This window comes from the organism of the source record quoted next, unplaced genomic scaffold (genome assembly GCF_019419815.1).
Source record: "Pyrus x bretschneideri cultivar Hongxiangsu unplaced genomic scaffold, Pyrus_bretschneideri_v1 Contig9, whole genome shotgun sequence".
Taxonomy (NCBI): domain Eukaryota; kingdom Viridiplantae; phylum Streptophyta; class Magnoliopsida; order Rosales; family Rosaceae; genus Pyrus; species Pyrus x bretschneideri.
The window spans coordinates 4,506,331-4,650,509 of record NW_025999831.1 but is presented as its reverse complement, the minus strand read 5'-3'; the positions used below and the strand labels follow the sequence as shown (position 1 = coordinate 4,650,509).

The following is a 144,179-nucleotide window of genomic DNA, read 5'->3' as shown; positions in this document are numbered from 1 at the left end:
ATATCGGACTTCAACAAGAGAAACTCCATTCTCATTTGCCTTTGGTACAGAGGATGTTGTCCCAGTTGAGCTTGAGCAAGCAACGTTCGAGTCTAGAACTACATGCAAAGTGAAAATGACAAACAACTCACCCTCAACTTGGATCTAGTCGAGGAACATAGAAACCAGGCTCACTTGAGGAATGTCTCCTACAAGCAGCGCATCTCCAACTACTATGACTCAAGAGTCAAACCTCGCTATTTCAAAGTAGGGAACTGGGTATTGAAGAAAAGATTACTCTGCGACAGAGTCCCGAGTGAAGGCATGCTTAGCCCAAATTGGATGGACCGTTTAAAGTTATTGGCATCAGTCGCCCTGGTTCTTACAAGCTTAGGAGCTCCGATGGCAAGACCCTTGGCCATCCCTGGAACGCTGATCACTTGAAGTACTATTACAAGTAGACTCACACTGTACAAGTGTTGAGCTACGACCATTTGGCATCAATTCAATAAAGAGGTAATTTAGACAACTTGGTCCTAACTCCCTTACATCCCTATCACTGAAACGCTCAGGTTCAAAGCTTCAACACAAATGCTTACAACATGAAATAACGTCTAAGTATATGTCAACTTGACTTATATCCAAACAAAAGATCCCTTCATGCATAGCAAAACATTCATAAGCATCACTCATGTCAATCAACATAAACATCATACATTCCAACACATTTATACATAAACATCATACATTCCAACACATCCATACATAAGCCAACTGTGCTTCGAAAGGGTTCAACACACTTTGTGTCATTCGACACTTGCTACAATGTGCCTCGACACCTTGCCCTTATTCTCACCAACCAAGTGATGAAATATGAAGAAAGAACTCATCTTCATGCCACCAACGAGGTGATGAAATGTACAACCTATACTTTCCTTCATGCCACCAACCAGGTGATAAAATGTACAACCTGTACTCTAATATCATTTGGCAACTTGCCACTCATGCCACCAACCAAGTGAAGAAGGAACTCATCTTCGTGCCACCAACCAGGTGATGAAATGTGATGAAAGATGATAAAGGAACTCACATTCGTACCATTAACCAAGTGATGAAAACAACTCACCATTCATTACACCAACCAGAAGACGAGTGGTACAACTTGTACATGTGAACTCCTAGTATTCACAAATAATCAAAAACCCTCAAGCTTTACACTCAACTAGGGGAGCACTTATGCCTAACAAGAGTTATAGTCACCAACAAAGTCTTATTGCAAGCCAATAACGGCTTCAATGCATGGTATACGAAGATCAAGCTCTTCAGCCCTCTTACATCTGCTTCAGACATTTCTCCTCTTTAACAATGCAAACACTACAACTCGTAGAAAGCTTCACACACTCTTGATCAAGACTGTTCAAAGCAAATTCAATTTATATGGTTCATCCAAACCTTCGACTACTACAAGGTGTGGCTTACATCACAATCTCTTGCTCAACAGTGTGGAAGCAAAATTGGTATATGTTGTCTCTCCCACATTTTTAAATTTCTAATTTTCCCAAAAAAAAAAAAAAGGGAAATTCAACAACTTCAACAAATGTCTAAAGCCTCACACACTCTTGATCAAAATAGTATGAAGCAAAATCAATTTATGGTCCCAACAAAAGCTTCAACAAGTGAAGGGCAACAACAATTCTCAAAAAACTTCACACTCTTGATCAAGATAGTGTGAAGCAAAATCAATTTATGGTGCCAACAAAAGCTTCAACAAGTGAAGGGCAACAACAATTCTGAAAAAGCTTCACACACTCTTGATCAAGATAGTGTGAAGCAAAATCAATTTATGGTGCCCAACAAAGCTTCAATACAAAAGCTTCACCTACAAAGTTTCAACATCAAACAAAGCTTCATCAATGGAGAGCAACTACAATTCTCAAAAACTTCACACACTCTTAATCAAGATAGTGTGAAGCAAAATCAATTTATGGTGCCCAACAAAGCTTCAACACAAAAGCTTCACCTACAAAGTTTCAACATTAAACAAAGCTTCAACAACAAAGCTTCAACATCAAACAAAGTTTCATCAATGGAGAGCAACTATAATTCAGCTTCACACACTCTTGATCAAGATAGTGTGAAGCAAAATCAATTTATGGTGCCCAACAAAGCTTCACCTACAAAGCTTCAACACAAAGACTTCACCTACAAAGCTTCAAGACAAGAGCTTCACCTACAAAGCTTCAAGACAAAAGCTTCACCTACAAAGCTTCAAAACAAAAGCTTTATTTACAAAGTTTCAACACAAGAGCTTCACCTACAAAGCTTCAACACAAAAGCTTCACCTACAAAGCTTCAACACAAAAGCTTCAACACCAAAGCTTCAACACCAAAACTTCACCTACAAAACTTCAACATCAAAGCTTCACCCATTAAAAAATAAATAAATAAATTTCAAAAATTCAAAAAATTAAAAATAAAAAATAAAAAATTTCGAAAATTAAAAAAATCAAAAAAAAAAAAAAAAAAAAAAAAAAAGGAGCCTAGGCCTCCCTTTCTTTGGACCTAACAACTTTCATACCAAATATATATGAAGGAGGAGTTTTAGGCAACCACTTAGAAAGGAAAATGGTGAAGTTTTGTTTGGAAAATTGCCTACTAGCAAGACACCTCCCTCATCAACTCCCTCGACCGGAGACTTGGGGGACTCCTACCATATACCACTACTTCTTGGTACTCAGAAATTTCACGACTACTCAGTGCCTTGGATTTTTCAAGTCCCCAACCGAGAAGTTTTCCTCACTCAAGAAATTAAGGGAGCACTACTTCAACCTACATGATCCACCCACGAAGTTTTAACACGTAAACTTCAACAAAATAAAAAATTCAAAGAACTTAGTGAAGGATACCTTAGTGTATTTAACACAACACGTTGAATGAAGTAAAGCTTATTTATTGATATCTTCGATAAATTACAAATACGTGCATACACATAAATCAAAACAAACAAACAAGAAGGTGCCTTCACAAAGGCTGCTCAAGAGAAGTCTCAACACTCGGCAAAGTCCCAGAAATAGGAGGCACCGAAGGGTGATTATTTGGAGCCTCAGTACTGGGCAGAACCCCAGAAAGAGGAGGCACCAGAGGTTGATCATTTGGAGCTTCAGTATGTGGTACAGCCCCAGAGGACGAAGGCAACAAATGTCTTTCGAACAAACTCACAAACCTCTGATGATCATTTAAAATCTGACCCTCGGATTCCTGTAAATGGTCAAACTTTCTCTTCATAGTTGTAGCATAGTTATGTGCAAAGCATGTGCAACTGTCTATTCTCGTGCTTAAGCCCTCTGATCTCCTGTTTGAGACTTATCACTTCAGCCGCAATGATCAACTTGGCGAGTTCGAGCAAATAGGTGTTGGGCCATATTAGACACAGAACCTGCACACTGAACACTGAAAGCCAGAAAATCCTTAACAGCCAACTCATTGGATCGTTTGGAAAGTAGTCTGTTATCTTTGGGAGTGAGAAGATTCTTGGCCATCCACTGCAGCGGTCATATCATTCTTCATCACAGAGTCCCCAATAGTAAGGGGACCAGTAGGAGATAAGAAGGATGGGCGCCATATGTTATCTTGAAGAGACATGGCTACCTCTTCTACAGCATTCAAGTCCAAACGACGGTCGGACGGGCCAAACATTCTCAGAAAAGATGAAGAAAAAAATGAAGTACTGTAAGTCTCAGAAGTACGAAAATAAGAAAAAATTCCTACAAGCAATAACTTTCAGAATGGACTCCTTGAAGTTAATTGGTGCTCCTATAAAAGAAAGAGCCAGATCTTCAATAGGGCTGCTTGTTCAAAAATCGAAGAGGCACCACTCTCCAAGTTTCGAGAAGCGAATTTCCTGGGTTAAAATTTATTAGCAATCTTCACACGCGACATCAGTTCCTCGAATACCAAGGACAACTTTGCCAAAGAACTCTGACAAATTTAAGACAGGTAAATGTTGAAGGCCTAATTACCCTACTATTACCCATAAGGATAAAGGAACAGCACCACTGCTTGATTATTGGAAAATCCTTATGTGTGTCAACCTCTATGCTCCGTGGCAAAGCAGACCTGCAAAAATGCCCAACCTTTCTTCATATCTGAGAAAACACTCCCAACAAGATTGCTTGCCCAGAAATCGAAGAGGCATCGCTCTCCAAATCTCGAGAACCATAACCCCAACAAGATTGCCTGCTCAAAAATCGAAGAGGCACCGCTCCCCGAACTTCGAGAAGTTGGATTTCATTGGATAAAATTTGTCCACAATCCTCACACGCAACATCAGCTTCCTGGATACCATAGACCACTTTTTCAAAGTGCTCTGACAAAGTTAAAACACGTGAACCTTGCAACGACCACTACATTACTTTGACCGAGAAGGGTAAAGGAACAGCATTGCCACTCGCTGTTGGGATAATTTCTATATATGTCAACCTCCATCCTTCACAGCCAGGCAGACCTACCAAATGAAAAAAAAAAATATGCTCAACCTTCATCACATCCGAAATGGCACTCCCAATCTAGCCTATCAAAATACTTCATTTTCTTCTCCTTTGATAATACCCATGCCAACCAGCCACATCAAAGCAAGAATATCTCATATCATCAGGGTTGAAAGCAAGAGTATGCCATATCATGCTTTTTCCCTGTCTTTTCCTTTGCCCTTGCTCTTACCTGCAAGACAAGGAGAAAGAATGCAATCAGTCGGAACTTGAAATCAAACTTCCAATCTAGAACTGATTGCCCGAAACCTTTGCCTGGCCACTTACCTATCATTGCTCTCGAGTACTCATCGTCAAATGTTGTCAAGGTCATGAATTCCTTCGGCAAATACCTCAGAACAATTGGTACGATATTGGCTCTTTACACTGAAGTTGCCAAGCATTAATGAGTCACTGAGAAGTAGTGCTCTGAAGGACCATTTAAATGCAAAGGTTGCGCACCATTTCTGCTATACAAAAGATTGAAGCAGAAGGTTCAACGGCGAGCTAGAACAGATCACTACAGCACGACGCCCTTTCTTGTGGAACCGCACAATCCAGACAGAAGAGTATAAGTCAAATCCAAGCTCGGCATCATTGCTCTAATTGAAGAGATCGAGAAGCCTCAACAGCCTTTTGCTAGCACCGTTGTTGAAGAACAAAGCTTCGCCATACCATATCTACTACTTTGTCAAACAACAAAAGTATCACATATCATCAGGATCGAACATACTCCAGGTCTGACGGACTTGTTTTGTCCGTCTTCTCTAAAAACAAGAGTACCTCATATCATCTTTTCTCCATGTTTCTTTTCTTTATCCTTATTGCTGAATGAGAGACAAGGAGAATGAGTACAATCAGCCGGAACCCAAGACCAACCTACCGATCTGAGACTGATTGCTTGGAACTTTGATTGCTTACCTTGTCTGTCACCTTCTTCGACATATCTCCTCACTTAGAGACTTAGGGGACTACTACTATATGGTTTGTATCGCACTTGACCAAACCCGAAACTACAAGTAAGCGTCAAATGAAAATGATACATTACCTTGTGCGTTAATGCCAACCAAAGATACCATTCCTGGATGAAGGAAAAGTACTTCCAAGAGAAGATGCCACATCTACTTACAAGACAGAGAAGGCAAGTGAAGGCGACACCACACTTTAGTACTTGGAAGTTTCGTGATTACTCAATGGCTTGGATCTTACAAGTCCCTAATAGAGGAGCTACCCTCACTCGGGAACTTAAGGGAGCACTGTTTGTACCATAGTTGACTAATCCCGAAACTACTAAGCACCGGTCAACAGCATACCGTCAAGGATCCACAAGACTTTTCCTCCAAGAGGCCAATCACAACACGACACATGTCGATATCAGAGGCCAATCATAGCGCGACACGTGTCAATATCAGAGGCCAATCACAACATGACACGTGTCAATGTCAAAACAAAGCTAGAAACTCTCTTCTATAAAAGGGGATCATTCTCCCACAATAATCCCTAATGTCATTTGTACTAAACTATTCACTAGAACTCACTAAAAGAAAGCTTGAACCTATGTATTTGTGTAAACCCTTCACAACTAATGAGAACTCTTCTACTCCGTGGACGTAGCCAATCTAGGTGAACCACGTACATCTTGTGTTATTTGCTTCCCTGTCTTTATTCATTTACATACTTATCCACCCTAATGACCAGAGCAACCTAGCGAAGGTCACAAACTTGACACTTTCTATGTACCAAAGTCCTCGCCGATTTTGTGCATCAACAGACTACTTTTCAACCACCCCTGGCCTTTGGATCATCAAGGTAGAATAGTCGTTTCACCGTACTTGTGAGAATGTAGAGATCATTCTTAAATTAACCATCAGGTGTTTGTGTTGACGGATAAAAAAAAAATTATCTTGAATGACACCGCATAGGTTGTCTGGGTTTGTATAATACCAATGAAACTTGAACAACATGACCTCCTTGTTTATGTATAACAATTGAACCACTTACAAGTTTCTTGAAGAAAAAACTATTTGCATTTTCCCTCGAACAAAATGCACATGGTTGCTTGCACATCTAATATATGTGTCAATCCCATTCAAATATTCATCACAACTTCTATTCTACAACTTTATCCACCCTTTGAAATTGCACTTTTTGTGTTGCGCTTTGCAGTTCACGCTACTATTGTCAATTATAAAATATTCGACAACATCTCCCTACAGTTCCCCAAGTGCATGACGTAGCACTTGAAGAATATTAGGGGGGATACAACATATTTTCCATGACCAAAACTTAGCCACGGTTCACCGCAAACCTTAAGCACATGCTAGTTCCAAACTGTCTAACCTGGAAAATTCATGAATCAGTTAGACCACAAAAACGCATACTTGCTCAAACAGTTATGAAATTTCAACAAATATCACACCGTCATTTCCTAATCTAATCCTGGAAAAATTAAATTCACCTAAGCTACATATGTTTCAATAATTCACAAACTCAAAAATGTCACATAGCCCACAATTTCAACATACATGTTACCAAAATTAAATAAATTAAATTTTTTTCCAAATGTTAAATTGAGAGACGAATACATACGTTTGTTCTAATTTTCTTCCAATTCAATTACAAACCTACAACAAACAAAATTACTTAATTACACAATTAAATTAAAAAAAAAAACCTTAAATTAATTAGACAATCTCCAATGGTTGGGCTAAAAGCCAAATTTTGTAGCCCGGAAAATTTAGCTTTTAGCCCAGAAACAGCTTTTCTGCTCTAACCATTCTGGCCTAAAATTTTAACCCGGAATTATTAAAGAATGAACTTAGGCTAATTTTTTTTTCTTAAATTAAATTTAAAAAAAATATATATGTTGACTATCGTAAATTAATTTTATGAACATTTTAATCTAAAAAAATTTAAATTCCGATAAATATTGAAAAATCATAAGCTTAATACAACTGATAATTCATAAACCACATAATTAATAAATTACATAAACTCAATACAAACGACAATTAATAAAGCACATAATTCATACACTACATAAACTTGATAATCATATCCACCATCTTCACTTGGTGATGGACTTCGTGATTGAATTGGGATATAGGGTTCAAAGGATTTATCATCTTGAAACATACTCCTTGAGGTAGACTTTCGCAAAATTTCCTTTTGCTTACCACATAAGAACTTCTTCCTCTCTGGAGTGTATTTGCTAAGGTCATTCATCATCAAATTAATTTCAAACCTATCTTGCTCCCTATCTGAGATATCCTCCATTTGCAAACACATTCAGGCCGTTTCTTCTTGGCAAGCGCTATGGGTTTCTTTCAATTTTGCAATTCTTGTAGCAAAGTGTCCACTCGTCGGATCCTGGGACTTCCCTTTTCTCTTTGCTTCCTTTTTCTTATCTCTTCCCAGGGGCCTTGCAAAAGAAGGAGATGGGGTCATTTCATCAACACGTTCATCTCCGACATTTGTCTGTGCAGCTTCACGTTGAAATAATCTTCCCATTGTTGGTCTGCATCGGTTCCCCACCTCGGACAATCCTTGAGGACGTCCCAAGCATGTTGCAACTTAAAAACTTGATTTTTTGGTGTTACTCTTGTCTTGCAAATTTCCATTGCTTTGTCACCCTATGCAAAATACATAAAAATAATTAGTTGCAAACTAATATTATGTACATGACAAATAAAATATCAAGAACAAAACTCACAATTTCTATGGCGCTCCTTCCACTAGCCATGCCAACCACGGCTCTCTCCAAGCTTCCCATCCATAAAGTGTGTGCTTTGTTGAAAGTCTTCCATTGATCATAAACACCATCACCATCTCGCCCGACGCTGTTGTAGTTTTCTTGAAACTTTGCAAATATTTTATCCCACAAAACTTTTTTATTTTGATTTGTGCCAACTGCACTATCTTCGCTAACAGAAACCCATGCCAAGCATAAAGCAACATCTTCCTCACACGTCCAATTACGACCTCTAATATGCTCTCTTGCCATGTTGAACAATTTGGAAATGGAAAGAAATGGTAGAAAGATAAATTGGAAGAATTGTAGGAGAAAATTGAGTTTTGTGTGGGTGTTTGAACAAATACATAGGTATTTATAGAGTTTTTGGGTGAATTTTGAGTTAAATAATTTTTTTTAATTATTTTAGCCGTTGGATTTAAATTTGGGCCGTTAGATCTTTTTTTTTCACCGTTGGATTTGATTATATTCGATCTCAGCCGTTGGATTCAATGTATTTTAAAATAACTTTTTTTTTAAATGAAATTTGAATCTGGACCGTTGGATCAACCAACAGTCCTTAAATGATGGTCGTCGGATGGGGAAAAGAGTCGTTAGGCTCGGGGGAAGTGGCTGACAAAGCCCTGACAGTGGGCCCCCACTCTGTCAAGAGCAGATTTGAAGCAAGTTCGTGGGGTGCGTCCGTGAGTGGGTGGGCTGAGAGTGGCCCAATTTCAAGCGAGTCCACTTGGATGGTGGGGGAATTTGGCCCAACTTTAGCATTTGGCTTTTAACCCAATGTTTTAGCTTGGGTTGGGTGGTGTTTGGGGGGGAAATTTTGGGGGGGAATTTGGCAAATAGCCCATGGTTGGAGTAGGTCTTAGGAGAAGGAGTGGGAGAGGTGGGTGATGAGGTGTGTTGGAACCAAATTAGCACATATACGCGGACGGAGGCAAAATCCAGTTAGAATTGCCCATGATCTCATGCGAGAAAAGAATGACTACAAAAAAATAGCTCATTAACCATAAACATTATGTGCCCGTTATAAAAAGTGACCATTTACCACGGACTTAGTCAACATGTTGTGGATAACAATGCTTTACAACAGGCAAGTAATGGCTCGTTATAATAAAACAATTTACTACCATGATCTTAATCAGCATGTCAAAATATTAAACCACTACAGGTATTAACCGTGGTCAATATTGTTAGTAATCACACCGCAATTTTTTATTTAGCACGGATATTAAATGTGGTGCAATTACGCACACTGTTTAAATAAATAAATAAAAATTAGAAGGCGGGACTAGAAAATTTTCGAAAATTTCCCAAAATTTGAAATCTTTCAAATTTCACACTGCAAAAAAAACAGGCGCGAGGAGTTACTCTCCCTTGCTGCAAATAGACAGACCGACAGCCTCTTTCTGGTGGAAATCGAAACCGTCGTCAAAATCAAAGCCCACAAAAAGGTTTTTTTTTTTTTTTTTTTCTTTCCACCCTTTTTATTTGTCATCTTTAATTCATGTTTCTGATGCATAAATCCATCAGTTTTCCCTATAATTCTCTTTCGGAACCCCCAGCCGAGGAAACGCTCTTACTTTCATCTCTCTCACCGATCTTTAGGTATTAGCTCAATTCCTCTCTCAATTGGTGCTATAGTATTTCTTAAAATTATTAGATTTAGGGTTGGTAAGCTGATTTTAAGGATTTTGATTGTACTTTGCGTTCTGATTTTGTTTGAGATAGTCCCGTGTTTAGTTTAGATGTAAGGCCTAAAGCTTCTAGAGATGAATCTTGACCAAGGAGGACTTGAAAAGCATTTTGAGGTAAGATTGTTTGATTATTGTACTTGACCAAGGAGGTCGAGAATAAAAGTAGGGGTAGTAAGCCATTCACATTGACTACTAACAGTCAAACTAAACTTGGCTAAGTGGTGAGCAACAGCATTGGCTTGACGTCGGACGTGGGTGCACCGGACTTCAGTGATTGCAGCAAGAGCACATTTTGTATTCACTACAAGTTGTCCAACTGATGACAGGTTGATGAAAGGGTCAGACAAGGCTTCTGCAATCTAAAGTGAATCTCCCTGAATTTTAGATTTTTTTATTGGTACCTTTTGAGGGTTTTGTGAGGGTGGAGGCAAAAATTCGATGTTACAGTTGGAATTTCTAAAGTTGGGATAATGGGTTTGGTTGATGTGTTTCTTTGGTGTGATAAGTCTCGGTCTTGGTATTGAATTTTGTTATATTTATGTGTTTACTGTTGTCGGAGAATTAAAGATTATCACTTTACTGGATGTTGAACAAGAGTTGGTATATAGTGTATCTGATGCTAAATGAAGTTTCAATGGTTACATTCCTTGACCTATTGGTCCTTATAATTCAGGTGCTGCTAGTGATTGGTTAGCATTTACAACTATGCTAAATCAGTTGAAGAGTGGGGTTCGCTCTGCAATACACATTGAAGGTTCACGGTTATTTTTCATGTTACAAAACTCTTCTACATTTTCACTGCTATTTTTCATGTCACAAAATTCTTTTAGTGAGAAAGTCAATCTATGGCGGGTGGCTTGAAATAAAAAAGGAACAGTGAATTCTAGCGATCAATTATTTTCGACAGGCACCATGTACTCATTTGGATCATTATTGCTTGCCTTTTGTGTAAATGACTTTGTGGATTTGAATTTTTCTGTATATGATGTTCTAGAGACATGAGTTTTTGATTTCTAAGCTTTATATTTTTCCTTGTTTATCTCATAGGTGGTTGGTGGTTCAAATTCATGATGGTTTACAATTCAAACTATCAACTATTACATTTATGAAATGTGCATTGGCTTGCTGGAGATGTCTATCCTCTTGAAGAAACGAATGCAGAGGAGACGAATATCATTGGAGGACCAAGTTTGGAACTAGGATTTAAGTTTTGTGAGTGTGGGACAAGGTCTATACATGTTTTGGTACATTCTAGCATAACTTAGTGGTTTGGTCTTTCTTACCATAACTACTCATATTGTCGTTAACTTTAGTGTAATACTTGAATATGTGAATTTTTATGAAGTAAATGTGCAATTTTCTATATAAACATCTTTATATATATGTACTTGTTTATTTATTGACTAATTTATAATTATTAATTTTTTTTTTTTTTTTGAGAAAATTTTTATAACGGGCATTGGCTGTAACCAATTTGTAATCCACAATGGTCATAGCATGTGGTGTTAGATCCTGATCTAATACAAGCACAATCCATGGTTATATTGCATTTGACAACGGACAAGACCCGTAGTAGAAAATGAGACTCTTTATCACATCTAGATTACTAACGGCACAATGTTTGCGATAGATTGCAATCTATCACGGGCATTGATTGTGGTAGATAAGTTTTTTTCTTGGTTGATGAGGGGTGTGGTTGTATCTAGAATGGACTGCTTACATATCTGCCAGAAGGAGAATCAAACCACAGATGTAGTTCTAAGAAAGAATAGAGTGATATACTTGGATATGAGAGATGGCGATGTGTATATATATGCCATTTTTAATTTAATTTTTAAGTTTTAAATAAGCATGTTAGTATTACATAGTTGAGAGGTTCATGTAAAAAACAGTAAATTTCGTATTCATGTAATTACTATATTGCCCCTAATTTTTATTTATGTTATATGTTTTGGTTAGAGGGTTAGAATGCTGATTTTATAGAATTTTAGTTGACAATCAGAATTCTATTGATATGTAGTTTAGATAACAACCAAATCAATTATGACCATGCAAATTCTAACAATGAAATATGGCATTCCAAGAAGAGGGCTTGATTCTCATGGAACTGAGCAAACGCTTGAAGTATCGATCCACTTTCGATTTGGCCATAAAAACTTTACCCAAAAAAAAGTTTATGTATCAAACTAAGTAAAACAAAAATCAAATATATGTGCTTGAAAACAAAAAAAAAAAAAAAAAAAAAAAAAACACTGAAAGAGACAATTGTGATAGGGAAAATGTAGGAACAATTTCAACTGGTAGTCTAGTGGTGAGGGTGAGAGGGGTGATGTGCAGAAATAGGCTAAAAATTCAAAGTTCGAACTCCTTTGTACCCTGAAAAAGCAATATTTTCATTTGAGAAGACATAGAGCCACTATCTCTCCTCAAATGTAGGATGCCAAAAAATGATGAGCTAAAATAGGGTTTTGTTCTTGCCTCTTGGAGCTGAAATTTTTTTTGGCCTCTCTATTTTTACCGTAGAACGCCCTTTACGGAAATACACTTAAATTTTTTCCTACAAACTCTATATAAAGATCTTCAAAGTTAATTCTTTAAATCAACAGCTCTCTCTTTATCGTACTTATTTCACACGCGTGCAAAGATCATTCACGCACCCCCAAAAATCAAGATGGAGTGTTCCGGGCGTTTGTTTTCAACTGTCTTCATCCTCCTCCTCCTTCTGGTGGCTATTGGTATCTGTCTCTTTCCTCATCTTAACTTCATCTTTATGCCTAACAATGAAATAAAATTTATATATATTGAAAGAAGTTTTGAGTTCGAATACTCATTCTCCCGGTGATGAAAACGAAAACCAGGATTTTATGGGTTGACATATCGATGCATGTTTGGCAGGAACGGGTCCAATGGTTGCTGAGGGGAAGACAAAAGAGAAGTCATCGAAGATTGAGAAGTCGTCGAAGACATGTGAGTCTCCAAGCCATAAATACCGCGGCATTTGCTTCAGGTCAAGCAATTGTGCAACTACATGCAAAAAAGAGGGATTTATGGGAGGCAAATGTACTGGCTTCCGGATGAGATGTGTATGCACTAAAAAATGTTAAGTCATACAAAAACTAACATGCGTGCATGGGAACAAATGACCTTTTGTTTTGTTTTGTTTGTTTGAAAGTGAATAAATGACTGAACCCTAATCCACAACGGGGGTTTTTGTCCTTGTTTTGTTTTTGCGTGTTAACCACACAATAAAATAAGAGGTGTGATATCCACATATCTCATTTTACTTCTCACACACCTTTTCAATTTTTGGCCGTCGGATCAGATGAATTGAAGAAAATTAACAGACATAAATTATCAAAGGACGTGTGAGAAGTAAAATAGAGTGTGTGGATAGTACACCCCTTAAATAAAATCTTCGTAATAAAAACATCGTTGCATTAGTGAATGCATTGCACTGATACTTTTTTTTTTTTTAAAATAAAAAAAATTGTCTTTTATTTTTATTTTTAGAACAAATATAGTTAAATCATAATTCTATTGATCACATTATCAATGGGACGGATGATACCGCTCATCCTATGCGTGGATATGCGTTGTAATATTAGTTGTTTTCACTTTGGAAAAAAAATGTAGTGTGATCTACACATTCATTTTTACCTTTTATACACTTTTTGTGAATTTTTGTCTTTTGATCATTTTCAACTAATTTAATCCGACGATCATAAATTAAGAGGAGCGTATAAAAAGTAAAAAATGGTGTGTGAATAACAAAACACTCCCAAAGCCACGAGAGCACATCAATATTTAAATATTTCCGAGGTAACATTTTGAATAGGTAACAAGATTTCTAGTCGGATATATGGTAAGAGCAATATCTTCTTCGTAATATTATTCATCTGGAAAAAAAAAAAAAAAAAAAAAAAAAAACCAATACTGTCAAATTTTTGGTGGAAGTGAATATACAAAGATCTTCTTTTATAATAAGTTATCTAGTGATATATGACATCCTTGTTTTTCTTATTGTTATTTTAAAAAGACTCAATAACTTATCTCAAACTAAGGTGCCAAAACCTTAAGGGTTTCCAAACCGGATAATGCAAAGGAAATTAAATTTTGTAAACTAAACTATGTGGATGTTGATGATTGAATTATACTTAAATATTGATTAACGTGCTTATTTTTTATTAATGACGTATCATTTAGTTTACAAATTTAATTTTCTTAACATTATTAAAACCTTAATATTCAGGGCCACAACCTTTATGTGCTCATATACTTTACCTACTTACATGCGCAAATAGTTAACCACCTACCCACCTCAAGTACCTAACTAACTAACTACCTAACTCAAATGTCTCCCACTAGAAAAAAGAATAAGTGTTTTTTTAGGGTAAGAATGAATGTGTTTGGTGTTGTACATGAGTGCATACGCAATGTAGAGTGTCCAAGAAGGAAATTAAAGAGAGAACTGAGAAAGAGGTCACTAATTTGAACATAGCGACATTAACTAGAGCATATATGTTTTTTTTTCATGCATCCAAATTTGAATTTTTCTCCAGCAATTGATATTAGGTTAGATTAAAGTACCGCTTTTTTATCAAAGAAAAAGAATGTCACTAATGATAGGGTCTAATATTAGATTTGAGTCATTGAGTCCTGTAAATAATGAATTTGATATCACATTATTGTGTTAAGTCCACTATGTAATTTGCGCCAAATACCCTCACATCGTAATGTAAAATATTGTTATGTAAAAATTATTTCGGAAGTCCAATCGAAGTTGATCATTAGTTTAGTCTACAGCTGGGGAGAAATTAGCACTATTCATAGCTACAGTGAAATTGTCTTGATTTTGATTTATTTACCATTTTGCCATTCTTTAAAAAAAATGTGTTGATTTGGATTTATTTACCTTTTGCCATTCTTGTTTGGGTTGCTGCTTTTGGGTCCAATGTGGCCTCCGGCTTGGATCAGGCCTACACTCAAACGGCCCATACAGACGCCCAAATGACTTTTTTGCCTGTTACAGGGATAAAAAGTGTGGGGGTACTTTTGTCATTGAAGATCTGGGAGGGGTGTCTGCTTCGTCTCATCGATGAGCGGGTGACATCTATTCCTTGATAAGAAAACTAATAAGATCGACCAAAAAAAATGATAAGAAACTAAATTAGGTTCTAAGTTGGAAAATGATTAACACATACTCACGTTTAACCCTCGCCACATATCGTTTTTCATTTAATCTAATAGCTAAAAATAAAAAATAATGTATAATATGCTAAAATAATTGAAAATCATTGTCCTTTAGGTTTTATTATAAAACAAATAAAACAAGACTTAGAAAAGTTGTAAGAATTAAAAAAAAATTAATTAATTAAAAAATTAAAAAAATAAAATAAATAAGACAGGTACGCCAACGGCCAACCTACCTAGAACTCAGAAGCAAACAGCCATAGAGTTCCAAGAATCAATGCCCATTCATTTTAAGGTAACTATTACTCTACAATTACTCAACTTTAAACCCTCCATAATTTTATGCTCGCACGGGGGAGTGAAAGTGCATGCTGGATTTCATGATCATTGCAGAATTTAATTCAGTCTTTGTTCTTTTATGCCCTATATTACGAAGCACTCTAATTTACGAGAAGAGGAACTCATAATCGAAAGCATGTTAACAACTCAAGTAGAATGAATTCATCGTCACCAATACGTTTTCATCTAGTAATGCATTATCATGTATGTATTATTTGATCGAGACGGCATATAACGGTGAATTTGTTCATTTGTAAAAGTAGAAAACTGACACACCACCCAACCAACCGACATGATTCTTGAAACAAGTATTAAGGAGACGAAGAATAAGATTAAACCGCATGAGCAATCTTTGTCTGTCCCCAGAACTTGAATTTTCTACCCAACTAAAATAGACTAACTCGAATTAAATAGGTCATATATCAAGTGTCCCTGTTTTTGCTTAATCATTTGAGTCGCTATCCAAACGCATCATCGTCACATGCATTTAATAAATTGGTTATGCTATATAACATACACATAACATACACATGCATTATACATAATATTATATCGCTGTCAAACAGATACAAAATTCTAAAATTCTAATGGATAATGTGTTAAAATTCCCTTTTATTAAATAATTATAATAATTTCAAACCCTTTTCCTTTAATACTAATAAATTCAAGGGGTAGGTAGCGAATCACATTTCGTCTAAAAATAATAGAAAATAATAGAAAATATTCGACTCATTTACTCCCGGTCATTCCTCTTACTAACAAATCACATTTCGACACGTGCAATTGCATAAACGTTTCTTTTTGCGCTTTGAATCGAATAATTTCGTTCCTGATAAGGAGCCAATCAATGTTCTTTCATAACCTACTCTTAAACATTACGCATCAAATCTCAACACTATTATTCTTAGGTCATGTGTACGAAAAAGACAACCAAATCGCCACACCAAAACCCCGAAAAGACACCGAAACAGATGTTCAACCTGATGGGCTTAACAAAACGTGAGTTCAAAAATACTGAAGTAATTAAGCATTAAATGGTTCAACATTCCAATCACAGCCTACAAAATTACAAATGGACATAAACTAGTCACCTTAGATAGAAGTTTTTAGCGGAAAACTAGTCACCTTCAAGACGAGGTCTAAATACATCATACCAGAAGCGTCGCGCTCTCGATGCTCCTCGTTGCAGCTAAGCATTCAACACGAAACAGCTCAATGAGAGGTACTGCATCTTCTTCAGTAACTAAACACAATATAGCGCAAAGTAGAATGCCCTGCCACTCAAAGGCAACTCAAAATAAATAAAACGGTCTTCCTCACGGCTCACAGCATGCAGTCAGTTCTAGCCGGCAACCTCCTGAAGAAATTCAGTGGCACTGAGGGAAGCTTGTGACGGAATCTGGGGTGTCTCAGCACATAAAATCCAGTAAGAAGAGCCACAACCTGGAACGGTGTAACATACAAGATAATCGCTGCAATCAGACAGAAAAGCACGAACAAAGCGGTGGCTCTTGGATCTCTCCAGCTCAGTAAAGATTGCAGCCTCTCCCCTTGAGTAGCCAAGTCACCAACCACTGTCTGAATTCTCCCTGCAATACTCCTCAACCTATCATATCGCATCCTCACTATGTCGGAAGGCCGTGAAGTAGGGAATGTATCAAACTCTTCATCAAGTTCATCAGGATGTGCAGAATCTGCATGAGACAGACGAGTGTCCATGTGAGGAGGGTGCCTAGGCCTCCATCTGTAATACCAAACTCCAATCAAGAAGAGGTAGAGGAAAATTGTAGGCAATATCAGCTCCGGGTACATGACCAGTATAATAAACAAGATGTGAATGAGCACGGTAGTAATGGGGTTTTTCCAATTGCAGATTTGGTCAAACCATTTTCCAACAGCAATTATCCCACCCAAAACATTCATAATCCTGAAGAAGTTAGCTTTGCTTCTTCTCATACTCCACATGTGGGAGCCCACATCCAGCATGTACTCAACCACTTCATTCCTCAACGGAGGTTCAGCACGACTCAGCCTCATTGATACAATCTGAGTAGCCTGGTGCCTCAAGCTATCGAGCTGACTTACAGTTAATGGATGAATATAGTGCATTTTTGGCAGCAGTGGTTGTGAGTACATGTGCATCATGTTAAGCAGAGAAGAGCAAGTGAACCTCACGGCCATATGAATTTCACCCATCTTCTTTACACCATTTGGGTGCAGAACCAAAAGAGGGTACGAGTGTGTATAAACCCGATCAGTCTCAAGGGTGGAGAGACGAATCCTCACCTTCCCAATTCTTGCATCCCTGGCCTTTTCTCCCCCATGCAGATGACAGTTATCAAATACCCCAATTGTTATGACAGTACAAGGATCATAGACTTCCCATGTGTACTGCTCATTCCACTTGGGCGTAAAGCTATCAATAATGGTTCTTGTTCGAACCCATTTCTGCCCGTATTTCGCCACACAATAAGCATCTGTTGTACCTCTCCCGTCCTTGGTCTTCATTGGCATCAACCCCTGAGCATTCAGAATCCCCACTTCAAGGACCCCAATGCTGGACTTCCACAACGGTTTTGCTGTCGGTCGAAGATCGCTACTATAGTGTGTTGATTCATCGAGGACATGGTAACCACCTTCCAGACAAATCCTCATATGAATCCTGCTTGCAAACTTGATTTCCTTCTTCTTTTCCCCTTCTACAGTAACATGTTTCTCAAGATTGTGCCAGCTAGTGTTTACAGGTTTATGATCATACCGTCGGTGCACATACTGCAGAGAAATAGCACATCTCCCCAGAACTTCATCCTTGTTAGGTGCAATTCTGTCCTCCACACTCAAAATCAAGGGCTCCTCAAAAGGCTCTGATGCTACAAACATTAGATCTTCGTTCCACATGGGATTTATGCTTCTGCTTGGAGAAACCCTAGTCCTCAAAGCTTGATTTCCCAGGATGGCCTTCACATAAACTTCAGGATACCTACCCTTATCACTTGGTATCAAATCCTGAGCTTCAATCACATTAACCCTCAAATACCAAAGCTTAGGAGAGAGATACACCTTTGATCGGATATTTGAAAGACTGTCAGCTCCGCTAATTGTGGCAGCATCGGAATGCCATGCTTCGGGAAAAGCTTCATCGGCTTGGGTGCCCATCCATACAGCCAACATCAGCTCTCCCCTAGCCTTGTTCGCCCTATGATCTTCCAATCTATACCACTGTGGTGCCAGAGGACTGTCAGGAGGAACGCGTTTTGGAACCTCATTCAGGTCAAAAGAAACTCGGCCTATCAAATCGTCCTTCACAACATCCTTGTCCTTCACAATGACCTCAAGAACCGTAGCCTGAATACGATCTTTCGAAAATGCAAAAACCTGGTTCCACTCCGGATTTGTCTTCTTCTCAAAATGTCGAGTAGCGCCTTTGTAATTCCCAAGCCTAACTTCCACATAAGGGTCACAGCTACCAGTAACATCTTTCGCGGGCAAGTCCTTCGCCTTAACAACCCGGACATATAGGTACTGCATCTGCTCAACGAGGTCATAAGTGCTCGTAAGCTTGTCACCGGAGATCCTCCCCCCACCAAGGTGGGGTTTGGTCTCCTTCAAAGCAAAGTCTTCCGATGGAGGTCTCTGCATCTTTCTGGTTGAAAACCAGAGATGCCCAGATGGTAAAAATGAAGAAGTTGAAGTTGAACGGTTGGATTAAATAAGGTTAAGGAACTAGCTTTGAATTAATTCAAATGTTCCCAGAAACCTAAAACATCGGAAAAACAAAATTAAGTAGTCATTAGGTACAAGGAAAACCAAAAGCCTAGTCAAGCAAAAGCGACCTAAATTCTAGGAATATCCAAAGCAGCAACCACATTATCTAAACCAAACAAATAAAATACTACAAATTACCATGTTAAGATCTCAGAACCAAAAACCTAGGCAAACAAAACGCATACACATCTGAAATCATTGATTAATTATTTATTTAATTAACTAACACTAGATTAGAGAATCTTAGATCTTTAAATTGGGATTTAAACAGTAACCTTTCGCAGCAGCGGAGAAAAATCCAGGCTTCAGATCTGAAACCACAACAACCCAAAGTCATAAAACACAAACAGAACAGTGAGAGAATCGAAGGTGCTTTTCATATAATGTGTTTGGCTGCCGAGAAAATGTGGAAAAGTGAAAAACAAAACATGGTGTGATACCAAAATGATTTTGCTTTTCTGTGAACCCAGAAAAGCAAAAATATTTGTGACTAAATCCAGAACATTTTTTCCTATCAGGAACTTAAGAAACTTAAATTTTGCAGTTTCCAATTTTTTTTTCTCTTTTATTTTCATCAGATTTCCCATAAAATAAAACAGAGCAAAAAGATGGAGAAACCAGTAAAATATACAGAAGTGAGAGTACAAACAAAAAGCATCAGAAAACCCTTAACAATGTCGGCGGAGGTGGGATGGTAAGAGGGTGAGAGAGAAAGTTTACCTCTTGAGAAGGAAGAAGATGACTCACAACCCCAATAATGCTCATATTTTGTAAGAAAAAAAAACAAATAAATTGGAAAATAAATATAAAATGCCTCTCAGATGGAAGCAGTGGACGAGGGATTCATTGGGTTTGGTGCGAAGGAGAGATCAAAGTGATAAGGATGAAGAAGAAGCGGTCTCGTCCATTCTAGAGAGAGAAACTGCTGAAGGGGTAGTGAGAGAAGCAGAGAGAGCGCTCTTTTGCTTTTTGGGTGGGATCTATTGAATATGTGAGAAAGATACAGAGACAGAGACTAGTCATTCTCCATTTTTTTTTCTTTCTTTTTGCTTTTTACGCTCTCTCTATTCTTTCTCTCTCCTCTTTCTCTCTCTATTCTTTTTCTCTCCTCTTTCTCTCTCTATTCTTTCTCTCTCCTCTTTCTCTCTCTGTTGGCGTTTCAGAGTGGTGGGGTGAGGTTGGAAAATGGACGGGTCAAGCATGTGGAGGACTGTAGTCGGACCTCGCACGTGTGTCCCCATTTGGGTTTGTGAGAGGATTATTAGGAATAACAAGGGACAAGCTCCACACATATTACGGGATTACAACGTATTACTGTCTTTTCAATTTTTGAATAATATAAAAAAATATAAATTTTTGTAATTCATTTGGTTCTTTTTTTTTTTAAATTAGATCCGCATGAGTTGTCGGGTTCTATTTTTATTAGAAAGAATGTGAGCATGATGCACTTGCATAATAAATGAGGCTATTTAATTCTAACACGTAATTAACGATATATTAAACGTTACTGCCTAGTAATTCACATCACGACAAGATATATATGATAATATACATAGTGTGAGTAGCACGCCAACGATTTTGTGACCGCGGCTTATGACCTTGTTAGTTTGACCGCCCGTACGCTAGAATCTCTCATTTATTGGGCTTATGACCTTGGTAGCATTGTTCTCATACTATATAATATAATGTTAGCAAAGAAAGGAATGAGCCGAAATATTATTTAAATTACTAAGGCAAGACCTTCTTTTGTTAGCTTAAGATAACCCTGAACCACTCAAACGAGTACTTACGCACAGGAATGAAAACACTGATTTTATCAATTGACCTAACTGATGTTTGTAATTATTATTTTTAATCCGCATGTTAATATCTTTGCATAATATTCTTTTCAACATAGTAAAATACAACAACTAAGACAAAATCCAAAATTTCAAATCTTGATTTGTGTGGCCGTGTTTTATTTGTTCACAATCTTAGATCTAACTTGAATTTCACGTATTTATAATAATTAAAGATGCCACTTTAGAAATCATTAACATTATATAATATATATTATTGTATCAAAAGAGTGCAAAGAGTTGGATGGGATGTCTTATCAGAATGTGCCCTGTTGGACTACCTAAGCAAGTGGTGGTGATGGTTCTGACTTCTGATTAGTTGGCAATTGGTGGGTTAAGTTCAGGTGGCGTTTGTTTGGGCCCGATGACAGGACCTAGTTTGGAACTTTCTTTGGGCTTTTACCGTTTAAACTGGAACATAAAATAATGTTGTTGTTTGCATGGATCAAAAAGTTTGATGATTGTAACTTGTAAGTTATGAGAAAATCTTCACACTTCGATATTTAATGATATTCTTCCTCTTCTTCATTTATATGTTTATGGTTTAGCTCAAATTGTTGTCTTCTAATATAAATATATCACTGTGAATAGTGAAAGTTGCCTTTATTAAACAAGTTGCCTTTTGGGCATGTAATGGCATCTTTAATGGAGACACTAAATGAAGTTCATACAACTATGTAGTCCTTAAGTATAGATACAAAAGTTTTTCGATGGGTAGGAATACAAGTCTTCGAAGTATTTCAACATAAAGGAACTCACTGGATACCTAAAGAAATCCTCAAATATGAGGATTGTATATAGGGACTCGAAGAGTGGTCCCCGAGTGGAAAATAAACCCACTCACGTGGGAATACTGCAAACCTTTTATTTTTTTTTTCTTGCTTTTTGAAAACTCCTCTTTTCAATGCTCAATCAGTTCTTACATTTATAAACAACTTTAACATGTATTTTAACTTAAATTTACACTTTTAAAATGTTTTATATCACTAAATCACTGAAAAATGAAATCATTCAAGATAAAATCCTGATGAACTTCATATGAAAACTCATTATTTATGACATACCTCGACCTAAATAACTAGGTAGACTATGAATCAGACTATCTTGGCCGACACCATGTGGTGAGAAAGCCACAAGTAAGGTAATTACTATGTTACTATTAATTATTTTCAAGTTCAATAAAAATCCTACAGAATCTCCCAATATGCACAATAATACCAAAAGCAATCCTGCATGAAAACTTAGTTAAAACACAACTTCGCTAAAATAGCTTACCCACATTCCCAATCCCCCTCCCTCTCAAAGAAATTCAAAATAAAAAACTTTCGTGAAATGCGAGAGCTAGGGTTAGGGTTCTTGAGTCTGGCCCTTTTGGTGGGCGGCGACGGCATTGCTTACGAGGGTAAAGTTACGTTTAGATTATTCGGTTTTTGAATGATTATTAGGTTAGCTAATTGGTGGTGGCTAGTGTGTAACAGTTTAGCTAATTTGCTTGAAACTAAGGGTTGGTCCACTAGATTAAGGTTTTCTTAAAGTTTTTTAGATTCATGATTTCAGTCTCGGAGTCCTTGTGCGGGGTTTGTTCATAGGAATTGAAGGGTTGTTAAGGATTGGATTTGCTTGGGCAAGAAGGTGTTTCGTTGGGTTAAATCATTAAGGCTCGCTAAGTCTAGTCCTAGTTTTGGTTTTGCTGTGAGAAGTCGCTTGATATTCCAAGTTACTTTGATTGGTTTTAAGTTTGTCAGATTTTATTTGCATTCATACTTGTTAGATCCTTTTACTAATAATTATTTGCTTCATAGTTGTTATGGTTCTCATTGGTTAACCTCTTTTGGTTGCGCTTTTAATTATTTTTTATTAGGATTGCTTGATTACATATGGCTCATCTCTCAAATTTTCAAGGTGTATGTGTTAATTGCTTGGCCTAGATTCACTAAGTTTGTGTTACTTAGATGGTTGCCTTGTCTTGATTACTTAAAACACATCATTATCTTTTTTGAGATTTTTTTCGATGACCAATTACTGCCTCACTAGCTTCATTATGACCACTGATGGGGAAGCCAACTGGTGTAAGGAAAACCTTATGTGGGAGTTTTCTCCTTGTTTTGACGGTTATGTTCCTTTCATCTTCTGCTATTTATATTGGGACTATCTTCTCTGGTACCTCACACTTAAGCTTTTTTTTTTTTTTTTTTTTTTTTTTTTAACTTAAACCCTCCTTGGATAGTTTCTGTTACCATGGCCAACTCTCAATTTGCCGCTTTTAACTCCAACCTCACTAGGATACCTCGAATTTGCACTAACCAACACATTCCTAGTTGGGTTAATCCATTCCCCATCCCTCAACCTAGTGAAGATCATTTTGTAGTGGAAAAAGCTTTTAGCACCTTCACTATAGAGCATGGTGTCACTAAGGTCGTCACCACCCTTTGTTATGATCTGAATGTGGAGCATATGAAGGCTAGAGTTTTTAATGGAAAGATGTTTGGGTAGCCTTTAGAGGCCTGTTTGATCAAGTGGAAACTCTGGAGGAATGAATTGAAAAGCAATTTCTTTCTCGATCACTACGGAAGGAAATGATTTGTTGTTGAGTTTTCGAATGATGCTGACCTCGAATATGTGCTGAACCATCGACCCTGCTACATTAGGGGGCAAATATTCCAGTTAGAGAATTAGACTCCTGAATTTAGCGATTTGGATTCGATTAATAAGCTGGTGGTATGGGCTAGACTTCCCAGATTGCTTATCAAGTACAAGGAGGAACATATTATCAAAATTATTGCTCAGCCACTAGGAGATGTTGTTAAGGTTGATGAAATCACTCTTGGGCTTAATGGTGTGTTTGTTAAGGTTCTAGTAGAGGTGAATCTCATATTCCCTCTGAAGCAAGCCCTGATTGTCAATGACGATGATGATCATCATATGCTGGTTAGCTATAAGAAGTTATTTGAAGTGTGTAATCACTGTGGCAAGAGAAGGCTAGATGGGCACAGTTGTATAGAGAATGATGTGGAAGACAGATGTTTCCTTATTGAGCGTGTTTTTATGATGAATCGCTTATTTTCCCTGAGGATAAAAAAGTTAATAAAGATGTGAAAGATGGTCTGCATAATGATGTGATGATATGCTTTCTTATGGTAGTTAATCATGAAGATGAAGCAGGAGAAAGTGAGGAACAATGTGTGAGAGTGTCTGGTGATCTTCAAAATGAGGAGGGTTGGACCACAGTGGTTCCTAAATGGAAGAAGAAATTGGAGAAGAAGAATGCTATTGAGGATGGTAGTGAAGTGAAAACGCCAAGGGGTTTGGGAAAAGAGGTTAGCAACGTAGCCAAATACAAATGGGTGCCTAGAGCAGATTTAGTCCAAGACTGGAGGAGAACTCCAAGAGGTGGAGATGACATGATTAAGGTAGGGTGTGTTTGGAATCGATTAGCGAGTTTAGTTACTATGATTTTATTCTAAACTTAGGGATAGACAGGAGGAACCCTGAACTTCATAACTCTACAGGTCATTATTCTAACTCTATTATGGATTATGATGTGTTTTATATGTATTTAGTGATGTATGACCATGTGTGTTTCTCTTGTGAATGCTTGATGTGTGTTACTGTGATTACTTAAATTATGGATCTGTGATGGGAACTCAGGGGGTTATGGATAGGGGACAATCTTCTAGGGATACTATGGCGGCTACTGTTGGAAATGTGCCCTAAAACCAATCATATGATGATACTTTACGGACATTTCAAACTAATGTAGTTCATTTCAAACTAATGTAGTTTAAATGTAAAGGGCAAAGATTATTGTTTGAGCCGTCTAATATAAATGTTATATGCTTAAACGATAAGTCCAAGGAATATGTGATTGGAAGAATGCGATCTAAAGAAGTTAGATTCATGAGACCATTCTTTCGTTGACACATCCTAAACGTTCCTGATCATAGGATTGTCAATTGGGCATTGACAGTCCGTTAAGATCAGTACGTGCTATGTCTTCTCTCAGGGAGAGTGACTAGTCTCGAGTCATTGGTGTGTGTGACATCAAGACAAGTACGTAGGTGCTCAATAGAGAATGAGTTCACTGAACACGATCAACGAAGAGTTCTCATATTCATGTCACATGAGAACTCATGGTTGGGATAATGCAAATTAGTCTTTTGACCTGAGGCATCACAGTTGTCTTGTGGTTAGGTCCTTAATCTTTGATTATGTCAACGTCACTCTATCAGGGTGTCCACGGCATCGTTGGGGTTAAGCCACTTAGCCATGGAGGCAAGTGAATGCGCAACAAGGGATCTCTAACCTTCAAACTGTTTGAGGGAGAATACTCTATGATATGATTTAGAATCTCTGGCCAGAGTATGAATGAGATGTTGGAATGCGTTCCAGATCACATTCAAGGTAATCATATAAGTACAAGATTCACATTGGATAGTAGACATGAATAAACTATCAAACCAAACAATGTGGTCAAGAGTATTGTATTAGAGAAAGACCGTATTGCATTTGTAATCCTAAACTGAATAGGTTCTCCACCTCTTCTGATTAGCTTGGGTAACCATGATATGCTGCTAGGTGTCACTCATGGTTTGTGGAAGCCCTAAAAGTGTATTATCACTAACGGGAGAATTGAAAGTAAGTTTCAATTCACAATCGATTTGAAAGAGTTTGAATCGCCCACTGCCTCGCTAAAAGGAACCTAATGGATCGTACACCGTGTAAGGTAGAGTTTGAAGAAACAACGGAGATGAGTAAGAATAATTAAATGGTTTAATTATTTATCTAAGGCTAGGATTAATTAATATGTTAATTAATCAAACGAATAAGTTCGTTAGAGACCTCGGGTTAGTTTTGGGCCGCAAGGCCCAATGGGATTTGAATGTCAAGCCCATTAACTCAAGTTGTATGACAACTTGAATAAAACAAAGGGCTTGAAAGCCCAATAAACCTATAGGCTAGCCATGTGTAAAAGAATAGGGCTTTTGGTCCATTAGGTCACTTATTTGAAGGGACTATATAAAGGACTTTATAGCCTAAAATTTACTAAGGGTTATTTTTGGGGAAAGGATGAGAACACAAGCTCTCTTTTCTCTCAAAAATTTTGGCCAATCTAGAGGGGAATAGCTAGCAATCTTACTTCCTCTAGGTCACTCATTTCTTCTACAATATACCTTGGTGTGGAGACTTAGAGGTTCTCAATTTTGGGAACTTGGAGAAACCTTTTCATCCATCCAAATCCATGGATCCAAGATGCAAGGAATGAAGGCCCTCTCTTTGGGTGATTAGCCTTTGCTTATGCAAAGAGGAATCTACAAAGGTATTGATTTCTCAACTCACTTTGTTTTGAGTTGAGTCTTGGTTCACCTATCTACTAGGCTTTGAATTTCATGGGTAAATGTTTTGTTTTAAGTGCATACAAGCATGATTCCGCCTTTAATTGTTAATTGCATGCTATTGATGTTGCTTAAATGAACATGTTTTTCACAAATTTTCCTTCAAGTGGTATCAAGAGCCTAAGTCTAGTAGTTGGTGAATCCTTTTGGGTTTTGTAGTTCATAGTTTATGATTTGAATGTTGTAATTGTTACAAGCTTTATTCTTGCTTCTTTGAATGTAAATTTTGTTAGAAAATTTGCCATCTCAAATGTTGTAGATGTAGTTCATATGAGCATGAATTTTGGAGCTAAAATTTGGTGCCATGTTTTTTGGGAAATTCGGCCAAATCCAAAGGGTGGAATTTTGGGTTCTTGTTTGACTTGTTAAAATTGTTTTAAAGTGACTTTTGGAACCCCTATGTACCCTAGTATGGTTGTATGTTATTTCCCTTAAGTTTGAGTGGTTTTGGTATGTTTTTGGGTGAAGAATGTTCATGGAGCTCTTATGGGTTTTCATGAATGTTCTTCATTGTTCTTGATATGTTCTTGCCAAGAACAAAAGGTTTGGTGTTTTGATTCAAAGTTTTGATTTATTTCATAAAGTTTTTGTTTTGAAATATTTCTTATGTTTAAATATATTAGATATTTATTTTGAAAAATTAAAGAAATTTTAGTGGGTTGGTGTGTAATGATTTATTCCATTACACACACTCCACTTACAAAAACTTTGAAATTTTTTTTTATTACTTTGCTTCAAAATCAGCCACCCTAATCAATTAGGGTCCTTGTGGGGCTTTTGTGCAATTATATAAAGTTTTGATACTTTTGTGTATTTGCATTTTGACCCAAAAGTTTACGTTTTTACGTAAAGGTCCAAAATCACTAAAAGGACAAATTGTTTTGCTCCTTTAATGAAGTTTTATTTTTTGTGGAAAATTTTGGGTTCTAGTTGTAATTACATGAAGTAGTGGACTTTTGTGTTTTTACAAAGTGACCCCAAAAGTTTAAGTTTTTGCAAAATAGCCCAAAAGTTGAGGTTAATTGCACTATGGCCCAAACAAGTTGAGGTCATAGCATTTTGGCCCAAATTAGGTAGAGAACAAAATTGTTTTGTTTCTTTAAATGAGAATTGGATTTTCATTTCATTTAGCTCCATTTAAATCAATTCTATGGATACAAAAACCAAATGAAAATGTTGCATTCAAGTTTAATTAGTTAAAGCGTTAATTAATTAAAGAAAGGGTGATTATGAACCTTAGCCTACGATAATTGAGCTATGTGAAAGGCCGTTTCAAATTTGTTTGAACCATGGGAATGTGTAGATTAAATTTTGGTTGTAATTTGATATGATCAATTGTTGTAAAAGAGCATAAGCTCTTCTTTACTTTAAAGTAATTTGATTTGATCAATTGTTGTAAAAGAGCATAAGCTCTTATTTACTTTGAAGTACTCCTTTCTTGTTTTATTCGATATGCATGAAATTGGAGTAGTTGGGTCCAACGCCCAATAAGACAACACGCCTTAATGTGATTAAACGCGTAACTAAAATCAATCACCATCCCTAGACCGAGATTCAACACTAGGCTCGTGTTGAATCGAATCAAAGGTTCATAGTCATCCTAAGGCCCTAAGGCAACTATATAGTCCATCAATGAATGCAAACCTTATGTTAGTAGTATCATATACTCTTGCTTTAAAAACCGTTTTAAAAGCTTAGTGGGAGTATTATATACAACTAAATCAATCAAATGGACCAATAGTTGTAATAGGACCAAAATGTTTTAATTAGATTAAAATGTATGTTTATATGTGATGAGACCTAAAACCCTCAACAAATCAATATTAAGTTGATAAGCGAGAGATGCTTTGAATATCTCTTCGTGGCCTTCCACCGTGGTAGGCTCCAATCGTTTGTGACTTGTACACCGGCTTCACCCTATCATGGGGGAGTACAAAGTGCATGCTTACACTCAGGAGGAGTCTATACGCATATGATGAGGTGAGTGTAGGCAACGAGGATGGCCAATATCATATCATTGTGAGGCTATTCTTGAACCCCTTCATGAACTAAGCATGGTGGGAATAACTTAACTAAGTGCAATGACGCCGATATCATATCATTGTGAGGCAACATTCTCTAGAGGCCAAATAAGATGGGTACTTGCATGAGATGCAAATGAGTAAGCGTACTCTCTCATTATTATTAATGCTAGCCAATATCGTATCATCGTGAGGTGGGCTTGGTAATAGTGAGCCTCCCATACCCTACTAAGAGTTTCCTCCAAAACTCTCGAATTCCGATGAGGGATATGGAATTTGCCAAAAATAGTGGGTGGTGCTAATTGATTTAAAGACCCGGATCAAATAGCTTAAAATCAATCAATTTATATTCGTTATGTATTTGTTTACCAATATATTTGCAAACGCTATCCAAAACTTGACAAAGAAAAACCAAACGCTTTAATTTCCGGACTTAGTTCTACAATCCTATAGATTGTCTTTAATGGCTTGTAGATGTAATTAAGTAGTCTCATCCTCACAATCTTCCTATTGATAATGTATCATTGGAAGAATATGTTAGATAAGTCTAACATGAGAAGGACAACACTTTTAATGTCATAATTCTTCAAATACAAATTGTTGTATGAAGAAATAAGAGTTGCTTTGAACAACCCTTAATCAACACAAACTTTAGTGCTTGTCTCTTTGTTACACGAATAAGGAACTTGAGAAGTAAGCACAAGGGCATGGACACTTTATGTGCCATGATTCTTCACTTACAAATTGTTGTATGAAGAAATGAGAGTTGCCTTGAACAACTCTTGAGAGTTTGTTGTTATGTTTAGAACATAATGGTTGGTTGACAAAAATAGTCCATTTATATGGACTTATGATGATTTTGAATCATTGAGTGTTGAAGTGTTAAACCACTTAACGAGACGGAAACTAGGCAAGGACTTTACCTTTGTGTCTCTATCCTAATGGTTCACTAAGTTTATTGTAAACTATATAGTGAACAATAACCGCACGCTCTCCAAATCGTTTGATGTGTATAACACATTTGAAATAAGTTTCAAGAGAGATAGTGGGAGTTTAGGGACCATGACTATTGTAGTCAAAAGGGAAGTCAAATGAAGAAGGCAAAATAACTCCAAGGGAACAAACTTTCTTTATGAAATGATGGACATTGGAAGGGGTATTTGCAAGAAATGTCTTGCAAGTGTCAAGAACACACCTTTCGAAGGTGTTGTAAAATGTTCTTGAAAAGTTCACAACAGTTGGTTCTTCTACTTGAATACATGATTCTATATTAGTAACTATGTTTTACAATGATGTAAAAGTGTGCTAATAAGAAGTAGAAGATTAATGAGAGAAGAGAAAGTACTTCACATTCCAAACGTGAATCGAATATAGATCTCTGCGAAAGCGGATTGTACTTACTTCCTCATATGAACTACCAAAGAAATTGGAAAATACTAAAGATTGTCTTTACATTCCAATTTTAAGGAACTTAAATCCGTCACTATAGTAGAGATGGATAAATGTTTTGTTTGACAAAAACATTGTTCTTTATTAATCAATAAATTAGATTATTGTAATTTAATTGGTTGTCTCTATAGTAGAGATGATGTGGTAGTTTAACTGTTTAGAATACGATGATGCTTAAAACCCAAAAGGTTGCAAGGTAGTAACTAATCCCAACTGAGTTGTGATACCTCTAAAACATAAGTTACGAGTTGGTCATAGATGGATGCTTTGGATCGTTAGATCCGGATCCAATACCTTCTTGTTAAAATTGTATAGAGGCGAAATGTTCGAATCTTTATTCTTTTGGAAAGAAGAAAGAATCACAAAGTTGTTGAGGTTAATTCACTTAGATGTTAGTGGCACTTGTCCACAACATAATACTATTCATGTTGTATGACATTCACCGAAGATCACTCTCGGTTGGACTATAGTTTATTTTGAATAAACACAAGTCCGAATACTTTGCAAAAGGTTTCAAAGAATTCAAGAAATGTAAGTAGATGAGTAAGACGTCTAAAATATTTACCTCCTTAGATTTGATCCAAGGAAAAAGTAACACTTTAGATTAATTTCCTTGAAAAACATCAAGGAAAGTAGCATCATAAGATAATGAATTTCTCCATTAGGAGAAGAATGAACATAAATAAGATTTAGTTCGTTGGACATTATCAATTACCCATATATATATGATATATACTTCTAAGACATGTTAGTTGTAGAGATCCATCCATCATGGATCTTAGCAAGCTAGTGGGAGCCATAAGCGTCTTATGAGAAAAGATCAATTGTTTGATTTCTCATAAAGATGTAAATGAATCTTTTGTTTACTAGGTTTACAAAAGATTAGTGGGAGTTGATCATATTCCTAAATTTGAATATATATATATGATATATATTAATTTTGAAAATGAAAGGAATTCTTCATCGTTAAAGTTATGACTTTAAACATTCTATAATAGAATGTATATGGGAGACATAGTCTATATACATGGGATGGAAATCTATAATGATAGATTTCAAGATATAATTGGATTATATCAATCCCTAAAATAGACAATGAGATGCTAGGAAGTTTCTCATATGATGATAAACTTCAATTAGAATGACAATTCTAGTGAGACTAGGAAGTTGTTCTTATCAAAGGGAATGTACCCTTTGACTCCCAAAGAAATAATGCGTAAATAGAATCCTTTATGCATACGCAGAAAGGTGATTTATGTATTTCATATTGTATGAAAACATTGATATAAGTCGTACCTAGAACGGTACAAGATGATATCAGTGCAAGCCCAGGATCAGAACCATGGCAACTGTCAAGTGAATCCTTAGGTATTTAAGAAATACTAAGGATGGATTCCTCAAGAATGAGGAAGAATTAAAGTAACGTAATGGAAGCGTAAATGTATTAGATTATGAATCTAATCCATCATAGAATATCTCTTCATTATGAATGAAGTGATAAAGAGATATCTCTTTATTATGACTAAAGAGATATTTGGGTGGAAACGTTAAAAGTAAATGAATTTAATGTGTTCCATCATGTATGCAAAATATATTGCCATATAGAAGCTTACAACATTGTTGTTTGGATGGGAAAGTTCATTCATGAACTCTTCATTCGGTTCCAACCAGAAAGTGTATGACACTAATGGGGCGATAGCTCAAGCCAGGGAATCAAGGTCTCATCAAAGTCCGAACTCAAATGAGAGACTGAACCACATGATTGAGAATCATGTATAATGGTAACGTCGTTATTCTCAAGGTTGCTTCTATGGATAACATATAGATATCCATTGTCTAGGCCTACTACTCAGCCATTTATGAAATGAATTACAGAAGAGGTATCATCAATGATGACTAAGTTGATTGGCTCTAGTGCAAGTGGGAGATTGTTGGAAATGTGCCCTAAAACCAATCATATGATGATACTTTACGGACATTTCAAACTAATGTAGTTCATTTCAAACTAATGTAGTTTAAATGTAAAGGGCAAAGATTATTGTTTGAGCCGTCTAATATAAATGTTATATGCTTAAACGATAAGTCCAAGGAATATGTGATTGGAAGAATGCGATCTAAAGAAGTTAGATTCATGAGACCATTCTTTCGTTGACACATCCTAAACGTTCCTGATCATAGGATTGTCAATTGGGCATTGACAGTCCGTTAAGATCAGTACGTGCTATGTCTTCTCTCAGGGAGAGTGACTAGTCTCGAGTCATTGGTGTGTGTGACATCAAGACAAGTACGTAGGTGCTCAATAGAGAATGAGTTCACTAAACACGATCAACGAAGAGTTCTCATATTCATGTCACATGAGAACTCATGGTTGGGATAATGCAAATTAGTCTTTTGACCTGAGGCATCACAGTTGTCTTGTGGTTAGGTCCTTAATCTTTGATTATGTCAACGTCACTCTATCAGGGTGTCCACGGCATCGTTGGGGTTAAGCCACTTAGCCATGGAGGCAAGTGAATGCGCAACAAGGGATCTCTAACCTTCAAACTGTTTGAGGGAGAATACTCTATGATATGATTTAGAATCTCTGGCCAGAGTATGAATGAGATGTTGGAATGCGTTCCAGATCACATTCAAGGTAATCATATAAGTACAAGATTCACATTGGATAGTAGACATGAATAAACTATCAAACCAAACAATGTGGTCAAGAGTATTGTATTAGAGAAAGACCGTATTGCATTTGTAATCCTAAACTGAATAGGTTCTCCACCTCTTCTGATTAGCTTGGGTAACCATGATATGCTGCTAGGTGTCACTCATGGTTTGTGGAAGCCCTAAAAGTGTATTATCACTAACGGGAGAATTGAAAGTAAGTTTCAATTCACAATCGATTTGAAAGAGTTTGAATCGCCCACTGCCTCGCTAAAAGGAACCTAATGGATCGTACACCGTGTAAGGTAGAGTTTGAAGAAACAACGGAGATGAGTAAGAATAATTAAATGGTTTAATTATTTATCTAAGGCTAGGATTAATTAATATGTTAATTAATCAAACGAATAAGTTCGTTAGAGACCTCGGGTTAGTTTTGGGCCGCAAGGCCCAATAGGATTTGAATGTCAAGCCCATTAACTCAAGTTGTATGACAACTTGAATAAAACAAAGGGCTTGAAAGCCCAATAAACCTATAGGCTAGCCATGTGTAAAAGAATAGGGCTTTTGGTCCATTAGGTCACTTATTTGAAGGGACTATATAAAGGACTTTATAGCCTAAAATTTACTAAGGGTTATTTTTGGGGAAAGGATGAGAACACAAGCTCTCTTTTCTCTCAAAAATTTTGGCCAATCTAGAGGGGAATAGCTAGCAATCTTACTTCCTCTAGGTCACTCATTTCTTCTACAATATACCTTGGTGTGGAGACTTAGAGGTTCTCAATTTTGGGAACTTGGAGAAACCTTTTCATCCATCCAAATCCATGGATCCAAGATGCAAGGAATGAAGGCCCTCTCTTTGGGTGATTAGCCTTTGCTTATGCAAAGAGGAATCTACAAAGGTATTGATTTCTCAACTCACTTTGTTTTGAGTTGAGTCTTGGTTCACCTATCTACTAGGCTTTGAATTTCATGGGTAAATGTTTTGTTTTAAGTGCATACAAGCATGATTCCGCCTTTAATTGTTAATTGCATGCTATTGATGTTGCTTAAATGAACATGTTTTTCACAAATTTTCCTTCAGCTACCATGGCTGCAAAGGGGAATATGCCACCACCTACTATGCCTAGAATTAGAGGGTGAAGTCCAAGGAAGCGTGTCCACGAGGAGATAATAATTCAAGAAGGAACTAGCTACCTACATGAGATAGACTGATAAAGTGCTTAGAGTGGAATTGCAAAGGGTGGGGTCATCAAGATTTTAGTAGTAATTTTAATTTCCTTTGTAATCTAGTTATGCTGGACATTTTCTGTTTAATGGAACCAAAAGTGAAGATGGATAAGGCCCCATTTAATTTCTATTCTAGATATTTTGATAAGGTTTTTTGTTGTTATCGAGTTGGAAGATCTGGGGGCCTTTGTTTATGTTGGAATTCCTCTACAATTTTGATTAATGTTATTAGTTCTTATTCTTGGTTGATTCATTGTGAGGTCAAAGAAACTAGCAATGACTTAGTCCACTTTATAAGTTTTGTTTATGGCTACCCTAAAAAACATTTACAAAATATTCTTTGGGAGGAAATTCTGAGTTTCAATCCAGGGTTAAACCCTTAGTGCTTGATGGGAGACTTTAATAACATTATTTCTTTTGATGAAAAACTATGAGGTAATAAAGTAACCACCACTAATTTGAATGCTTTCATCAACTTTTTAAATAAGAGGAACATTCTTTCTTTACCTGTAACAACCCGTCCCGGAAATTACGAAACAAAAAGGGTATTTTTGTATTTTCACTAAGTTTGGGGATATTTTCCTTTTAAAAATGGTTTTTGGGTCTTAAATGGTGTGTCCAAGGGGGGCCCACCTCATCTTTCTCTCCCTCTTCTTCTTCTTTCTTCTTTCTCTTGTGTGACTCCTAGACCCCTCTCTCCCTTTGTGATCTTTCCCTCTTTCTCAAGTTTGTCACTCACATAAGCAACAACTCTACACCAACACCACTGGACGTAGGAACCTCGAGAAAACTCAAGCAAACCTTCATGGAGGTGTCACTATTCATCATTTTCTCACACGTGTTTCGTGTTTTTTCGACGTTGAAAATAGCTTGGAGTAGCTTTTCCAAATTTTCCGGCGAGCACCACCCTTTTCGAGGTAATTTTCGGCCAAACCACGGCAAGTTGGCCGGCGTGCAAGGGGCAATTGATTATGGCGTTTTCATCTTCGCTAGTTGCATGGCTCTTCGGCAGCTAAGTACTGACTTAGAATCGAGGCATACAATCCCGGTGTCAAGGCACTTCCGCATCGGCATTTTCAAGTCTTCTCGGTGTATGACCTATTCTTTTATTCATTCAATTTTATTTTATTTCTTTTAGTGTTCTAGTTAGTTGTATGCTCTGAACACGTTCCTTAATTGCATATTCATTATTCTTTTATATTTATAAGTCTTATATATCCCTTGTTTTCAGCATTTGCACTTAATAAATGGCTTTCGTCACCCTTGGGTGTTGGCCAGCACGTGTCTATTCTATTCGGGGAATATCAGGATTGGGGTGTGTCAGATTGGTATCAGAGCGTGGTTTATTCAGAGCATACTTATGATCTTCTGTTATTGTAGTAGTGCGTCTGTCATGACGTCATTTGGATGTCACGACTTCCGGATTTGGTGCCATTCGGCGTAGTTCTGTTTGAATTGTCACCTTCTTGTTGAAATACAAGAATTCATGTCGGGATTGTGCTTCAGTAGTAATGAAGTGGATTGTTAGATGACTTTCAACATCGGATCGATACTCTGCAACATGCATTCCTTGGGAATTTCGAACATAATTGGATCTACCTAGGAGCGTTGGGAAACGTAAAAAACCTAAGTGAGTTAAAATTACAAAATCTGAAGCAGTGTTGTACTCTAAGACGTGCGTTCCCTAAGAATTGTGGGCAGAGTCAGCTTTACATTAAAATCTTGGGATACGGAAAAATCTTAACGGTACAAGTTGGTTAAGATCAACTAGAAATCTAAAATGGTGATATCACTCTGTGACATTCGTTTCCTAGGAATGGCGGGCAGAGTCATCTCTTGGAAATTGCTCCAAACATTCGAAGTGCGTGTTGAAGAAAGCTAGTAAGCACTAGTTGTTACGAAGCTTAGTAAGTGATGATTTGGTGGGATCGAACCAGTGTTTTCGGACTCATTCCCACTGAGGATACTCGTGTGAATCTATAGAACGAATTCTCGGCGATTATTCTATTGATAACCTTCTTACTTACTCCAACCCTGAAGTCAAGTTCCGTAACCTTTGACCGTCAGCTTTACACCAAATTCTTTACACGTTGACTTCGTTTAAATTAGATAATTTCTTAAGTGACTCTTCAGTAGCAGATGTTATTCTCACCAATTTCCCAAAAGGAGTTGCGATTCTTTTTGTTATTGTAGTTGGACTCGGATGATGAAGATTCAGACTTGTTTGGATAAACAGATTCCTTCAACTTCACCTAGGTCTAGTACTAGGCGATAAACCCTAGCTTAGTGTCCACATACCTTTCGGTAAAGGTGAACTTAAGCTTCTTGCTTATAGCCCAATGAACCAGTGCTCTTGTCCACTAACTGTTCAGACTTGTAATTTTTCAATGTAATGGCTTGAGATTCCACATATGCACCATTGTATGAAGATCGAGCTTTACTCTGAACTTTTTTGGACTTATCAAGCGTTGGTTTGCTCAAGAGCATCACTCTAAGGTAGCCAATCGTGTCACTGCATGCATATGCAGACTGCTTTGTATCTTTCTCCTTTGTCATTATATTGGTTTAGGTTCTATGTTTAATTTTTGAACTTTGATTCAGCTATCACAAAGTATTGTGAATTTCGAAATGTCTTTAGCCTCGTCAAAGCTTGTTAACAGTTTTTAACTATTCTTGAGCTTAGACTTATTTCCTTTTTGGCTAAGAAACTAGTCAACCTTACTATGATGATTGACCAAATAATCATAAACCGTGACTATTATTTCTGCATATTCACCTTCCTTCGTTGGTTGTTTCTTAATGTGAACTGGATCATGCCGGAACATTTTACTGAGGGTAAACAAAAAAAAAAAAAAAAAAAACGTTTGTTCTTCACATGATTTCTCACTCATCCAAATATTTTGTACTCTAGATTTAATGGACTGTTTTGATCCTTAAATTCTTGAGTGTTCTTTTAGCCATCTCGACATGGGTTCTTGCTCAATCGGTGAGGAATTCGGGATCAATCGATTCAGCGGAAATGTGCGCCCAATTCTTATCAATTTGGACAAGAATGTTAGGAGCATAACCTTTTCACAAGCTCACCAAACTTACCAGAAATAGTTCCACGTGGGTATGAGGTTTAAGTTGTATTTTGGTAAGAAACTGGTGAAGATTATAGTGCACGTGAACAACATATTGCATCATTATCTTCACGCTGAATTGAATAGTCACCACTCATTATCTTGCTACAATTCATAACTATCATATCATACTCTGGTAGACCTTTTAGATGATGCGAAGTGTTCGCCTCAACCCAGCTTTCCACTACCTCGCACCAGGATCCTTCGGCTTGCGAGCATGTGAGCGTGAGGTTTGTGTAGTCTTTTAGTAAGAGTTGGATGAAGGTTTTAGTACAGAAAGTCAGCGGATTGTATCACTATCTTACTATAATTCATAAGCATCATATCGGTTCTTTTCCAACGTTATGTGTTCGTCTCAATGCATCTTTGCACTGCTTCACTTCTAAACCTTATTGTTGTGAGTATGTGGATGTCGAAACGCTTTTAGCAGATCTATTTGGTGCACTCTGGGATGGCACCATAGCACGATTGAGGCAAAAATTGGATAATCTTTACACTTTTCTCGAAAGGTATGTACTCTTTTTTGTTTTTAGGTTGATCACTTGAGAGTCCTTCTTCTTTCCACCAACCTTGATCTTGTTTGACTAGAAATCTGCAACTAAGCAAAAATGGAGGGGTGGTTTGACTAGAAATATCTCCCAAAAGATACTGCTGGTTGAGGAAAGTGACTTCTCGTTTTCTGTTTACTTAGTTCAAGCTTTTGGTTCTACTATTAACATGGTAGCCACTTCTCTTGAATCACAAGGTACATTTTTCAAATGGGTTCTTTGTTGGCAAAACACTGGAGTAATTGGTCACATTTGGAAGAACTGAGGAGGATAGGATACTTGGTGCTGGATAGAGTTTTACGATGACAGTTTCTGTTTTTTTCGGTTTGAGTATGGCACTTTTTGTGACATGGTACGAGAGTTTCTACAGGCAACACTGGTTGACAGATGAGTTGTGTAAGCTTGTATTCGAAGGATCGAATTTACGACGTCTGAAATTGTGCACCCTTAGGAAATTACTGCTTGCTTATTGAGACAACAAATGTGTGATCGATATTGCGAGCAACCGACTGTGGTATCGATAACTTATTCATTAGGTTCGTTAAGCAAGTAGGCAAGAAGACCCGTCTACGGCAGTTATCGATTCGCTATTGTTTGGACTTGACCTAAAAACACATGTTCTTGGAGTACGTGACGTTCGTATGCTTGAGCGATACCCACTTTCATTTTTCAATTTTGGTTTTCAGTATAAGTATTTTAACTTCCTTCATTGTAGTTATTTGTTTTTGTCGTTACAAATGTTTTGGGGGAAGTATTTCCATTTTCAGTTTTAAGTTCAGCACGAGTTTTCGACCTATATGTTATTACTTATCTATTATTGCCCAAGAAATGTTTGTAGGTTTTAAAAGGAAAAAGGGTAGGATTAGGGTTAGGGCTAGTTTGGTATGGGATACCAAACCAAAAATGGCATATCAAATCCTGAATCGAAAACTTTTGGGACGAAAATCTCATAACCAATCCCGAACCAAAATTTCGGAATTTCCCTAAACCAAACCTACATCAGAATCCAAATCATTTAGATTGAAATTGAAATCATCTGAACCTGCATTAAAAATCCAAATTGAAATCAGTGACATAGTGACAATGAATCAGTGAAGATTTATGGTAGAGAGAGATAGTGAAAAGAGAGACTCGCGTCCTTCTCCTAACCCGATCCCCTAATTTGAAACCCTAAGCCCCAATTCAAAATCCCACACACACAGAGAATCATTGGAGATAACCGGAGGTAAGGAAGAAGCTATGAGGTGTGGTGGCCGGAGTGGAGATAGTTTATCGGAGTGAGATTGTTAGATGATGGGTGGCTGTTAAGCTTTGAATCTAAGAAAGATAGAGAGACTCTGAGACTAAGTGAAGGCAGATAAGAAAGGGAAAATGAAATGAAAGAGAGTGAGTAGGGATGTGTTGGCTCGGTTTTGGATTGATGAGACAGAAAATAAGAGAAAGAAAGAGAGACATAGTTCTATCTTTAGAAAACAAGCACCCATGACCCATTCCATGTGCTTGATACAACTTTTGTCAGCACCACACCAAACTTTAGTTATTTTAATAATATAATAATAGTCATTACATTATTTTGGGCTAAGGATGGATAGCCTATGCTTGGAGCCAAAGTGTTGGACGAAATTGAAGACCTAATTGAAGACCAAAGTGTTGGAACCTTGTTCCCTTTAGTTTTAGGACATTTAAACCTCTCCTATATCCTTAGCCGTGCATAACATTCCAACATTCCACTCCTTCATTTCAGCCACACTCCCACATATCATTACTTATCATCACCACTTATCACTTATCATAATCACATATCATTACTTATCATCACCACTTATCACTTATCATAATCACATATCATACACTTATCATCACCACTTATCACTTATCATAATCACCCATAATCATTCACTTAAATCAGCCACATGCATTCACCCTTTAATCCATGGCAGCCACCAACCAACCTAGCTGTCATGTTTCCCCTTTCATCATTCCCTCACATTCTTTAAATCAGCCAACATATGCTTACACATGCATTTTCAGCACCAAAGAATCATTACACATGCATTTCCAACCCACATGCATCATTTAATCATTCAAACATGCAGCCACATTCACTTTACCTAGCTGTCATGTTCCCTCTTCCATCCATTCTCTCCCTATAAAAACCATACACACTTCACACAACATTCATTCATTCTCCCATACACATTTCAGTCACAAACACCAACCATTCCCTTGTGCCGTGGCCTCCTCCTTCCATTTTCACCACTCCCCCAAACCATTCACACCATCAAACTATCCTTAGACCTTGTGCTACAACGAAGAGGAAGATAAGAGGGCCTAAACGTTCATACAATTCAAGTTTGAGTTGTTGGAATGTTTAGGTGTTTCTTCCTAAACGTTCATACAATTCAAGTTTGAGTTGTTGGAATGTTTAGGTGTTTCTTTGATTCTCTTTGTTTTGTATCATGAGGAACTAAACCCCCTCTTGGCTAGGGGGGGATTTGAAATATATGTTTATGCTTGCATTTTGATTTGATTACTTCTAATTGCGTTTCATAAGTTGTGAATTCAATTTGTTTAACTATTTGATTGATAACCTATTTATGTATGTTTATTGAGAATGCACACTTAATTTTCATGCATGAATATGACGCTAGAATATAAGGGAGTTTCACGTAATAGTTATGAACTTATATTCACAAGTAGTGGAGGTTGCTTATAAACAATCGCGTTAAACGAATTCTTGGCATAAGTTTCATGCAATCATAATAACGAATGCCTCGTTAACACTTATAATTTTCATAGAGCGTAATGATTCTTGCTTGTATCTCTATTATGCAATCATGTAGGGGACTTGTGGGGAATGTTTTGGGTTGTCGTATGCAATCATCCAATTCAATAACGTTAGGAAGATTTGAAGGTTAATTTAAGCGGACCTAATTAACTTGGGGTGTTGAGAATTCATGGTTTATTGAAATGCAATTGGAAATCTTTTATTTATGCAAGTGTAACATGTGTGGAGATGAACCCCTTGGCTAGCATCCATTCATTCCATTTCATCAATTTCATATTTACATTCTGTTTTAATTGCAATTTGTTCATTTAGTTTTATTTCGTCAAATCAAAACCCCCCCCTTTACTTTCTTGTTCTATAGTGTTTAGAATCTGTTTAATTTGTATTTTAAAGTGTTTTGAATCAACCTATAATCTTAAATTCGTCCAAATTTGTGTTTAAGGTCAGAAACTGCCCAGTTAGTGTTTTTAGGCAGTTTTGAGTCTTTTGAACTTGTTTTGAGTCCTTTGAGTCTTTGTATTGTCTTAGATTAGTTAGAAAGTGTTTTGATTTGTGTTTCTAAGTATTTTGATTCAAGTTTTCATCCAATTTCGTCCAAATTAGTGTAGGTGCTCAAAACTGTCCAGAAAGTGGTTTTTAGGCAGTTTTGAGTCTTCTAGTTGCTGTTTTGGGTTTTAGGTTTTTTTAAGTGTTTTAACTTTTAGTTTTGCATTCTTTGATTCGAGTTTAGTGTTTTAAACTTTGTTTTTGAGTTTTTAAGTCCGTTTCCAAGTGTTTAGCAATCCCTCCTAATCCCCGGTCTAGAACGATCCCTACTTACATCTTTACTACAATTTGACAAAAAGAGGGTTTAATTTGTGTGCGTATAATTCTCGCATCAAATTTTGGCGCCGTTGCCGGGGATTAGCAACTTTGCTAATCTCTTGGATTGTTTTATTTTCGTTTGTGTGTATATATTTTTAGTTTTATTTTGTTGATTTTAGAAGCAAGACATGGCACTTGATAGTGCTTCTCTTTTGTCACAGCTTATGGAAGAGTACCAAACACAAAGAGTTGGTACATTTGATCATAATCAATCAAGGAACGACGTGTTTTCCAATACTTACAATTCGGATTGGAGTGATCATTCAAACTCTATGTGGTAGGAACCTCAACACATTCAACAAGAAGGATATTGGCAACCATATGAGTTCTATACAACACCTATGCAGCCACCACAACCTGCCTAAACAAATTCAAGTAAGTCTTTGTATAATGATACGGTTTGTAAGTTACTCACCAATTTGTCTCAGGGGCAAGAAGATCTAAACAAAGCAAGGCAAAATCAAGACAAAAGGTTGGACTACTTGGAAAAGCAAATTGGGCAGATCGCGGAGTTCGTAGGACAATTTCAAGACCAAGGGAAACTCCTTATTTCAACCATTGCAAATCCGAAGGAAAGATCTGAAACTGCCTTGAGAAGTAGCAAGGAGGTTGGAACGGACCCTCAACCATCAAAATCAAATCACAAGGAAGAGGAATACACCCAACCCACGGCAAGAGTGGAAACACCTTTACCGGAGGCACCTATTGCTCCCACGCCATCTAATTCAAGTAAGGTTGTTCCAAATTTAATTAGTTCTAACCCCATTCCACCTAATATCCCTATTCCTTGCAGGTTCATGAATTCCAAGGAAGAAGAAAGTGAAAAAGACACCTTGGAAGCCCTTCCAAAGGTGAAAAGTAGGGAATATCATGAATTCATCAAAGAGGACGTTCTTGAGATAAACAACCCCAAAGAAGTTGAATTTTATGACACAAGACAAGGACCAATCCTCACATCAAATCTAACCAAGTGCAAAGTCCCTGAAACGTTCAAAGAAGGGGTGTTTATTCTTGAGTTCTTATTGGATCACATAAGTAAGCCACCTCCTCCAATTTCAATTTTCTTTTATACTAACATGTTGTTAATGATTCAGGCATCCAATCTTGAATTTAAACCATTACCGGATCATTTCAAGTATCACCTTCCATTCAAAGATCAATTCCATGCCGTTTGATTCAAATAGAAAAAAATAAAAAATAAAATAAAATAAAAAATAAAAAAATAAAAGATACTAAACATGGAGAAAGATGGAGCCTTCACAAAGGATGTTTACGTGAAGTCCCACTACGAGGCGTCGGAGCAAAAGGCATCGGAGCGGAAAGCATCGGAGCGGAAGGCATCGGAGCGGGAGGCATCGGAGCTAGAGCATTCCAGGCCTCAATACTGGGTGGAACGCTAAATGACCCAGGAAAAAGGTGCCTCTGGAAGAAAGACGCAAGCCTTTGACGGTCACTTTGAATGCGACCTTGAGATTCTTGCAGCTCATCAAGCTTCCTCTTTATGCCCGACGAATAGTTATTTGCAAGCACATACAAACTTCTATTCTCGTACTTAAGCTGTTTGATCTCCTGCTTAAGATTTTCCACCTCTGCCATCAATGATTCCACTTGACGGGACCGAGCAAGCAGGCGTTGGCCCATGTTGGACACAGAGCTCGCACACTGAACACTAAGTGCGAGGGATTCTTGAACGGCCAACTCATCGGACCGTCTTGAAAGCAGCTGACTATCTTTGGGAGTGAGGAGGTTCCTAGCTACTATTGTAGCTGTTGTGGCATCCTGCATCACGGAGTCTTCACCTGTAAGAGGACCGTTAGAAGATAAGAAAGAAGGGTGTCATACGTTACCTTGACGCGGCGCGCCCGTATCACTGCTGAGACTCAATTCTAAGCTAAGGTTCGATGGGTTTGCCATTTTTCAAAGGTGTTCAAGAGAAGGGGTGGATGGAGTTAAATTTCAAAGGGCCGGAGACAATTTTCAAAAATGGGTAGTCTTCAGAGTGTGTATGTTTGAGGTGATCGGTAGCTCTATAAAAAGCCAAGGCGACGCGTCCACCAATTCAAAAAGCCGGAATTTCCTGCGCAAAGTTCGGCGACGATCTCTCGGCTTTTCAGAAAACGCGTTCACTTTGTCAAAAGATCTCTGACAAAGTGAAAACACGTGGAGGCCATCATCGTAACTACACATCTTTAGCCGATAAACGCAAAGTTCGACGACGCTTTCTCTACTTTTCAGAAAACGCATGCAGCTTTGTCAAAAGAGCTGCATCCGCACTACTACGTGTCGTTCAGAAAGCGAAGGGGCGTCGCTCAGAAATCGAAGGGGCGCCTGCTCAGAAATCGAAGAGGCGTCGTTCAGAAATCGAAGAGGCGTCACTATTTCAAAAAGCCAGATTTGCGGGATCAAAACGTTGTCGACAAGGGTAAAAGAACAATACCACCACTTGCTATTGGGAAATCCCTATATATGTCGACCTTCATCTTTTATGGCAAGGCAAACCTGAAGAAAATGCCCAACTCTTCCTCACTTTTGAGGGCGCACTCCCAGCAAAGCCTTTCGAAATACTCAATTCTTTCTTCTTCCCCAAAGATGATACCAGATGCTTGGAGTACAGATGACCAAGGAGGAAACAGCACAACAAATACATGTGCTGATTCATTCACTACTTCTTCAAAAGCAAAGGTATCTCATATCATCAAGGTCAAAAGCAAAAGTATCTCATATCATGCTCTTTCCCTGTCTTTTCCTTTGTCTTTGTTATTACTCACATAGTAAAGTAAAAGAAGCAATCAGTCGGCACTTGGAGTCAGTCTTCCGACGGCCGGGAATCCCTTTCCTGATTGCTTACCTAGCGTTGCTCTCGAGTAGTCATCTTCAACGGTTGATACACTTCCAGAGAAGGGACCACTTCTGCAAAGGGGAGCAAGTAAGGCAAGTGAAAATGACACATTGAAGCATGTGGAGACAAGCAACAACTGCATATGCTGAGCTATCCTCTAACCCTCTTCAATACGAATTGGAGAGATTGAACAAAGAAACAGATAAAAGGAGGAAGCTCAGACCTTCGGGGGAGACCAAAGGAAGCCTGCTGCCCAGTTCAAGAGTAGCACAAAGGAAAATCAACGATGGGAGCAGCGCAGTTCAAGAGTAAGCCTGTGGAATCACAAAGATCCAAGCCTCAATGCAATTACCAAGGAGAAGATGGAATTTACACTCTATAACCAGATTTGCGTCTCTAAACTCTTCTCTTTGTTAACTACATTCTGCCATGTTTAGTATGTTTAGTTGCTGTTTTATGTAAATCTATGCTTAAAACATTGAGGACAATGTGTGATTTAAGTGTGGGGGGGGTAACTAAGTATATTTGATGCAAATTCGTGGGATTTTATCACCCATAACTTCAAATGTTGTTCCTTGCTGTTTTAAGGTGTTTTTAAGATGTTTTAGAGTGTTTTAGTATGTTTTGTTTTATAACTCCGAAAATCACATAAAAATTTGAAAAACATGTTTTGAAAAGCCTAAAAAGAGTGTTTTGAGTCGTTTTTGTGTGTTTGTGTCTTAGGATACCTTCCAACACAATGATAAGGATTTGGTTTGTAATTGCATGACTGTTAAAAAGAGTTATAAACATAGAGAAAAGTTTGATTTACTCATGGTATATGCTTGGTTATGGTTATAATGTATGACTTCACATGCAATCATAAAAGAAAAATTCATTTTTGTAACATGCTTGAAGGAAGGAACTCAAACAAACGCTACAACCCTGTGAGACTCGAGCCATTACCTTCTTTGGAGAGTTATAATCTGTGATTCTTTGTTTTCTAAAGTTGTTGCATGATCTCATTATTCCTTGCTTGGTTGCTACTTAGAATGCAATTATATCATGATAGAACTAAATGCTAGAACTTATATCCGTTTCATTCAAAGCATGACATTGAATTGCATAACATATATCAAGATGAAGTTGTGTAACCACCACCATAGCCAAATAGCCTTACTTCCCATATTTCGTATATGTTGTAAGTTTTAACCCCGTTGAGCCTTGTTTAGCCTTTATTCTTTGTTTACCCATATTTTCCTCACCTAGCCTAGAGTAGGACTTTCCTATACCCTTGTTCTTAAAGTATAGTGAGCATGACTTAAATGAATTCCTTTTGAGTTACATTATGCAAGAAAATGAGTGTGGGGGAGTAAAAGTTTGTTCTTATGTTTATATGTATGTTTTGAGATTCAAAAAAAAAAAGAAAAGAAGAAGAAAAAAAAAAAAGAGTGAAAATAAGTAAGAATGAACTCACGAGCGTTGATGGTTGAAGAAAGGGTCCAAAAAGTTGAATATGGCCCTAAGTTTTGTGTGACTTTCCCTTGGGTGTTCAAAGTTGACTTCTGCGTTCTTAAGGGAATTCTAAGTGCCTAATTCAATACTTTGCTCACTATTGCTTTAAGAATGTTTGTTTATCCTTCACCTTTCACTGTTAGCCAATACCCTAGCCCCGTTACAACCCTTTGACTTCTATCTTGAGTGTTATGTGTTTCAAAATGTGGAGTTTGGAATTGATATGAGCTTATGGAATCACTGGTTCTCATTCTAAGTAGTAGCATTCCATTCATGAGATCATATTCATGTCATTATCGTAAATCCAGAAAATGCTTTCTTTGTTATAACATATGTGAGGTACTAGTCTTTCATGTTTACATCAATCTCTCACATATAACTAGTGTAGGGTGTGTAGTCAGAAAATCTGTGTGAAAATAGAGTGCATTCTAGTAAGGAATTGAGGAAATTCTCTAAGGCATGTTACTACATTCAAATCATGGTTTTAAATGCTTAATTGTGAACTAGTATGTGGTGACTATGATTAAAAATGTACTTAAGTGTAAAGATGGCTAAAATCTGTGGGAATAAAGATTTTTAACTTGTCATGTACATTGGAAATCCCTGAGACGATTTTTGGAAGGTTTAGGTTGTGTTTTTCTTGTTCAGTGTCGTTTTGTTTTTGGTTTCTTTTGTTTTGTTTTGCTCGAGGACTAGCAAAAGCTAAGTGTGGGGGTATTTGATAGGAGCATATTCATGCGACTTAAATGGCTTGTTCTCGTGCATTTACGTTATGTTTCTTTAGTTATTTTAGTACTTTAAGCTATTTTCGTGGGTTTGTAGGTCCAAAGGGCTAAAGGAGCAAAAAGATGCATTTTGGAGACTTTTGGAGCACTTTTGGGCTAAGGATGGATAGCCTATGCTTGGAGCCAAAGTGTTGGACGAAATTGAAGACCTAATTGAAGACCAAAGTGTTGGAACCTTGTTCCCTTTAGTTTTAGGACATTTAAACCTCTCCTATATCCTTAGCCGTGCATAACATTCCAACATTCCACTCCTTCATTTCAGCCACACTCCTACATATCATTACTTATCATCACCACTTATCACTTATCATAATCACATATCATTACTTATCATCACCACTTATCACTTATCATAATCACATATCATACACTTATCATCACCACTTATCACTTATCATAATCACCCATAATCATTCACTTAAATCAGCCACATGCATTCACCCTTTAATCCATGGCAGCCACCAACCAACCTAGCTGTCATGTTTCCCCTTTCATCATTCCCTCACATTCTTTAAATCAGCCAACACATGCTTACACATGCATTTTCAGCACCAAAGAATCATTGCACATGCATTTCCAACCCACATGCATCATTTAATCATTCAAACATGCAGCCACATTCACTTTACCTAGCTGTCATGTTCCCTCTTCCATCCATTCTCTCCCTATAAAAACCATACACACTTCACACAACATTCATTCATTCTCCCATACACATTTCAGTCACAAACACCAACCATTCCCTTGTGCCGTGGCCTCCTCCTTCCATTTTCACCACTCCCCCAAACCATTCACACCATCAAACTATCCTTAGACCTTGTGCTACAACAAAGAGGAAGATAAGAGGGCCTAAACGTTCATACAATTCAAGTTTGAGTTGTTGGAATGCTTAGGTGTTTCTTTGATTTCAATATTTAAGTTCAATACTCTTTGTTTTGTACGAATGAGGAATGGAAGAGAAGAGGGCCTAAACGTTCATACAATTCAAGTTTGAGTTGTTGGAATGTTTAGGTGTTTCTTTGATTCTCTTTGTTTTGTATCATGAGGAACTAAACCCCCCCTTGGCTAGGGGGGATTTGAAATATATGTTTATGCTTGCATTTTGATTTAATTACTTCTAATTGCGTTTCATAAGTTGTGAATTCAATTTGTTTAACTATTTGATTGATAACCTATTTATGTATGTTTATTGAGAATGCACACTTAATTTTCATGCATGAATATGACGCTAGAATATAAGGGAGTTTCACGTAATAGTTATGAACTTATATTCACAAGTAGTGGAGGTTGCTTATAAACAATCGCGTTAAACGAATTCTTGGCATAAGTTTCATGCAATCATAATAACGAATGCCTCGTTAACACTTATAATTTTCATAGAGCGTAATGATTCTTGCTTGTATCTCTATTATGTAATCATGTAGGGGACTTGTGGGGAATGTTTTGGGTTGTCGTATGCAATCATCCAATTCAATAACGTTAGGAAGATTTGAAGGTTAATTTAAGCGGACCTAATTAACTTGGGGTGTTGAGAATTCATGGTTTATTGAAATGCAATTGGAAATCTTTTATTTATGCAAGTGTAACATGTGTGGAGATAAACCCCTTGGCTAGCATCCATTCATTCCATTTCATCAATTTCATATTTACATTCTGTTTTAATTGCAATTTGTTCATTTAGTTTTATTTCGTCAAATCAAAACCCCCCCTTTACTTTCTTGTTCTATAGTGTTTAGAATCTGTTTAATTTGTATTTTAAAGTGTTTTGAATCAACCTATAATCTTAAATTCGTCCAAATTTGTGTTTAAGGTCAGAAACTGCCCAGTTAGTGTTTTTAGGCAGTTTTGAGTCTTTTGAACTTGTTTTGAGTCCTTTGAGTCTTTGTATTGTCTTAGATTAGTTAGAAAGTGTTTTGATTTGTGTTTCTAAGTATTTTGATTCAAGTTTTCATCCAATTTCGTCCAAATTAGTGTAGGTGCTCAAAACTGCCCAGAAAGTGGTTTTTAGGCAGTTTTGAGTCTTCTAGTTGCTGTTTTGGGTTTTAGGTTTTTTTAAGTGTTTTAACTTTTAGTTTTGCATTCTTTGATTCGAGTTTAGTGTTTTAAACTTTGTTTTTGAGTTTTTAAGTCTGTTTCCAAGTGTTTAGCAATCCCTCCTAATCCCCGGTCTAGAACGATCCCTACTTACATCTTTACTACAATTTGACAAAAAGAGGGTTTAATTTGTGTGCGTATAATTCTCGCATCACAACACACACACTAACACTATTTTTTCGGTTCAATTTCGAAATGGTTTCGGTATGGTTTGGGATTTTTGGTATCTTTTTCCAGCCTTGATTGGGGTGATGGGAATCAAGCTTGATTTGGAAAAAGCTTATGACTTCCTCAATTGGGACTATATTAGGAATGTGCTACAAATATTTGGTTTAAATGACAAATGGGTTACTCTAATTATGAAATGTATTACCTCAACATCTTTTTCGATCCTTATCAATGGTGTTCCACATAGACACTTTTATCCTAAAACGGGTGTTAGGCAAGGTGACCCTCTATCTCCTTACATTTTTATATTATGCATAGAGCCCCTAATTAGGCATCTAAGTTTAATTGTGTCCAACCCAAAATCTCATGTGGGTATCCTTTCTTCACCAAGGGGTTTTAAAATTTCTAAACTAGTCTTTTCTGACGACTGCTTATTGTTTGCCAAAGCCACTGTCAAAGGTGCCAAAACCATTCTTAGTATCCTTAATATGTTTACTAGGGTTGCATGACAATTGGTAAACTTTTATAAATCTTCTTTATATTTCTCCCATAATACGTCGTCCCAACTCCGAAATGATATGGTTCAAGTTCTCCATATACAACATACAACAACTATTGGAAAATATCTTGGAATTCATAATATTGTTTTTTGGAATGACCCTTTAAATGAAAATGTACTTATAAAAATGGTTAAACAAAAGCTTTTTGGATGGAAAGCTAATACTTTATCAAAAATGGGGAGAGTAACTCTTATTAAATCTAACCTTTGTGGAATGTCTAATCATGTTATGTCTTATTTCAAATGCCTGTCAAGAGTAATACATAAATTAAATAACAAATGCAGGGATTTCCTTTGGGGTAGAGGAAGACAAATCTTTCATTTCTTTTGGGATAGGGTTCGTATGAGTAAACGGGATGGTGGTCTAGGCATTAGAAAGCTTGATCATTTTATATGTGTGCCTTGCAAAGTTAGGCTGGAAAGTTCTAATGTAAGAAGACAACTTGTGGATGCAGCTAGTTAAAAGGAAATACCTAACTCAAGAAGAATTAATGAATAATAAGATAAGACAATACTACTATCTAGCTTGGAAAGGCATTCTCAATTGTCGTGATATTCTGGCCAAGGGTTCTAGATGGATAGTGGGTAATGGTCAAGACATCTTGTTTTGGTCCCACAATTAGGTTTTTCCTTACCCTTTATTCCATCTCATCCGTGAAAGATCAACAAGCTAATATGAATTGGAATCTTCCAGTTAGTGATTGCATTATAAACAAGTGTTGGGATATAAATAAGATTGAACATCTTTTTAGCCCAGAGATTGGTAAGATAATTTATAATATTGTTATTCCTCAAGATGATAGCATGGATAAGCTTATTTGGGGAAGCTCTAAAAATGGGTTGTTTTCAGTTAAGTCAGCTATGTGGAATCAAAACAATTGTTGGAATCCTGATGTTAAGGGTGAGTTGATTTTATGAATGTGGAAGTTAAAACCTCCCCCTAAAGTTAAAATGTTTGTGTGGATGTTCCTACATAATCGACTTCAAACTAAAGGAAGGCTCAGTAAGTTTATCTAAAACATTGATCTTAAATGCTCTTTATGCAACAAGGAAGATGAAACTCAGACACATCTTTTCTTTAATTGTGATTTTGCAAAGTTAGTTTGGCATACTTGTAATTTTATTGTGCCAAGTGATTTAAATGCTGATTTCAATAGGGTTATTGATTGGCTTTGTAATCTTGGTTATGTTGTTACTGACGGACTTTGCAAGTTGAGTTAGATTTTGATTCTTTGTTGGCAAATATGGAATGACAAAAACAATAAACATTTCATAGGTACTATTCTTTACCATGTGAGAACCAGGGCTCTTGCTTTCTCTCTAGGAACTCCTTCTTTCAAGCAAATAAAAAAAAACCCTTAGATTAGAAGTCTAGAGGGTAACTTATAAACATTAAATGGCACCCTCCTAACCCTACTTTTATAAAGCTTAATTTTGATGGGTCAGTCAGTCTTCATAATGCAACTGCAGGGTTCATGTTAAGAAATGATCAAGAGAATATTTTGGGTGGTGGTTCCTTCAATATTGATGGAGCCACGATATATGAGGTAGAAGCTATGGCGCTGAATGAGGGACTCTCATTTGCCCTAAAAAAAAAGGTGTTTTTAAGATCCAAGTGGAAGGCCACTCAAGATTAGTAATCCACTATGTGCTTGGTAGTTGGTCTGTCCCCTGGAACTTAATGGTTGCGATAGTAGAAATTCGAAGGCTGGCGACAAAATTCCAATCCATCTCTTGGAAGCGTATTTTTAGGGAAGCTAACTTTGTTGTGGATGCTTTTGCTAAACATGGGCTCAATCTTCATTCCAATCATATATGGGATGGTGTTGTACCAAACTTTGTTGGCCCAGTCATAAATTTCAATTTGGTTGGTGACAGTTGTTCCTGTGGTTTCTCGCTTTAATATAAGTCTTTTTTCATAAAAAAAATAAAAAAATAAAATAAAATTCCCCCCCTCTCCCACCCTCCCTCACCCGAGTTCCCTCTCTCTCTTCACTCATCACCATTATCTCTCTCCCCTTTCACCCATCACTATCGTCTCTCTTTTCTTTCTCATGTCACTCCTTCCTCTCTCCTTTTTATTTTATTTTTTATTATCAACAAATTTTTATTAAAATACTTAATAAAATTTTATTAATATGAAATATTGTTTCTTAAAAACAATAATTTCTAAACAAACTAATGAAAACTCAAGCCCTTTTCTTATTATATTAGTAGCTTCTTTTTATTTTGTTTTTTTAGAGACGGTGACACTTTTCCTAGAAATAGTGATGCTATTTCTAGAAACAGTGCCAGTACTTCTGGAAATGTTCACACTATTTCTAAAATCAATGATACAATTTTCTAGAAACGGTGATGCTATTTCTAGAAATAATGCCTCCGAATTAGTGAAAACGGAGTGCACGATGTGATTTAGGATGTCGAAAAACCTTAGGTTAAGTCTTAGGTCTTTACGCACCACCACACGAGTTGTCATGCTCCACCGTATAAACGGTCACGAGCCACCACATGCCATCTAATCGCTGGTGCCACTGTCATTGTAGCTGTTGTTGGTGAGTACGCCATCGTAGACAATGCCACATGTCACCTAGTGCACGCTCACTCACGAGTGAGGTGAGTAAACGGGCCGTGCATGCAAACATGAGAAGTTGACAGGATTTATCTTTGTTATCAATGATTTCATTAGAACTAATAGATTCTACCGTTGTTGATGTTAATGTCTTTAAGTCCACCGCCATGCTCCGCCATAGGAATCTTCAAGCGAATTATGTAGAATTTCCAAAAATTATTTTAGAAGTCCAAATTAGCTCATTTTGACGGATTTTCTACCCAAAACTTCATAAAATGTCTGAAATACTTAGTGGAACCTATATATAATCATTTGACTTCAAGATCTTCAACAAACTTGTTGAATTTTGATCGTTTTCTCTTGTCAAAAACTAGGGAAATGAACACATAGGTACGCATAAGTTAAAACTGTCGATTTCAATTCATAAACAACATGCAACCCATGCTTTTAACACTTGGAAGTAGTTAGCCGTTTCATCGTGTTTCAACCAAAATTCGTCAGAAAGATTGGTGAACTCAAGTTCTTAAGTCTATCACCTTTCTGACATCCAAACCCACATGCAAGACAACAATTACACTCCACAAGTCTCACTGGTTCTATTGGCGGTGGTGTGAGGTTGTGGTTTGGTTGAAATCGACTATGTGTAACCATGAATTTGCACCTCTAACACTTAGCACCCGAGTGGCGAGAATGACCATAATGCCTATAGCCCATGGAGCTCAAACGATCAAACTAGTCAAGTTTCCTAGTCAAATTGGAGTAAGATATTCCAACGAGTTAACTAGTTGAAACATGTAGTTAAACAACCTCAGTTTGATAGGCTAGGCTTAAGCTCATTATAAGTATTAGTTGTCTCCCAAGTAAGAAAATCCAAATTCATGTCGAATTTAAATACATTGGGGATTAGGCAACATAATCATAATTCTAGAATGATTAGACATTGTTGATGCACAAAATCGGGTTGAACTTGGACCAACATAAATCCGATTGTGAATCACACAAACGCACAAAAACACAAAGATATAACGTGGTTCACCCCAAGTTGGGGCTACATCCACACTGGTGTCAATATGGTTTCACTATATCAATGAAGGCTACAATATGGTTTCACTAGGGTTTGCTCTCTTTGCTCTTCTTTTTGCCCTCATTTGCTCTCTTTGCTTCTCCTCCAAGTGAAAGTGAAGGATCCCTTTTATAGAATAAATATCCTGTTGCTCTCTTTGCTTATCCTAAATTTCATCATAAATAGTTTTCTGAGTGAAAGTGAAGGATCCCTTTTCGTATGAATTATTCTCTCAAGACCTTTATAAATGTCCAGGCTAGGTATTTATCTAGGGGAATCTCTTTACACTCTATTTGGATGAAGAAATTTAAGATCCCTAAGGAATTTTAAAATGACAGAAATTGAAATGACGGGATTTATTTTCTAGAATTTGTGAATTTTCTTATTTGGTTAACCTAAAGGAATAATGGAATTGAATACGGAATTTGTTATTTTTAAACTCTTAATCATAGAAATTGGGAAATGACACCTATTTACATGGAATTTAAAATTGGGAATTAGAGGTCCCAAATTTCAAGTTTTTTTTTTCCACGTGGAAATTCTAAATTTCTATGTTTATGAAGCCAAACAAAGGAATTGGTGCATGTTAATTTATAAAATTCTAACTTTTATCCAAATTCCAAGTTTATTTCCCTCATCCAAATATAGTATTAATTTCTAGACTTCTCTCTGATCATCTAATAGTCACAACACACATTCTCTCTATGAGTAACATAGGCTAACTTATTCTCTACACTCCATTCATCTACGTGTAGACGGTAGACATGAAGAAACATCTCCAACACACCTAAGTCAGGGATCTTCGTCAAGGATGGTTCATGATGTAGCACACATCACACCACTTCTTTCTTAGAACTACACTCATGATTTGATTCCGAACCAGATTCAATAACACCTCTTAATGAACCCCATTCACCCCTTGGTGGAGTTAATGAGTGATTTCGATTCCGCCAAAGAAGAATCATATTCCTTTGGCCAACGACATCTGCCATAAGCAACACTATTGCCATAAGATCCCACACATGGAGCTCTACTTTGCGACACAATCTTGGACTAAAATGCTTAGTTTGGAAAGACTAGCTAGTACACAAGACATAGAGTAACAAAACTGGACTTGGCTTATTCCAAAAGAAGCTTGCACGAACGATCATGTTAAAATAAGCTTACAAGTATGAACTCTAAGATGGAGTGACAACCATACTTCCAAGTTAGGACAAAAATGCAGGTTCGGCTCTGTGCGGACAAACACCACATCACAAATTCAACTCGTAAACCTATTGTCTAAAGTTTACAATTAGTTATTTATGCAACTCGATCCAAGTTGATCAACACTCTGATTGGGGCAAGTTCTCACAAAGCTATGGGAGCAAGGTGGTCATGCCTTAAAACCCATTTTGTGCACTTAAATGATTTCTATCATAAAGTTGACTTTCCGAATGAATATTAATGCACGACTAGTTGGGAAAGAATCATAAGGCATTAAAGATCGTTGTGTCAAGTTTTTAGACTTTTCGTCATGGTTATCATTCAATTTTTTCGAATGAAGATAGTAAAAAATGCGTTCCCTTTAAAAATGCACATATATGGGAAAACGAAGATTTTGAAGCCTCCTCGACTTTTCCAAATGGCGTTCCGTATACTCCTGGCAAGCTAAGAAGTACATTTACAATGATGTTATTATTTTTCCATAATTTTCCACAACATATTAGTCTCAAATCTAGCATGCAAAAAAGCTAAACAACAAACCAGCTTAACCAGCATGTCACAACAGCACTACCAAATTGACAGATTAAACTGTACCTTCTCATAATGAATTGAGCTTTATGCCATATGCTATCACGAATATACAAATGTTAGATTTCTATAGAATTTTGCGGAACATGATTCAGAGCTGCGTGGAAAACTTTATCGAAATTTTACAACTCGTTGCGCATGCTGAAATTCTCTGCGGAATTCTTCAATTTCTTTCTCCAAACTGACATAAAACGGTGCACAACATGCTACAACAACATATTATTTTAGGATACACACAATAATGGCTTCATTAATTGCTATCCTAAGGTTTCCAGCCAACACCAAGATCACTCTAACAAGCTAAAAACAAAGTCACTACCAAAACTTTGGCAGCCCACACTTGTCATCCTCCACTATTAGCTCGTAACATGACATAGGGCATGCTGTATAAAGTAAGTAAATTTTAGAGAATACGTTGGGACGACTCCTAACATTCCACACATGAATTAGAACAACTCCGACGCCATATGACGGTTATGGAGCCAAATTCTCCCACATAAAAAAATTCAAGCAGCATACTACTTCGTCTTATCCCAAGAAACATGATCTTTGAATAACTATCCACCCTCAATGAGATTGTCATATGAATTCTTCTATATTTCTCTCTCGCAAAACTACTTCCTCCATGTTCGAGTCCACATTTATTTTCCTCTATGTGTAATTGCAAACCTTGTGTTGTGAATGTTGAAAACATAGAGGGCATTATAACGTTGTTTTTACTTTTTGCTCTTATTTCTGTAACAATTGTAATTTGGGTGAACTGCCAATTTAATCTATGAATTATTACCTTAGTGCTATTTTTTTTTCCAGAAAAATCAATTATCTGCCAATTACATCCCTAATATTAGATTCGAAGCTACCATATTCAATTTTCCATCAATTTAAGTCATGTTACTTGCAAGTGATATACATTGGAGGGTAGATTGGTAATTTTTCATAAAGAAATAGTGTATCGAGTTAACTTTGGAGGGTAAATTAGACGTTAGATTCACAACTTATATGTAATGTTAAGGGCTTATATGAGAGAAAACAACGGTATTACACTCTAAAGTGTGTTAAATGACTTAAGTTGAAGAAAAACTAGATAAGATAACTTTGAATATATTAGTAGGGATGAAATTAGTAATTTTTAATGAATTTAAGGACTTATTTTACCGAGAAAATAATTCAGGAACTTAATTTTTATTGAGATGATAATTCAAAGACTAAATCAGCACTTCACCCTTGTAATTTTAATGTTTTTTCTGGTTTCATTGAGATGGCAATTTTAGATTTAATGAAATTAGAGAGGGACATTTTTAATACATTATGACGTTTGAAATCCTTGCAACTTTATGGTCAAAAGATTAAAGCAAATCATAGCAGTTGATAATTTAATTGATATCATTTAAAATGGTCATACACATGTCCGATGCATATTCACGGGCCATGGCCCGCTCTTTAATCCACTTCTTCTCCACTAACCTCTTGGAATTAGCCACAATTCAACATGATGATGACAGTTATGGCCCTTATGGGTGTCTCAGTAGTTGAGTATGAATTTCATGATGTATTTACATGATATATTTTGAGTTTGGTTTTTAGTACTGATAAATTATACAATAGTAATTAGAAGAAGGCTAAAATAACTATATGAGTTTTCTCAATCCCAATACAATGAACTGCTAGCAGCTGATTTTCTTTGTTTTTCAAAAATACGTACTGACGATTGCAACCCAACACCCAATTAACACGTCCACGCAGTTCACCTTCCGTGCACCGAACCGCACCGGATCATTCCCTCACTCTCTCCTCAACCTCTCTCTCATTATTCATTTCTGGAAGATCTGCAACTCACAAATCTCCGTCTACGCAAAAACTCTGCGTTTTGCTGCCTCCTGAGAAAAGAAGCCATGAGCGACCCAATTGAGCCCGCAACGACGTCGTCTTCGGCGAAGGACCCGGCCCTCCTGATTCACCCGCGCCGCGAGCCGTTCGAGCACGGGCTGCTGCCCATCCCCAAGCTAATCTTCACCGACCCGACCCAAACCCTGATTCCGCTGAAGCAGAAGCTGATCGAGAAGTCGCCCAGTCACCGGGTCGACTCGGCCGCGATCTCCGAGGCTCTCCAGATCTCCATTGATCAGGCGAAACTCGTCCTCGATACCCTAGCGTCGGTTCTGCACTCGGAGTCCGACCCGCTCGTGAAAGCCAAGCCGGATGGGATTGACGAGGCCGGAGCGGATGTGAATGATCTGGTTCTGTTCCTCTACATTCAGTCGTACAAGAAGTTGCTGCCGCGGACGCACAAGGACTCGGCTGCCGTCGCCGATGTCTGGCCTTCGACGTCGGCTTTCGATGGGTATCTGTCCGCCTTGTCGCCATTGCAGGTGAGGAGCTGTCCCTTAATTGATCTTTGTTTTCTTTCTTTGGTTAATTGGTGGTGCATTGTGCAATGCGTGGGGATTAGAAATGGAGTTTGCCGCGATTAATTACTTCCGTTGTCGGTTGGTTTTGGTTAGATTTCGGTTAATTAAGTTGAAAATGTTGGCATTTTTATTCAAGAAGCTGGTTTTCTTGACATGAGATTGCTGCCATGTAGAAAATGGGATTATTCAGGTAAATTGTGACTTTGTGTGTGTTTGTTCATTGGTACGAAAAAAATTGTTGGTATTGGAATACAATGTGGATTGAAATGGAATATATTTCCATTTGATCTATCCATTATTGAACTTATTGTGGTTAGTATTTGACTAATCCTACTTTTCATTGTGTTCTGGTTGGAGTTTTGATCAATTGTGTGCTTGGGGTGGGGGTTGTAACTATTCGTGGCATTGTCTACTACATTGTTGGGATGAATTGCACTGAACGTAAAATGCTCAAGTACCTAATCTTGGCTTGTAGTGAGTGGACCACCTAGTTTTATCTTCCAGGATGTGTATGGTTAGATTCATTTGGCATGGCAATCTACCCTGGTTTAATTAGCTTTATGTACTCATTGTGTTGCGAAATGGTAATCATGAGGTCGATTATAAACTTTTAGAGCAAGGGTTTTGTTTGGTTGGTTATACTTGGATGAATTTTTAAGTACATAGTACAACATTTTCAGTATCAGAATTTGGGCAATACTATTTAACTTGCAATATTTGTGTCCAGAAACTTTTCTTATTTTTTATTTAATTGCTCTGAACTTTGATTTGAGACATTTATTTTGTTGGATTAAACTTATATCAACCTTGGAATTCCAACACATGACAGCTTGTGCGTAGCAATAGCCGTCGGTTTATGCCATCACAGGCTGATGAAGAGGCACATCAGTTATCATATTTGAAAAAGCATTTGGCCAACCTTGTCTCTTTATTAGCAGAATCTGTGGAGGGGGAAGGAGAAGAATCTCTGGTATGTGAAATTACTACTTAATCTTCTTTGGTTGAGTCAATTAGTCACCTTTTTGGTTACCAAAAAAGTAAATTGTATTAAAGATAATGGTTGCTGGTACTTTTCTCCAATTCAATGCAAAAACACTATTCGTACTGTGAGCACCACCCAAATCCTTAATTCATGCTTTATTTGGGTCATAAGTGCAACACCAATTATCATCACTTATGAACATTTGTATTTGTGGGAACTGATTTCTTCATGGGATGTTTGAAGTTTGAACCATGAGCCATACATTCTACATTCCATTTGCATGAAATGTACTGAAGTTTGATTATTATTAATCTAAAAAATACGTAAAGTGGGACAGATTTAATGGAATGGAAATGCAGTTCAATAAATCCAACACATGGTTAGCATGTTGCTGCTTCTTAAATTGCAAAAGGAAGGATATACATTCCTCTTCTTTTCTTCTTTTGGTGGCCATTGCAGTTGATAAAGTAGGTACTGGTGGAACAGTTAATATGGATGACAATAAGTTGGGCCACGATAACTAATGCCTCCTTGTATTTTTTTCATGGACAACCGGTGCTGATTTCTTATTTTTATTTTATGTTATGGAATTTATAGTTGTATCTTTTTTGTTGGTATCTCCCAAGCCCACTTAATGATCTGAATTAACCCTTAATAGGTTTTGACCATGGAGAAATTTGAGCACCTTGGGTTTCTGCTTCACTTTGGTGACAAAGGATCTGAAGGAAATCAATTCAGCCAACACGCTCCTTTTTTTGCAAATTCAGATCCTGATATGCCTGCTGTTCCTGTTCCTGCAGCACAAGTTCATGATTGGGTTCTAGAGAATATGGTCTCATCTTTGGAACATATTTCGGAAAGGATTTCTCCAAAAGAAAACGGGCCACCCAGTTCCTCAGACCAAGATGTTCCCATGGCTGATGCCTGCACAAGTTCAAACAAGGGCTCATCATGTGTCAGAGGCCCAAGTTTTATTGAGGGGATCTCTAAGTCTTCACTTGTAAAGCGAACATCTGATCTTAAGGGTTCTTCTGTAAAGGTTGGTTCATGAATCATAAGCCATATTTTTATTTTTTCTTGTAACTAGTTTATAAAAATGTAAAATCCATTCTCTTTTCCTCTGATGTCTGTCCTACATTTACGGGATGTTTCATATTTTAACGCTTCTAGAAGTTCAGGAGCTGGAACCAGAAAGAATGAAATGAAGAGAACTCAATTCATAATAAGACACAACAATCAAGTCATTATTTCTATTGAGCTTCTAATAACTTATTAGGTACATGTTATAGACATGACGTGATTATCAAGATGTGAGTTGTTTAGTGATTGCATGCCACATTGGGGATTCGCTCTTGGGGCTGTGAGCGTGCACCTGTTGTGTTATGTGAGTGATGGGTTGAAGGTTTTGCTATGCTATATTTTGGTTTCCAAATTGGCTAACTGTTCCATAGATGCATTTTTTCACTTTTATTTATTTATGTATTTATTTTAAGTTTGGAGTCTGCTGAGTCCTGCTATTATGCATTTAAGGAAGGGAGGTAGCTGCTTATTCAGTTTGATCCTAATCTTATTTATAAAGATCATTGAACTTAATAATGCACTTGGTTAACAAAATTTGTCAAGAATGTCAGCTTTATTGTCATCTTTTCTCAACATGTTCCTTTACATGCTTTGTGCGTAAAAGCGGTGAACTAAAATTGCAGTGTTCCTTCTAAGATGTATATTGGCTTGGTGGTTACTTGTTTGCAATTTCAGGTTTTAAATTGCCACGATTCAGTTATCTACATATTAGCACCTCTGAGATATGCCACAGTTTATGGATGCTCAGATGCTACAATTGTTCTTGGAGCTGTTGGAAAGGTAATAGGAAAGGCATTTGTATTTATGCTTTGGATGTTGACCGTTGCAGTGATATCTGTACTTATTCCCTTATATATTGTTGGATACTGAAAAGGTTACACCTGTGGTGCTGATGTTGATAGTAGAATTGGAAATAGTTTTCTATCTCTAGTAAATTTAAACATATCCGAATGATTGACTTGTGGTCTGTAAAGGTCTGTGGATTTGTTTATCCTTCATCTCTGAAAATTTGGTATCAGATAAAATGGTAGAGTTTGGTTACTTGATGTTTCGCGGTAATGCTAATAACTGATATCTTCAGTTCGACTTTGCAAGTATTCATATTGCATTTCATTCCCACTAAGCTTATGCATGCCTAGCCACTTTCTGTTGGCACTCTTTTTTACCCTTTCCTATCATGAGTACAAAGTTTGCAGTTGACTTCTGAAAGTCAATGAAATGATTATGCAAGTTTATAACACAATGAAAAAGAAGGCTTTTGAATTTTGTTTGTCTGGTAGCTTGTATAATGGGTTGAATACTCTCGAACAACTACAGATAATTACTCTTGATCTCTGTTTGTGAAATCATAAGTTGACTGGTGTTCCTGTGAATTACCTAGTATGCTTCTTAAGCGGTGGTTATGCAAAGTTTTATCTTGTAGTAAGTTTATTCAATTTTGGTTGAAAGCTTTTGCACAACTTGTTTTTTAGGTTACAGATCTTGCATAATGGTTTAGTTAATCAAATGTTATAACTTTTGTTATGTCTAATTGTTAGGCCTGATGTTTTTCCCTTTAGTGAACATTGGAATTAGTCCAATGTCTGTATGTTACACTAAACCTGTCTTTAGAAAATTCAGGGGCATTCTCTATTTCAATGTATGATTAATTGCTTTAGACTGGACAGCCTTATTCTAAATGCTAAATATCCCTATTTGCTTGGACAGTCTGGTGATTATAATATTATCTGAAAACCAAAGACTCCTTGCAAATACATCTGGCCAACAACTATGCACTTCTATTTAAATGGCCAGTCTTAATTTTAGCATTTCTTGAGCTTTTATGAAGCAGGAAAATCATGTTTTGACCCCATACCTATCTGTCTATTGACTTATTACTGTCATGTGAAGTGGCCAACTAATTACTGTTTTGCATGCAATGAACGGGTACTTATGTCACCTGGTTAACTTGAATCTTATAGCTTAGATGTCTAATGTCTCTTACAGGCTGTTAGAATCGAACACTGTGAGCGAGTTCATGTGATTACAGCAGCAAATCGAATCTGCATTGCTAACTGCCGCGAATGCATGTTTTTCCTTGGAGTCAACCAGCGACCACTTATTGTTGGTGATAACCATAAGCTGCAGGTGAATCTTGCCCTTAATAGTTGATTGCGCAATTGTGTTTCTAGCCAGTTCTCATGCAGTTTAATTTTCACACTTTAATCTACATTTGATTGAGTTCCCCCAATTACTGCTACGCTTTATCTTCAGCGACTTATATTAAGGTGGATTCGTTTTGTTACAACCAATCTTAATGTGGGTTTGCTAGTATATTGGTTAAACCTGTTTGTTTTTTTAGTGAATCTCCATGACTTTTTTCGGTAATTCGTATATGCATCCAGCTTAAACAATATGTTTCATTGACATGTTATTGGCCACTCTCTAGTTCTATTGTGATTCGTATCAAGAGAAGGGAACTTTCTTTCCGTTCTACATTTGATAGCATGCCCCCAGATATCATAGCTCTTGATCTATCTAACATTCGAGCATCTAGGGTTTCCTTTACTCTTTAATTTGTTGAGTTAAAAAAAAAAAAAAAGAAACAAATGTCATGTGAAACTTACCAAGTTATAGTCAAGATGCCCTTGCTACACAGGCGCACATACTTTTAAATTGATCTTTGCTAACAGCCTTGACGCATATGGTTGCTATTTTTTTTATTTTTGAATAGTGGTTTGCATGCATGGTTTTGTTATGTTAAACCTTTGGTGTCAAATCGAATACAATACGTCTTGAAGAGTAAACAAAATTGAAATTTTTTACTGAAATGTAGCATTAATTTCTTCGATCCTAATAAGTATTATATATTGTTGTGATCATAGTTTTGTGTTTTATTTTTCAAGTTCTAATGAAGATTTAACAAGCTCTGATCTTTGTTTTCACCTTTCGACTTTTATCAGGTGGCACCATACAATACATTTTACAGTCAGTTGGAGGAACACATGAAGGAAGTTGGGGTTGATGCTACCATCAACAGATGGGATGAGCCCCTGCCACTTGGAGTGGTTGATCCACATGATTCATTATCTCACCCAGCAGGTGTCTCTGAGGCTCAGGCCGAGTCCGCTGCACACTTAGACGCTGACCAGTTCACAAATTTCTTGGTATTATAATTTTTACAAGCTTTTAATTTAAATTTGGATAGTGTATTAAAGGGTTTTCTGAAATAATAGTTTTTCATTGGAAATTAAATAGAGAAAAGCCTCTGAAAAGCTCTACCAACAAAGTATTTGGACAAAGTCACGCACATTAGGGGCATTACAATTGTATTTATGAGTATGTTTCTTCATTTGGTTGGCTTAGGGTGGTTGAGATGGCAATGGTTGTACAATTACTCATTTTCTTTCTGAATTATCTAGTTACATCCTATATTTCTCTTTTATATTCAGATTCCAAACTGGTATGGAGGTGAATCGCAGGGCTCCACAAAAGACAACCCATTTCCATTACCAGATGCTTACATGGTTTCCCAGCATAGAAACGTATGTTTACTCCGGCTTAACACTAGTGTAGATTTTTATTTTTATATTTGGGTTTAGTCATTAGATATTTTCTTACTGTTTTACTAAGAATTCCTTGATGTTTGATTGAGGTGGTCAATGTTATTTATGTTTTAATTATGTTAACTGTTTCTCCTGCAGAACAATCTTGGGGAGGTAAAGCAATTATTGAAGGAAGCACCTCTTGAAGAAAATAGAAAGCGGGAATTATCGACTGCTCTCCACGTATATTTTAAAGACTGGTTATATGGTAATGTTCATTATTACAAAAGTTTCCTCACGTTGACACACGCATGCTAGAACATAGTATTTCATTGGAACATCATCATCAGCACTTTGCACAACAAAGTTAGTTGGCATATCCTATATTTTGAAACTGCATTTTCAAGCGACATGTACTGCTGTTTAACGTTCTGAATAGTATATTATTTTTTAATACCCTCTTTTATGTGGCCTTATTTGAATCATCACTGCATATTATTGAGTTGAGATTGTGCCAAATACATACCATTATATGTAATTTCATGAGCTTTTATTTGACAGCTTCTGGAAACATCCGTCAGCTCTATTGCCTACAAGGAGAATGATTTTATGCATCATAATGCCATAGAACAAGAGCGGTGCAGAAAGAAGCTTGCTGTTTTATCCTTCAATCCTATCATGCTCATCGTGCCGTTGGCAGCTGCGGATCAACCCTAAGTACTCTGGAATGGTACCCTGCATAATTTATGCATTGACACGGTGCACAGGATGGGATCAGAATACATTTGCTAATCTCATTGTAATATTTTTTGGGTAAAGAAAATAAAATCTTACTGTAATATTTTGTTAACCTAGGTTCACACCCTTGTGAATTTTCCTTTTTCCTCTTTCGTGGGTCTAGAATATTGGATCTCGACTCTAACCTTCGAGTTTCTCTCCTTTTCGCGAGGTTTTGGTTGTTAGCTTTATAATTCTACATCATATGAATTTTATTTTGTAGTTGGAACGTCATCGTGTGTTGGTGTAGATTATCGTCATGTTCTTACTGGTTTGGAACCTGAATAGGTAGCAAAAACCAGTTGAATGATGAATATGTATGACATTTTATCATGATCTGAACTTATACAGCTTGTTGCAGAGCAGCAGATGCCTCAAAAATCTCTCCCTACTCAAATCTCTTGATGGGGTTGGAGAGATCTGCAAAACTTTCTCATAAATGTATGCACCGCATTCGGGTTAGCTGGCTGCGAAAATTGCGAGTATCTTCTCTGCTTGATCGGGAAAGAAGGTGATGAACAAATATGCACCTGCCATTTGATCAGAACAGAGAAAAATATCACCTCATGGACCAACAGAACAGAAGTGCTTTTAAGGTTGTTCAAAGGGACTTACAGATCAGTACTGTTCCAAGTACAGCTGAGATCTTTCCCTGAACAGTGACTAATCCGGCTTTGCCGGCATCTTGCAACTCCGTCGAACCAACAGAATCGAATTCTCCTGGTGTAGCAAACGGTCGCATTAGATCCAAATAATCTTTTTAACAGATCATAATCCAGAGAACGAAAAGACATTGGAGCTAGCTCGAATCCTAACCGGGTTTTACGCTTTGAAGACCTGATGTTATACACGCTATGTTCTCAAAACCTACTTGCTCCAACTTATTGGCAGCAGCAGCAGACCTTCAAATTAAAAGGAAACAAAAGGATCTTGTCAAATGGTTTATTCAACGCTACTTGCAACGCTTTTGGTTATCTGAAAGCGCGTTGCTAGGTGAAAAACATAGCAGCTAACATATGAAAAAACTTACCTCAGTCCTTCCTGACACACCAGTAACAATTTACTTTCGGGTGAGAATTTGGTTTTTACTGACTCTACAAATTCAGGGTTAGGTTTCGTAAAAGGCAACCCATAGAAGAGACCAGAAAAATTGTTGTGGAGAGTCCTCTTTATGATTGTTCCTGCCCATAATTCATCATTAACAAAATCAAATTCCATTTCGATTCCGAAAATCATAAAATGCTCAAATTTAATACAAAAGATAAAAAATTTAAAGATCTTCAGATGATGACGAAAAGAATGAACGGTTCTAGTTATTATTATATAAAAATGATGCCACGTTAGTGAGAAATGAGTTGTCCAAGAAAGAAATGCTTACCAAAATCATTGTCTTGGTTTTCAATGAAGAGGGGCACATGATGGCAAGATTTGATATGAGCTCGTTCATACTGAGATTTGTCCCGGACATCAATGACTGTATATCCCTCAACTGCAACAAGTTCTTTTGCTTCTTCTGCACTTACAAAATCCACTTCTGCTCTGATTGAGAATTTTCGTCGATGGCGGGTTGGTTGCCCTAAGATGGTTCCTCCACCATGAGTACGAGTGTCAAGTTTCAACCAAGATGTGCAGAAATTGCTGTCAAAAAAAATTTCTTACCCCTTACTTTCATTTTCCTTTGTGTGCGTAACAATTTCACTAGATTCACTAACATATATTACCATGATACCAATTGAGTTCAAAGTGATCCAAAAGAAACAAAATGTAATAAAATAAGGAGTAAATTTTGTAATGCATATGCGATTTGAACCTAAACAAGTGCTAGGTTTCTGGTACAATTTCAAAGTGCTGCTCAAAAAGCATTTGGAAACAGGTGTTGTCAAGATTTCGGAGTTGAGCCAGCGGCCCACTACTAAATTACTAATCACCTCGCGATAGTGTTCCAACTGAACCACTACACGGTTGGGCAGCTGTTGGCCTCTGTGCAACTAGCTAGAAATGGAACCATACAATGTAAGTTGTAATTTTCCTATGTGAAGTTTCCGATGTGAGATTCTATTCTCCAACATGCGCTTTTCTGAAAAGCACTTGGAACTAGGTGATTCTCCAGAATTCATAATTACTTTTAGCTTTTCCTACTAAGCGCCATCGTAAACGTTTTTGGTAATCTGAAAACGTTTTGACACCTCGCTCTTAAACAAGCTAAAAACACATCTGGCTAGATGAGTAGTTGAATGTGTTTCTGTATCTCATAATGCTTCAAAAGAGCAAAACGTTCTGTTGAAGTTGTTCAATAATCTTAGTTTTCTACATTTTCTCAGCAACCAAACAAGAAACCCACCATCGAGAATCCAAGAGAGTATTCAGAGTAGGAACTTTTCCTAGTAAAAATGCAGTCTTTCCAACACGAAAACAAAGAAAGACAGGGAATAAGTTACCTTGTGGAGGAGAGAGTTGTGGAGCAAGAGCCAATCCCTGCCATCGAAGGAGTTTCTGGAATCCTCAATCTTTTGAGTTTCTTCTCCCCCGTTACTTGTGCACTCAATCAACAGCCAATAATGGCCTGAGAAATTTATGTGCGGCAATGGGTTTCTGCCACGTGGCAACTGGTATTGGATATTAGATATATATCCAACCTTTTGCTCTTCGTCTTTTCTCGCTTTCTTGGATAAATTTTATACAACCTGTTCTTTGAGTTAAACACCAGATTTAAAACCAAAAAAAAAAAAAAAAAAAGTAATATTAGGAAGATCAAATTTTAAATAGAATTTTGTAAATCAAATGACGTGTTTATTGATAATTAAATTATCACTTAAGTGTTAATTAATGTAATTATTTTTTATTGGTGAAACATTATTTGTTTTGCAAATTTGATTTAAAATTTTAGTCTTCTTAACATTACCCAACAAAAATTTTCTTAACCCCACAAAATTGTTACGTAATTCCCAAAATATCTTGTAGCCGTTTCATGTAACTGTGTTTATGACGGAATTCCTCCTTAAGATCATTTCGAACGGGAGCTGCATATTTTAAATGTAAAAATCTACGTAAATATGATTGTACTTAACAAAAAATTACAGTTAATTGCATTATTTTTTAACGTGAATGTCACTTCATACTGTTTCTGAACGTGATGTCACTGTTTTTTTCTTTTTCCTCCGCTGGCTACTGTCTCTTTTTCCTCCTCGTGCTGTTGACTCTTTTGCTTAGACTTCGAACTCCATTACTTTTTGAAGGAAAAAAACGCTTTTACCACTTGCTTTAGCGTAGGAAAGAAATTTGAACTTTATGCTCAAGGAAGAATTCGGCATAAAAATTTTTGTTGTCATTAATATTGAGATGGCCTGCTTTCGGTGTTTTCATTAGCTTTTCATTGACTCAGTCAAGCATTTGATTAGTGAAAATGGAAAAGATCAACAAGACAAAAGTTGCCTTGTTATTTATTTTTATTTTTTTTAAATTAGTTGATGATTTTGTTATGACGGTCTACTTTTTCGGTAGCATAAAAAACTCAGATACATTTCAACCTCTTTCTAACCACCATCGTACGATTCATCAATACCAATAATCAATTTCATACCGTGTCGTGTAAAATACGAGTCTGAAATTTATTCTAGCCATCGGTGCACCATGTGGTAATTCAAAAAAGTTAGCTTCTTATTAACGCAACATATTATCTATATATTACGTAAAATGAGGATCCTATGGCTATTTGCAAGATTGCATGTATAAAATTTCTACAGAGAGAGAGAGTCAAGAGAGATCAGGTCCATCAGGGGGATATGATGGGGTTTTTGTCATTCATCTGTTGCTGCCTTCATCATCGTCCTCGTGTCTGCGGCGAAGGACCAGCAGGAGCTGCAGGAGGAGGAGATGGTGGCACAGTGGGCAGCCCGAGGCAGCCTCTGAACACTGAATCTCCGGTAGTGCCAACTGTGGTTCCCCACTTCCCCGTCAACCCTAATTTCTCTCGTTTGTAAATTATTTTATTCAATAGGTCAACTTTCTGTTTTTCCCGCATGCTTTTTGGATCCTGTGTGTAAGGTGGTGGCTGAGTTTCTGATGCTATATATGTACACCGTGAGATGGGTGAGGATCAGAAGATGAATGGAAGATTCTTTCTTTCTCATTAAATATTTGGTTTATATGTTTAATTTCGCTCTAATTCCCAGGAAGAAGGCAAAAATGAGAAACGAAAACTGGTTCATGACAGTTAGGATCTTCATTTCAACTCACAGTGTTCTAGATTCAAACCTTTCCCCTTCTTTTATTGTAGATTACTGTAAAATACCATTTCTACTATAAAAAAAAAAGCCAAAATTCATTTGGTTCATAGATTAGAAGTTTAAGAATGGAAATGAAACGACTAATGTTGTTTAGCCTGTGTTAGAATGTCATATCAATGTCGTCAATTTTGCATGTCTAAATAGCATTCGAGAATATAAACGATGTTGCATTCGCGCATTTTTTCTATAGACAAGGGATACGATTCCATATCTCACATTCTATAATCTGTTTATTTTGCACATACAAATAGACACACCTTCTTAGCAAATTAAAAGGGATTTAATAAAAATCATGAGTTTATTTCCTTGACAAATATAAGAGAATCAACCCAAGGAATTGCGTCGAGATATTTGCCAAATGCTTCGAATCAGAAAGAGAACATGTTTTATTCTTGTTGCGATTTTTACTAACTCACAAGAACCGGAATCAAAACGTGTCTAAATTTTGAAAAACTATCGTATAAAACAATATATTTTTGCAACTTACTAACACCAATCCAACAGCACGAAATAGAAAATTTATTCAAGACGTCCATCCAAAGGTCCAAAAACATAAATCTGGACATCAGCGAAAGAGAACTAAGAGTAAGATTACATCTCCAGAAATACAGCCAAAGTTGTGGAGGATAGAGTTGTACAGCAAGAGCCAATCCCTGCCATCGTCGGAGTTTCTGGAATCCTCAAACCCCTTGAGTTTCTTTTATCCTCCATCACTTGTCTACCCAATCAACAGCCAATAATGGCCCAAGATATTTGGGTGTGGCAATGGGTTTCTGCCACGTGGTAATTGTTTTTGTTTTTGTTTTTGATAACAACTGCTTGTTTGTGATGTTATGCTTTGGTTTATATTTAAAGTTAATTTATCGGAGCTAAATACAGAATTATATTTTTAAAGAAAAAACTTGCTACCGAATTACAAAACATTGCAACTAGATATATTCCCAATCTTTTCCTCCTCTACTTTTGCACTTTTTGGGATAAATTTTATACCTGTTCTTTGAGTTTAACACTAGATAAAAAGATGACATTTGTCACTGTTTTTTTTTTTTGTTGTGGAATGCTGCTGTTTCCTTTTCCTCCTTGTGCTGATATCTCTTTTGCTTCGTCATCAAAGCATCTCCACCAGTTTTAAGCAAGAGCAAGGCAAAATTATAATTGTTTTTATGCAAGTCTACTCGTTTGAGAAAATGAAGGATAACCTCAAGGGCAAAGGCTATTAACAAATATATTTTTTTATGTTTTATGCCTTGTAATCGTGTAATTAGTAAGTTTGTTTTTTAAAAGTAAAACTCCGTATTCAATTCCAATAATCTAACTTTAAATACAAATCAAAGCACAGCATCACGTACACACATAATTAATTAAAAATAAAAGACGAACAAAGAAGATAATTAAACTTTGTAAGTTTATTAAGCGTGTGATAAAAAAAATTTGTATTTTAAAAAAAAAAAATTCCTTCAAATTAATCCAGGCCGCCGATTGACTAAATTGTGGTCCATAATATTAAGATGGCCCAATTTTGGGTGTTTTCATTTTCTAAGGATATGATCAAAGTGGTGAATTTGTAAATGGAAACAGAAAGGGAGGGTAATATGTACTTGTGACTCACCGTCCAGCATTGACGAGTGAAAATGGAAAAGGCCAACAAAGTCAAGAGTTCACCTTGTTAAAATGATGATCCTATTGCTATTTGCAACACTCAAATTGAATGTAAAAAATTTGTAGAGAGAGAGAGAGAGAGAGAGAGGTCAGGTCCATCAGGAGGATTTAATGGGGCTTTTGTCTTTCATCTGTTGCTGCCTTCATCATCGTTCTCGTGTCTGCGTCGAAGGATCAGCAGCAGCAGCAGGAGGTGACACGGCGAGCAGCCTGAGGCAGCCACTGAATTCTGAATCTCCGGCGGTGCCAATTCTGGTTCCACACTTCCCCGTCAATCCTAATCTGTGTCGTCTGTAAATTATTTTATTTAATCGCTCAACTTTTTGTATTTCCTGCATGCTTTTTCAATCCTGTGTGTATGGTGGTGGCTGAGTTTCTGAGGCTAAACATGTACACCGTAAGATCGGTGAGGATCAGAAAGTGAATGGAAATTCTTCTTTCCCTTTAATTACTTGGTTTATATATATAATTTCACTTTCATTCCCAGGAAGAAGGCAAAAATGAGAAACGAAAACTGGTCGCGTGGACTGTCCTGATAGTTAAGGTCTTCATTTCCAACCCACTACGTTCTAAATTCAAAGTATTCCCCTCTTTTCTTGTAGAGTACATTAAAATACCGCTTGTACTAAGAAAACAAACAACAATCATTTGCTTCATAGATTAGAAGTTTAAGAATGAAAATAAAACGAGTAACGTTGTTTAGTCGCATAAAACAGATCAGATTGTTGAAGTACCATCTAATACAGGTGACCTCCACATACAATGATAGAGCAAACCTGTATTAGAATCTCACAATGTGGTCAATTTTGTGTGTTTAAATAGCATTCGAGAATGCAAATGACGTTGCATTCGCACACTTTTTCGTAAGGGATAAGAACCCACATATCGCATTCTATAATGTGTTTCTTTTGAACATAGAAATAGACACACCTGTTCAGCAAATTAAAAGGGATTTAGTAAATGATGAGTTTATTTCCTTGACAAGTATAAGATAATAAACCGAAGGCGTTAGGACGAATCACAATCAAGCAACGAAATTTGAATTCAGAAAGAGGACATGTTTACTAACTCACAAGAACCGGAATCAAAACCGGTCTAAATTTTGAAAAACTCTCGTACAAAACAATATATTTCAACAGCACGAAATTGAAAATTTATTCAAGACGTCCATCCAAGGTCCAAAACATAAACCTGGACGTCAGCGAAAGAGAACTAAGAGTAAGATAACATCTCCAGAAATACAGCCAATTCAAGAAACAAGCGTTCCACCTTTTCATCAGTTGAGTTTATGAATCAGCAGTAGATCTTTTCTTGGTGGTGTAAGGATAGTACTCCTTGCCATTATCAATTCTCGTGGTCTGGCCGCCAGCATCAATGAGCGCAGAAGTGACCGCCAGGGCTGCTCCAGCAGAAATTGCAGTTGAAATGCTCTTTCCTGTAAAATGGACAGCAAAATAATACATGTAATTGAGAACAAGTACCTGCTAGCAAAGATTTCAACTTGAAATGGAGAGTCCAAAGGGCCAATGTATTTCTCCCATGAAATAAGAGGTCAACTGCAGATGCTAAATAATCAATATGAATACAAACCAATCCGATAATGCTAGCAGCAGGCATTGAGTGGAAAAATATTCGGGAAGCACACACACAGATGCAGTAAACAAGGATTAGAAAATCAGATACAAATCTGATCATGTGTATGGAGACCTACATATCAATTATGCAATTTATATGAGCTGAAACTGAAAGTAAGTAAGAAATGCTTATGGTGCCGTTTTCGGACAAAAAGATGCTTTGTATCTCAGATCCATCTTGATGGATTGCAAATTCCTAAGTAATTACTCTACTTTTAAGTTTAGAAACGAAAAAGTGAAAAATTAATGTATGCTCTTCAAATTCAAAATTGACTTTAGGGACAGGATCAGCCTCATATATTCATATAATAATCAACATAAATTTTAAACCTTTACACGCAATGTCTCAAACTAGCTCTGGCATATGAGAGAGTATCATTGGAACACCAAGTTCAAAGCTTATAAGCACAGACAACATTAGCCATTCAATGGGCTATAATCTATTACCATTTGTGTAAATTAAAGAAGCTGATGACCCTAAACTCAGATTTTACACATAAATGGATATTTTGTTGAACAAAAAAAATTCACGAAGTGATATCTATTTAAGGATGAAATATTGTAGGATGAGAAGAAATGTACAATTGTATACAAACTAAGTAGGTTCATGTGAAAGTGAAAAGTCATTTCAAAAATGTTTCTTTCCTTAGACGACCATATAGCCTTGACAACCTAATTACTAAGATAGTTTCTCTTAGTTGGAAATGAGCTCTTACATAAACATTTCATTACCAATATTCTCTAAGTTCTCTTAGATTCTGCGTCCAAGTATTAAACATACAGTGACATGTTGCCATACTGCTTTTAATGTTTACAGGATTCACACAATATATCCACAAAGATAATATGTGATGCGTTTCTGCAAGAAATTTATTCTTCTAAGAAATACAAACACCTTGTTTCATGCCAAACTCAAAGGAATAAATAGAGAGTTCCTCTATTTCATATGACACGAAATAACAAATTACTCTGTCGTATCTTTGTATGGTTACAACTCTCACTCTCTTGCTGAACATTAGTTCACATGATACATCTACCATCTTTAAGAATCTACAAATTATTACTGGTCTATCAATATTCCATACATCTATCTTTGTATGGTTACAACTCTTACTCTCTTGCTGAACATTAGTTCACATGATACTTCTACCATCTTTAAGAATCTACAAATTATTACTGGTCTATCAATATTCCATACATCTATCATACACCAAAACTCTGTCACTCTATCTCTTGCTAAAATTACCCTATTTCATTTATTAAAAAAAAAAAAAAAAAATTAAAAAACTATCTTAAAGGGTGACACATCTTAATAGCCAGCAGCAGATAATGTTCACTAGCAACATGGATTTCCTGGAAACAAATATATATTCCTAACTGGAAGTTTTAGCAGGATTCAACAAATCTTGGATAAGTAACATAAAATCGAGCACACTCCTATCTAGTCAGCACAGGTGTCAAATTTATAAAAAATTCTAGCATACCATATTATTTACCACGGCAATCTTTTAGTCGTAATGGTAAAAGTCCAAACTAAACAGTTGTAAAAGTTTAAATATGAAACTTATGAAATAATTCAACGAAGGAAAACCTCAAATACTTGCTTTCTTAATGAACATAGACAAGAAATCTTCGCCCTAAAAACTAAACCCTTTTTCAGAAACTAAAATCCAATTTGGCTTGTCGAAGTACCAAAATATTATAAGATCACATTACTAGAGATTACCAATCATGATAGCAGGAATTCAAAGTTCAAATAAGAAATGAAGGATCACAAGAAATCCTCACCTCTGTAACCTAGAACAGTAGACCCAGCAACAAAACCACCAACAGCTCCATTGATAAAGTCTCTTTTCATCCGATAATTCTGTACAAGCTGCTCAACGCCAATGTACACTCCCCCAATTGCAGCAAATGTTACCCCGTAGTTTCCCATCATCCTCAGGGTCCTTATCAGCCCAGGAAGAGCAACATTTCTCTCAACACGAGGCACATCATACCAAGTAGCAACTATGGTTCCAAAGATAGTTCCAGTAACAAATCCATTTGTTGCACCCTTAAGTGTCTTCACTAGAGGAGTATCCTCATCCTCCAAATACCTACGCTCTGCAGGGTCCAAGGAGTCCATGACTGTCTACTAACCTGGCACAATAAAAACTGCAGGCAAATAACACATATATCAGCACTCACGCCCCGTTCGCTAAACGATCTTTCAGCTTATACAATGCAAGACAAAAAAGAAACTACATTGTCCTCTTCCGCTATGGGCAATCAAAATTTAAGCTTCACTGGGTTTGAATCTTACAAAGTGACCATTACTGCAAACCCAAATTTCATTTCTTGGAGAAATTTATCCACAGTAGCATACTAAGCATTCGGGAAAGAAAGTAAATAAATCCCAAATTTCAATTCTTTTAAAAACCATCGACATAGATGCAATTAAACACAAATTCCCCCCAAAAAAACCAAATATTTGGTGATAATTATCACCAAAATTCACGTTGATTCGAGAAAAATCGAAGCCGAAGATCCAATCATCAATAATATAACAAATTAACTAACAAGCCGAAACCCTAAATTTGTAAGGAAAAAAAAATGATCGAGGATTTGAATCCATGAAAGAGCCAACCAGAAAGCAGCAGCTCATCAGAAAATGTAAATTACCTTCGATGGGAAAATCAGAAGTCGGCGATTTCTACTCAGTTCTCACTACGAACACAGGAACAAAGACCATCTGAGAAAACATGGGAGGAAACGAAATTTTTAGCTATTGCTTGCTCCTCCTTACACTAGATTATCATTGCTTCCGCACTGACAATTTTGCCCCTCCCTAAAATTGGCTCTTGTATTTAGTAGTTGGTAAAGGAAAAGAGTCCGAATCCACTTTGTGAGAATTTTAGGAATTCTCATATCTTAACCGTTTATTGTATATCGTACAATACAGTTTTCGTCATATATTATTTGTGTTTTAAATAAAAAAAGTCAAATGATTTTTTATCGCACTTGCACGATGAATGACTAAGATGTGAGGATCCCCATAATTTGAATCCGGATGTGATCCAAATCCGTTGGTAAATGGTCTTAACAAGTCGGGCCAAGCCGAATATCATAATGATTAAATTGAGCTTGTTGTTACTTAGTATTACGGTCTGATGATATTTTTGTTCACTAGTAAGTGCGATGTCTTATATTCGATTCTTGCCAAAAGCAAATTTGAATCACATTATTGCTAACCCATTATGAGGCTTAGTTCACTCCCTCAACCCCTCAATGTAGATACTATCGTTTGTTAAAAAAAAAAAATGAGCTTGTTTAAAATTTAGCAAGCAAAGCACTTGTATTGTCCTTTGTTAAGGGTATTCGCTCTTAGGATCATAAGTTTTATTCTCATTTTTTCGATATCATTTATATATGAGAAAAACTATCGAGCTTCGGCTTGATTTAATTTGTGCTTTTAACGAATCAAGCTTGAACATGTTGAAAGAAAGTTGAGTTCAAGTTGTATCGAGCTTTAAGTTACAATCATATAAATGACGGGCTTATATAACAAGTCCAGTTTCAGCAAAATTAATGATGAATGTTAGGGTTCTAGGTCGAATTGATACAATTCGAGTATGTATTGAGCTTGATTTTCATTTGGATTGTCAAGTAAGTTTTGGCTCATAGTTGTAACTAGCTTTGACAAATGACTTGTATTCACCATGCTCATGTTAATTTTTTTTATCTAAACGAATCCTATCGTATAAACATATTCAACTAATGGTTGGAAAATCAAAACTCAAATTCTATCCATTAAGATAATGTGTTACACAATTCGTTAGTTAACTAGTCTCTAACGGATCACTAAAAGTTGAGACAAACGCAGTATAATAAGAGATTTATTTTTATATAAATATATAAAAGTCACATCACACATTGATGGTGGATTGATCACATTTTTTTAGAGTATGAATCTCACATTGAGGGAAAAAAAGGTATTGCATGTGCTTATAAGTAAGTGGAACCATGATTTTCTAGGCCATGACACGTGACGCTTAGGGTGGTTAGAATGACCAAAAAGGCCTTAGAGTGAGATGTAAACTACATGGGTGCTCAGGATTGTACTACCACAAATCATAGTATCCTGGCATGGCTCCATTAGCTTTAAGGCCATTACAAGTAATAGGGAAACTCTAATTGAAGTCAAATTATGATATCTTGGGAACGTAATCATAATCCTTGGAGAATGAGATATCTTATTTTAAAAGGAAAACTAATGAAAATGACTTGAAAACTTTGAGTTTTAACGATAAGGACAAAATAAAGGTAAAGTGAATAGTAACAGGATTGATTTTTTAGTGTAAAAATGTGGTTTTTCGTTAGAGTGAAGAATACCGGAAGCTTTTAATTAAAGTTCCTTGTTTTAAATTTCCTCCTAGACAGTCTCCATATTTAATTGAGATTATTCTTTCAATATCTCTACAAATACTCAAGCTCTCTCTAATAAGTCTCTGATGGTGAAGAGTCTCTCATACAATTGATATTCTCTAACATAGGCTCATATATTCTCCAATACATGCCGTTTGTCTGCGTATAGATATGGAGAAGCATCTGCTACATGTTCGAAATTGTACCGTACTTCAAAATATTTTCTGAAATTTTTAATATATATATTATTCTCTAATTGACATATACCCAAGTCCTATATTAAAATAAAATGAGCCATATTCTATCCGTCAATGATGGTTAACGATGTTGCACATTTCACACCAGGCAATTGGGTTGCAATTGCAGCCAGTCCATAAGGTGGGCTGGTGAAAAAGAAAAAAGTATCTTTGTCCAATACAGAGTCATGGTGATATTGTAATTCAAGCACCCAATTCCGATTATTTTAACTTTTTCACGTGTTAAGTTGTGTTTGTTGTGACAATAGTAGGAAAAAAAAATACTCTACAATATGGAATACTTTTGTTGCATTATTTCAAGTCAATGGTGTGTTTTCGTGCTTTAACTTTTATACGTGCATTATTGGTTTAACATAAGATCATTTTAGCATCTTGTTGCGTCATGTTAGTGTTGTCAGATGAAAAAAAAAAAGCGCGTCAGTAACAAAAAAAAAAGTTTGATGAATTGAAGTTACAACGAAAGAGAGGAAATTTCGTGTCAACTCCAATTCTTCTACTTTATCACATTCACATTGAAAGGTAGTAGGTAGGAAATTGCCTCGTTGGCAGGGAGAAAGGCATGAGGATTGATATATATAACAAGAGAGTCCGTTGTCCATACCATACCGCATATTCCAATTCTTTGAGAGGCTATTTTCTTTAGTTTATGGTCTGGCTTTAATCCTTGTATGGCCAATCAACTCGTCTTTTCTTCTTCCTTGAGCAGTACTCCTTCATGGGGATACGATGTGTTTTTGAGTTTCAGAGGTGAGGATACACGCATCAATTTTATACATCATTTATACCATACCTTGGTTGAAACGGAATCAACATCTTCATTGATCATCGTGAACTTTCAAGTGGAGAAGAAATATCACCTCAAAGCAATTCAATAGTCGAGAATTCCTATAATCGTATTCTCTGAAAACTATGCTTCTTCAAGATGGTGCTTAGACAAACTCGTACATATCCTTGAATGTAGAAAGTCAAGGGGACAAATGACAAGGCCAATTTTCTACAAGGTGGATCCATCGGATGTTCGACACCAAAGAAATAGTTATGGTGCTACGTTTGTTGACCATAGCCGCAAATATGAGAATAACCTGGAGAAGGTGCAAAGATGGAGGACAACTCTTACATAAGCAGCAACTCTGAAGGGAGCTACTCTCAACAAGGGCGAGTACGTTTATTTCTGACCCTTATACTACTTTATATGGTTTTCTAGTTTCTTCGCTAGCTCTATTTATACTTCAGAATTCACTCAATTACAATATAAGAATTTAGTTTGGTTGAAATTTGATAAAAAATTCTTAAAGAAACCGAACCGAACCGAACCGAACCATAATCACCAATTTGGTTAGGTTTGATTTGAGCGGTTTTAGGCCTAAATCTAATATTTTTTTTCTTTTGCAATTTTTTTACTTTTTTAGCACTTAGCGTAGCCCAACAACAACAAAAAATTCCAAAATCTGCCACATATTAATCATTTTTTAGTACATCAAACAATGCATCCTAAAATTCATCATGTCATCAAACCTTAATATAACTCTACGATATCAATATATTTATATTCAACATCCTTATCTAGTTATTAGCCAATAAGAGTACTAAATGGGTTAAATGAAATTAATATTAAGAACAAATATGTGAGTAGTCGGTTTGATCGGTTTAAAACGGTTTACAAAAACTTAAAATTGTAACCGCAATCAATTCATTACTAGGTGTGATTTTTTTATACCACATTAACATACTAGCCAAATTATCAACTGTACCACATGATTTTGTGCCAATTTTGTTACCAATTAGTAATGGTATGCTAATTGTACCATACCAACATAATTGGTATGTTATTGGGATATAAAATCAATACCATTGATATACCGTACCATACAATATAATTATTATATATACTTATATTTATATATAATTAATTAAATATAAAACTATATATAATTTTCATATATAAAACTAAGGAAATTGTCAATTAAGTATCCAAATGCTTCTACATCCCAAAGTTGAAGAAATTTTGACCGAGGAATAAATTTTTAAAATGTAGATACACTTTTCATTTTCATTTTATTTGTAAATTTAACTTCTGTTTGGTTTGTTATTTTTTATTTTTCTTTTGCAATTTTCTTTAGTTTGTACTTCAACTTCCATTTGATTTAGTTTGTAACTTCTATTTGGTTTTTAACTTTAATTTGTATCTTAAATTTTGATGCATGCTTGACTTACTAAATATGTCTGAATTGAGAGTGAAGGATCTTGATTATAGATAACAAGTATGTTAGATTATTACCCCAATGATTAAAAATGGGGTTAAGTAACAACTTATTATGTGTATATTATTTCATCTATATATTATTTCATCTATTATGTGCAACACAACTCTTAAAAAAATTCTAAAATTCCCAACAATAAAAAAATTTTGCCAATTTTTTATTTATTTTTGTTAGGAGAATACAATAATATCAATTGAGCCCTAATTTATAACTGTTATTCTCTCTTTATTTGAAAATTATTGATTTAGCTTGACTTGTTTTATTAGCACACTACATATTATTAAATGATTTATATAATTATTGTTTAGGCCTAAGAAGATTTAAAAACCAAACAAAAATTTTGAATACCCCAAAATCACTTTTAATGTGCATCCCAAAATTATTTTTCTTCAAGCTCTCAAAACCACTCCCACCCTCCATTATAAACAAAACTCTAACCAATAAAAGTAAAAATCCATTGATAAACTTTATTTTATGCATTGTATGTCACTTTCTAATTTGAAATCAACAGAAATGCATGCATAATCATATAGTATATAGTATTTAAAGTGTATTCAACAATATGTGAAGTGTATTTAGTATGTAGAGTATATTCAACTGTACGTGTGGTGTGAATAAAATAACCCTAAATGTCATTAGATTGAGAAAAAGATTATATTTGTAAAAGGAAAGTAGTAAATTCTGAAATAAAGAGTAAAGCAACTCAAAAACCATATACAAGAAGGTTAGAAATAAACGTACTCTCCCTCATTGAGAGTAGCTCCTTTCATATTTGCTACTTCTATAAAAGTTGTCCTCCATCTTTGCACCTTTTCCAGGTCATTCTCATATTTACTACTATGGTCAGCAAACGCAGCACCATAACTATTTGTTTGGTGTCGGACATCCGATGGATACACCTTGTAGAAAATTGGCCTTGTCATTTGTCCTTTGACTTTCTACATTCAAGGATATGTACGAGCTCGTCCAAGCACCATTTTGAAGATGCGTAGTTTTCAGAAAATACGATGACAGAAATTCTCGACTTTTCAATTGCTTCGAGAAGAGTCGGTGATATTTTTTCTCCTGTTGGAAGTTCAAGATAATCAATGAAGGTGTTGATTCCGTGACGGACCAAGGCATGGTATAGATGATCTGTAAAATTGATGCGTGTATCCTTTCCTCTAAAGCTCAAAAAGACATCATATGTCCATGAAGGAGTACCGCTGAAGGAAGAAGAAGGGACAAGTTGATTGGCCATAGGAGAATTAAAGCCAAACCATAAATTAAAAAAGAAAAGGAGCCTCTCAAAGAATTGGAATATGCAGTATGATTTGGTGTATGGACAATGGACTCTCTCTTGTTATATATGTACAAGTCCTCAAGCTTTCCTCCCTACCTACGTGGCAGCTTCCTACTTACCACCTTTCAATGTGAATGTGATGAAGCGGAAGGATTAAAGTTGACGGTTGACACAAAAAATTTTCACTCTTTCGGTGTAACTCCATTTCGAAATAATTTGTTTTTTTTTTTTGTTACTGATGCATTATTTTTCTGTATGCCAAATATATACATCAATACTGTTATTAGTTAGGAACAGCTCATCTACAAATATTCATCTTTTTTTTTCCAGGTTACATGATAAAATGATTCTCTTGGACAAATCACTTTTCCTTTCTCTTTTTCTTTTTATGTGAGAAAAATAAAGACAAGTACATCATGCAAAGCGTAATGATGAAATGCAATTTCTTTTATATAAAAACTTATTAATTAGCTACCACAAATCTACAGGAAATCAAATTAACCACTGGCATGCCATCAAATGTACATGTTTGGATTTTTATTTTTATACAACAATATATTTACATTATAAATGGACAAAAAAAAAATACCCATACAACACCGTAAAAGAATATGAAGCACATAAAAAAATGCATGGAAAAGAAATGCTGTTCTCCCTACCTACGGAGCAGTTTCCTAGATACTGGTGACCTTTCAATGTGAATGTGGTCAAGTTGAAAGATAGGGACCTTCTTGGAAATTTCATTTCAAAAATGGGTATTAATTTAAAGGTAAGGTTAAGAAAGCTAAATTTATAAAGTAAATTACATGAAAGTTAACGATTGTGTTATTACTTAGATATTGATTAACATGCTTATTTTTTTATTGATGACACATTAATTACTTTATAAATTTAATCTACAAATTCAGTCTCTTCACGTTATTTTTAAATTAAAGGAGATGAAGTTTCGTTCCAAGCTACTACTTACTACTTTCGATGTAATAATCACAGACGACATTTGGTACGCGATCTTTAATTTGACGAAGAATTTGTCTTATTCATTTGTTTTGTTTTACTTTTTGAAACTTTTTGCTTCTCTGACGAGTGACCGACTCACTATGGTTTGTCTGTATTCTATTATTCATTGATATTTGTCATCACCTGTGGTGTGACATCCCACATCGTCTAGGAGAGTGGTCCTTTGAGAGCTCACTAGCTTTGGGTTTCATCGAAACTCCGAAGTTAAGCGAGTAGCGCGCGAAAGCACTCCCAAGATGAGTGACCCATCAGGAAGTTCTCGTGTGAGTTCCCAGAAACAAAACCATGAGGACATGATCAGGATCTAAAGTGGATAATATCGTATTACGATGGTGGAGCGGGCTCGGGAAGTGATCTGCCCCGGACCGGAATGTGACATGTGGCCTTTCTTCACCAATGAATTTATAATTCCGAACCATTTCCCTATTTTCAAAGCCCACATCTTTGCTTTTTATTCGCTGGAATTAATTAATAGCTAGGTTGAATAATGAGCCACACATGATTTACCTCTATTTTAATGTGACGAGAATGAGCATGAAAGACCGCATTCGAACTGTTTGAATGTGTCTTGCACATGGGTTAGCTTGTATCTAAAGTTCACTGAAAGTAATAATTAATATATATTTTCTGTAAAAATTGTTAAAAAGATTCTCTCAAAATTAGATTTTTTATGAATTCTCTGTCATTGTCATGGCCTAATTTGAAATCGGTGAAGGAATTGACCCCACACCCAATGCGCGAGTAAAAATAAAATAAATAAAAAGAAACTAAAACGAATTTTGAAAAATAGTTCATTTAAAAACGATGAAGCATAAGTAGACTAGTAGGTCGGAATGAATTGAAATTGATTTATTAATTTACGAGTCAAATACACAATAAAACAAAGTTTACCACAATACAATAATCACCATTAAACTTCACATACATCTCTTGAATCCCTTAATTCTCTAAATTGATCTGAAGCCTTAGATGCTTGGATTTGACTCCTTGATCACTGAGATGAAAACTGTATTGTCATCTGACTTAACTCAAGTTATGAAAATATAGTGAAGTTGGAAGGCTACATAGTTCCTTGACTCAGAAAACAAAGGGTGTTCTCCTCTTCATTCTTTTCTTTTTCATTGTGGCCCAATCAAAATTCTCTATGTGCTACCACATGTCAGCAAACAAGATCAACGTCCTTAGTTGGCTAGCTATCTATTTGCCACGTGGCCAGGTCAACCATTTATAGCTGCCACATGCCACCCATTATTTGTCCTCTAAACTCTTAAAAATATTTCGAAAGCCAACAAGATCCTCTTCGTATTCTTTTGGTGAGAATCTTAAATGTTCATGTCTATTTATAGTATATTGTGCGGTCAGTTTTTGTCAAGTACTGTTTGTGTTTAATTTTAAATAAAAATATTGAAAATAATTTATAATCACACGATGTACAATGAACAGACATAATTTATAGATAAAAATATTTTAAATAAAAATATTTAAAATAATTTATGATCACACATAATTCACGATGTACAAGCTCAAGCAGCAGGGAGATATTTGTCAGGTTATATTTCGCTTCCCCAAATCTGCAAACATTAAAAGCTGCGGGGTGCACCTCTTATTGCGCAACCAAAACAAACGGCTTCCCTTGACTTTGGGACCTACGAGTAGTCTTGGGAAGAGGTGGCTTTCCTTATCTTTGGAGCCAGCGGATGATCATCGGAAATGCAGGCAGATAATGCGCGGTAATGAGATTTTGAAATTTTAACAAACACCACCTCAATTCCTATTTAGTTACCATTATGCAGCTGATGGCAAACAATCATATTGTTTGAATCAATTCCTAATTGGCATTAAGAGCAAGTAAATACTTCTGTGACTTGTTCTTGGATAATTCATAATAGTAAATTCTTTAAATAATGGATTTCCGATTCAATATTTTTACTTTTTTTTTTTTTTCGTATCATCATTCAACGATGTTTGTGCAATGTGAAAGATTAAAAAGCACATTAATATAAATTAAATTAATATAATACAAACTAATTACACATCCAAAAAACAAATATTTGAGAAAATAAACCCACTTACGGAGGTTCTCGAACTGAACCCTCAGGCTTTTGGCGGCTGCTCTGCAAAAAAAGTAGGAAAATATATAATTTCCGATTGAATTCACAAATTAAAAAAAAATGCAGAGAGAGTGAAAATTGAAATCACTCCTAAGTAAAGGTCGAAGAGATTGAAAACTGCCACACGTGCGGGGTGGAACTGGTACGAAGACTCAAAAAGCCTCACCGGAAAAGCCGTACAGCAACTTACCTACGATTCACCTCAAACGTAGCGAATCGAGACATGAAATGGGTGGTTTTAGTTCCTGAGATAATGGGGAAAAGCTTGGTGGTAACAGCAAGGTCCGGTTAACCGGCGTTCGGCCGGGAAAAGCTCGCCGGACTTTGGCACCGAAAGCCGCACAGAGAAGAGCGAGAGGAAGAGAGGGAAGGAAGAAAAAACACGGAATAGAAATTAAACGAGGGCAAAATAGGAAATACACTGTGTTTATGAAAGTGTTTTAGAGTAGAATCAGCTTAAGTTTGTGACTTGGGTCTTGTTTGATAGCTCGTATAAGGGACCGAATAATGCAAATAATACGAACCCAGCGTTTGGTGCATAATGTGTAAAATAGCTACTGGACAAAACAATCCGGTCTCACAATTTAATACAGCCTACACCAGCTTGGTTATCCTTTCTTATACGCCGGTATAATTTAGTCGGGCGTTCGCTTCTCTCTAACCCTCTCTACTCCTACGCATCGCGACCAAGGTGTTCCTGCTCTTTCTCCCTCCCTCTATCCTAACTGCCAGTAGAGGCTTCGGTGACGGAGGAGCCCAAGAAGGAAGGACAGCCAGCTAGGCAAACGAAACTCAAAACTCCATAAGAGAGGAACCCCGTACAGCCAAAACCCAATACTATAACCGTCACTCATCCTCCATACTTTCAGTTACTTTAATTCGTAATTTCAGATCCCGGTTTCTTCACTTTTTTTGCTTCTGGGTTTTCTACTTTCAGGCACTTTAATTCGCGATTTCATATCGATTTCTTCATTTTCTCCATTCTTTTACTTCTGGGTTTTCAATTAAGGTGCTCGAATCGAGATTTCTGATTCAATTTTTGCATCTGGAGGAAGACTCCAGTGCTGCAGTGGAAGAACGCGGCAACGAGAGGGAAGCTGATCAAGATCAGGGCTTCGTACAAGCTATTCAAGGCAAGCAAGATGGAGAAATGTGCACAAACAAAGATCAAAACGAACTCATTTGTGGATTATTCTATCAATTTCTTTTCCCTTTTATTCAATTTATTAACAATTTTTTTCTTAAAACTAATATGGAAATTGTATTTTCATAAAATAAAAAAAAAATGTGAATTGTTATTAGCACTTCTAAAATCTTATTTGGTACTCCAAATTTTATATAATTAGAAAAAAAAATACACTTGTAAGGAGTGTAGAATGAGATTTTTGGAGTGATAATAACAGTTCCCAAAAAAATAATAACAATACGATTTATATGGTACGGTACCAAACACAGTATTAAATAGTTGATCTTTAGTCCGATATTGCACCAAACGTATGACTAATTTAGTCAATCCAATTCGATGACTATTTATCTTATCTGACTAAAATAATTAGTACAGTTTGAGTTACCAAACGAGGTCTTACAAATTAACTCAATCGCAATATCAAAACTAATAAATCGTAGCCTAAAATGTTCAAAATCCCTGTCTCAAACCTTCGAAATCGAAGCTCCAATATTCGTAATCGCAACCTCAAATCTCTGAAATCGCAGAAGTCCAAATTATACATTAAAAATCAGTCCAATCAGTTATTCCAAAACAAAATAAAAAACAAACTCAGAAAAATGAAAAAAAAAAAAAAAAAAAAGGCAAATTGAAACAATTCAATCCAATCGCAGCAAACGATTCAGCGCTCAAGAATACTAAATTACTTCGGATCTCAATAGATCAAAATCCTAACGGAATCGTTTGCAGCTTGAATTTGGACCATACAAGTGCGAAACGAGTCGAAATCGTATTGAAAGAAGAATATCTATGAAATCGTAGCTTCTAAATCTAAATTGTATTGATTATGAGTTCCATACCAATATGTTTTGGTTGGACCGTCATTATTATGTTACTTAGTCTAAACCTTTCACCTCACATAGTGTAAATGTATTGTTGTATAAAAATAATAATCCAAACATGCACAATTGATGGCATGCCAATGGTTAATTTGATTTCCTGCAGATTTGTGGTGCTAGTTAATTTTTTTTTTTTTTTTTATGTAAAAGGAATCGCATTTCATCAGTACGCTTTGCATGATATTCTTGTCTTTATTCTTCTCACATAAACAGAAAAAGAGAAAGAAAGATGATTTGTTCAAGAGAATCATTTTATCATGTAACTGAAAGAAAAAGGTGAATAATTGTAGCTGAGCTGTTCCCAACTAATAAAAGTGTGAAGGGACGAGGAATACACCCAGATAAAGACTAAGGTGGGCGGGTCAAAAAGAAAAAGTATCTATGTTGGGCATGGAATCATGGTAATATTGTAATTCAATCACTCAATTTCGATCATTTTAACTTTCTCGCATGTCAGGTTATGTTTGCTGTTATAATAGCAGGAGAAAAGCTCTATAATATGAAATACTTTTGTTGCATTATGATTGGTTTGACATACGATCATTTTAGAATTTTGTTGCATCGTGTTAGTGTTGTCAGATGAAAAAAAGTGCGCGTCAATAACGGAAAAAAAAAAAAAAAAAGAAACAGGTTTGATGAATTGAAATTGCAACGAAAGATATGAAATTTCGTGTGAACTCCAATTCTTCTACTTTATCACATTCACATTGAAAGGTAGTAGGTAAGAAATTGCTTCGTTGGTAGGGAGAAAGGCATGAGAATTGATATATATAACAAGAGAGTCCATTGTCCAAAGATAGTACGTAGGAAATTGCTTCGTTGGTAGGGAGAAGGGCATGAGGATTGATACATATAACAAGAGAGTCCATTGTCCATACCATACCGCATATTCCAATTCTTTGAGAGGCTCTTTTCTTTAGTTCATCTGGCTTTAACTCTCCTATGGCCAATCAACTCGTCTCTTCTTCTTCCTTGAGCAGTACTCCTTCATGGAGATACGATGTGTTTTTGAGTTTTAAAGGTGAGGATACACGCACCAATTTACAGATCATTTATATCATGCCTTGGTCCCTCACTGAATCAACACCTTCATTGATCATCATGAACTTCCAACAAGAAAAGAAATATCACCGACTCTTCTCAAAGCAATTGAAAAGTCAAGAATTTCTATCATCATATTCTCTGAAAACTATGCATGTCCAAGATGGTGCTTGGACGAGCTCGTACATATCCTTAAATGTAGAAAGTCAAAGGGAACCGAACCAAACAAAACCATAATCAACAATTTGGTTAGGTTTGATTTGAGCGGTTTTAGGCCTAAATTTTTCTTTTTTCTTTTGCAATTTTTTTTTTTTTACTTTATTAGCACTTAGCGTAGCCCAACAACAACAAAAAATTCCAAAATCTGCAACATATTAAACATTTTTTAGTACATCAAACAATGCATCCTAAAATTCATCATGTCATCAAACTTTAATATAACTCTACGATATCAATATCCTTATATTCAACATCCTTATCTAGTTATTAGCCAATAAGAGCACTAAATGGGTGAAATGAAATTAATATAAGAACAAATATGTGAGTAGTCGGTTTGATTTGGTTTAGAACGGTTTACAAAAACTTGATGCGTGGCTTGACTTACTAAATATGCCTGAAATGTGAGTGATGGATCTTGATTATAGATAACAAGTATATTAGATTACCTCAATGATTAAAAATGGGGTTAAGTAACAACTTATTATGTGTACATTATTTCATCTACATATATATAAAGGGAGATGCCAAAGATGATGAAACTTTCATAATACCCAAATCACCCTTCTCCCAATAAGATTTCAAAAAATAAAAAAGAAATTCACATAGTAGGATTGTGGGTAGTTTCGTTTATTATTTGAATGGAACTTGGTTGCTGAAAAATCAGCAGCAGCTTATGCTGCTCACCAATCACAGATGGACACGTGTCTAAGTGATTGATTTTTTAATCACAGATTGGACACGTGTCCATCTGTGATTGGTGAGCAGCAGGAGCTGCAGCTGATTTTTTCAACAGCAAAGTTCTTTCTTATTATTTTTAATATAACATATATTATTTGTTCAATAAAATATATTTTAATAAAATAATAATAATAATATTTAAAATAAGTAAAATTAAAAAAAATAAAAAAATAAAAAAGAGCCAATTGCCAACTTGTAGCAAGACGCTAGTGATTGATATGCATTTTGAGGGCTGAAAATTTTGGACAAGAACCTCTCCGGATTCTCTTTGTAGGGATATGGGGATCAATCAATCGTGTCCATTTATCGTATATTGTGGGACTAATTTTTGTTAGGTATTATTTGTATTCAATTTTAAATATGGAAATTGTAAGATGTACGATCAACGAACACAATTGATGTATGATTTCTAACCGCACGATGTACGATGAACAAACACGATTGATTGATCATCCGGATCCCCACAAAGAGGATCCGGAGAAGATTCTATTCTGAAAATTTTGGGTTACAATATAAGAATTAAAAAAAAGTAATAATAATTAGTTTTCGGCCAAAAAAAGTCATCAATGGATTAGACCATAAAAAAAAGGGTTAAATTTAATGAAATAGGCCACGACATTGGCTGTGTCATTAGAGTACCATGCAAACAAAATTAAATGTGTCATTAATTTTTTTTTGGTAGGTATGAAACTACATTTATTAGCGGCATCGTTGAGGAGATTTCAACCCAAGTATTAAATCGCACATATTTGCATGTGGCCAAACACCTAGTTGGAATAGAGTCCTGTGTAGAAAAGGTGGAAGAGCTTTTAGGTGTCGTGGAAATGATCGTTGTGTGGTTGGGATTTGGGGGACATCGGGAATAGGCAAGATCACAATTGCAAAAGCTGTTCATAATGCAATTGTTCATAAGTTTGGAGGTAGTTGTTTTCTTAATTCTTGAAGGAATTAGTCTTATTAAGAATCAGTTGAGTCAAAAGAAGATTCTCTTAATTCTTGATGATGTGGATCAATTGAAGCAGTTAAACAACTTGGGTCAAGAGATCAGTTGGTTCGGTGAGAGTAGCAGAGTAATCATTACCACAAAAGATAGAGGATTGTTGGACTCTTATGGAGTCAAGTTGGTATACGAGGTCCAAACGTTAGAAGAAGGCAAAGCTCTTGAGCTTTTAAGTTTGTTGATGCATAAAATCGGCGAAGACTTTGGTACAACGGAAAGTGTCAAGTTTGTAACCTTCGCTAGGTTGCTCTGGTCATTAGTGTGGATAAGTATGTAAATGAATAGAGACAGGGAAGCAAATAACACAAGATGTACGTGGTTCACCCAGATTGGCTACGTCGACAGAGTAGATGAGTTCTCATTAGTTGTGAAGGGTTTACATAAATACATAGGTTCAAGCTCTCTTTTTGTGAGTTCTAGTGAATAGTTTAGTACAAATGATATTAGGGTATTGTGGGAGAATGATCTCCTTTTATAGAAGAGAGTTTCTAGTTTTGTTGTGACATTGACACGTGTCGTGTTGTGATTGGCCTCTGATATCGACACGTGTTGCGCTGTGATTGGCCTCTGATACCGACATGTGTCATGTTGTGATTGGCCTCCTGGTTGGAGGAAAAGTCTTGTGAGTCCTTGACGGTATGCTGTTGATCGGTGTTTAGTAGTTTCGGGATTGGTCAATTATGGTACAAACAAAGTTTGAATGCCTTTGGAAGTAATGAACCTCCGAAGGATGACTTGAGACTGCAAGACGTGCAATAGCCTATGCTCAAGGCCTTCCGTTGGCTCTTAATATTATAGGTTCTCATATGTATAATAAACGTATAGATCGTTGTCAAACTATATTGGATGGTTACAATTCTTACGATGAAGAACCTTATACAAATATTCAAATAATACTTCGAAAAACTTATGATGCTTGAGATTATGGCTTGCAACAAGTTTTCCTAGACATTGCATGTTTCTTTAAGAGTGGAAAGACGAAGTGTTACAAATATTAAGAAGTTCAAAGCTCGGTGTACGTCAAGATTGTATTGAAGAACTCGTTGAGAAAACCATTATAACTATTGAAGAGAATACAATTTTGATGCATGATTTGCTAGAACAAATGGGTAAGCATATAGTTTGGGTAGAATCGCTCTATGAACTAGGCGAGTGGAGTAGGTTGTGATTTTATGAAGATGAGTACAATGTTCTAACTGAAACCAGGTAAGTAGAATATATGTTCATACATTTGATTGGCATGATCTAGAAAAGAAAAAATAAAAATTTAAAACAGGGATTGTCTTTTGTTTGTTAATTAAACGACATGGTTTGTTAACAATATTTCATTTTTTTTTCCTTCTTAGGGAACAAAGAAAATTAGAAGCATTGTGGTAGAGCTGCTTGAATTAGATGTGATGATACCCTTGAATCCAGAAAGCTTCTTGAGGATGGTAAATCTTGAAATTTTTATAAACCGTAATGCACACTTTTCTTTAGGCATTGATTATTTGCCCAACAGTTTAAGGTGGATTGACTTGGGTGGACGATCCATTATTGATGTTAAGCATGCGGTTGTGCTCAATTTGCCGTCCAATTTTCATCCAAGAGGTCTCGTTAAGTTTGATGTGTCATACAGTTACATAAGACAATTGAAAGAATTTAAGGTACATACTTTAAATTATTTTGAACCAATATTTATTAAAACATATATTTTATTTCCCAAAAAAAAAAAAAACTCAAGTGTGTTATTATATTCTTTTTAAGGCATGCAAACTTTTATTCTGTTTTTTATTTTGGTTTTATAGAAATTGGATAAGCTTAAATGAATGAATTTAAGTAGTTGCAAATTCTTGGAAAAAATCTCTGACTTATTCGGAAGCCCAAACATAAAGTCCTTAAATTTAGGTAATTGTAAAAGTTTGGTTGAGGTTGATGATTCTATTGGATTCCTTGATAAACTTGAAGTATTGGTTATTAGTGGGTGCTCTAAGCTTAGGAGATTTGCAACAAGACTTGGTTTGAGATCCCTTTAAAAGCTTGATCTCAAAGGTTGCACAAGTCTCGAGAGGTTCCCAGAAAGAGAGGAGGACGAGATGAAATCCCTGTGGTATTTGGGTATGGAAAAAAGTGGCATAAGATAATTGCCTTCATCAATTGCATACCTTACTGATCTTGAAAGGATGAAAGCAAAAGGTTGTGCGAACCTTACAAATATATGTATCTTCGGATATCCAAAACTGATCACAACTGATTTGGATATTTCAGATGACAAGTGTATCACACACCTTCCCAACTTATACGATCTTGATCTTAAAGGATGTAATTTATCAGAAAGTGATTTCCTTGGCAAATTTGTCAACTTGGAGGAACTTAGATTGAGCGGTTCGAAGAGGCTTCGGGAAATTCAAGTCCTTAACTAGATTTCTTATATCTGGTTGGTTGCACATCATTGGATAAAATTCCAAAACTACCCCCGACGCTTGGTATTCTGGACTTGACTAATTGCTTTAGGGGGTGTATTCAATTGAGATTTTGAGGGATTTTTAATTCTTTTAATGAATTTAGGAGTATTTCATCAAGATTTTAAGTGATTATCTGAAATTTAAGGTGTATTCAATTAGAATTTTAAGATAGTTTATTAAAATCCTTAGAAATCTGGGTGTATTCAATTAAGATTTTAAAGAAGTTTATAACATTCCATGTGTATTCAATTAGAAATTGATTTTAAAGAATTTGAGAGAGTTGAGGAATTAGAGGGAATTTGAGAGATTTCATAATGTATTTTAAGCATCCACAAATCTTACATCTTTCCTTGAGATTTCAAGAGAATTGAATCAAAATTTTATATGAAATCTCTACAAATCAATTAAACTCTATAAAAATCAATGAATTTATAAATCCATTAAAGTATCTCAAATTATCAATTGAATACAAGGTGGCAAAGTTGGAAAACAATTTGTTGAATGAGGTTCGTCTATCTTCTTCTTAATTTATGTTGAAATGAAAATTAATTTTGTTGATATATACTCGAGAGAGAGACTAGATCACAAATATATATCTCTACTATTGCAAGAATCTCTTCAGTGCTATCACTTTGAAGTTGTTCTTTCAGGGAATAAAGTTCCAAAGTGGTTCAACTACACCTCTAACCATCCCACAATCATTTAGAAGAATTTGTTGGATGCAGTGAATTTTGTTTTGAAATTCCTCTAAATTTGCAAGGTGAGGAGATGTTAACAGGATTGGTTCATCTTTGTTTTTGAACCACCGACTTATCATTGTCGTTCTACGTATATTTTCATCGACGGAATACGAAAGTATGTCCCTTATTTGGGGAATAGCGAGGGCATGAAGGCAACTCATGTGTGGCTTGCAACATGGGATTTAGTAAACGACCTCGAGATGGAGCCAGATATTCGTCAGGTTACAATTGCTTCCCATTTATAGGCATTAAAAGCTGCGGCGTGCACCTCCTATTGCGCAACCGGCCACTCCTAAGGTGCGGACCAATTTTAAGCTGTTAGATTTTAATTGAACGGCTCACAATAAAAGAGCCCAACCGAGCTCAGGATGGAACCGGGTCCTCTTTCGACTCCCTCTTCATCCGCCTACGTCGTTTAAGGTAGATTACAATCGTATTTCTTGTACCCAATTTCAAATTCCATTTTTATTGTGGGTTGTTGTAAATTTGTGATTTGTCTTATGCAACTATAGATCGGTGTAATATCTGCAGTCAATGATCTTGTTTAGTTGTTACAAATACAAATCTTCAATTTCCACAGTTCTTGTTATCCAAAGTTTTATTCTTTTCCTCCCTCACCTCTTTCGTTACAAACAATGGTATTTCATTGCATATCTGTTTTTAATTAATTCCCGGTCGAATGAAGTGAGGCCAAATTCCTTTTTGGTGAAATGGCAAGAAGTGAGGTCAAATAACATTTCTTAATTTTGAGTACATGTGATTGAAAAAGATAGCATCTCTTTTTACTATCAATTGGCAAATTGTATGTTCATGTGGGTTTGCAGTGAATTGGATATGATATTTGTGTGGATGCAAATTTCCGCCTTCTTCTTCTAGGCAAAATTGCACCTACAAAATAATTAACACCTTAGGTCAAGGCCAAGAGCCTCACGCGCCCAAGACGAATGGGGGGGAGGGGCTTTGGCCGAAGAACCTCCGATACTAAAGTTTGAATTTAGAGAGAGAAGTGTTTGAGAGTTTTGGAGAATTTGAACAAGAGTGAAGAACTAGCTTTTTAGAGAAAATAGGATCATATATATAGGGAATGGAGGTGGCTGGCCCTTAGAGTTTTTTGTGTGAAAATGGGTGATTTAATTGGTGATTAATGGATTAATTAGGAATTAATTCATTAATTAGCCAATTAATCTCCATTTATATGGAATAATTTGTAGGTTATGAAGTAATTACCTAAGATGAGGATGGATGAGATAATTTGGAATTTGTTACCTATTTTGGACACTCTTACTGATTGTCCACTGCTCGCGCGTAAGACAACCGGTGTGTCTTAAGGGTGATTTTGTCATTTTTACCAAAAATCCACGTGTCGCCTTGTGATTATTTTGGCTCCACAAATACCCCCACACCTGCTGGGTTGCTCGTAGGAAAGGGCAGCAGGTGTAGAGATCTTCTTGCTCTAGGAAACTTAAGATTGCTTCCTGTTTTGATGTAGATTCCCTCTTTAATATGAAATTAGATCATTCTAGGAAAAGGAAATAAATTTCTCTCAAAGCCTATTTAAGTCCACCTTAAGTGGGTTATTAAATCAACTTTGGAGATCAATTTATTCTACCCTGCAAGAGAGAGAGAGCTAGAGGATATTTGTTCCCCTCCCTTAGCAATCTTCTACACTTGCCCGTGCAAATGACTGTCTTTCGCTGCTTTCTTCATCTTCTCCACGCCGCACCAAGGTAAGAAAAATTTAATTTTTCTTGTCTTCTTCTTGGATAATGCTGTCGTGGGGCAGCCATCAAGGTGGTGCGGCACATCTGCTAGCAGAGGCCAGGAGTAGGCTCGGCGTAGGGCGAGGAGCTGTTATGGTAAGGACCACTGCTTGGGCTACTTGGCTTAGCTAGAGCCAAGGGCATCTTGTGCAACTGGTGCCACGGATTGAGGCGCTAGGGCGCAATGCTAGGCGAGTCACATGGCTCATGTCTTATAGCTTTTTGGACTTGATGGGGACCAGGCCGGCGATTGAGAGAAATAAGGAGGTCGAGGGCCTCATAGGCTGTTGGAATGCTGGGCATGCAGGCTTCTTGCCTGCTTGGTCTGAGAGAAAAAATGAGGAAAAAGCTAGTATGGGTTGAGTTCCCTTGCTGAGTATCGTGAATAGTGTTGGCTACTTAGTTCTCTTCACCGGGAGAAATGTGGGTTGCTCTCGAGAGAAAAGGTAAAGAAGATCAAGGTGGATACTTTGGCTCGTCTGATCACTATCGTGGAGCCTACTGTGAATGAAGGTAGAAAGAAGAGATCTTCCCAGTTTGCTCAAGAGATGCTGGTTAAGAAAAAACTGAAGACTTCCTCCGCTGCTCGTGATGGTCTACCTGCTGTCGAAAGGCCTGTGATTGACATGACTTCTTCCAATGGGAAGAAAAATGAGGCTACTAGATCTGAGCCTGTGGCGCCTGCTATGTCGAGAATGGCTAATTTGATTGTTGATAGTATTGCTTAGTGTAGAGGTCTTATCATGCCCCCAATGCCGAAATCTGTGCCAAGACGTCCGTTGGGAGCTAAGTGTGGTTCTCATTCGGAAAGGTTTGCTATTATGAAAAGCGATAAGGTGGACTCTGCTGCTAAAGTGGCGCTAAGGCCCACTCCCTCTGCTGCTGAGACTGATTCGCCTGCTGGGAAGGAGGAGACTGCTCGCGTGGGCATCTGTGAGAAAGGCATGAGGTGTACCTTTTCAGTTAAATCCAGGCCTTTTTCAGATACGTGAATGAAAGAAGTAATATGAAATTCAACATTAATTACCTAAAAACTTGGTTTTATTCAGATATATAAACCTACAAGGAGAAATGAGATTATAAGTACAAATTTCTACAAGGTGATCAAAGAACTACATCATTTGGATGAACATGTAAAGCAACTACTCCTCCTCTGTTCCTGTCTTTATTAATCAAGTATCCACACAGAGACGGTAGACTTGTAGGACTACTGTTTAATCATGAGTCGGGGTTCACAATGATCTAAAGTGAGAAAACTCCATCACATATGCATTTAAATCCTTTCTTTAGGGGAGATATTTTGTTAACATGTAATTAGATAAGATTATATATTTTTGAGAGAGACTAAGTTTTTTATTTATTTGTGAGAGAGATTAAACTTATTCACGTCACATGCAATATCATGATTATTTTTTAATTATTTTTCCGTTTACAATTTTACTCTAAGTCTCTATATTCTTATCCATACGTTTTATAGTTTCATGTCCTTTTTTTTTTTTTCTTCCTGCTCCATTTTTATCTCTCTTCCTTCTCCTTTCTACCCATGTCTCTCTTTCTCTCTCTCCACCTTCTTCTTTGTATTTTTCTTATAGATAGTGTCACTTTAAAGTTTAGGCCTAGTTTGTCACTTTATAGTTTTGGCCTGGTTAACTAACAAGTCTATTGAGGCCATGGCTGAAATTTTAAAATTTTGGTTTGCTTGTTTTTGGGCTAGGTTTGTTGAGGTTTGGGCTTTTGTCTCTCCTTGAAATGATTCAAAACTAGTGAAGTTATATGAAATATATTTTGTGTTGTTTTAGTGTTCAGAGATTTGCTGACCATTGTGTGTATTGTAAATTTTAAAGTGTGGGGCTAATGCTGGAGCTCGATCATGTTTATATGTTTATGAACTTAGCAGGATGGTGAATTTGTTGTTTATCTTTCTCCAGGGGTTAGAGAAGGCCTCATTCCAGCGATCAACATGGGTTATCAAAATCTTATTCAGGAGAGTGATTCTCTCCACATTGTCTTAGCCTTGTAAGGCCAATCCCTCAACCTCTCGCCAGTTGGCCCTATTGTTGAGGATGCAAGGGCATGCTAGACCAGATCACTAGAGCTGTCATCACCCATATATGCCATAAAGCGAATGAAGCAGTGCACCGTCTAGCCCGCTCGACACTTCTTTGTAATGGTTTTTGTTCTTGGTCTGAAGATCCTCATGATCTCTCTTTTGTGTATATCTCTTTGACCATTTGGTCTTTCGACGACATGGGACCTCGAGATAGAGCCAGATATTCGTCAAGTTACATTTGCTTCCCGCAAAGGTGTAGGCATTAAAAGCTGCGAGGCGCACCTCTAATTGCGCAACCACCATTCCTAAGGTGCGGACCAATTGTGCAGACGAATTTTAAGTTGTTAGATTTTAACCGAACGGCTCACAATAAAAGAACCCAACCGACCTCAGGATGAAACCGGGTCCTCTTTCGACTCCCTCTTCATCTGCCTTCGTCGTTTAAGGTAGATTGCAATCGTATTTTCTGTACCCAATTTCAAATTCCAATTTTATTGTGGGGGGTTGTAAATTTGTGATTTGTCTTGTGCAACTATAGATCGGTGTAACATCTGCAGTCAATGATCTTGTTTAATTGTTACAAATACAAATCTTCAATTTCCGCAGTTCTTGTTATCCAAAGTTATCTTCTTTTCCTCCCTCATTTCTTTCGTTACCAACAATGGTATTTCATTGCTCACAATGGTAAATTTTGATAGCTCACAAAACATGTCTTAATTTTGACTACATGTGATTGAAAAAGATAGAATCTTTTTTCACTATCAACTGGCAAATTGTATGATCATGTGGGTTTGCAGTGAATTGGATATGATATTTGCATGCTAATTTGTAGTGAATTGATTTTGAGGTTTGAATTAAACACACATTTTACATGCTAATTTGCAATGAACTTAAATTAACACATTACCTTCGCATATTCCAATTGAGTGCTTCAAATGTTCGCCATTCTCCACAATTTCTTCGTGTGACTTGTCGATTATGGTACCTTTCTCCATTTGAAAAGGGCAATGAAATATTAGCATGACAAGGAATCCATTTGATCTCGATCATGAAAGTTTCTTGTAAATATCTGAGAGTCATACAAAACCCGAAGTGAGCTAGATTTACGTTTCAGAAGATCAACAATAGCTTTTCATTGTACATCTCCAGAGCAGAAAGTTTCAAAACAAAATCCCTTTCTGGCGTCTACGAGAACAAAAAGAAAGCAAGAAAGGCATAAATACAAAATGGCTATAGCAATACAAAGAGGATTCCAAAGGCAATATAAAAGGTCATCGTATGAACTATGACTTGCATACTTGATGTGTTCCAAGATGTCCCTCACTGCATTTTCGGTGATTCCTCTCATGGTAAATGTTACCAATGGTAAACGGGGTGATAAATATCAAGACGTGGAGCTCGAAAATACCGGCAGAGCTCGGATATTAGAAATCGGGCCGAACCTAACAACAAAGCCCAAAATTAAAAATAGGCCCAAAAATTAAAGAAGAGTCAGAAGCCTTTCCGTTTAGATGTGCTTTTAAAAGGTTTGAGAGTACAAACACCTCTTTGTATAAAGAGGTAGAGACTAGAGAGAACAATGTGTGTGGTGTGTAGCGTCCATACGACAGAGTAAGAACATAAGTCTCCTCCCATGTGGTGTGACAAAGGTGTAACACCAAACAAATCACAAAATTGAAAGAAACAAGTATGAGCTCTATCCGAGCCAACCTTTGAGTAAAAATAAAAAGGGAGTCTCAAGCTAACAATGCTTTTCGCTTTGCGAGGGTAGAGGGAGGAATGTCTATTGTACGCAACCTTACTCTTACTTTGCAAAGAGACTGTTTCCACAACTAGAATCCATGACACTTTGGTCACAAAGGAACAACATTTCCATTGCGCCCATGTTTGCCCTCAAATAAAAAAGGGAGTACAAAAGAAAAAAAAAAATGGGTGTGAAGAAAAGCACTTAACAATCTAAAGTGCTTTTGTTGCAGTATTCAAGTCAAGTAACTTTTCTATGTGCAAGATTGGTTTGACATATAGACATAGTAGCATCACGTTGCATTGCATCGTGCTGGTGACATGAGGTGAAAAAGGAGCGCGTCAATAAAGAAAGATAAATTACTGTTGATAAAATCAAGTTGTCACGAAAGTTACTCGCACATTAAAAGATAGTAGGAAAATGCTTTGTAGAAATCATTTTTGAAAAGAAGTTGTCTTAAAATTTCTTCTCTTTTAGCTTGATCACATTCGCATTTGAAGGTGCTTCGCATGTAGGAAGAGAAGCGAGGGCTGATATAACGAGAGTCCATTGTCCATACTATACTACATATACCAAGAAATGCCGTGGAAGTTGTTCTTTTGATTTTTGGGTCATGACTTAGTTGACTGGGAAACTTTGTTTGCGTAAAGTTAGGTTTCATCTAGGTGTTCAGATGATTACCGTTTCATAGATATGTAGACATTTTATCCTCCATCATTTTCTAAGATGAAAGATGTGGATGAAAATTCATATGTTAAGTTCTGAATGGCTTAGTGATGTTAAGTGTGAATTTTAAATCCAAACACGTACATTTGATGGCATGTCAGTGGTTAATTTGATTTCCTTCATATTTGTGGTGCTAATTAATATGTTTTATGTAAAAGGAATTGCATTTCATCCGTACGCATTGCATGAAAGAGGAAAAATAATTTGTCCAAGAGAATCACTTTATTATATAACTAAAAGAAAAAGGTAAATAATTGTAGCTGAGTGTTCCTAACTAATAATAGTGTGATGAGACGATGAATTGACTCATCAAGATCACCAGATCCATGAATATCTGGCGTACAGAAAAAGAACGCGTTGGTAACCAAAAAACAAATTGTTTGATGAAATGATATTGCAACGAAAGAGATGAGAAGTTTCGTGTAAACTTTAATCCTTTCACTTTATAACAGTCAGCATTGAAAGGTAGTAAGTAAGAAGCTGCTCCGTTGGTAGGGAGAAAAGCATGATGACTGATATATATAACAAGAGAGAGCCCATTGTCCATACACTATACCATACTGCATTTCCAACATATAACAAGAGAGAGCCCATTGTCCATACACTATACCATACTGCATTTCCAATTATTTGAGAGGCTCTTTTCTTTAGTTTATGGTCTGGCTTTCATTCTCCTATGGCCAATCAAATTGTCCCTTCTTCTTCCTTCAGCAGTACTCCTTCATGGACATACGATGTCTTTTTGAGCTTTAGAGGAAAGGATACACGCACCAATTTTATAGATTATCTATACCATGCCTTGAACCTGTCACGAAATCAATATTTTCATTGATCATCGTGAACTTCCAACAAGAGAAGAAATATCACTAACTTTTCTTGAAGCAATTGATAAGTCGTGAATTTCTGTCATCGTATTCTCTAAAAACTATGCTTCTTCAAGATGGTGCTTAGACGAGCTCGTACATATCCTTGAATGTAGAAAGTCAAAGGGACAAATGACAAGGCCAATTTTCTACAAGGTGGATCCATCGGATGTCCGACATCAAAGAAATAGCTATGATGTTGCGTTTGCTGATCATAGCTGCAAATATGAGAATGACCTAGAGAAGGTGCAAAGATGGAGGATATCTTTTATAGAAGTAGCAAATCTGAAAGGAGCTACTCTCAATGAGGGAGAGTACGTTTATTTCTAACCTTCATGTATACGGTTTTTGAGTTGCTTTACTCTATATTTCAGAATTTACTACTTCCTTTTAGATAAAAAAAAAAAAATCTTTTTCTCAATCTAATGACATTTAGGGTTGTTTTATTCACACTACATATGTGAACACACCTTACATATTGTTGAACGTACCTCACATATTAACTATAATTCACATATTGTTGAACACACATTACATATTATATGATTTTGCATGCATTTCTATTGATTTCAAATTAGAAAGTGACATACAATGCATGTATAAAATAAAGTTTATCAATGGAGTTTTACTTTTATTGGTTAAGAGTTTTGTTTATAATGGAGGGTGGGAGTGGCTTTGAGAGCTTGAAGAAAAATAATTTTTGGGATACACTTTAAAAGTGATTTGGGGTATTCAAAATTTTTGTTTGATTTTTAAATCTTATTAGGCCTAAACTGTCATTATATAAATCGTTAAATAATATGTATTGTGCTAATAAAACAACTCAAGCTAAATCAATAATTTTCAAACAAAGAGAGAATAACAGTTATAAATTAGGGTTCAATTGATATTATTGTACTCTCCTAACAAAGGAAAAGTGGCAAAAAAAATTTATTGTTGGCAATTTGGAATTTAAAAATAGTGTTGCACCCATTTATTTGTATCATTTCTCAAATAGAGATATGGTTCACCAACACATGACATGTGAGTTTATCTTTATTAGGGAAGTAATACAAATAGAAAGTAAAAATAACATTTTTACCTCTTTTTTTTTTTTTTTTTAAATCGTTTGTTACTATTAATTATGTTAGTCGACTGAAGAATTAAGAAGTGCTGAAATAAAAATAAGAATTAAGAGGTGTTCAGGGCCGGATTGGATCAAGTTTACTGTTTACCCCCAAAACAATGTCAAATCAATTTTCTCCACGACGATATGCATCACACCAGTCCAATTTGGATTTAATCACACCCCGGATCAACCTCATTCTCTGATCACCAGAGTTCATGGATAATTCCGATTGAGTATCGCATCCGTCCACGGATGTACGTGATTTTGGTTCCAATAGTAATTAGACTATTCTGTATATTGTTACTTTCTTCATGGTATCACGTCAAGTTGTCCCTTATGTAAAGCTCGTGATCCACATTACACGATTTGTGTTGTTCATATGTTAGGCTTGAAAATTTACCACATGCGAATGAGGTGTTGAGAGAATAAATCTCATATTAGGAAAAGAAGAAATCTTGCATGTGTATAAAATAATTGGGCTGCTCTTCATATTGTCAATTGGTTTTATGATAGAACTTTAATTTTCTTCACCTTCCCATGCACGAGAATTTATAACCCAGGTTTGGTACACCAATCCGCTATGCAAATCTATTTGTTTCAAATACATTACCATTTAGTATTGTGATTTAGTAATATTCTATTTACTTATAAACGAGAAATCTTAAGTTCAAATCTCGTGTTAAAAACTTCAGATACACCGGTTAGTTAAAAGGTGACTAAAGGCTTTTTATCACAAATGGTTCATGAAATTGACCCTTACCATCAATATGATCATTGAAATTGAAAATCAATTAATGTAGTCACTAAAAATAGATGTTAAAATTAATGTGGTTCTTTCGTCACAATTTTGTTAAAATTTCCATTAAGTGCTGATGTGGCACATAAATGAGTCCCATAAATCATTTTTTTTTCTCACAAATAGTCCTTGAAATTGACCTACGACATCAAAATTGTCTCTGAAATTGATATGTGACATCCAAATAGTCCCTGAAATTGAAAATTGATCAATGTAGTCTTGCAAGTAAGTTCCCAAATCAATATAGTCATTCTGTCACAATTCTGTCAAAAAATCTGTTATATGCTAATGTGATACATAAATGTGTCACACAAGTCTAATTAAATTTAAAAAAAAATACAAATAGGTTTAATAATTTAATAGTTAATAAAAAGTTGTGAGCCCAAAAACTCAATCCTATAATCATCTCTGATCTCAGTCCACATTCATCTATCTCCTTCGCTGTTTATTGTTTTAAAAAAAATGAATACATCCATCTTTACACACTTTGACACCCTTCACCGAATTGAACCTGAATCGAGATCACCTTTGATGACGGGTTGACTGATTGACAACGACGTCTGGGACAACATTGTTAACATTTAGGCGATCAACATCCTCACAACCTTAATCTTGGAGAGCTTGTTCGATGCTTTCCTAGTTCTCTGGTGACTCAAAGAATGACGAGGTTTGTCTTGATATAGTGAGGTTATAACTAAGGTGCATCTATTGTTGGTTGAAAACTATTTCTAAACCCCCTCTTGGGCTTTGGTTAAGCCTTGTGCCTTTGAAAATTTATGGAAGGAATCTCTCTTCGGAGTAGGTCCTACTATAAGAAAAAAAATTCTATTGTGCAAAAATGTATTTAGATAACTTTTTAAATTAATTATTAAACCTATATCAGCACATAACAAAAATGAGAAATTAGGATTCAGTCCCTGGTTACCAATACTCTATGATTGAAACCTTGTTGAATTTCAGTTTCTGATCAAGATCCTGGACTTTGTACACATCAACATTTTCATATATTTCCATGTGAGCTTTTTATTTTGTTTACTAAAAATTTTAATTTATATATTACCCCTCATATCATTCATTATCACTATCAAAATAATCAATGTAACTAAAACTCCCGGTCGGAGGTATTTCAAGCTATGCCCTTTTTTGTTTTTACGTATGCATTCAAATTTCGCCAAAATTTGAGCAGTACTCGTATGCTCTCCAATAGCATTCAAACAAACGCAAATTTTTGCAGAAGATTTGAAGGTACCGAGCCCCTTTTTTCTTACTTTGGAGAGACTTTGCTAAGATTTTTAAATGGGTAATCTTTGTACTATAGTTCTACCCTGTCGGAGGTATTTCAAGCGGAGAAGAACTGCATTGCATTTGCAGAGGAACTTGGAGATCCTACGACCTGTTAGAGGGTTTTGTTTTTTTACATTCTTTTTTGACAAGTGTTTTTTGTATCTTCAATTAACGACTTGTATTTGAACATGCAAGCATTTCGTTTTAGCTTGTACTTCTGTTTATGCAAATTTCTGGTATGCACAACAAGTGTTTGGAAAAATGTTTGAATAAGTTTTTTTGTTTTTTTTTCCCTTTACAAGGCTCAAAAGGCCAGGCATGGGGTACAATCTTATTGCATTGAGTACATTTTTTGTTGGCATATATGGTGACTGCAAAATCAGTTTTTTAATCTTGGGTACAAACTAGCTAATTAGGTAAACATAAATACTAGAAGATTTTTGCTGTCAACGGGCTAAAAAGGCCATATGCGTGGGGGGTACAATCTTATTGCATGAGGTTCATAAAGTCTGTCTTGGGTACAAACTATAAACTGAAACAGAATAGCTTGAATTGGGATTGAAATTTGGGAATTTCAGTTACAATGCTCTCCGATTATTTTGTTGTGATAATGAGTTATATCAAGTATAATTTATAAATTAAAATTTTTAATAAATAAAATAAAAAGCTGATACGGAAATATACGAATAGTAAAATGTTGATGTGTACAAAGCTCAGAGACCTTGATCAGAAACTGAAATTCAATTAGGTTTCAATCAAAGAATTATAACGAGAGTCCATTGTCCATACTATACTACATATACCAAGAAATGCCGTGGAAGTTGTTCTTTTGATTTTTGGGTCATGACTTAGTTGACTGGGAAACTTTGTTTACGTAAAGTTAGGTTTCATCTAGGTGTTCAGATGATTACCGTTTCATAGATATGTAGACATTTTATCCTCCATCATTTTCTAAGATGAAAGATGTGGATGAAAATTCATATGTTAAGTTCTGAATGGCTTACTGATGTTGTGAGTGAATTTTAAATTGGGCAAAAAAGTAATCTTATATGTGTTTATAAGTAATTATTAAGTTACTTCTTATATTATCAATTGTTTTTATGATGGAATCTCACGTAATGAACAACCTAATTTGGTATCGAATTTATAATCCACAAAATTCGACCCTCATATCTCTTATTTTCGAGTGAAAAGGAATATCACTATATTGTGCCATTAAAATTTCATGATTGTCCCAGTTTCTAGTTCTTTGGCTTCCATTCACAAACATGAGTAACCAAATTGAAAGTCTGTGTTCACCAAAAAGCAAAAAGAAAGAAGAAGAAGAAAAAAAAAAAAGAAAATTGGAACTCTGTATTCTTTTTCCCCAACTTGAAAGTCCGGATTGTTTTGTTACAAAAAAAAAAAAAAAAAAAAAAAAAAAAGGAATGTGAATTGTTTTTTTTCCCAACTTAAGTCTTATTGTCAAACTCATATTTGCGTGGTTTTAGGTTTGATTTTTGTAAAAAGTAATGCTAAGGAGACTAAATTATAGATTAAATTTTGTACATTAAATGACATAAAAATTGATGATTAGATTATTATTTAAATATTGAGAAACGTGCTTATTCTTTATTGATAACACATCATTTAGTTTACAATTTTAGTCTATAAATTTAATCTCTCTAATATTACTATTTTGGAAATTGCGAGTTCTATACTGAGAAAGAGGATCCTTGCTAGACCTCTTTGTGAGAATCCCGAAAATCTTCTAATTATATTTGTTCATTATGCATTATACGGTCATTTTTCATCAAGTACGATTTATATTTATTTTAAATAAAAAAATTTATAATAATTTTGATTGCAAAATATACTGTAAATGAATATGATTTGAAGATATTAAAATCCTCACAGAAAAAAAATGCGGCGAGAACCCACTCTCCCATACTGATCTATTATTATAGTGGCCCGCTTCTGCAAGTGGAGAACCATGCGTTGACACACAATCACTAACAACACTACCACACTTACATTGGATGTGTTCATATATATATATATATATATATATATATATATATTTCATGTGTTTTGTGTTTTATGCATTTTTATTTTTATTATGTGTTTTATATTCTTTCATAATTTTTCATGAATTTTTTTTGTGTCAATTTATAGTGTAAGAATAAAAATCCAAACACGTACATTTGATGGCATGTCAGTGGTTAATTTGATTTCCTTCATATTTGTTGTGCTAATTAATATGTTTTATGTAAAAGGAATTGCATTTCATCTGTACGTATTGTATAAAAGAGGGAAAATTAATTTGTCCAAGAGAATCACTTTATTATATAACTAAAAGAAAAAGGTAAATAATTGTAGCTAAGTGTTCCCAACTAATAATAGTGTGATGAGACGATGAATTGACCCATCAAGATCACCAGATCCATGAATCTCTGGCGTACAAAAAAAGAACGCGTTGGTAACAAAAAAACAAATTGTTTGATGAAATGATATTGCAATGAAAGAGATGAGAAGTTTCGTGTCAACTTTAATCCTTTCACTTTATAACAGTCACATTGAAAGGTAGTAAGTAAGAAGCTGCTCCGTTGGCAGGGAGAAAAGCATGATGACTGATATATATAACAAGAGAGAGCCCATTGTCCATACACTGTACCATACTGCATTTCCAATTATTTGAGAGGCTCTTTTCTTTAGTTTATGGTCTGGCTTTAATTCTCCTATGGCCAATCAAATTGTCCCTTCTTCTTCCTTCAGCAGTACTCCTTCATGGATATAAGATGTCTTTTTGAGCTTTAGAGGAGAGGATACACGCATTAATTTTACAGATCATCTATATCATGTCTTGGACCGTCACGAAATCAATACTTTCATTGATCATCGTGAACTTCCAACAAGAGAAGAAATATCACTAACTTTTCTCGAAGCAATTGATAAGTCGTGAATTTCTGTCATCGTATTCTCTAAAAACTCTGTTTCTTCAAGATGGCTGCTTAGACGAGCTCGTACATATCCTTGAATGTAGAAAGTCAAAGGGACAAATGACAAGGCCAATTTTCTAGAAGGTGGATCCATCGGATGTCCGACATCAAAGAAATAGCTATGATGTTGCGTTTGATGACCATAGCTGCAAATATGAGAATGACCTAGAGAAGGTGCAAAGATGGAGGACATCTCTTATAGAAGTAGCAAATCTGAAAGGAGCTACTCTCAATGAGGGAGAGTACGTTTATTTCTAACCTTCATGTATACGGTTTTTGAGTTGCTTTACTCTATATTTCAGAATTTACTACTTCCTTTTAGAGAAAAAAAAAAATCTTTTCTCAATCTAATGACATTTAGGGTTGTTTTATTCACACTACATATGCGGTTGAACGTACCTCACATATTAAATATAATTCACATATTGTTGAACACACATTACATATTATATGATTATGCATGCATTTCTATTGATTTCAAATTAGAAAGTGACATACAATGCATATATAAAATAAAGTTTATCAATGGAGTTTTACTTTTATTGGTTAAGAGTTTTGTTTATAATGGAGGGTGGGAGTGGCTTTGAGAGCTTGAAGAAAAATAATTTTTGGGATACACCTTAAAAGTGATTTGGGGTATTCAAAATTTTTGTTTGATTTTTAAATCTTATTAGGCCTAAACTGTCATTATATAAATCGTTAAATAATATGTATTGTGCTAATAAAACAACTCAAGCTAAATCAATAATTTTCAAACAAAGAGAGAATAACAGTTATAAATTAGAGTTCAATTGATATTATTGTACTCTCCTAACAAAAGAAAAGTGGCAAAAAAAAATTATTGTTGGGAATTTGGAATTTAAAAATAGTGTTGCACTTACCATTTATTTATATAATTTCTCAAATAGAGATATAGTCCACCAACACATGACATGTGAGTTTATCTTTATTAGGGAAGTAACACAAATAGAAAGTAAAAATAACATTTTTACCTTTATATATATATATATATATATTTTTTATTTTTAAATCGTTCGTTACTATGAATTATGTTAGTCGACTGAAGAATTAAGAAGTGCTGAAACGAAAAATAAGAATTAAGAGGTGTTCAGTGCCGGATTGGATCAAGTTTACTGTTTACCCCCAAAACAATGTCAAATCAATTTTCTCCTCGAAGATATGCATCACAACAGTCCAATCTGAATTCAATCACACTCCCAGTCAACCTCATTCTCTGATAGTCAGAGTTCATGGGTAATTCCGATTGAGTATCGCCTCTGTCCACTAATGTACGTGATTTTGGTTTCAATAGTAATTAGACTATTTTTTATATTGTTACTTTCTTCTTGGTATCACGTCAGGTTGTCCCTTGTATAAAGTTTGTGATCCACGTTACACGATTTGTGTTGTTCATATGTTAGGCTTGAAAATTTGCCACATTCGAATGAGGTGTTGAGAGAATGAATCTCATATTAGGAAAAGATGAAATCTTGCATGTGTATAAAATAATTGGGCTGCTCTTTATATTGTCAATTAATTTTATGATAGAACTTTAACTTTCTTCACCTTCCCATGCACGAGAATTTATAACCCAAGATTGGTACACCAATCCACTATGCAAATCTATTTGTTTCAAATACGTTACCATTTAGTATTATGATTTAGTGATATTCTATTTACTTATAAACGAGAATCTTAAGTTCAAATCTCGTGTTAAAAACTTCAGATGCACCGGTTAGTTAACAGGTGATTAAAGGCTTTTTATCACAAATGGTTCCTGAATTTAACCATCACCATCAATATGATCATTGAAATTGAAAATTAATCAATGTAGTCACTAAAAATAGATGTTGAAATCAATATGGTTCTTTCGTCACAATTCTGTTAAAATTTTCGTTAAGTGCTGATGTGGCACATAAATGGGTCCCCTAAGTCATTTTTTTTTCCTCACAAATGGTCATTGAAATTGACTGGCGATATCAAAATTGTCTCTGAAATTGACCTGTGACATCAAAATGGTCCATGAAATTGAAAATTGATCAATGTAGTCTTGCAAGTAAGTTCCCAAATCAATATAGTCATTCCATCACAATTCTGTCAAAAAATCTGTTATGTGCTAATATGATACATAAATGTATCACACAAGTCTAATTAAATTAAAAAAAAATACAAATAGGTTTAATAATTTAATAGTTAATAAAAAGTTGTGAGCCCAAAAACCCAATCCTACAATCATCTCTGATTTCAGTCCACATTCATCTATCTCCTTCGCTGTTTATTCTCTAAAAAAATCTCGATACATCCATCTTTACACACTTTGACACCCTTCACCGAATTGAACCTGAATCGAGATCACCTTTGATGACAGCTTGACTGATTGACAACGACGTCTAGGACATTATTGTTAACATTTAAGCGATTAACGTCCTTACAATCTTAATCTTGGAGAACTTGTTTGATGCTTTCCTAGTGGTCTGGTGACTCAAAGAACGGTGAGGTCTGCCTTGATATAATGAGGTTATAACTAAGGTGCATCTATTGTTGGTTGAAAACTATTTCTAAACCCTCTCTTGGGCCTTGGTTAAGCTTTGTGCCTTTCAGAATTTATGGAAGGGATCTCTCTTCGGAGTAGGTCCTACTATAAAAAAAAAAAAAATTCTATTGTGCAAAAAGTTATTTAGATAACTTTTTAAATTAATTATTAAACCTATATCAGCACATAACAAAAATGAGAAATTAGGATTCAGTCTGTGGTTACCAATACTCTATGATTGAAACCTTGTTGAATTTCAGTTTCTGATCAAGGTTCCTGGACTTTGTACACATCAACATTTTCATATATTTCCTTGTCAGCTTTTTATTTTGTTTATTAAAAAATTTAATTTATATATTACCCCTCATATCATTCATTATCACTATCAAAATAATCAATGTAACTGAAACTCCCAGGTCGGAGGTATTTCAAGCTATTCCCTTTTTTGTTTTTACGTATGCGTTCAAATTTCGCCAAAATTTGAGCAGTACTCGTATGCTCTCCAATAGCATTCAAACAAACGCAAATTTTTGCAGAAGATTTGAAGGTACCGAGCCCCTTTTTTCTTACTTCGGAGAGACTTTGCTAAGATTTTTAAATGGGTAATCTTTGTACCATAGTTCTACCTAGTCGGAGGTATTTCAAGCGGAGAAGAACTGCATTGCATTTGCGGAGGAACTTGGAGATCCTACGACCTGTTAGAGGGTTTTGTTTTTTTTTTTACTTTCATTTTGACTAGTGTTTTTTGTATCTTCAATTAACGACTTGTATCTGAATATGCAAGCATCTCGTTTTAACTTGTACTTTTGTTTATGCAAATTTCTGGTACGCACAACAAGTGTTTGTAAAAATGTTTGAGTAAGTGTTTTTGTTCTTTTCCCTTTACAAGGCTCAAAAGGCCAGGCATGGGGTACAATCTTATTGCATTGAGTACATTTTTTTGTTAGCATATATGGTGACTGAAAAATCAAGTTTTAATCTTGGGTGCAAACTAGCTAATTAGGTAAACATAAATACTAGAAGATTTTTTCTGTCAACGGGCTAAAAGGCCATGTGGGGGGGGGGTACAATCTTATTGCATGAGGTTCATAAAGTCTGTCTTGGGTACAAACTATAAACTGAAACAGAATAGCTTGAATTGGGATTGAAATTTGGGAATTTCAGTTACAATGCTCTCCGATTATTTTGTTGTGATAATGAGTTATATCAAGTATAATTTATAAATTAAAATTTTTAATAAGTAAAATAAAAAGCTGATACGGAAATATACGAATAGTAAAATGTTGATGTGTACAAAGCTCAGGGACCTTAATTAGAAACTGAAATTCAATTAGGTTTCAATCAAAGAATTATACCAACTAAGGACTGGAGACAAAGTTTCCCCAACAATTGTTTTTTAAAGAATTATGGTGAAATTATCATATTGATTTGCAATACCTATTTTCAAGGGCTACATTAGTCAATTTTCAATTTTAGGGACCCCCTTAATGAAATGGGTTAATTTCAATGACCATCTTGATGGTGTAAGTCAATTTTAAAGACCATTTATGATAAAAACCCGTAAATCTTGTGGGATCCATTTATGTGCCACATCAACACTTAATGTAATTTTTAACATGAATTGTGACAAAATGACTATATTGATTTGTGACACCTATTTTCAGGGACTACATTGATTGCTTTTCAATTTTAAGGATCATTTTGACGATGAGAGTCAATTTCAGGACATTTATGATATAAACCCTGGTGACTAAATTGTATAGGGGGTGTGCTATCCACAAACCCTTTTTACTTCTCACAAACCCCTTGTTAATTTCTGTCATTTGATCTTCTTCAATTCATCCGATTTGATGGCCGAAAACCAAAAAGATGTGGAGAAGTAGAAAGGGTGTGTGAATATCACACACCAATTGTATATTGCAATCCTTGATGTATTGCTTTTGGGCCCCGACCATGTTAATAGATACCGGTTCGTTCACCTTGATCTGACCCGTTAATCCGTAAAAGCTCATGCACCGTTTTCAGACTCTGTCCATCGCTCCCTTCGTTTCTCAAATCACAAACAAACCTGAGATTCTGAAAAGACAAACTGCTTTTCCCTGAAAATGCCGACACCCGACGACATTGGAAAGCTCCCAATCGACATCACCCTTTCTCGTCTCGGAGGTACACAAAACCATCACAATTCAAAAAATGTTCCGTTTATTTTTGGAGAATTTTTTCAAACTTTAATTTGGGATTGGTAATTAATTACGTTGGGATTGAATTGAAGAATGGCTGGTTGATCGGAAGAGAATACCTGGAGATTGGAGGAAACGATTGGCGGCAGTGAGAGCTCGAATTTCAAAGGAATTCACTTCTCTTCCCAAAGATATCAATCCCTATTTCCATAGCTTGGAATCTGATGGTTGGTTTGTCAAATTTAATCTGTGTGAATTGTGATTACATGATTGAAATTTGAATTGGGTTCTGTAAAAAATTGTAATTTCGGTTCAATTTGTTAACTGGGAATGCAATTTCCAGGAATTGGTTACTTAGAGGCCAAACAAATATATGATATTCTTGTGAAGTCAACTCCAGAAAGTCGGAATATTTTCGGCCGGCTATCGGGTGCTGCTGTGAGAACTTGACACTCTCTTAAAATTTTTATCCTCTGAAAATTTACCTACTTTACTTGCAATGTTAAATCTTTTTGTTTTTATGTTTTGTTTGGGCAGGGTGCTTGGGAATCGATTGTACGTTCATTTGAGAAGGATTATGTATATCTCGGCGAGGCTGCTCAGATAATGGTGCAAAATGTGAACTATGAGATGTAAGTTTGTGGTATTGCCATTGGTTGCTTGGTTCAAGATAAGAATAGTATTAGGATATTTATTTATTTATTGGGTAAATACTAAGGGTATTTCATTGACGCGAATGTGATCTGTATTGATTTCATTTTTGTTGGTCGTTGTTGTGAAGTCCGTATCAGAAAAAGCAGGTGCAAAAGATTCAGCAGCAATTAGCAGAACTAGACCACAAGGAAGCTGATATTAAGAGAAGTGCAGCTCTATCGGCAGCTAAGTATGTAGAGGCTTGCCAAGAGCTTGGACTGCAGGTCATATTCTGGACCTCCCTGCGCATGGTTTTCTAACTTGGTTTGATAGGTTTTCCTTGTTAAATCTGATGCATAATAGTATCTGCCTATTGGTTCTTTCTTTAGGGAAAAAACGTGAGGTTGGAGCTTTTAGAAACTGCAAAATCACTTCCAAGCACATTTAGCAAGATTTTGGGAGTGTTAAATGGTGATTCTATGTCAAGGGCTCTGGAGTATTATTCTAACTTTGTCAGAGATGCTCACACAGAAAAGGATGTAAGGAAATAATCTGTTTCCTTTTACGAATACTAGCTTACTTTATTGATTTTAGACGCTGATGGAATGTTGAGATCATTATGACTAATATGATAAATCAATTCTGTTATTTGTGAATGTGATCACAGAAATATTTAGATGTGTTGACAAACTTGAAAGATGTACGTGAACATCCCCCATCATTGGATGTCCCTGTGGGCTCAGAGGTGGTTGATTCCGGGAATGTTCAATCAAGCAACAATGAGATACACAATGCAGCAGTTGAAATAAACGAAGATAGTATAGATTGGGATTTTTCTGTGGAAAGTTCTCAGATTGATTGGGATATTGGTATGGTGGAGGAAACAGATGATACTGGTAATGGTTTGGGTCCGTACGAAATGGTTAATGCGAGTGAGGTGCAGAGTTCTGCAAATGAAGGTGTGAAGTCTGATCCGACCCCAGAGGTCTCTGTATCAGAGATATCTTGGGATATTAGTGTTGATACTCCTCAGGTTGACGTGATTGATGATATCAATTTGTCAAATGTAATCATGGACAATCAAACATCTGCTCTTGATAATTCAACTCAAACAACTGAAATCAAGGAAGGTAGGAGCCAACTTTTGGAGACAGAGTACAGGAACAAGATTCTTGATGATCTGAATGAGGTATATGACACTTCTTCATATTCTTGCATTTGGATTTATTTGCTCCATTTTGTTTTTTTTCCCCTTCTTCTCTGTCGGGACTTTTGGGAAACATAGAGAGAAAGATTCTATTAGTTCCCGTTTGATATCTGTGGTCTCATCATGGAGCTTCCCTTTCATGAATTGATGTTTTATATTGATATTCGACTATCAGGTCAAAGCTTTTTTAAATCAGCGGTTAGTTGAGTTAAAGAATGAGGATACTTTGTCCCTGCAACATCAAGTTCAGGCTGCTGCTCCCTTTGTGCTGCAGCAATATGCTCATGATGCTATTGAAACAATGCTGTCTGATGTGTCCTTGGCTATTTCATTGCTGACAAACAGGAAGACACGGGACTTGATTATGATTCTCAACTCCAAAAGGTAATACCAAATATTTTGAGTATAATTTTCATCTTAAGGCTTAAGTCTTCTTCTTGTTGCAACTCTAGATTTGGCTAATCTTATTTCTGATAATTTTATTTTTGTTTGGTCTTAATGAATAGGTACAGGTCAAATTTCTCATCTGTTATAGCTGTATCATTTAGCATGTTAATTTATACTTAAGTAGCTATACCTTTATCCTGGAACCCTGGATTTTTTATTTTGTTTCTGTTCTGTGAACTGAAGTAGAATACTAATTCATGTCAACCTTAATTTCAGGTTTCTAGACAGATTGGCGAGCTCATTGGAAGAAAAGAAGCACCATGAAGTTAAGTTGAAAGCGAGTCTGAATGGCATAGCTGGCAAACGCATGGAACTGCAGAATTCATTATCTTCTTCCTGGCCTAAGCAGGTGACGTTCTTGAGTTTTCAGATTACACTACAATCCGTCATTTTATGTTGTCTAAATTTTGCGCCTCTGGCCCTATTAAAAGCCATGCTTCTCCCTGTGTGTGCGATCGCGCACATGCCCCATGTTTGTGAAGAGTGTTGCAGCTCTTTAGTTGAGTATTTTCTTCTAAGTTCAGAAAAATGTGCATACTCGAGAAGTTAAATAAAACAGAAGGCTTAAAGCTTTAGGTAGATAAATGTTTGGCATAAGCTAGAAGTATTTTGAAGTTTTGGTTTTTTTGTTTTTTGTTTTGAGGTTTTGACTCTTTGAAACGCAATTTGTATCAAGTATCACTATTAATACTGGCTGTAGAGTGTGGCTTGTGTTCTAAGCCCGTAAGAGTTGTACCATTGCATTAATTGTTCTTTGCAAAACAAAATGAAATGAAACAGTGAGATCTTGTGGTGGGTTGTATTCAGTAACTCCTAAGCTAGCAATGTACTGTTCAGATTGAGGTCTCTTTATTAAAGTGTGGCAATAGACTCATGTCTTGTTGTGTTGTCAAGTTACAATACCGATTAAACAGGCTTAGTTATTGTGTTTAATCTGCTTCTTGTGTTAGCCGGTTGTATTCTTGTAAGTTTTGCGTTAACTAATAACCAACACCTCTATCAAGTTGAGCTCATGTTGTGTGGAAAACTGCCACCTCTTCTCAATTTACTTCCTCGCTTTTTTTGTTATTTTCGGTTTGAATTTTTGGCACAAAGCACTAACTCGTGGTTCAATTGCAGGAAGCTGCTCTTACAAAAACCCGTGAACTGAAGAAACTGTGTGAAAGCACCCTTTCATCGATGTTTGATGGAAGACCTGTTAACATAATTGGGGAGATCAATACTCTTTTGACTAGTGGCCTTACTGCGTAAGGGGATGAAAATTGACGTTAAAACGTGTTAATGTAGTTGGAGACATCATCAATGCCCGTTCGACTAGACTGCAGTGTGGCATACGATGCATAGGAAGATACTTGTACCCTCTCATCCATGTTTAATCGAAGACCCGTTTACACAATGAGATGTTTGGTTCTTATGATATCAAAGCATTCCTTATTATCTTTTTTTCGGTAACTTGATTCCTGTTTTCTTAAGGCAAAGAAAGACCGCCAAATATGTCAATGCATGAAAGGAAGGGCAGTGCAAAAGAATATAGAGAACTAAAAGAAGCTGATTGTAGAGTGGAACGTCTTAGCAAACATCTGATCCGATCGACGCTGTAGATTTGGTTTGTGAGTACCGGTGGCTTTGTCAAATGGACAAATAGCTCACTGTAGGTGAGCCCATGAACTGGCTGTTGAACGAACGGAATGATCTCTCGAACGGGTCATCTGCTCCATTGCCTTTCCCCATGGCATTGAGTTTCTCTATTAGTCCTATTAGTGATCCCACAACTTCAGACATCGGCGGTCGGAATTCTTTCACAGGCTGTTCATGTTTCAGTGACCACAAAACCCACCAATTAACGTTGTCACATACAAGTTAAACAAAATCACTTCTTAAAATCTTAATCCTTTGTTCTTTTCCGACTTCCCTAGACAGAGATTATCTCAATGCATAATTTGAGGTATGTGCTTTGTACCTGGATACAGAGGGAGACAATGTCAGCAAACTGGGAGAGATTCTTGGAGGAAAATGTCCTTTTAATGCCTGGATCGATCATCTCAGCCAGACTCTCAACATCATGAAGCCGGAATGAAGCCCATTTCACCAGCGATTGCTCCTCCCTTGGTCTTGAACTACACATGATAAGTGAGTCTGAATATGTTCATGATCACGAAACACTGACATAATAACTTTGAGAAATGAGAAAAAAGGGCATAAACCATACGTACCCGTCAAAAGCTTTCCTTCCTGTTAATAGCTCCAAAAGCAACACTCCAAAGGCATAGATGTCACACTTTGTGTTATCAATTCCCGGTTGGCCATTCTCAGGTGCAATGTAGCCAGTGTCACCAATAGCATTTTCCGAAGCCTGTTTACATCCAATATCAATGAGAATTTAGTTTAAGCAGTTTAAGCTCAAGCTGTTTATTGGTTCCAGTTATTACCAATTGTTCTATTGGAAGTATAAAACTTTCAATGATGCTCTCTAGTGGAATATAGTACTGGTTTATGAAAGCATAGATATACCTTTAGCTTGAGTCTATTGCTTGTAAGTGGCCTCAAAATTGCAAGTCCGCAGTCACAGATCCGAGGAGCAAGTTCTTCATCAAGTAAGATATTGGCACTCTTCAAGTTGCTATGAGCAACTGGAGGTGAGAACGTAGAGTGCAGATAGCTGAAAAAAACAAAAACCAATCAAATTAGTAACGAGGATAACTATATTCTCCCACACAGAAGCCATCAATTGTTTACCTAGGAACTTGGAAGTCAATATCATTGAAATTTATGGTATATTAATCCACGTTTCATTACGAATTATGAACTTGTTGGGAGAAAACTACAGAATACTTACTCCAAAGCTTGAGCAACACCAAGAGCAATCTGGAGACGGAGTGCCCAAGACAGAGGCTTGTAAGCATCAATGTGAAGAGCATCATCAAGGGATAAATTTTTAACATACTCGTAGACAACAAGATGCTGCCCATGCTCTATGCAATAGCCAACAAGTGGTACTATGTTTGGGTGCCTTAAACGTGAAGCAGTCCCTATGACATCCAAGAATTGTTCCTCTTCATTGAAAGACAATCCTACAATGTTGATGTTCTTCACAGCCAACGTCTGTAATCAAGGTATAACAGTCAAATAATTCTACCGAGTTTCATAGGAGTTTATTTCTATAAGGTGGAAATAACTATTCCAAGGCAGGTTTATACCTGGCCATTAGGAAACACAGCTTTGTAAACCGAACCAAGAGATCCTTCGCCCAGAAAGTTTTCTTCACTAAAGCTGTTTGTAGCTAATTGAAGCTCTGCCACAGTGTAAAGTTTTGCTCTCACTGGGTATTTGTATTTATCAGAGGAACTTTTTCTTCTAGTATTTTTCTGCAGTTTGCTATGGTAAACCGGAGCCAGTCGCCTTGGAAGTAGCATTGGTGACCTGAAGGGAAACATTGGTGGGCTTTCTTCTGCAATAGAAGAACCATCTGTAACCAAAGGAGGAAACAAAAAATTGGAAGAAAGAAGGATTAAAACACACGAAGTGGATTAAGATTAAAACTTCACGTCTATTGTCTGTTTTTATAACGCATATATAAACACCATGTGGACAAACCATACACAGATAGCATCAGTGAGATGATACCATATGTTATCTGGTAAATATTCTGAACTTTGAGATTGAGTCTTAACAGTTGGCTCATTTAAATATTCTTTGGACTTCACTAGCACAGGAATACCCTTTAATTGAATGCGATTGGCAAGTACCACATTCAGGGCTGTTGATGACTTTGTTTCATTCTATTGAGGAGAATTTGTTAACATCAATCCCAAATTTCAGTAACTTTACACCGACCAGCCAGTTCAATTTTTTCGTAATTATGATGTTTGGGTGTGCGTGTGTGTGTGTCTACTTCTATTGTTTACTTAACATTATATCCATTATCACTGTGCAAGTAAGTGAGAACTCACCTCTGGCAGTGGTTCGTATCGGGAGCGAATTCCTTGAGCTGTTACTTCCCCCCAAGATTATAAGCCTCTGTGTACGGGATTGATTAATGCGAACTGCAATGTAAAGTGCCACACATGATGACACTAGAGTGCCTCCACCAACCAAAAAAGCTATTCCTCCAGGACTCATCCTTTTCTTCTTGTGTCCTCCTAATTTCATGGGAGGATTCTTCTCAATGGCACTTGACAGAGTGGCTGGGGTGGCTGGGGTTGTGGGGGGCGCAGGAATGTTTTGTATGACAGAACTTGCCTGTGTTTCCAGAGGAAAATCCCAAGGTGGAGAGTTATCCCCAACATGAAAAATATTACCCCCAATCCTGAAAGGAAATTAAATCTACAATGTTTAGTTCTTTTTTCCATTGCAGGCAAATAAGGAGACGTACTCACAACTGAACACCTACCATAAATTTGGTATGGACTGAAAATGATTTGGAATGATGCCGCTGAAATAATTATCTTGTATGTTCCTGCCAACAGAAAATGTGCCAGCAAGAAATTAAGAAAAAGGAAAAAAGATCAACTAAATGCAAAACGCTGCTAAAGGCAGGTAGGTAGAAACCTACAGATCAGTTAGTGGAAGCTCGGCTAGATAGGCAACTGATCCAGTGAATTTATTGTTCTGCAAGAACCTGCAGATGCACCCATGGACATGTAACTATAGAAATACATTATACCAAGCCGTAAAACACTGCAAGCGAGCGGAAGGGAATGAAAACTCACAATCCAGTGAGATTTGTCATGGAACCAAAAGAACTTGGTAGATCTCCAGTGAAGTTATTGTATGACAAATCACTGCATAAACCAAACTCACAAATAAGAAATGGATATTGTCCAATGACAATATTTTAAATATCAAACAGATAATTTCATCAAATGACAATTATGCTCTGCTTCCCTTCATTTAAGATAAAAGAAAAGTCAAAACCTCTGATATACCAATACAGAAGACTAAAAGTTGTGGGAATTTTACATGGCATTTTATTCCACATCAACTTAGAGAATCAAAGTTAAAACCTTATTTCAGTTTCACTTAGAAATTAGAATCCAACATTAAAAAACTATGTGAAAAGAAACGTACAGTTCTCTTAAATTTTGTAGGCCGGTAAATACATTGCCAACAGGTCCTGATAACAAATTGTGGCTTAGATTCCTGGAAGAAAGGAACATTTCAGTTTATCGCAGAATAACCAAGAACCCATAAACCAGTAAGATAACAGGGCCGGAACAAGCTACTCACAAATGTCGGAGACTTTTCATGGTAGGTAAAGAATGGGGAATATTTTGGGTCAAATAGTTGCATGCCAGATTTCTACAAGTGCAGAATTATAAAATTAGAAGGGAGTAAAGAGAACCCAATTTGTGGAATTTAACCAAAGAATTGTATGTGGCAATGAGCTAACATTGTACTTACATATGGGTGGCATTGGGGGGCAAGACATAAGGAATTTCACCCACAATGTAATTGGAACTAACATCCCTTTAAGAAGAAGAAACCAGATGAATATTAAGATTCAGCAACACTTGTGTATTCAAAGTAAAAAGACCGCAAAATGGTCAGTTAGTATCACTTACAGTTGCTTTAAGTTGAACATACTGTAGAGCTCCTCAGGAATATATCCAGAAAGGTTCAGACTATGAAGCTTGCTGCAATATTATTAAGGTGATCAAAGAAAAACTAAAGTTTTGTACATAGTTAATAATATAGTGAATGGAAGAGTTGCATTACTTACAGGTATATCACAGAGGACCCCGAACATGAAACTCCATCCCATGACTCTTCACAAGGATCCCCTCCATCCAATCGCCACCCCTTCAGCTCCTGTGGGTTGTTAAGGGCCCGGTAAAAATAATGAAGAGCCGTGACTGCAATGCATAGAGTACAATTATAAGGTAAATTTCATGTTTGGTTCCCTAGAAAATCTAGGGTAAGTACTAAGAACCATAAGACTACTATTGTTCTGGGTTTGTTAATTTCCTGTTTGGTTCCTAAGAAAATCTAGCGTAAGAACCATAATTCTATTCCGGAAAAAAATTGCATTATTTTCTTAGCATCCAAACAGGAAATTGAACCATTATTTCGATTTTTAGTGACCACAATACCCTGCAAAGCACAAAGACTGCTATATTTTTCTATTTCTATACGGTATCTACAACGACAAGTCGTTTTCACAAACGACGGTTCTGTTTATTTTCCCGCCAAAGCGGTCGCCCAATTTCTATCCAAAAGAAATTACGGCAAACTGTAGGAGTTTCCAACCTTTCTGTTTGGTTACTGGTAAAATCCCTGGAAAACTAAAAATTCTATTCCTCAAATTAAAAAATCAAAATTAAAACTCTGTTCTTCCCTCTTTAATATAATCGTCAATAATAACAGAAAGTTTATAGGTTCGGATTCTATCCTATCTCTCTAAGCCTTTCTCTAATTTCCCTACACTTTCTCGGTAACCAAACAGGAGATAACGGACCTCCAAAACAACGAACGTCATCAACTTTCGCAGTGACAAGGTTCCATATATACAGAACGCCGAGAAAATCAACAAGTAAAGAAATGATCGGAAGAAAATCAAGACTTACCGTCAAGCGGATCGGTAAATGCTCCGGCGCCGGAAACCAGGACCGACGAGATGAAAATTACGGCGAAGCACACGCACACACTCCTTTTGGCGGCCATATTCTCGAAGAATCCAACTGCAGTAGTTAATCGTAAGGAAAATCGTCAGAAACCCCCGAACGAAGTGAAAGTGAATTTTCTTTCGTTTTCCCGCATTTTCTTGGCAACCAAACGGAATGGAAAGTGCGAAGAAAGACAGTAAAACTGACCGAAACGCAATGAAGAATACATTTCTAGGAGACGAAACGGACGTCGGAGTTATGAATTGAAATGCAGAAAAGCTAGGGTTTGTAGGCGACGAGATGTACGTGTGGAGGAAGCAGCGGGCACGGAGAGCGAGCAGAGAGGGTTTGGAATGCGTGCTGTGGAGGTTGCAGAGAGTAAGAGAGAGAGAGAGAGAGAGAGGAGAGAGAAGAATGGCTTAAAAGTCGTTGAGTAGCTGGAGTCCACGTAGGCATAAAGCCGGTTGGTTCCGTTTCTTCGAGGGGGCCGCTTCTCGGGGTTTGTTAGAGTACTGGGCCTAAATAAAAGGCCGGGCACAAGCCCAAATTATTGGGCCTACAAAAATTAGTTTTCTTATGATGCTCCGAAATATCGGATATTTTAAGTCTGTTAATTTTTAGTACATCTTTGTTTTATGTTTTTATTATAAATCTCACAGTTAAAAATTTCGGAATATCCTATATTTCGAATATTATTTTGTTTTTTAACGTCCAAAGTTGCTCATGAATTTCATGTTATCGCTTGGAGTTTACATTTTTTATTTTACTTGACCACTTTCTTTCATGTCTTCTATGGTGTAACAAATTTGTCAATAATGTAATCAGTAAGTAAAATTCAGCTTCTTGCACAGAAAAAAAATTGTTTAAATTAAATTTCAACTAGGCTAACAATTTCAGAATTAAAAAGATATTAGTTCAACAAGATGTAGGAGTTCTGAGATAGTGAGTTTGCTTAACTGTCTCATGATCTCTATGGGTCTGGAAGAAGTAGACAACCGTAACTTTTCACTAATTGTTCTCTATTTTTGGAATAAAAAAAATTAAAGAGACTACTTTAAACCTTTAGCTTCAAAATAATTATTAAATCTCCATTATGCCCTTGTTTATCCCTACTAATTAATAAAACACTCATTGTCAACTAAAACTCTATAAAATTACCAGTTTAACCCACTAATTAAAACAGAACATGAATAAGAAATATGGGGTAGAAATGTAATTTTACACAACCAAAATTTGTTTTTTTTTTTTTTCAAAACCTCATCTACATGTAATCCTAACATATTTCTAATTTACCAAAAAAAAAAAAAAAAAAAAACCTTTCCACTCCTACATTCTCTATTACTCTCTTCCTCTCTATTTCAATTTCAAAAACAAAAATAAAAAATTTTCTCTTACGCCCATATGCTTGTAGTTAAAGAAGAAAACGAAATTTTATTCAAACATTTCAAGGGGTGCTATAGTAATTAAATGTCTCGAAGAGGAAGAAAATAATACGAAAATACTTCAAGAACGCTTACTGGTTTTGATTTTGCTTGGCGAACCTGCCCGACAGCTCTCAGGCTATGGCAGAAGAAGATGATTACATGGGCGACCTCTCTCAGTTCGTCACTTCAGAAGTCACCAGCCCTCTAAAATCTTCATCCAAAAAGGTACGCTTGCAAGCTTAATTTTCTGTTTGGTTCCCTAGAAAATCTTCCGGAAGAATCATAGAACCTAGTTCTGGAATTGTCAACCAGTTTATCTCTAAAATGTGTAATCAAAATGGTTAATTGCAACCAAATGGAGCATGATTTTTGTGTTTTAAGCTAATTCTTGGTTTTGCTGGTGAACAAATTCTCTAACCTAGTTTTGGTGAACAGATTTTGAATACCAAAAACCCCAGTAATTTTCAACCCTCTAAGAAAAAAGCTAAACTGCTAAACTGGCAAGAACAACGTAGAATCGATAGGGAGCGAAAGCAACAGGAAGAGGATGAGAAAACATTGGCTAAAATAGAGGCTGCCCCAATTCCACAATCCAACATTGGATTCAAACTTTTGAAACAAATGGGGTATACCCCGGGTTCCGCTCTTGGAAAGGAGGGCTCGGGCCAGGCTGAGCCGGTGAAGATTGATATTCGGCGCTCACGAGCTGGGATTGGGCGGGAAGACCCGCATAAGGAGAAGAGGAAGCGAGAGGAGATAAGGACTTGGGCAGAAAGGAGGACTGAGGAGGCTATGATGGAGGAGTTTGGGTCTAGGCAGAAGTCACAGTGGCGGAGCAAGAGAGTTGTGGTTAATTTTAAGAAGGCACAGGCAGCGTTGGATCAATTGGAGAATAAGGAAGTTGTGCCTCCGGAGAAGAATGAGGACGGGGAAGAGGAGGGGGGAGAGGAGGAAGAGGAAGAGGAAGAAATTACAGAAGTGGTATGTTTCTTGAATTGTTTGTGTTTTCTTAGACTATAACGTGTTTAAATGAGCATCTTTTTTTATGCAGTATCTATGTATGACTGAGTTTAGCTCAAAGGCATGCTTGACAAGCATAGCAAAGAACTAACTGAATTAGATGATTTTCATGCAAATTAGAAATTCTTACAGTGTTCATCCAATGGCAATTACATTGTGTGTGTGTGTGTGTGTGTGTGTGTATATATAACATAACTATCTCCTGCTGAATGTGTACTTGAAATCCTGAACTTATAGTACCCAAATGCTAAGAGGCTAAAGCACTTCCTTGGAGCTGTAGAGTTGAATGTTCTTTTAAATTGATACATGACATTGTCTTGGAGGCAAAAGCACTTGGGTGTTAAAATGTACAGAAAGCCGAGAAGGCTTCAACAGAGAGTAATCAGACAAAGCCTTGTTTGACGGAGGAATTCGTAAGTTGCATAGGTTGTGCAAAATTGATTCTCTCCCAAGAAAATTAAAGTCAACTAGGAAGCGGAGATTGGAAGTTTTTGCAAAGTAGGACAAGAAGGAAGCATACCAGTGCCCGATATTTCGTTATTATACAATCTTCTGAAATTATTGGCATAATAATTGGGACTCTAGTCTACAAAGCCCAGCATTAGAATTAGATTCTTAAAAATTGGCCTAAGAACTGATACTTCTTAGTGGGTTTGATAGTATCAGGTTGTCAAACTCTAGTGCCCTGGCTTGCAGTTGCAAGTTGCAACGAATGTACAGATACGTTGGAAGTCCCTAGGCTGCAAAAATTGTATTGGAATCAAATCATTCGCTTTTTTAATTTCCAAAGTTTTTCTTTTATAGCTGAACTGTTTTGAAAGATGTTTGATTAGATATGCTTATGCAAAATTCAATTCTGCATATTATGATGGGTGGATTGAGATTGTGTATGCAGATAAAGTGTAATAATACCTCCAAATTGATGTCAAAGTCTTATCTGACAGTGTATTTCTATTATCATCAAAGAAATAAGTTCCTTTAAGCCTGATACTATTTGTTTTGCTTCTCCAGTTGTTCTATATCAGTTTTTTTGAATGAGGTGGCTTTCATGCTTATGTTGAGTTCATGTCTTTTGGAGACTCTGAACAATTTAACCACCAAGAGATAAAATTGGGGAAATTTTAATTGATAGCATACAGATTTTTTGAAGTTATGCTTGCTAGATTCTCTTCGTTTGGCGTATCAGGCGTTAGGTCTGTTTCCAGCCCTTGTAACTTCTTGTGCAATTGCATATGGGTTGAAAACGGTTAATTCTAAGTCAAGGCTTTTAAGACTTGTAGGGTGCAATGTTTCTGCTCCTTCCTTTTCTTGACATGCTGTGATTTTGTTGCTTGGTATTACTTGGAAAAGTTGACTTATTAGTTATCCTTGCTCTGTGCTTGCTGCAGGATTTGCAAGAGATATTGATGAAACTGAGAGATGAACATAGATACTGCCTCTTTTGTGGATGCCAGGTAACCGTATTTATCATTTGCATTCCAAGAGAAATTTTTTTTGCTGAAATAGCTTGTTTACAACTGTGGACTGCTATTGATACATTTCTGATGGTCATGTTATGAACTGTGCTCTGCTTCAGTATGACTCAACGGAGGCACTGTTGTCGTACTGCCCTGGAACGGATGAAGACGACCACTGAACTAAGTTCCCTTATGCATGGACCCCCAGAATGTATTCCTTGTTTGACAAGGTAATACCGAGCGGTAATGCAGGTCTTCTTGCTTTCAATGGAGATATTCTTGCATCCAATTGATCCGGAAGTTCCTAAGATCCGACGTGCAAATTTCTGAGTCAGAAACCCGAATTAGGTTAGGGAAATCCCTATAGTCCAGACCTCTGAGAGCATTATTTGAATTAGCTCCCAAATCGAAGTGTGTGGATATATAGCCAAATGCAAGAGCTGAAGTTCAACAATCCAACTTTTATTGAGATATGGAAAGCCTTGCCGATGCTATTTTTTAAATTTATTCTTTCGTTTTGTAAGGTTTGTAAAAGTTGGTTAAGAGCATTCTGTGTTATACAAGAGGTACGGAGTTCCAATCTTCTTCACAATATCGTTTTGTTTGTAATATTTTGATCAATAATTCCAACAACCAATTAGTGTTTGCTCATCACACCCATCCAATTCCTTAAAAAAAAAAAAAAATTTGATAAGATCCAATTCCATAAATATTGAGCAGTTTCATTGAAACTTTTACATTTGTTAAGACACTCACTTAAAATTTGGATATTTAACGACTTATGTGTTACAATATAAAATGACTTTTTGGATCCTGAAAGCTTGAATAATATTTTGTTTTAGCAATATACTCCACAAATAAAACGTGATAACCAACATCTCAATAATTTTTGTTTTCTTTCTAAAAAATGCTATTGTTACTACATTTTTCATACTACATTTGTACGATCTCTCTTATAGGAGATGGGCTCATATTTATAGGTGGCCGTACCTCTATTAGGGACATTTATGAGACAGTAAATTGGGACGCGCTATGCGAATTTAAAACAAATGCTAGGGTTTGTAAATGAAACTTTGGAGGAAGTAATGGAGAAGGCAGTATTCTAAACATAATGAGGTTGCACTAGGTTGGGCTCATCGAAGATCGACTTGTGAAATAAATTACAAGCCAAGCCTCTGTTTGGTTCAATAAGAAACAAGTCAAGCTTGAACATCGGTATGTTCAGCTAATAAAATTTGTCAACAACTTGTATTTTTTGCGAGACAATTCAAACTAGCTAGATTTATATCGAGAAATTTGCTTGGAATGAAAGGTTAGGTTTGTGATTTTGTTTTGGAGAATTTTGTTGTAAGTTTAGAGTGACTATCCACATATAACAAGGATTATCAGTTTATCACAAACTGCATGTAGGCTCATGGTATCCAATTGGCGGCACACTTCATCAAATTCAGTTTAAGTTGACCAAACTTAATAAAATCACGTGAGTAAAAAGAAGATTTTCTTACAAGTGGTGGATTCCTCCGGTGGTTAGAGTTTTCATCTTCAACCCACTGTCTTCCAAGTTCAAACTCTTCTCCTTTTCCCATTAGCATAAGTATTTCTCAATTTCCATGCCCTTTTATTATTCAAACTCCTACTCCGCAATGTATTTGTTGACTGAATCCAGTACGGTTTCTATTTAGTTTATAGTAGACGAAATCCTATATAAATAAATAATACTGGTACTGCTAGGGTTTTGGACCAAAAGGCTCTTCTCGATCGGTATTGCTAGCTGCTTGTTGCACGTTTGGAGGCAAAATGCAGGAGCGTGATGAGTCGATTATCGTCAGCGGTGAGGTTAACCAAGGAAAACTATCCTTGATTAAGTGTTTACACCAAGATGTCCTAGTAGAAATTCTCTCAAAACTACCTGCAAAGTCTTTGATTAGATTTTCATGTGTCTCAAAAGAGTGGTATGCGCTTACCAAAAGCTCTTATTTCATTGCTAGACACCTTCATCGCTCTGCTATCAATCCTTGTGTTCTCCTTGTTTCAGGAATTAGCACTGAAAGATATAAGCCGAAATCACTTGGAGTCGCATTGCTTCGTGACGAAGAAACTCCGCTTTTGAGTTTGGATTTACCGTTTCTCCCGAACTATGCAAGCTTTAACATAGTGGGGTCCAGTAATGGTTTGGTTTGTGGTATTGTGCGAATTTGTAATGAGACACAGCAGGAGGAGGAGGACGAGGACGAGGATGAGGACGAGGACGAGGGGGACGAGGAGGACGAGGAGGAGGAGGGGGTCGAGGAGGACTATGTTGATTCAATAGTAGTATGGAATCCAGCAACAAAACAATTTAGGTATCTTCCGGAACCTGTTCTTTTCTCTCACAGACGGTGTCCTCAACGTATATGGGATGATAAAAATGATCCTCTTCTAGGTTTTGATTTCGTACGAGAGATAAATCAATACAAAGTGGTGAGAGTTTTCCCGACACGTAATGGTGATGATGGAGAAGTAGTTACTTTCCAAGCCCAAGTGTTCATCCAGAGTACAAATTCATGGAGAGAAGTCGAAAACAAATTGGAGTTTCCATCATTTAAAAGATGTTTCACTAGTTGGGCGATTACCTTGAATGGAGTCTGGTATTGTTTGGTACTGCAGACGGAGTACGAGCTTGCTATTCTTTCGTTCAACTTACACGATGAGGTTTTCCATGTGATGCATCTGCCAGGAGAATTGCAGGATTTCAAGCACCTGGTACCATTATTATCATGGAATAATTCAGTTGCAATTCTAACAACTACTTCTTCATTAGATGATGAATATTACGACCAAGTGCTTTGGGTGATGAGTAGTAGCACTACTACTGCGACGACGAAGTCAGCTTGGGTTCGACAATTGATAAGCAGATCCAAAGCATTTGCGGCAGGACGCATGTTTGTAGGTGTATGGAAGGATCAACATATTTTACTCACAAGAAAACAAACACACGAAGAAGAAACAAATGATGTTGTGCCGCCGGAAAACTTGTTCGTGTATGACCCTAGAAGTGAGACGCAGAGAAAGATTCTCAACCATGGAGAAATGAACTTGTTTGGTATCGGAGTAAATTATGTGGAGAGCCTAATTCCTGTCTAGATCGATCACTTTCTCTCCATCGATCAACTTAGGTGATCAATGCCGTACGTGGGACATGTGGATTCCTCTACTTAAGCTGCTTTTTGCATTTCATCTTCATTTAGATTATTTCCCAGACTGTTCTAAGTTTTACTGTAACGAGAGAATTTATATGTATGAATGAAGTATGTATGAGACTAATCCCTTGTACAAATCCAAGTGGATCCTAGAAAGCGCTTTAGTGCTTCCTGTAAGAAGCAGATATTTGGTGCTTATTCCAAAAAGTATTTAAAGTGTTTTTAAAACCCAAAATTAATTTCACCAAAAACGCTTTCAATCATTTTAAAAACACTTGTAAATGAGCTCATAATTTCATTTGATTGTAGTTGATCATACATTTGTACGGCCGGCTGTTGTTTAGGTTTTGGGGTGGTGGTTGTTAATGTTTCTTGTACTTTTGATATTTTTTGTTTAGTTCAACTTGTAAGCTTTTGTAATTTGTTTTAGGCTATTTTGTTTGATGCTTATGCTTGTGGGTTCTTTGACTCTTTGTATGTGTACCAACCTTTGACTGTCATTTTGGAAAGAAAAAAAAAAAGAGTCCAAGAAAAAAACCTTCATAACTCTCCTTTTGGCAACAATTTGTAAGAGTTGCAAGTGTGTTGAGTGAAAAAAAAATGGTTAGTTGATAGGGGAGAGGGAACTCAGTGGAAAAAGTGTCATTTGCGTAGTTGTATGATATTAAATCAAACATAACTTTTTAACTCCTATTAAATTGTTTGATAAAAATACAAAAGGGAAAAAGAATCTGTTAAAATGTTTATCCTTCAACCAATTTGGTCCTGGAGAATTTTCCTTCACTTTCCTACCAAAAGACAAGCAGCCCATCCCTCAGTCTTTCTTTTTCCTAAAGCCCTAGGGCTAACAACAAATCTTTCGAGCATAAATTGTAGCGAGTGATTTCCGCATTCCTCATTCCCTCTATTACCACATGACAATGTCAAACTGTGATACTAACTAATCAAATCGAGACACGTAAATTATTGAGATGTGAATCAACAGAATTGAAGAAAAAAGAAGTGCACAACGAGAAAATAAGCGCGTGAAAATCACTTCTCCCTTTGAAAATTTGTTGGTCTAATCAAATCGAGACACATAAATTATTGAGATGTGAATCAACAGAATCGAAGAAAAAAGAAGTGCACAATGAGAAAATGAGAGCGTGAAAATCACTTCTCCCTTTGGAAATTTGTTGGTCCACTTCAGCCTGTCAAAAAATAAATAAAAATAACAACACAAACCACTAATAATCACAAGGATATCCAAAATCCAAACAGTAGCTTTATTGCTAGGTAGGAAGTTCAAGCCTTGAAGGCTAACCTAGATTATGATAATATTCTTCTTAATTAGTCTTTTAACAAACAGCATAGTCAGTTCAGGGTTCTACCATTCAAGACATAAAACCTGCAAACAGAATCCATAGTTTTTAAAGTGACCAGTTCATCTGCTGACTGGTGGAGTCATAGCCCCTGGTGTGTCCGAGTTCCATGTGTTGCTGCCTCCTACCCTGTTGAGACAGCTCCAGCACACCAGAGTACTGACTGCTAAGCGGCTGCGAGATTTGACCGAGACCCAGATCCGGAAGCATCTCGTGTGAGCTGCTACCATTTTCATTTCCTTTGAAACCCCATAAAGTGGTCGGAAAGTGATTGGAGGTTGCAACATGAGGGGTTGGTTGAGCCACAGGTATCCCTTGGGTGTTCATCAAGGAATTCATCCCGACACCTGATACTCGGTTTCGAGAGGCCCATGGTTGATTTGACAGAAGAGAGAGAGCACAGCTTGAGTCAGTGACTACTGTGATGCATTCTCCCGGAGGAATTCCAGGACCAGGATAATTAGTCCCACCTGCTGAACCTTGCATGTAAAAGCCAGATGTAGTAATCCCAGAGTTGCTATGCCACGGCTGTTGGAGAAACTTCCCTGCGTCATTGGCATTTTGAACAACAGGTGCTCGCTCAGAAGTTCTTGTTGTTGTCCATGCATCCCTCCCAGAAACCCTTGGGTATGCAGTGAAGTCCATCAGAAAGCTTCCAACTCTGTTGCTGTTTTCTATCATTTCAAGTAAAAGATTTTGTAGCAGTTTATGAGTAGGGTTAGAGGAACTGAAAATACACACATCTGACAGGTACAGAGTGAAACTTATGATTCGACCAAGAAAAAAAAGAGTTCAACTAATGATACGATGATGTCTAACCGTAGAGAGATGAAGAAAGTCGGCCAAAACGCGTAGACAATATGGATCCTGGTTGTGGCTTTCTACGACGCTCATTATGCCCAGCCAAACGTCTACGACAACTACGTTTTCCTTGGTCAAATTCAGGAAGCAAATGAAACCTGAGAAATGCAAGGTAAGAATATTATTTATCATTGACGTAGGGACTGAACTAGACTTGATGAAATTTGTAAACTAACAAAAGTAAAAGTAGACATTAACTAGGGTAATTGCTTGTTTAGTTTCACTGTATGCTACCACTGAATGTCTACTACAAATCTAGTCAGAGGAAATGCCCTCAGCAAAAAAGGGCATGGTTACTGTATAGCAGCATAGCTGAAGGAAATGTTTCATGCTCTCCTTCAACAGGCACGTAATGATTTGTTTTTAACAGCAGACCTACCATCACAAGGATCCAATCATAGATCGTGAATCCCCAAAAAAATATCACATTTAATGCTAAATTTCAATCATATACTTGAACAGCACATTTAAAAGAATGGGTTACTGTGGTTATCAAATCAATCACAAGGACTTCTATAACTTTGAGAAGTGTAACATCAAAGAAACAGCATTGATCATTTGTTTCAACCCTACTTGTTAGTGAAACCGCTATTGCTGCAAGCGATTCATGAGTCACAATTTGTAATATATGGGATGAGTAATGTGTTAAATGGTACACCTCCATGTAACTTTTAGCATACAGTCCTTGCAAGTAAAGCATTTAAATGCAACATTTTGGAACGCATCGTTAAAAATTTGATTCCTTTTTGCAATTTTAGATCCTCGGTTTTATCCTAGTTTCTCAAATCAATGAACTGTTGAAAGTTACACCATAATAATATGATCCACAAGGCAAAAGCTCATGAACTTCCACAAAATATCAAAAATAGAGGAAGTTAGTAACATTACGTTCACCTACAAACAATAGGACACTCTTAGTCTAGGACTTTGGAGCCAATTTTAAAGTCTGGTTTTCGAAAATAGATGTTTAGTTTGGCAAGTTTTAGGGTAGTAACTATATGGAAATTGTACAATGCAGTGAGTGTATTCTTTTATCAAACTTGTGAACATCTGCAGAAATCGAAAGGACAGCTTTAGAGACCCTTACGGATACCATACGACAAGTTGATTGGTTCTTATTTGGTTGGTTGAGAACCCAAAATAAAAAAATTTGAGGATATGCAATGAACTTATTTCCATTAATTACTACTTGCACTACGAGGCTGAATGACATCCTATTTAGTCAGTTGTGTTGATGTAAAAGTCAAGACAAAAACCTTCAAAAGTGTCATTTTGGCACGCTGCTACAAATTCTAATTCAGTATACGAACTGTTCCTCCACAAACAACAAGATAGACCCAACAGTTACTAAATAGTTCAAGTTTTAAGGAACACCTATGAGCACAACACGTTTTATAAAACTGATATGTCATCCTCATCCCCAAATATGTACCCCAACTACAAGTAAAACGCAAAAAGCACCTAACCATTCCACAACAAAAGTAACCAAGAAGCCCTGCACCAACAAACCAGAACAAAATCCATTAACATGAACAAATTCTCAAAGGGAAAGCATTAATCATCGAATGATTATGCACAAAACAAAAAAATACAAGAAACTATACCGCCAAATTCACAGCTAAACGTCCAGAATCTTAGCCAGAAACAACAAAAAGTGACCATCCAAATTCAAAACAACAAATACCCAGCACCCGAAAACGGCAACCAAGACCTAGTTTTGCATATAAATTAAACAGAAATAACATTGAACCAGGCATCCAAATAAGGAAACAAGTAAATCCAAAAGGCCCCATCAAGGTCCAGAGCAACCAACACACTGAAGAACAATACCCAAGAACAAGCTACACACACAATATACTCACTCACATATAGAAATTAAGAAATTGGAAACAATTGCTGCTTACTTACAAAGAGCCCCACCAAGCACCAAGTACGTAACTCATCGTAAATTTAAAAGAACTTGAAGGTTGAAACTGTAAAACGTGCAATTGGGGTTCCTCTGCAAATAAGTACAGAAAATAAACCAACAAGCAAAATTCAAAAAGTTGACTGACCTGCTACACTGTTGGCAAAACCTCTGTTCAAGACCAGCAACAATGACTGTGGGGGTTTTAGAGTGCAAGCCACAGACTTTGTGCCTGGAATAGTAAGCTTTGGCATCACTCAGATCTACCTGGCAACCTTCCACCTGACACCGCGGCGGCTGACCCAGCTGACCCATATTCCCGCCGCCCCGTTGCTTCTTGGGCGGCGTAGCCCCGGCGGAGGAAGACCCAGCAACAGACCCGGATGATGATTTGTGCTGAGCTCCAAAACCCACATCCTCAAAGTAGATTGTTTGGCCGAATTTCAGGCCGTTGAGTGACTCGGCTGACGAGTTGGGCGGCGAAGAGGAGGAGGAGCTCCCTGACTCGGTCATAGAACTCGAGCCCATTTTCCTGATTGTCCTCTACAGCCCATTCATAATACTTCTTTTGGGGGTCATCAATTGATAGAGAGAGAGAGAGAGAGAGAGAGAGAGAGAGAGGGTTTGTTTCTCTCTCTAAAGGAGGGGTAGTCAGAGAGTGATAAAGGTATTGAATGTGGAGGGGTAGTGAAAAGCACGCATCTGACAGTGGCCCATGCCAGCTCTGACCCTCTCAGTGTGAGAGAGATATATAGTGTTTGTTGGTGCCAAATGTGCGACTGAGAGAGAAATAGAGAAGTGGTACACTTTGTCTGGGAGACTCTGTGACTGTACAAAAATAATGGAGCAAAAATGCAGAAAAGAGGAGAGAGAGAGTAAGTACTTTATGGAGCTCTCTCTCTGTATCTCTCTCAGTGATGAGGGGCTCTATCTCTCTCAGTGATGAGGGGCACTGAATCAATCAGCTTTACGAGAGGCTCCTTTTGCGCGCTTGATAATTACTACTATACAAAACGGTCGTTTATAAATCTCTATCACTCTCTTTCTATCTTTAAGAATTTCAAGCTGTTTCCTTTTGTTTTGCTTGGATATGGATGCCCATTGCAAGATGGTGCATGGTGATGGGGCCCATTGTTTTTGCATTAGCTTAATAGGAGGTAATGTTTCATCTTATTTATTATTACTAGATAAATTTAAATTTTGATATTTGTGTATATCTATTACACAAATATTAAAATTTAAACTCATACAATAATAATAAATAATGTAGTAATATCATCATCATTTAAAGGTGGCGAGCAAAAATACTACCTAAATTTATTCCGCTATGATCAAATCTCTTATGCTTTCACTTTTTCTTATATAGTTGGTTCATATAATTAGCACACGAAAAATACTTGGCTACATACATGTCAGGTCTTTCTCAATAGTTTGAGTGAATTTGATTCCTATAAACAGGGATTCGGCATTTTGACTTTAATTTTTATAACACAATTATTATATTAGTGTGAGCTTATTAGAGCTGAGTTATATCTTTTAATTGCAGGACACATATTTTCGAATCTACTATTGATCATTCTCTTCTCTTTCTTAAAAAGGTGTATTGTGTAGGATCAAAGTTATGAGTTCAAATCTTAAATAAGTATATCATACTTAAACTCATGAATTTAGAATTACTCTCATAGAACTCAAATTTTACGACTCACTATAGGAGTTTGAATCCTATATGATTGGAATCAAACTTAATTTTTCATTCTACTATGGACGGCTTAAGGAGTCATTTTGACACGTCCCGATCTCGATGTCCCACGGACATTAAGATGGTCACGTGCTGGCCAACACCCAAAGGTGACGCAACCATTTATGAATGCAAATGCTAAGAACATGCACCTAATTTGTAGCAAGATAATAAGATGTGACAATTCATAGAGTGAAAATAGTGATATAAATAATTTTCAACTGCCAACAATGAATTCACAACGATGATGCATGACATGTTCAGAGCATATTCTAAAACATATTACAAGTGGGAGGTGCTATTACAAGAGTAGTCAAACAAGGAAGATGGCACGATGTCAATGGTATGGGAATGCATCGTAGCTTAGGTCGTCTTCTTCGTACCTAGGTCCTGAGGGGGCGCAAAACAAACATGAGTGGACGAAGTTGATATATATATATATATATATATATATATAATAATAGTTATCAACATACTAACCCCCAAAGTTTTATGAAAACTAATAGTATAATATGTGATAGGTTTTCCGAAAACCCTAGCATGCCATAAAACTTTCCGTAAAACATATCTCGTATATAGTGTGCTAACTAGTGGTATCATAATCGACCCAAAGGTCCCTACATCACCCCACCCGAAGGCCTAATACATATATCTTCAATCGACCTGAAGGCCTCTACATCATCCGACCTGAAGGTCAATAAAAGTGTCATTGCCTGAAGGCAGAACAGTGACCACTAGATACGTACAAAATATTGAACATAGTCTTTCCAAACATAGATATATATATATATATATATATATATATATCTCAAAAACATCTTCATAGTATAAAGTCATCCATCATCTATATTATAAAGAAGTGTGTAAAAACATGTTCTAAATAATATATCGTAATCCAGTAGATATCTTACAAAGACCATGGGTTCTATAGAAAATATGGTATTCCAAAATATTCTAAGTAAGCATGATAATCATATAAGGTAAATCCAATTTACTCATAAAACATTATCTAAAATGTGATCATTAGATCATTCGTTTCATGTATGCATTTCTACTATTAAAACATGCATTTTAAAAGGGGTCCACTCACAGATACTCCATTGTAGATGAGCCGTACGAAATAGGAATGACGAAATCGCTGCTATTAATTGCACCTAAGCACATAAAGAGTACAATTAATAAAACTATACTCAAACGATTTAATTTGGAGAAACAGACGTCATAAACGGGTCCAGGACATTGAAATTAGCTTAGGAGGGGTTCCGGATGAAACTCGAAAAAGTCAACCTGAAAAGTCAACGGGTTCGGGTCGGTCAAAGTCAACGGGTCGGGTTAACCGAGTCGAACTAGTTTAGGGTTTGGGTAAACCAAGTTAGGCCCTAGGGTTTTGGGCTTTACGGTTTAGCTAGGTTTAGGGTTGGGCTTAGGTTTTAGGTAGGCTGGGTTAACGGGCTTAAGGCCTGACTTCCAATTGGCCCATGGCCTTAGCACTTAGGATTTGGGTTTGAGTTTCAAGGAATTGAGCTCATGGCTTGGCCTAAAGGCCGAAGACCTGTGGTGACAAGAAAAGAAACGGCCCGAAGGCCTTGAGCCTCTAAGGCTTGGGTTTTAAACACAATGGGCCTAAGGCCTAAACTCTCTACATGCCCCAAAGGGCTTGGCCTCGAACACGCCAAGGAAAGAGGCCGGAACCTCCCGTGCTCCGGTCGACGGTGGCGTTAGAACTAGGCTTCCAAACTAGTACGAAAATGAAAGTAGGAAGGAGAGGGAGAGGTTCATACCTTCGATCACTGGGAAAAAGATGGAAACAACTACAATCTGGGCTTGAAAGGTTGCGGGTGCGCTGGGGGTTTCTCTTGGGTTTTCTAGGCTTTCTAGCCTCACTGCGACGAGAGAGAGAAAGAAGGTCCTCTAGGTGGTGGAGGTCTCGTGCCTTCGTCTGGGTGATGGTGTGGGTATGTATGGGTGTGGTGTCGCCAGGAAAAAGGGAGCGTGAGTGTGAGAGAGAGTGAAAGTTGAAAGGGAGAGAACTGAAAGTGAGAGAGAAAGAAAAGAGAGAGCGGGGATGAGTTAGGGTGGTGCCACATGGCAGTGTGGGGGAGAAGAAAAATCTAGATGGAGGGTTCGGATTAAATTAGGGTAGGGGACCAAACTTCACATTTTTATAAACTTTTAGGGAAAAAATGAAATTAAAAATTAATAATGGGCGATGGGGTTTCACAATTTACCCCCTTATAAAAATTTCGTCCCCAAAATTACAACTCAACCAAATAAAAACGAATATTGGCTTCTCATCAACTCAACCAAATACATGCATTTCTAGTATTAAAAAATGCATTTTAGAAGTGGTCTACTCATAGATACTATGTTGTAGATGAGCTGTACGAAATAGGAATGACTGAATCGCTGTTATTAGTTGCACCTAAGCACATAAAGAGTACAATTAATAAAACTATACTGAAACAATCTAATTTGGGGAAACGAACGTCATAAACGGGTTTAGGACATCGAAATTAGCTTAGAAGGGGTTTCATGAAACCCAAAAAAGTCAACGCGAAAAGTCAACGGTCAATGGGGTCGAACCGATTTAGGGTTTGAGTCTAAACCGGGTTGGGCCCTAGGGTTTTGGGCTTTAAGGTTTAGCTAGGTTTAGGGTTGGGCTTAGATTTTAGGTGGGCTGGGTTAACGGGCCTAAGGCTCGACATCTAATCGACTTAAGGCTTTAGCACTTAGGATTTTGGGTTTGGGTTTCAGGGAAATGGGCTCAGAGAATTGGGCTTAGGGCCTGGCCTAAAGGCCAAGGGCTCGTGGTGACAAGAAAAGGCCCGAAGGCCTTGAGCCTCTAAGGGCTTGGGTTTTAAACACAATTGGCCTAAGGCCTAAACTCTCTATGTGGCCCAAAGGGCCTGGTCTCGAACACGCTGAGGAAGGAGGCCAAAACCTCCTGTGCCCCAGTCGACTGGTGGCGCTATAACTAGGCTTCGAAACTAGTACGAAAATGAAAGTAGGATGGAGATGGAGAGGTTTCATACCTCTGATCACCGTGAAGAGGATTGAAACGGCTGGAATCTGGGCTTGAAAGGTTGCGGGTACGCCAAGGGTTTCTTCTGGGTTTTCTAGGCTTTCTAGCCTCACCTTGACAAGAGAGAGAAAGAAGGTCCTCGGGGTGGTGAAGGTGCCATGCCTTCGTCTGGATGACGGTGTGGGTGTGGTGTTGCTGGGAAAAAAGGAGAATGAGTGCAAAAGAGAGTGAAAGTTGAAAGGGAGAGAACTGAAAGTGAGAGAGAGAAGAGAGAGATCAGGGAAAGAGAGAGATAGGGGATGAGTTAGGGTGGTGCCACATGACAGCATGGGGTTGAAGGGAAATCTAGATGGATGGTCCTGGATTAAAGTAGGATATGGGACCAAACTGCACATTTTTATAAACTTTCAAGGACAAAATGAAATTAAAAATTAATAATGGGGGTGGGGTTTCACACATTTTCTATTGCAGACAAATTGTAATTTCACATTGTTTGAGCTAAAATAAAGGTTTGTGCCAAGAATGAGTAACCCAAGTTGAAAAACTATAATTCTCAGCCTAGTAATAATTCCTCAGGCTAGTGGGCTTTTAGTCCAAGGAAGCTCTAATTAGACTGAGTCCTATAGCAGTAAAACTGTGAAAGGGTCAAGGTCAAGAATGCCTTGGTCGATTCCTAAGTGAGTTAGAATTGTCAAGGATCAGATAAGTTCTGATAAGATACGGAGTATTCTAAGAATTAGAATCAAGTAGGCACAGTCCTATTAGAACTTTACCTAGGCAAATCATGTTTATTACGAGGTCTATCTCTATAAATAATAGAGGTTTTACAATATGAAAAGCCTATTCAACTCAACAAACAACTCAAAATGTTTTACACGAAAATCCTTGCTCTATGCGATTGCCTTCTCATACCTTTGAGAAAACCACTAACTATCATAATCCTCTTGTCAACACCTCTTCAAGGTGGATAAGTAAAAAACATTTTGTTGACAACCGATGACATCTTCAGTTTAGATAAGTAAACAACACTAGAGTCGTAGAACCAGATGATTCAGCAAGCACCTTCAGTTTAGATAAATAAACAGCACTGCTTCTGGTCAGTTGGTTGTCTGTTCAAGTCTTAGTTGGCGAAAAATTCTTAATTTTTTCACCTAATTAAAGTGGTCACTTCATTAGCCCTTCGGGTGAAGTGAACTGTTCTATGGTTAGTTACTCTTAGGTGTATTTCATAGTTCAAGATTTAGACTGCGAAACCACATTTATCATAAATAAACTCATCTTCTTTAAGTACCTTTTCCCCTGCAGCCTGATACCGATTCGATGCACCTATATTCTCATGAATATAGTCAAAGCAGTTGAACCTAGTGCGCATGATCTGAACTTCGTAGTGAATTGAGCAACCTTGTCTTCAAGTTCTAGAACCACATCTATTCTACTCGCCCTACTAAGCTCGGTTGCGAGTTGGCACGTCCTAAGGCACCCTGACCCAGAATGTCCACTTTGACTTCGAATCGAGCTGTGCTGGTCGATACCTGGAAGGTGACGAAGCTATAAAGTGTAGTGTAGTGGAATATGAGAATAAATTTAAACCTAAAAGTGCCTAATTTTAAGAGTGCGCTTGTGAGCGGAAATGAATTCATTTCACACATGATGTTAGAGTATAAGTAAAGTACAGTAAGGTACGATAAGAATTATATTATCAAAGGTAGCCACCTATACCAAGATTTGCCAAAAATCCTCATCGACATGAAATCTCAGCACTAAAACCTGGAGGGGCGAAAAATAAGGGTGGGGTGGGTCTTTTCTTTTATATAGTGTGTGTGTGTATATATATATATATATTTGTTAGTTTCCATTTATACATTTCATAAAGAGTTTTCTACAATATGCCTAGATTAGCGTGACGTTTATAAGATTTAGTGCATTGATAGAAATTATGAAGTTATGCTACTGTCCTACAGGATGCACAAGTATGCGTATTATTATTGATGCCATAATTATAATTACGGCTACGAATAATATTATGTTGACTAGAATTATTGAATCACTGTGGCATGACTATATTTATGTTATATGCTCATCGTTTGCTGCATTAGTGTTAGTACTCGCTCGAGTCAGGGCCAGTCTTCCACATGTATGTGCACATCGCATCGTGTGCTCACTTTGGATCCATTGTAAGTGTTAGTCCTGTCCTAGATTGCTATAGGCAATTAGGACTCGTATGTGCTATGCATAGGGCCAGTCTTCACGTAATTGTAGTACTAGAGCGTATATCCTTGTTACACCCAGTCCTATTCATGTAAGAATATCTCTACATGAACTCGTGTGTTAGCATGTGTCGATGAACACTTGATATGATATGGTTGCTATGCGAGATTATGTGTTTACGAACATCATGTGCTTACATACGAAATATTGTGACGTATTGAATTCTTGAAATATTGCAAACTACGGTATGTATTTTCTTACTATATGTAGTATGTATATTTTGGAAATTATACTTGGGTTTAAATATACGAAAACATTCTACACGATGTCAAGGACCCGTGCACGACAACCACTCACCACCATGAGGCCGGACGCGCCCTCACACCTATATGCAGGCCACGTGCCTACACATGCCGTCAGATTCCCAGGGAATATTTCGTTAAGTCTAACAGCGTTAGAATATTCCGTTAAGTCTAAAAAAATATTCTCCTTCTTCTCCGGTTGTTTTCCGCCATCCGCAATCTAGTTCGCCGAATTCTGGAAAAATTGCCGGATTTCTGGAAATTTTTTGTTAATTTGCATTTGATTTCATACTTATACGTAATATGATTTTTTGTAAACTATACATATTTTACGGAGAGGGGTTAGTATGCTCAGAAAATAAATGTGTTTTATAAACCTTTGTTTTTGCCCACTCACCCTTCTGTTTTTCGCCCCTCCAGGACTTAGTTAGTTGAATTCTCTGTGGCGTATGAGGAAATCTCAGGCGTTTCTGACATATCCCTAAATAAATGTAGGAGCTTATTTAAGATTGTGTAATAAGTACCTTAACTAGATTTGACTGCTCTACTTATGTCGTACTGTCATCTATTCTCTGACTATTTATGTTTTATAGGTTCTGCCCACTACTGCGCACTATCTTTATTAACTTAAATAAATGTTAGCTTTGGTTTAAATATATCCATATTTTTATATATCACTTTCTTTTGGTTACGTCACTTTCGGGTGTCGCCCAGCATACCTCGACTCCGGTCCCATCCGCATTCAAAAGAAAGACGTAATTAGCTTATAGTTGTTCAGCATGCACGCCATGTAGGCTCTGTAATTTTTAGAGTCAACACACATGCATGCAAAAATTTTACTTTTTGTAACTTTAATGAGTTATTATTGTCTGTGTCAGACATTATTCACAAGTAAGAATGACTATATTAACATTTAAGGTGTCAAACAATGATTTTATCGTGAAAATAAGATCTGCTTACCCAAATGTTTTTCCGACTCCAGCTTTGGATATGAATTGCTGTTGGGGTTATTTCAAGTTACAAATATTTTGTGAGTTTGAATAAACTACAACAACTCGTTATGTGTTTATTGTGCGAGTTTATAGTCTCTTCTTATGAGAGTTTCTTTTTAGAGTTGTTTTATGTTATGGAAGCTTGATTTATAAGGACATGATTTTACACTCAAATCACTGTTTGGTTGAGATAATAGAGGTCATGTGTGAAAATATAAAAACGAGGCCCTCCTTAGCAAACAAAAATTACTAATTTACAAATAACATAAAAAAAAGAAGCTACAAATATAAAGCATCATCGATTAGCCAAAAGAAATGCTAAGAGACTATTTCAAAAGTAGAACTATATATAGACTTTTTGTACTTTATATTTTTGGCATAATATTTTATAATGTTAGTATGAAGATTGACATTAAAATGTAAAACAACAAAGAGTCCATAGAAAGCCCTACTTTAAAAGAGTCTCCTTAGAATTTATCTTCACAAAAAACCAGTTCAATTTTCAACAACCATGTCAACAAAAACTTCATAACATCTGGGATAATCACTTGTGGCATAATATTTTGAGGGGTCAAATAAGATTTTGGGGCCCTATGTTGTTGCACCTATGGCACACCCTCATTTACGCCTTTGCTCGTCATGCTAACATGACATGTTTGCTAGGGCAATAATTACCTTGGAGTGTGTATCAGCCTGTACCGTTAGAGAACAACTTTTAGGTATCGTAGTTCAATAACAAAATGCCATATGAAGAGAAACTTGAACATGAATGCGTTAACGATGAATCGTACAAAACAAACCTATGAAATTTTCTTTCTAACACATTGGTGTTTGAGATGTACTAGTATTTGAATGGGTCAATTAAATTTGTTAAAATTTAGTCTTCGAGTGCATCTGTGTACATCCCTTATACCAATTACATTGTAGAATTTTCGCACATAATAAGGCAAAACAAAGGAACATGTTTCTAGTCCTACCTTAAAGAAGGGTACAAACTGTCTCTTGGTGTTCAGCAGTGGTCAAAATCTAGTAATTAGCCTTGAGTGCCCCGTTAGTTTCCTGCTACCAAGGCTCATATCTTATTGTTCTAACGAGAAAACCAATGTTAAAAGATGGGAAGATCTGTCTCTTGCTCTTGGACAAGTCAAGCTACTCAGCCTTGAGTTGTTCCATTTCAAACTTGATATTAATTGAAATTCGAACGTCCCTGTAGGAGTAGAAGGAAGCACTGTTTTAAAAATTTCTGCCCTAGACGGCTAGTCACGATCTTGATTAATTTTTAGGCGTTCGAAAATTAAAAAAAGGCGTCTAAATTTGCCTAAGCGCCCGCCTAGACCATCTAAGCACATGCTTAGCTTGTTCAGACTTGCCTAGGCACCCTCTTAAATTGCGAATCTCACTTAGACAAAAAATAGATAACTTTCATTTTGCGTTATGTTCTAACATTTTATAATTTATATGTCATTCTATTTTGCAATTTATGTATCCAATCTAATGCAATTATGTGTTTTGAAGTATAAGTATACATTTATTTATACAATATATAATAAATTTACTTAAATCTGCCTAGGCCCCACCTAACCGCCTAGGCGCTAGGTCCCAGCCCACCGCCTGACTAGCGCCTAGCGACTTTTAGATTTTTAGAAAAAAAGTAACATTTTCAGAAATTCTTTAAGTTACAACTATTACTGCAAACGGAATACTAGTTAAGCGGCTGCTAGTACAGTTCAAAGTGAATGCAATATTGGTCATTCATTCACTTCAAACCGTAATAGTGGTAGATTAGAGCATTTTCTTTATTTTTTTTTTTGTTTCTTTTTGTAAATAGAAGCTTGAAGGTGATATTTTTTTTTTTTTGGAGCTCAGATTCTCGCTAGATTCTCTTTGTGAGGATCTCGGAAATATAGGAATTGTGTCCGTTCATTGTACATTGTACGGTCATAAATTATTTTAAATACTTTTATTTAAAAATAAACATAAACATTACTTGATAAAAATTGATCACACGATATACGATGAACAAACACGATTCATAGATTCCTAGGATTCTCACCAAAAGGTTCGAAGATGATCCTAATGGTTTTTTTTTTTTATTTTTTTTATTTTTGTTGGAAAATAATAAGACGTGACATTTTTTGGATGTTTTGCGTGTGAGAAATTGGAAAAGGATCCTCATCAGATCATTTTTATGGGGATTCTAAAAATTCTGTGATCATGACCGTTCATCGTACATCGTGTGGTAAAAAATTATTTCAAAATTTAAAATTTAAAAATAAATATAAATAATACCTAACGAAAACTGATTGCACGATATACAATGAACGCACTATCGCAAGATCTCTAGAATCCTTCGGAAAAGGATCCTTTTCCCGAGAAATTGTACTTTTGATTTTATTTTTATATTTTTTATTTTTATACAACGAGTCCTAGACCTGCTTTGCATAAATCTTGGCAAGAATCTCACTCTGAATTCTGAACCCTGTGAGTGCGTGAGGTGTCTGAATTGTTTTCTTTTCCGTTTCCAGTGAAACTACATGAAATCAGAGCTGTGTTTGGAAAAGGGGAAACTTGATGGCCTAAAGGAGTCGAAGGTTGGTAACTAGGGTTTCAGTTCGTTAGTTTTAGTTTGGTTACAATTTGGTTGGACTTCAATGAATTCTTCTTTTTCCTTACATGAAGGCTGGCTGTTGAATGAAAGAGAATCTTCGGTAAGAGAGCCTTATATATAACAATTTTACTGCTATTGTGACGTCCTGTCCTAATAAAACAGTGATATATAGTTTTTTCAATACATGACAATGTATTACTAAATTGGAACGCCATGTGACTGTGAACTCGTTTTATACAAGTTATTCTCTTTTAATAAGGAATCACGTATTCGGGCTACTGACGTCATCAAATAAAAAAAGTTTACGTGTGTTTGTGAAAGTGAGGGAAGCCAGAGGAGGAGCATATGCCATACTGAAGTTTTTCTCTCAAACTCATTATTATTAACTAAGTTGTTATCAACACTTCACAAAAATCATTCTACACTCATCTTTTAAAGCGTTAGTATCAACACGATAGCATAATTGAGAAATACACTCTTGCAAACTAAGGACTTTCTTGGATGCTCTGGAGTAACGATTACTCCGAATATTTTAACAGTTAGATATTTATTTAAAAGTACAAAAACCAAGATTTAATAATTAAGACACTTAAAATACCCAATAATCGTAACATTTAAGAAAATTTATGCAAACTGTATGGATTCTATAGCGTACTCCAACAAGCCAGCCCACTCACAAAAGCTAAAAAAAAAAAAAAAAAAAAATCAGAATCACTCATCAGCAAATGACCAACTTCAAGTTTTGGAAAAATCTCCGTCTTGCATGAGCCAGCTGCCCTCCTTCACCTAAAGCATAGAATAATGATTTGATTTTTTATGCCAAAAAATGGCAAGCATTTTCTGGTGTGTCAGGTGACTGTCCTTTTGGAGGCCAATAACCTTAAGTTATAGCAAGTTAACAGCAGTTGAGCAGTCAGTTATGATTAATCCCAGAAGCGTTGCTTCCTCATTGGGGAATCTTAAAGTGGGTTGGTTTCTTGTTACTGCTGCTTGTTACGCTTTTTGCTCTTGCGTTGTTTGGTATAATTGTTTTGTTCTTTTGAGGGGACAAACTGCTTGATCATCTGCAATTGCCAAATGAAACCACCTCTCCATACAGTAATTTACATAAAAAGTATCACTGAACTGGTTTTCTTTCCTGTTAAAGGAAGAACATGGTATGATTGTGTAGGAATATTTTCTTTGCAAGTTGTTCACACTTTTCGGGGACTAATTAGTACAAAGCAAAGCAAATACTGTGATCGCTTTGTATATAGGAAAAACTATCAAGTAATAATATAACATTTTGACCGGAATAAGATTCTCTCCTTCAATCTCTTTCTATTTGAACGATCATAATTACGTTACATTAATATCTTATGTTACTTTTTTAAAGACAGAAAAAGTACGAAATGATGGGAGAAGACTTGGATAGGAGAGAATCTACTCTATTTTAACCAACTTCTAAACAACCATAAAATATGGGGTAATTATAATTGTACTTTTTTTTTGTTCTTACATATTACTCTTTGTATTTCAGACCGTCAAATTGAATAAATCAAATATATTTTACAGATAAATTAAACAAATGCGTGTGTAGAGAAAGAGAAAAAAACTATATAGTTATCATTTTCTTAAAACATAAAGTGATGGACAATGCTCTACAATTTTACTTCTGTTGTCAATTACTTTACAAGGCATGGCCAATAGGCACTACAATATTGTTGTTCTCTTTTCTCTTAAGAAAAAAAAGAAATGCAATGAGTTTATGTGCTATCATGTGGCACATGGGGTATGAAAAAAATAGCAATAAACTTATTATATATAGGAGCACTCAATGTTGAGAGTATTTCTCACATCTGAAAAATAAGAAACCTTATATGTACTTATAAGTAGTTGAGTTACTCTTTATATTGACAATTTGTTTTATGGTAGGCCTCAAATTTTTATGGTATCAGAGTAGGTTATTCCACGTGTGTGAAGCACAATGGCCACACTTGCTCTATGTCATCTTATTTGTGTTGTGCACGTGCTAAACTTCAAAGTATGCCACACATGAGGGGGTGTGGTGCAAGTGAATCCCACATCATGGAAAGGAGGGACCTTGCATGTGCTTATAAGTAGTTGGCTTACTCCTCATATTGCTAATTGGTTTTATAGCAAATCCTAAACTTTCTTCACTCAAGTGTTTGATAGTCTCATGACCAAAGCCATTCATTTTAGGTTCTTATTTATAGACCACTCTTGGAAAAATTCGCCCTAATCAGAAATTATTTAACCCTTTGATTATTACTGTGAAGATTTCAGTATCTATTAATAACATTTTGCGGGTCTATCTATAAAGTCGCAAACAGTTTCATATTTGAGTGAATTTTTGCATATTTGATCTTTTAGTGATAACATAAAAAAATGACCAGCTCAGGTTATAAGAAATATTGTGAAGCAAACTTAGACAAGTGATCAACATCGTACTACTAACTGCGTAACTGGCAATATCCAAAGCATAATATTGTTTAACTCATTTTCCCCACTTATCCTTACTGTAAATACAAAAACTACGTACTAACTAGTATAATATATCGAAAGTGGTTTTTGTTAGAATGTTATTATTGTAACAAACTGGAGCTTAAGTGATTGAGGATATTCAGTCATGATTATTGGTGTAGCCACGTATAATATTACCATGTGCTATTACACAACTAGCCTTTTAGGGAAGAAAACATTCCTAAACGTAGTTCTTCTTATGTTGAATGTTTGTCAATCAAACTGATCCTTAAACCTAATTGTACTAAACTCAAATGTAGTTAGTGTAGTGAGAAATTTTACGGCCAATTTCGCCAGGAGTCACCAAAAAAATTTGGTAACCAACCCTATTAAAATTTCCGACTCCACCATTGTTTATGCTAATCTTATATTTGCTTCCGTTTCCCACTGGTATCTTATTTAGCAGCCTTTTTTAATGGCTGGCTACGAGATGAAACTTATTAAAGAATATCTTTGCTAACCTAAAAGTTGATACTAAGTTGCACATAAAAATCCCGTTAAAGCCTCCCACATATATACAAATTGAATTCCACACACACCAGAATATATATTATTAAAGAATATCTCTTCATTTTTCACATAATTAAGTTTAAGGCCTGGCGAAGATTATCTGATGACTAATACAATTCATTGACGTACATAGAAGAGCAGAGAAAAGATGGTCGATTCATCATTTGCGACGGACAGTGTATGGACTTTGCTACACATGTAACCAATGTGTCGACCCCTTTTTTCCCTACAATCTCCACAAATCATGTGCTGAGCTACCCCGTGAGATCAGCCACCCGGTCCACCCCAAACACCCCCTCAAATTCCAATGTTACAAAGATCCTTTCACAGTTTACACTTGCGATTCCTGCCACCAGCCTTGCCGGTTAGCCTACGCTTGTTCCGATTGCGATCTCAGGGACATCAAATGTGCCTTTGAATTGGCGCCTCATTCTTGAGGATCGCCATCACATGCATCATATCTGCGGCGGAACATGGGATTCTGTCTCGTATCTATGTACTGTCTATCACCTCTTGGTTGACAAAGGATGTGCTCATTCGTTACTACCAGAAATCTCTCCGTTGCTACGCCGCATAACACGGCCTCATGCTCATTTGGTACTTTGAGGATGCGTACCCAGGGATCAGTTGTTAGAGTTTTTGAGTGGAAAATTTCTTCTCCCATTTGTCCCACATTGGTCAGGTTGAGAAGTTTTACACACCTTATACCCTCAAGTCTATCATGCAAAGTTATTGGAAAGATGAATGATTGGGGGCAAAATTGGGCTTGAACTTTAAGTTTAGGTTATGGGGTGTGATGATTAATATATATTTAATTATCAAAAGATGGGTGTAACGCCCCAAAAAAAAAAAAAAAATTTATTTGGAAGCTAATCACATAGGCCCAAAATAAAATCATGATTAATCAATATTCTATCAACCACCGTAAATCAAATTCGATCATTTTATGGCTGCATTTAACTTTATTGTTACACCAACGTACCCTCAAACAGGATCAAGCCATTTTTAATTCACCATTCACTACACTTCGACGTTTAACACAGTACGTTCAAGGATAAAGCATGAACAAATGAAAGTGAACACAAGTAAACGCCTATTAGCAAGCATGGAAGTGAGTAATTACAATTTATTAACTTGTGTAGCATAGGCATGAATTTAATACACTTATACTTCAAATAACAGCACTAGTATAAAGCAAAATAATTTAAAGAAAAACTTGGATAAGAATTGCATAATGTAGAAATAACACTCTTTTTCTATGCAAAAGTTGCATATAACTGTTTTGATCAACCAAGTTTAAGCTCATAATGAACGCTCAAACCTGAACCAAATGGTACCATCTTAAATGGTTTTTGGAGGCTGTTCTGTGTACTTTAAAATCATATAATAGTAGTAGAGAACGGAGCCCTAAATTGAAAGTTAATGCCAACTATAAATGGCGTCCCAAAACTGGAAATACAGAACTTGCTGCTGTCTGGCAGCCCTGTGACTCAACTTTGGACATAATTTTGATCAATCAAAATTCAACAGAATTAAGTGAAATCAGATGGGTTTTGATCACGGACATGTCTAATTTCAAAACACACAATATTAGATCCACACAATATTAGATCAAAAGAAACTCACAAGGACATAGAAATCAAGAGCCAAAGTAGGCTACTTGAAACATAGTTTCTCTCTGCAAAATGAATAAGTTTTCTGCAATGTAGAAACCATAC

General features: G+C 36.4%; 9 protein-coding genes and 1 long non-coding RNA gene across 11 annotated transcripts; 4 read left to right on the top strand and 6 right to left on the bottom strand.

Annotated features, from left to right (window-relative positions):
* Nucleotides 1-16,476: 16,476 nt before the first annotated feature.
* On the bottom strand, nucleotides 16,477-20,259 carry LOC103964843 (FT-interacting protein 3). 2 transcript variants are annotated; one of them, XM_009377829.3, is made up of 3 exons: nucleotides 19,962-20,259; nucleotides 19,517-19,552; nucleotides 16,477-19,233 (listed from the first exon to the last, which is right to left on the bottom strand). In XM_009377829.3, the coding sequence occupies exon 3, from the start codon at nucleotides 19,113-19,115 to the stop codon at nucleotides 16,800-16,802; it is 2,316 nt and encodes a 771-aa protein (XP_009376104.2). In that variant the 5' UTR covers nucleotides 19,116-19,233; nucleotides 19,517-19,552; nucleotides 19,962-20,259; the 3' UTR covers nucleotides 16,477-16,799. The 2 variants fall into 2 exon arrangements, with proteins under 2 accessions (XP_009376104.2, XP_018507312.2); XM_018651796.2 differs by lacking the exon at nucleotides 19,517-19,552.
* Nucleotides 20,260-56,324: 36,065 nt separating this feature from the next.
* Nucleotides 56,325-63,513, top strand: LOC103964845 (TBCC domain-containing protein 1). Its single transcript, XM_009377831.3, has 9 exons — nucleotides 56,325-56,877; nucleotides 57,746-57,886; nucleotides 58,557-58,937; nucleotides 59,654-59,758; nucleotides 60,965-61,105; nucleotides 61,921-62,124; nucleotides 62,410-62,502; nucleotides 62,662-62,770; nucleotides 63,064-63,513. The coding sequence occupies exons 1-9, from the start codon at nucleotides 56,401-56,403 to the stop codon at nucleotides 63,105-63,107; spliced, it is 1,695 nt and encodes a 564-aa protein (XP_009376106.2). The 5' UTR covers nucleotides 56,325-56,400; the 3' UTR covers nucleotides 63,108-63,513.
* A 68-nt stretch (nucleotides 63,514-63,581) lies between these two features.
* LOC103964844 (rhodanese-like domain-containing protein 9, chloroplastic) lies at nucleotides 63,582-65,875 on the bottom strand. The gene is made up of 6 exons (XM_009377830.3): nucleotides 65,718-65,875; nucleotides 64,658-64,917; nucleotides 64,310-64,460; nucleotides 64,096-64,181; nucleotides 63,895-63,999; nucleotides 63,582-63,809 (listed from the first exon to the last, which is right to left on the bottom strand). The coding sequence occupies exons 1-6, from the start codon at nucleotides 65,759-65,761 to the stop codon at nucleotides 63,739-63,741; spliced, it is 717 nt and encodes a 238-aa protein (XP_009376105.2). The 5' UTR covers nucleotides 65,762-65,875; the 3' UTR covers nucleotides 63,582-63,738.
* A 4,386-nt stretch (nucleotides 65,876-70,261) lies between these two features.
* Nucleotides 70,262-73,680, bottom strand: LOC103964847 (outer envelope pore protein 16-3, chloroplastic/mitochondrial). The gene is made up of 3 exons (XM_009377832.2): nucleotides 73,523-73,680; nucleotides 72,647-73,015; nucleotides 70,262-70,659 (listed from the first exon to the last, which is right to left on the bottom strand). Exons 2-3 carry the CDS (start codon nucleotides 72,984-72,986, stop codon nucleotides 70,511-70,513), a joined length of 489 nt encoding a protein of 162 aa, XP_009376107.1. The 5' UTR covers nucleotides 72,987-73,015; nucleotides 73,523-73,680; the 3' UTR covers nucleotides 70,262-70,510.
* Nucleotides 73,681-82,062: 8,382 nt separating this feature from the next.
* LOC125473501 lies at nucleotides 82,063-82,698 on the bottom strand. Its single transcript, XR_007255370.1, has 2 exons — nucleotides 82,384-82,698; nucleotides 82,063-82,196 (listed from the first exon to the last, which is right to left on the bottom strand). It is a non-coding gene; the product is annotated as an uncharacterized LOC125473501 (long non-coding RNA).
* Nucleotides 82,699-108,286: 25,588 nt separating this feature from the next.
* LOC103964852 (CDK5RAP3-like protein) lies at nucleotides 108,287-112,187 on the top strand. Its single transcript, XM_009377835.2, has 10 exons — nucleotides 108,287-108,447; nucleotides 108,554-108,688; nucleotides 108,805-108,899; nucleotides 108,999-109,093; nucleotides 109,243-109,378; nucleotides 109,484-109,633; nucleotides 109,762-110,283; nucleotides 110,477-110,685; nucleotides 110,965-111,097; nucleotides 111,868-112,187. Exons 1-10 carry the CDS (start codon nucleotides 108,387-108,389, stop codon nucleotides 111,997-111,999), a joined length of 1,668 nt encoding a protein of 555 aa, XP_009376110.2. The 5' UTR covers nucleotides 108,287-108,386; the 3' UTR covers nucleotides 112,000-112,187.
* A 126-nt stretch (nucleotides 112,188-112,313) lies between these two features.
* On the bottom strand, nucleotides 112,314-117,740 carry LOC103964870 (protein STRUBBELIG-RECEPTOR FAMILY 2-like). The gene is made up of 17 exons (XM_048576671.1): nucleotides 117,558-117,740; nucleotides 117,312-117,425; nucleotides 116,468-116,600; nucleotides 116,310-116,381; nucleotides 116,149-116,214; nucleotides 115,975-116,046; nucleotides 115,816-115,887; nucleotides 115,458-115,529; nucleotides 115,301-115,366; nucleotides 115,139-115,204; nucleotides 114,699-115,054; nucleotides 113,946-114,214; nucleotides 113,585-113,850; nucleotides 113,260-113,407; nucleotides 112,962-113,101; nucleotides 112,709-112,865; nucleotides 112,314-112,554 (listed from the first exon to the last, which is right to left on the bottom strand). Exons 1-17 carry the CDS (start codon nucleotides 117,577-117,579, stop codon nucleotides 112,378-112,380), a joined length of 2,268 nt encoding a protein of 755 aa, XP_048432628.1. The 5' UTR covers nucleotides 117,580-117,740; the 3' UTR covers nucleotides 112,314-112,377.
* Nucleotides 117,741-118,830: 1,090 nt separating this feature from the next.
* On the top strand, nucleotides 118,831-121,833 carry LOC103940742 (G patch domain-containing protein 11). Its single transcript, XM_009350911.3, has 4 exons — nucleotides 118,831-118,999; nucleotides 119,210-119,755; nucleotides 121,183-121,248; nucleotides 121,371-121,833. The coding sequence occupies exons 1-4, from the start codon at nucleotides 118,913-118,915 to the stop codon at nucleotides 121,428-121,430; spliced, it is 759 nt and encodes a 252-aa protein (XP_009349186.2). The 5' UTR covers nucleotides 118,831-118,912; the 3' UTR covers nucleotides 121,431-121,833.
* A 1,215-nt stretch (nucleotides 121,834-123,048) lies between these two features.
* On the top strand, nucleotides 123,049-124,374 carry LOC103940744 (putative F-box/kelch-repeat protein At1g12870). The gene has a single exon (XM_009350913.2). The coding sequence runs from the start codon at nucleotides 123,049-123,051 to the stop codon at nucleotides 124,372-124,374; it is 1,326 nt and encodes a 441-aa protein (XP_009349188.2).
* A 1,298-nt stretch (nucleotides 124,375-125,672) lies between these two features.
* Nucleotides 125,673-129,435, bottom strand: LOC103940741 (squamosa promoter-binding-like protein 9). The gene is made up of 3 exons (XM_009350909.3): nucleotides 128,707-129,435; nucleotides 126,611-126,750; nucleotides 125,673-126,465 (listed from the first exon to the last, which is right to left on the bottom strand). The coding sequence occupies exons 1-3, from the start codon at nucleotides 129,084-129,086 to the stop codon at nucleotides 125,840-125,842; spliced, it is 1,146 nt and encodes a 381-aa protein (XP_009349184.2). The 5' UTR covers nucleotides 129,087-129,435; the 3' UTR covers nucleotides 125,673-125,839.
* Between the last annotated feature and the right edge of the window lie 14,744 nt (nucleotides 129,436-144,179).

What these genes read in the sequence shown, in the direction of transcription:
- LOC103964843 (XM_009377829.3), bottom strand. Translation starts at nt 19,115, where the DNA reads ATGCAGAGACCTCCATCGGAAGACTTTGCTTTGAAGGAGACCAAACCC.
- LOC103964845 (XM_009377831.3), top strand. Translation starts at nt 56,401, where the DNA reads ATGAGCGACCCAATTGAGCCCGCAACGACGTCGTCTTCGGCGAAGGAC. An exon ending in TTAAGGGTTCTTCTGTAAAG is followed by an intron (nt 58,938 to 59,653) that starts GTTGGTTCATGA and finishes TTGCAATTTCAG; the next exon opens with GTTTTAAATTGCCACGATTC. An exon ending in TTTTAAAGACTGGTTATATG is followed by an intron (nt 62,771 to 63,063) that starts GTAATGTTCATT and finishes TTTATTTGACAG; the next exon opens with CTTCTGGAAACATCCGTCAG.
- LOC103964844 (XM_009377830.3), bottom strand. Translation starts at nt 65,761, where the DNA reads ATGGCAGGGATTGGCTCTTGCTCCACAACTCTCTCCTCCACAAG. An exon ending in ACAACTCTCTCCTCCACAAG is followed by an intron (nt 64,918 to 65,717) that starts GTAACTTATTCC and finishes TTTTTTTGACAG; the next exon opens with CAATTTCTGCACATCTTGGT. An exon ending in AAACCAAGACAATGATTTTG is followed by an intron (nt 64,461 to 64,657) that starts GTAAGCATTTCT and finishes AATTATGGGCAG; the next exon opens with GAACAATCATAAAGAGGACT.
- LOC103964847 (XM_009377832.2), bottom strand. Translation starts at nt 72,986, where the DNA reads ATGGACTCCTTGGACCCTGCAGAGCGTAGGTATTTGGAGGATGAGGAT. An exon ending in TACTGTTCTAGGTTACAGAG is followed by an intron (nt 70,660 to 72,646) that starts GTGAGGATTTCT and finishes TCCATTTTACAG; the next exon opens with GAAAGAGCATTTCAACTGCA.
- LOC103964852 (XM_009377835.2), top strand. Translation starts at nt 108,387, where the DNA reads ATGCCGACACCCGACGACATTGGAAAGCTCCCAATCGACATCACCCTT. An exon ending in CCATAGCTTGGAATCTGATG is followed by an intron (nt 108,689 to 108,804) that starts GTTGGTTTGTCA and finishes TGCAATTTCCAG; the next exon opens with GAATTGGTTACTTAGAGGCC. An exon ending in GCCGGCTATCGGGTGCTGCT is followed by an intron (nt 108,900 to 108,998) that starts GTGAGAACTTGA and finishes TTGTTTGGGCAG; the next exon opens with GGTGCTTGGGAATCGATTGT.
- LOC103964870 (XM_048576671.1), bottom strand. Translation starts at nt 117,579, where the DNA reads ATGTATTCTTCATTGCGTTTCG. An exon ending in ATGAAAAGTCTCCGACATTT is followed by an intron (nt 115,888 to 115,974) that starts GTGAGTAGCTTG and finishes CCTTTCTTCCAG; the next exon opens with GAATCTAAGCCACAATTTGT. An exon ending in GAGCTTCCACTAACTGATCT is followed by an intron (nt 115,205 to 115,300) that starts GTAGGTTTCTAC and finishes TTCTGTTGGCAG; the next exon opens with GAACATACAAGATAATTATT.
- LOC103940742 (XM_009350911.3), top strand. Translation starts at nt 118,913, where the DNA reads ATGGCAGAAGAAGATGATTACATGGGCGACCTCTCTCAGTTCGTCACT. An exon ending in AGGAAGAAATTACAGAAGTG is followed by an intron (nt 119,756 to 121,182) that starts GTATGTTTCTTG and finishes TGCTTGCTGCAG; the next exon opens with GATTTGCAAGAGATATTGAT. An exon ending in GCCTCTTTTGTGGATGCCAG is followed by an intron (nt 121,249 to 121,370) that starts GTAACCGTATTT and finishes GCTCTGCTTCAG; the next exon opens with TATGACTCAACGGAGGCACT.
- LOC103940744 (XM_009350913.2), top strand. Translation starts at nt 123,049, where the DNA reads ATGCAGGAGCGTGATGAGTCGATTATCGTCAGCGGTGAGGTTAACCAA.
- LOC103940741 (XM_009350909.3), bottom strand. Translation starts at nt 129,086, where the DNA reads ATGGGCTCGAGTTCTATGACCGAGTCAGGGAGCTCCTCCTCCTCTTCG. An exon ending in TTTTGCCAACAGTGTAGCAG is followed by an intron (nt 126,751 to 128,706) that starts GTCAGTCAACTT and finishes TGCATTTCTCAG; the next exon opens with GTTTCATTTGCTTCCTGAAT. An exon ending in ACTTTCTTCATCTCTCTACG is followed by an intron (nt 126,466 to 126,610) that starts GTTAGACATCAT and finishes TTGAAATGATAG; the next exon opens with AAAACAGCAACAGAGTTGGA.